General features: G+C 42.4%; 1 protein-coding gene across 1 annotated transcript; it reads left to right on the plus strand.

The window, feature by feature from the left end:
- Positions 1-13,623: 13,623 nt before the first annotated feature.
- Positions 13,624-96,900, plus strand: LOC147115860 (paired box protein Pax-3-like). The gene is made up of 8 exons (XM_085990490.1): positions 13,624-13,858; positions 14,809-15,041; positions 16,819-16,948; positions 17,548-17,682; positions 55,847-56,046; positions 60,787-60,952; positions 63,481-63,695; positions 92,816-96,900. Exons 1-8 carry the CDS (start codon positions 13,771-13,773, stop codon positions 93,167-93,169), a joined length of 1,521 nt encoding a protein of 506 aa, XP_085846616.1. The 5' UTR covers positions 13,624-13,770; the 3' UTR covers positions 93,170-96,900.
- The last annotated feature ends 47,279 nt before the right edge of the window (positions 96,901-144,179 follow it).

Below are 144,179 nucleotides of genomic sequence, written 5' to 3' on the forward strand. Positions count from 1 at the left end.
AGCAAACACGTCAATGCTGGGCCGACTGCTTCGTCGGCAACAGCCCTCGGGTAAGTTTTGGGATGAGGGGATTGGAGTGAGCTATTGGGGGAGTTCGATCACGACTTCACAGGATGTTTTATTTAACAACATTTTTTGTAACATACCTAGAGTTGGCGGCGGTGGGGGCTGCTGAAGAATCCTGAGCAGGGCCAGCCCGACCCTTGCCCCATTCATCGCTGACTAATTTATTGATGGGCTTCTTCAGCAGGCAATTAGGCCCCTAATTTATATACTTAAGGAGACTAATGCCTGATTAAGTGTCCACCCGGGATGTCTATTAAAAAGGGCCCCACAAATTTTGCAGTGGGTCTAATGCCTGCGTAGATTGGGCACAGGCCGTCCCACTGCTAAACTGATTTGCTTTGTGCCCGTTTTACGCCTGAAAAATGGGCGCACACATACCATTTTCTACCCCTTGATTTTTCTGAGAATTGAGATTAAGGGGAGCAGAGTGAGTGAGTTTGAATAATATCTGATCTAAGCTGTGGCAGCAGTGAGAGCACTGCAGTTGCCTCTGTGTCCCTGGGCTAGGAAAGGGGAAAATTAACCAGGATTCCTCTTATTGATAGTAATCCACGATGAGAATGTATGGAAAAACCTTTCCCCACTCACATGTGCCACCTGCTGGCAGTAATTGGTATATCAGGCACCTAGACTTTTCGATAGCAAAATACTGCGGATGCAGGAAATCCGAAATAACAACAGAAAACGCTGGAAAAACTCAGCAGGCCAGGCAACATCCGTAGAGAGAGAAATAGAGTTAATGCTTCAGGTTGATGACCCTTCGTTCATTAAGTAGAACGAATCATCTGCTGTGCCAAACAAACTTGGGATTTACATCAAGATAAACCTGGTTTCAATCCCATCCTCAAAGTAGTGCATTATGTGAGTTCACTGGTTCTCAGTTACTTACAGTGGCAGACCATCCCATTTCATGGGAGGATTAAATTGCAGGGATCTCATCTCATGTCACTAATTGTATATCTTTGGGCATCGGGCATGCGGACGATGTGACTCGTCCATCGGAGCTGATCGAGCGTGGTCAAAGCTTCGATGCTGGGGATATTGGCCTGAACGAGAACACTGACGTTGGTGCACCTATCCTGCCAATGAATTTGCAGGATCTTGCAGAGGTAGCGTTGGTGGTATCTCTCCAGTGCTTTGAGGTGCCTGCTGTACATGGTCCATGTCTCTGAGGCATACAGGAGGGCGGGTATCACTACTGCTCTGTAGACCATGAGCTTGGTGCTGGGTTTGAGTCCTGGTCTTCAAACACTCTCTTCCTCAGGCGACCGAAGGCTGCACTGGCACACTGAAGGCGGTGTTGGACTTCGTCATCGACGTCTGCCCTTGTTGACAGTAGGCTGCCGAGGTATGGAAAGTGGTCCACATTGTCCAAGGCCTTGTCGTGGATTTTGATAATCGGGGGGCAGTACTGTGTGGCGGGGGCAGGTTGGTAGAGGACCTTTGTCTTATGGATGTTTAGTGTAAGGCTCATGCTCTGGTACACTTCGCTGAAGGTGTTGACGATGGTTTGGAGTTCGACCTCCGAGTGTGCGCAAACGCAAGCGTCGTCTACATACTGTAATTCGATGACAGTGGATGGGACAACCTTGGTTCTAGACTGGAGGCGACGGAGGTTGAACAGTTTCCCGTTTGTTTTGTAAATTAGCTCCACTCCAGCAGGGAGTTTACTGAGGGTAAGCATGCCTGCATGCCCGATACGAGACTCCCAAAACAAGCGCTCTACTCAGAGCTCCGACACGGCAAGAGAGCCCCAGGTGGACAGACGAAACGCTTCAAGGACACCCTCAAAGCCTCCTTGAAAAAGTGCAACATCCCCACCGACACCTGGGAATTCCTGGCCCAAGACCGCACAAAGTGGCGGAGAAGCATCCAGGAAGGTGCCAAATACCTTGAATCTCTTCGCTGGAAGCCAAGCGCAAGCAGCGCAAGGAGCGCACATCAACCCAAGAACCCAACCCTTCAACCACCGTCTGCCCCACCTGTGACAGAGACTGTAGGTCCCGCATTGGACTCATGAGTCATCTGAAAACTCATTTTTAATGTGGAAGCAAGTCATTCTCGGTCCCGAGGGACTGCCTAAGAAGAGGAAGAAGATCTTTGGCTAATAATGACAGTGCCTTCCTGACTGAAGGAGGACAGTATTGAAGTGGGAAAACAATTCAAAAATAAAATGGGGTTAAAATAAAGTTACACTTCAGTCACTTAGGTTGTTGACAATGTGTCATAGTGGGATTCCCATGTTTAAGATATTGATTTTAACAGTCATTAGAACCCATTCTTTATTCCATAAGAAAAACAGAATGGATCATGAAATTAAGAGACAAACTGTTTCTCTTACACACAATGGCAAATAACCATTCCTAGTATTGCTTCCAAAGTTTGTCCTAATTTTGAAATCCTTTATTGCATTTCAAACTGGTTTCTTGGATTGTATGCATATGTCGACCATTTGATTTCCTTTATTCGATAATGATATGGACTCAAGTGACCAAACTACGCAGTAAATATCTTTCTGTGTCTTTGTTGTGCAGTATCCCTTCTCGAATGCCTTCAGTCTAGCAACCTCCTATAATTAGTCATTGTTACTGGTTCAAATTTTTATATGCAATTTTCTCTAATATTAAATTATTTTTGGTCAACTCAATATTATATTTCCAGCTTCTGCTAAATTGAGGTTTACACCCATATTTTATGTCTTGCTTGCCTATTTCCTATCTTTTTTGGTATTATGTCTAAGCAATAAAGATGTAGTGATGCACACTTTTAAATTATTCTGTGCAATATTAGTGTACTAATGCTTAACACATTTATATTAAATTACTTTGCCCTCTATTTTAACTGAAATATTAAGCCATTTAAAGTAAACAGATTAATGACTTTGTTAAAATAATGGACAAAGGAATTATGTTCAACAACAACTTGCATTTATATAGCACCTTTAAAGTAGTAAAGCATCCCAAGGCGCTTCACAGGGGTGTTATCAAACAAAATGTGACACTGAGCCACATTAGGAAATATTAGGACAGATGACCAAAAGCTTGGCCAAAGAAGTAGCTTTAAGGAGCGTCATAAAGGAGAAGAGGTAGAGAGGTGGAGAGGTTTAGGGAGGGAATTCCAAAGACAGAGAGAGGGGTGTAGGAGGGATAAAGAGAAAAGAAGAAAAAAGTGGAAATAGAAGGGATGGGCTCGGGTCCAGAGCATCCAATGTTTGTGAACTAATATTGCTACTGCATAATTTTATGGCTATGGTCTGTTTTACTCACTTTCTGGTGACGAGTGCAGAAATGCAAGAAAGGCTAAGGCCTAGAGTTAGGAGGAGGGAGGGCATGTGATCAGAGCTTCAGGCATGAGATCAGAGCTTTGGGAAAGTAGAAGTGGGCTATGTAAATGTAAATTGAGAACTTAAAAGAGATAGTGGTAATTGGAGCCTTCAGTGCCATGTGGCTTTGGACTGAATAATTCATGAAAGCTGCTGGAATCAGTGAATTGCATTGCTCATGTGATCAGTAATATATGTTTCTATACACTACAGTTATTATGTTATATGTACTATTTATTTGATTTTTTGCAAGCTTCTTTTCAGATGCACTACTCAGGATTGCACACTGGTCTCTCATTAGAAAAATGATTAAAGGGAGAAATGGTCCGTGGTTAGCATCATGCATGGAGGCGGTGCAGATGTTTGGAGAAGTTCTTTATGCAGAACCAGAAGTGAAATATGGCCCAAGATATAAACTAAGAAAATTGTGAACTAAATACAACTTAAGCCTTTAGTCAGAATTACTATCTTATGCAATACACTGCCACCTAGTACAGTTATCAATCTTGGTTGAAGAATTAAACAAAATTCTTGATTTAATAGGGAGTGAACTTTTTTTTAATTTGTTTCTGGCATGTGGGCGTCGCTGGCAAGGTCAACATTTATTACCCATCCCTAGTTGCCCTTGAGAAGGTGGTGGTGAGCCGCCTTCTTGAACCACTGCAGTCCGTGTGGTGAAGGTATTCCCACAGTGCTGTTAGGGAGGGAGTTCCAGGATTTTGACCCAGCGACGATAAAGGAACAGCGATATACTTCCAAGTCAGGATGGTGTGTGACTTGGAGGGGAACTTGGAGGTGGTGGTGTTCCCATGTGCCTGCTGCCCTTGTCCTTCTAGCTGGTAGAGGTTGTGGGTTTGGAAGGTGCTGCCGAAGAAGCCTTGGTGAATTGCTGCAGTGCATCTTGTAGATGGTACACACTGCAGCCACGGTACGCCAGTGGTGGAGGGAGTGAATCTTTAAGGTGGTGGATGGGGTGCCAGTCAAGCTGGCTGCTTTGTCTTGGATAGTGTCGAGCTTCTTGAGTGTTGTTGGAGCTGCACTCATCCAGGCAAGTGGAGAGTATTCCATGATACTCCTGACTTGTGCCTTGTAGATGGTGGAAAGGCTTTGGGGAGTGAGGAGGTGAGACACTCACCGCAAAATACCCAGTCTCTGACCTGCTCTTGTTGCCACAGTATTTATGTGGATGGTCCAGTTAAGTGTCTGGTCAATGGTGTCCCCCAGGATGTTGATGGTGGGGGATTCAGCGATGGTAATGCCATTGAATGTCAAGGAGCGGAGGTTAGACTCTCGCTTGTTGGAGATGGTCATTGCCTGGTACTTGTGTGGCGCGAATGTTACCTGCCACTTATCAGCCCAATGTCGACCAGGTCTTGCTGCATGTGAGATACCAGGGCAGGGCAGAAATTAAAACTGTCTTTCTGGTCCTGCACATTGACCTAAATAAAGGAATAGTCAAGTTGGGCTCAGCACCTTTTCTGATTTTTGTATTCTTAGAGACACAGAAATTTATAGCACAGAAGGAGGCCATTTGGCCCATTGCATCTTTGCCAACTCTTTACTAGAGTAATCCAATACTAATCCCATTGCCTTCTCTCCACAGTCCTGTAGCTTCCTCTGCTTCAAATATTTATCTACTTATCTCTTAAAAGATGTAATCAGCCTCAACCACTCCCTATGGCAGAGAATTCTATGCTCCAACAAGTCTTTGAGTAAAGAAATTCCTCCTAACCTCTCTCTTCACTATTTTAGTGACAATTTCAAACTGATAATCCCTCATCACTGAATCTTCAACCAGGTAAAAGTCTTTCCCTAACCATTCTATCCAAATCTTTCATAATTTAAAAAAGCATTATTAAATTTCCTCTTAGCCATCTCTGTACAAATGGAAATATTATCTCAAGTCTCTCCTCATAATTACAGTTTCCCATTCCCAGTATCATCCTGGTTAGTCTATGTTGTTCTCTCTCTATAGCTTTAAAGTCCTTTCTATAATGGAGTGCTCAAAACTACACAAAGTACTCTAACTGTGCCCTAACCATAAATTTGCAATTTACCATTACTTCTTTACTCTTGCCAAACCCCTACTTTTGTGTCATCAGCAAATGTTGAAATCATGCGCCCTATGCCTAAATCCAAATGATCTAAATACACTGAGATGAAAGTGGACTCAACACTGAACCTTGGGGGTGCACCTCTTCCAGTCCTTTTTGAATACAAACAACATCTGTTAACCCTAACTCCTTGTTTCCTGTCCATCAACCAAATTTATATCTATGCTGCTCATCTCCTTTTATACCATACACCTGAATTTTTGTGATAAGATGCCCTTGAGACACCTTATCGAATTCTTTCAGAAAATATACATACAACGTACCGCATTTCCTTTATCTATACAATCAGTCAGTTCAAAAAATATTACATTTGCCAAACGTGACCCATCTACTGGCTGTCCTTGATTATCCCGTGCATCTCCAAATGTAATTTGATACCACATTATGGATTCTAAGAGTTTGCCCACAAATGACATTACAGTAACTGTTTTTTAGTTACACGATTTTCTTCCTTCTTGAAAATTGTCTACCCTTCAGGCCCTCTGCATAATTTGCAAATCTAAGGATGATTGAAAAATTGTGGTCAGAACCCTGCTGTCCCCTCTCAGACTTCCTTCAAGAGCCCCTGCCATATCATTCGGGCCCAGTGACTTAACCATTTTGAATTCTGCTAACTTTTTTCAGAACCAATTCCTTTTCCTAGGTTATCTGATAGATGTTCCACATTGTTCTCCAGTACACCTACATTCTCCTTTTATCATTTATAAAAATGGACTCACAATTACTTAGTATTTCCACCATATTTATGTAATATTTTCATCCTCCACAACTACATTTCCCCTTCATCCCTGAGCAGTCCTACCTTCTCTTTAACCATTATTTTACTTATACTATAAAAGTCCTTACTATTTCCTTTTATATTACCAGCTAGCCATTCATTGCCTTTGTGATTTCCTTTGGTATTGTTAGCTCCAGTTTTATCAGATGCCTCCTTTTTAAGTGTTTCTTTAGTTTTAATCTCTTTATTTATCTAAAATACTCTATATCCCTTTTCATCTTAAATCTATTTTTGTACTTATCACCTCATACTTGAAGATTCCCCACTGCTGATCTGTTGTCCTGTTTGCTAACATTCCTGTTCAGTTAATTTGGACCACATCCCTTACTATCTCACTGATTGCCTTTTTCCAGTCCAGCAGCCTTAACTTTCACTCTTCATTATCCTTTCTGTTTTCATATTGAACCTAACTATGTTGTGGTCACTATTTCTCCTGCAGTCAGGCAAGTTATTTGCACCACTTCATTTTCCAGTACTATATTAATAATTGTTTTCTTGTTGTATTAGAAACATACTGATATTGGATTGGAAACATACACATGTATAGTACTAACTGCAATATCTAACAGCTTAAATAACCAGGGATGTGATTAATAATTTTGTATGATATTATTCTTTTCAAAGCTCATTGATTGTTTTGCATTCACGTAAATGGCAATCAAGCATTCAAAGTCTACTTGTGTTCAGTAATATACTTTGAAAAAATGCCTTCCAATGTTTGGATAAACAGTCAAGCCAACGGGATGATGGCACAATGCAATATGTGCTGTTATTGAATCCAACAGTTGACCGGTTTCTTGAAACCAGTGCTGACTATTGCTGCAGAATGGGCTACAGCCACACAGTACCCCTTGCATGCATAGAGCTCCTCCCCCAGCAAATCAAATTCAAACATTTAGAGAGCATGGAGAAGAGCACACTGTTTAAACACTTTAATTAACTATTGCTAGGCTTTCAAAAAAGAAAAAACTTACATTTCTATAGCGCCTTTCACGACCACCGGATGTCTCAAAGTGCTTTACAGCCAATGAAGTACTTTTGGAGTGTAGTCACTGTTGTAATGTGGGAAGCGCGGCAACCAATTTGCACACAGCAAGCTCCCACAAACAGCAATGACCAGATAATCTGTTTTTGTTATGCTGATTGAGGGATAAATATTGTCCAGGACACCGGGGATAACTCCCCTGCTCTTCTTCGAAATAGTGCCATGGGAGCTAATATGTCCACTTGAGAGAACAGACGGGGCCTTAGTTTAACGTTTCATCCAAAAGGTGGCACCTCCAACAGTGCAGCACTCCCTCAGCACTGCACTGGAGTGTCAGCCTAGATTGTTTTATGTGCTCAAGTCCTTGGAGTGGGACTTGAACCCACAACCTTCTGAATCAGAGGCAAGTGTGCTACCCAATGAGCCACAGCTGACACAAAGGCCGTGATTTTCTCCTCGGTGTCAGGATGGGTGCAGGACAGCTGGTTTCCGGGTTCTGGTCCTGCCCCCAGCTGCCCGCTCCACAGATGTGATTTTCCCTTGATTGACCTTATAAAGCCCACCCTGCGGGCTTGCCGGCCAAATAACAGGAAGTGGGTCTGATGACGTCATTTGATGACGCGTCATCTGCCAGTTTCCTTAAAGGGATCACGCACAATTTTATTTTCACAGTTGATTTCTCAGTGTTTGACAGCATTGAGGTGCTGAAAACACTGACAATCCCTGCACAAAGGTGACCTCTTGCACCCAGGCTCTCCAATGACTCCCTCCATAGGCTGGAATAGATGGCAGCTGCAGGTGAGGTGACAGAAGCAATCTGTCACTGGTGAGAGAGGTTCTCCCAATGAGGTGGCACTGGACATATAGTTGGATTTAAAAACTTGTAACCTAAAGAAATCTATAAATGTTTTAAAAATGCAGTAACCAGCATTTTCTTTGCTCTGAAACTCACCATGTGCAACATTTCATCCTTCACACCACTTCTGCAGCTGTCATCTTTTCACAAACATTACACCAGACTCACAACATGCCACACTTACCTGGTGTGGTGTCCGGATGTCGGGAAACCCGGCCCAGAAGTGGGAAAATCCAAAACCAGGCTGAAAACTACTGATAAGTACCTGTTAATAGGCAGGTAATTGCCTTTAATCTGCTTCCTGCTGCTAGGTGTTGGGTCCATTTGCAAATCGGGGAACCAACACTTGGGAAAGCTGTTTGGAGGCGGGTTGACGGCGGATTTGGAACCCACCGTGAATCAAATCGAATTTAACCAGCATGGTGGCATAGTGGTTAGCACTGTTGCCTCACAGCGCCAGGGACCCGGGTTCAAAACCGGCCTCGGGTGACTGTCTGTGTGGAGTTTGCACATTCTCCCCGTGTTTGCGTGGGTTTCCTCCGGGTGCTCCGGTTTCCTCCCACAGTCCAAAGATGTGCGGGTTAGGTTGATTGGCCATGATAAAAATTGGCCCTTAGTGTTAGGGGGGATTAAATACGTGGGGTTATGGGGTTACTGGGATAGGGCTTGGGTGGGATGGCTGTCAGTGTAGGGACTGGGTGCTAGGGTTTGGATGATCAGCCATGATCTCGTTGAATGGCGGAGCAGGCTCGAAGGGCCGAATGGCCTACTCCTGCTCCTATGTTTCTATGTAACCTCTGACCCACCTCCAAACCCGCCCTCTGAATGCCGGCAAAATCGCGGCCAAAGTGTCCAGATGGTCCAAGAATCAGGTTTGACACCACATTAGAGTTTTGTTTCATTCCATGTGGTGCCATCTCTAGTGGTGTGAGAATATCTCCACCAGAGATTCTCACATTGCCAGTCTCTGGAGTCAGTTTGGGCCCTGATTCAGGATGTATACTTTAGTGTACTGCAATTGCTTTACAATGACACTAAAGAGATAGTATAAACAAACTATAGACGTACCTTTCTTGGTAAGGTATTGATATTCTTAATTCTGTGTCTACACTGTTTCCTTGACCATTAAATGTAGAGGTTCACTTGATTTACTTTTGGCGGGACATGAAGAATGGGGATCATATTTGCAGGATCTTACCTTAAAAGATTAAATGAGTTGAAAAGAAATTCTGATAGAGAGAATTGTACATGGTCTGTAGAAACAATGGGTATGTTGAACCAAATGGCCCTTTCTTGGTTTATGCATTGTTATATTCTTAATTTATCCCACTACAAAGGCTTCAGTCCATTTGGTTTTGTAATTTGCAGAGACATTTTCTGGTTCTGATCCTCACATATCTGCACTGTTAAATTAGTTCAAAAACTCTGTATAGGGAACTGGATCTGCAGTGGGATAGAAACTAACCTTTCATTGGTGGGATCTGGGTTCAAATCCAGCGCACGCTGATGGGATAAAAGTCTTTTCTGTCTCCTGGTTGTAAGGGTCCTTAATCCAGTTCCTAAAGAGCATGGGCCTCTTGACACAAAACTATCCCAAACTTAACACTAATTGACAACCTCAATGAGAGAGAGCTAAAGATGATTGGAGTGGGAAATGAAAACAATGTCATCATGGTGCAGTAGGAAGTGCTATTCTGAGGTTGGGGTTGAAGTGGATTCTTAAGGCAGAGTAGAGGAAGTCTTACTTTGCATCTAGTTGTGCTAAATGTGGCCTGGGAGTGCTTGTTGCTGACACTGGGTTTCTGAAATGGATAAAGTTCCATTTCCTAACACCAAAATTCCTTACCTTGTTGAGTGCAAAAAATTGTCAATAATCTATATTGAATATATATACATACAGAACCAACATTGGAGTCCTGGACTTTCATTCAAATGCAACATGTCTGAATATCTGTGTCATTCAAGGGATGAATTTTGACAGCTCTTGGGCAACTAGGTGGATAGAACACTTCAGCTTGTCAGAGCGTTCCATCTCAGGTCAGAAGAACATGAAGCAGAACTGTCCCCATCCCCATCCCCTTCCAAACAGAAACATACCAGTTACAATGATGGGGTGGAGTTTGCAGTTTCCTATCCTGCTGAGTGGGGAGAAGCAGTTAGGGATCTGTTGGGGTGGGAAGAAATAAAGAGTGTTAAAATGGTGTTAGAAGCAATAAAACAATGCAGTCTTGGGGTCCAGATGACAGTATCATTAGAACACATTGGTTGTATTATTGATATGTAACTCTTAAATATCAATAGTGATGATTATTTCCTTTTATTATAAATCAAATAATTCAATAACAGAAAAAGTGAATCTGTGACTTATAAGACCTGATATTCTAAGACTGTCTACAACATTGTTATTACTATTATTTGTTATTTTGAACTGAAGTATCTATTATGATTTTTTATACAATTTTCTAATATTTTATTGTAAATTAATTTCATGAATTCTACAAAATTTCTATTTTTGTGTTTGTTATTTCTAGCATGATTATTCCTTAAGTGCTACTATTCCATTTAGGATTTATTATCTCATCTGTTAAACCGAGGCCCATCTGCTCTCTCATGTGGATGTAAAAGATCCCATGGCACTATTTCGAAGAATGATCTGGTCATTATCACATTGCTGTTTGTGGGACCTTGTTGTGCGCAAATTTGCTGCCGCGTTTCTTACATTACAACAGTGACTGCACTTCAAAAAGTTAATTGGCTGTAAAGTGCTTTGGGACCTCTGGTGTTCGTGAAAGATGCTATATAAATGCAAGTCTTTCTTTTGTCTATTAATATATATTAATTTGAAATATTAATACTGTATCGTGTTATTTGGTAATTAGTAAATGTATTTTAATTATTTGTAGCATTGTTTAATGAATGGTCTCCTAATTATTTTTGAGGTAGATAAGAGATCGCAATGAAACAATACAATGAAACTACGTGACTAATGGAGTTTTAAAAGATCACCGTGCATTTTGCATAATGATAGTTTGAACGTAAACGGATAAATAGCGAATAATGATAATTATGTTCGAAATGAATGTTTAATGGGTTACTGAGACAAATGCTGTGTTAAACGGAAACAAAGTAACTGGATTGGAAATATTTCGCTAAAGGAACAATCTGTGCCAATATTTGCAAGGGATAAGATAAAAAGCTGAAATGTAACAGATCAGACATCGTTTATTATTATCATTATTAACATTATAATCCTAGTTTAGAACGGATGGACAACGAAACGAGATACTGCAGCTGCAACGATTTAATTGTATCTTTGTTAACCCTCTATTGGAAACAGCAGACGTTTTACGAATAAGACATGTCTCCAAAGCTCAACATGTCCACACCCAAATCAAATAACGCGAAAAGAATACAGTAAACATCGAAGTTTTGTTTAACCTACTGTATAACTCATAAAATTCCGATTATTTGTATTTGAGAAGGACCCATGGCAGCCTTGCTTAAAAATATTCTAATTTTTAAAAATTCAATCGATACATATTTGCAAAAAATCCTCCTAGGTAAAACAAACGGCATATGCTTGATTGGTGTAGCTCACAGTCACTGGTCGTATTCATCCTAAATCCTGATCCAATTAAAGGGCACCTGGTCTGGAAGATCTCTTTAATTATTGGGGCGCATTCGGTTGTGCATTTTATAATCCATATTTCTCTTGGTTACTTTAATGGAAGTTCTGGCATTCGTTTTTATCCCTGTGTCTTTTTACATAATTTACCCCGTCCCTTAAAATTAGTATTTTTTATTATATGTAATAATTGTCACATCCCTTACGAATACAATGTTCCTTTCTCGGATATTTTACAAATCCGTGCTATAAAATGATCCCCAGTATAAAGGGATACAATCAAAACCTGTACAGTTCTGATACAGTTTTATAAAGTAAATGAAAGGGAAGGATGGATTGAGCGTGTATACATTTACACGCTCAAACACAACTAATCCTGTATTTAGGAAGAGAGAAAAATCTAAATTCTTCTGATCAGAGGTGAAATAAAGCGTTTGAAAAATTACTGCGATTTTGTCAGAGGAATTTGGTTACAGTAATCGGTTTCTGATTCAATCCCCAAATTGCAGGGACCGTTCTTTATCTGTAATATGGGTTAACTCTGGTCCTGGACATAGGATGTAAATAGGATGGTGCTGTTTTAAGTGCTGTTTTAAACAACTTAAAAGGGGGAATTAATATAATAGCGAATGACTCCTTTTAATCTTTCTTTTTGTTACGTCATTGGCTAATCATTGTGTTCTGGTATAAGAGAACAATTGTTGAGATTAAGAATCAGTAAGTGAAAGCGATGACTTTTTGCCAAAAGGAGGTTGTTTCTCTTTTGCAACCGTCTTTCCAACAAAGCGTAGTCTTAACTATCTCATCGTTTGATTGATTAAGGCTTTGAATAAAGTTCCGCGCCAGACTGACAGGGTTTTTTGAATAGCCACTTCCAAATAAAGCCCACTCGGATGGCTGTGCTTGAAGATCAGAGTGTAAAGGATGAGTTTACCGGCAGTTACCAAGTTATAAATAGAGGACTCAGACAATAGTACCTTCTCTGAGGACAGACGGGCTTTACAACAGTCCTGGCGTCATATCCTGCTGTGGCGCTTCAGCTCTCAGCCAGACCATTTCTTTCTTTTTTGGTCCTTCCTTGGTTCTTAATACTACATATATAAACCCCAGAATATGCGAAGGCTTGATTAGTCTGTGATCATCACAGTGCCCTGGTTTTTACCTGAGAGCCTTAAGATTTTTCAGGTCTCCTCCTGTAGGACTGTCCTTTATATCAATCGCCCCCAAACACCAACTTCATTTTGCCAAAGAAGAGCTTGGTTTTAGAGGGGTGTGGGCTATTTGTTGGTGAATTGTATTAATAATAATAGTTTAGAATATCTAAGAATGATGTGCTGCCTTCAGAGACGTTCTTGGTTTGACTCCAAGCAGAAATTGCCCTGTAGGCAATCTGCTCTTTAAAAAAATTGGTGCATATTTTTAGATCTGTGGTAGATAATGAGTGAAAGCTGTCGTGTGTTAGAAAGGCAATTGGACAGGTTGCTATTACTGCAGCAGCCACACGTTCACTTTTTATTTAAAAATCATATTTCCAGTGATGGGAAAGGAAGATTGCGGGGATTGGCCAATCAAAGCACACGTTTCCATAGAGAAGAATCTCGCCTGTTCGCCAATCAGAAGGCAGGGGTCTCGATGGAGCCAGGGGTGGAAGAACTGATAAATTCTCCAGGTCACCGTCCCATCGACTCCTGGCTGTGACCACAACTCCTAACCCTTGGACCACAGTTGTACCTGTCACACATACCAGAACAACACACGAAACAACATCAACACCAACTTCAGAAACTTCAACAACAAAAACTCAGCCAACTTTCTTTTCCCCGTCGGTTAAGTGTTTGGGGGTATCACATCTGCTGAGAAGAATTGAAACTACTGTTCAGCTTCTCCGAAGTCGTCTGGCCTAAGTGGATTTACTAAAAGTGGTCATTCATTTTTATTTTTTATTTTCTTTACCCCCCTCCCCTCCCCTCACCCCTCCCCCTTCGACAACCCACAGGAAAATCTGGGACTGAACGTGTCTAAAAATGAGCACGTTGGCTGGACCCGTCCCAAGAATGATGCGGCCAGCCCCGGGACAGAATTACCCTCGCAGCAGCGGATTCCCACTAGAAGGTGAGCTGCACATGCTTTAACTGACGGAGTACTCTTTAGTTTTTTAGTATGGTACTTTTTTTTTCCAAGAGAGAAAAGAAGCCGTTTAAACGCGCACACGCAGAACCTTAACTCCTCTGTGTGAGGCAACGGCAATACATTATGAGCCATTGCAGTTTCTCAATAATGGTTTTTATGTGACTGTAACTGTATTGGCCTTTTTAGGGAGCGAGCCTTTTTAAAGTTTCTAATAACTCAGTAACGTACGTTCTCCAAGTATCATGTTCAGTATATCCAGTAAGTAGATTCAACTACAATTTGAAGGTTTGTTGGAATATGACATGCAATAGAGGCACGTTAAAGTTGCTGGAGACAAACTGTGAAATCTAACAGAAACAAACTTCTTTTGTTGGTTTCAAATATCTGAAGTTTAGCTTGTTTTTACAATCGTGTGTGTTACTCCTTAACGACAGCAGAACGCTATGTGATCAGTTGCTCAGTAACCTACAGTTTTCTGTAAACGCAGGCTGCGCCCGGATTAATGAATTGCTGTTTTTAAATTGTATTAAAGGCATCTTTTTACGTAACGGTGGGATTTTCTGCTCGTACAAAATGTTTGTGAAGAGGGAAGCTGAATATAAATTTAAATATTGTAATGACAGGACTTGAGTAGCGTTCGTTAAAAAGATATGAACAGCTCCGAACTATTTGGTCCAAACATTATTGTACAATTTAAAATATTATTGTAAAGTGACAGCCAGGAATAGGTCTTTGCTCTTTAGTTCTGAAACAAGGAACAGTCTTATTTGAGTATATTTCCTGCAAATGAATCCCGTAAAATTTATAAACACCTCCGTTGACTGATGTGTTCTTATCATTGATGTGATATCTTCTGATTTCCTCTCCACTTGTCTATGTGCTCGGTTAAGTTGTAACAGGTTTATTAATGCTGCAATTTTTACTGCAAATAGTGTCGACGCCTTTAGGTCAAGGGAGAGTGAACCAGCTCGGAGGAGTTTTTATAAACGGCCGACCTCTGCCAAATCACATCAGGCACAAAATAGTGGAAATGGCCCATCACGGCATCAGACCGTGTGTCATCTCCCGGCAACTGAGGGTCTCCCACGGTTGTGTCTCTAAAATCCTCTGCAGATACCAGGAGACGGGCTCCATCAGACCAGGAGCCACTGGGAGCAAACCCAGGGTAAGTCAGACTCAAGCCTTTAAATGCCTAACATGCTCCCAGTTTCAGATGGCCACATTTTAATGCATCTTTCAACAAAACACGTTGAATAAACGGGATTAAACAATACAGCCATAAAATACGGGCCTGTCAAATCATTATGTTCTGGAAGCTTTTAACCATATTTAACTAGCATTAAATGAATGAATAAAACTCATAAATTATTTGCAATTCCTCAATTATGACAAGCATTTGATAAAATGCTTTACTGTATGAAAACTTAGTTGATGCATGCTACAGCGTCATGAAAGACGTTGTTACGGTTCACCTACAAAGTGTGTGGATGGCGCTGCTAACTGTGCGCCTTTTTCAAAGGCACTTCAAATACAGGCAAGTTAGACCGACTAAAACCACCTGAGGATTGAAGTATCATTTTTAAAACTGTAAATCAACCTCCGCCTTTGCAGCATGTGCCCCATCTATATCTGTGATTACACATACAAGTGTAATACTCACAAATGCTTGTCATAATTGAGGTATTGCAAATAATTTATGAGTTTTATTCATTAATTTATTGCCAGTTAAATATGGTTAAAAGTTCCTAGAACATAATAATTTGACAGGTCCGTATTTTATGGATGTATTGTTTAATTCCGTTTATTCGACGTGTTTTGTTCAAAGATGCATTAAAATATGACTATCTGAAACTGGGAGCATGTTAGGCATTTTAAGGAGCCAAAATGTCAGTATAACTTAATCTCTAAAAAATAATGAAGGTACCTGTAGCAGTGGGATTTCGTTAACTAAAATTACTTAAGAGGTAGCATACTTATATATTGTATTCACAATTAGTATATTACAAAAATAATAAAACTTAACATAATTTTCAATTTAATAACGTGTTTAAACTGGATTTATTAAATATCAGTATTATAATCGGTTTAATTTCTACCTTTCTCCCGATATGCAATATATATATTTTAAAAAGTGAACATTGTTTGATATTTTCATTGTGTAGATCCTTAAACTTATCATTTTAATGAACTTTTTGGTGGAGGATGTTACATGCTAGGACGTGAGATGAAGAGAAATCTTGAACAATTTAAATACATTTCAACAAAACTAATATAAAAGGGGATTTTCCTTATAGAGTAAACTCCACTCCACTCCACAGTTGAGCAGGATGTTCAATATTGTACAAAGCTGGTTTACAGTGGAAAAAACGTACATTATTACTTGATTTGCAGTTTAATCTGTAATGTCGATGGTTTTGTCACAGGCAATTAAACACGCAGGTTGTAATGGCCAGCGATTATCGTAATATAGACCATTAAACACAGAAATTGTACTACAGTTACACCGCATTTTTCAATAAACACGACTGCAAAGTTCAAGTACTGATCTGCAGTAAAGTTACCAATCATTGAAGCGTTTGCGCCAGATTTTTTTTGTCCAATTTGACTTCTCGTTCACTGTAAGTCAACTTCGTAAAATCAGCAACCACTTGTGTGTGTCTGAGAGGGGCAGTGTGGTCAAATAAAAGCAAATTACATATTACATCTGAAAAGTTCCTCACGCGTTAGCTTTGTTTTATATATGCAACAGGAGTTTCCCAGGACTTGTAGGAGGAATTATTATCGGGAATAATTGGAAATAATAAATTGCTGCTTATTTCAGATTTGCATATCGGAATATGACTGCAAATAAGAAACACGTCAGATTAGTTTTCGAGTCGTAATGAAACAAAGTTGTAAATAAGCCTCTTTTTTCTTCCTCTGCCAAAACATATTTAATAAAGCAAATGGCAATACCAGACGTGGAAAAAAAGATCGAAGAGTACAAGAAAGAGAATCCTGGAATGTTTAGCTGGGAAATCCGGGATAAGTTATTGAAAGACGGCATGTGTGATCGAAATACCATTCCCTCAGGTTGGTTCAATATTTGTGATTTGTGTGAATTGGAAAAAAAATCCAATAACATTGTAATTAACATGGAGAAATAACTACTCTTGTTTCATTTAAGTCCGGAATTGCCTGTAAATGTAAAATATGCCCAGCTGCACAAACTAATAAAGAAAGCAAAGATACGTCATGGTGTTAACAAATTATTTCAAGTAGGTTCCTGATTTCAGAGCCTCAAATTCAAAAATACCATTTATATATTACTTTGAATTAAATACTATTATTTATTAAGACTATCAGGGAACAATTTAATATGGTAATAGTAATTACAGCTTTGCAGACTGAAATCATATCCTATATATTTCACAGAGAAAATAAGTACTTGCAGGAATTTGAATGATCTTTTCCCGAAGAGGTTGATCATGAAATGTAATGTTCTCCTTGAATGAATATCTTCATTTGATTTTTTTTTAAGTATCAAGAAAAGTAAAATACATTAGCTTTATTCCAAACGAGTGATTGAATCATGTACTCTTTGATGTTTTGTTGCATGAAGGTAAGATTGCGCTGGCAATTAAAACAAGTAATACATTTTGTTCATTTTTAAAACATTTCTTCCAAACAAGTGAGTTCAATAAGTCGTATTCTAAGGAGTCGATTCGGAAAGAAAGAAGACGAAGAAGAAGATTGTGAAAGAAAGGAATATGAAGATGGCGATAAAAAGACCAAACACAGTATAGACGGGATTCTGGCAGACAAGGGTAAGAGGTGGAAGTTGTCTAATTACTTGTGCATTTTTTAGCGATTAAAACGTGTTAATTAAATATTTGTGTCAACATTTTTTTATAGATATGTATTAGGAAATCCCAGAGCGATGAAATATTGTATGATTTACATGTTTTGATGGAAAAGACAGATTTTTTTTGTATAAAGTTAAACAAAAAAACGACTTTAACTGATGTTCATATACCCCACACTGGGGGTAGTAACAATCACGCTGCCCCTTAGACGGTTTCAACAGAATGACTACGAGCGCAGTTGCCTCCAGCTGTAAATGCCTTGGTGCCCTTAGCTTTGTTTTGTGGTTCTGGTATTTCCCGAAGTGAGGGAAAGTGGACGGAAGTACTGCTTTTGTTTTGTCCTGTGAGTTTTATTGAGCTTGTTCAGGTGGTAAAGTTTACGCCAAGGTGTTAAAACAATTCAGAAAGTTTAGCAAAGGGCGGCGATATCAAAGTTGGATTTCCAGCCTGGACAACCCTTATCAGCAAGCAACCTGTTGATAGTTTACCGCTTCATTGTGCGCGGACAAAGATAAAGAGATGCTTTTCAACGTTTACCATCAGACTGCAATTTCATTTACTTCCCGGGAATGTTGGCCAGAGGACTAGGTTTAATATTGTTGCATAGGTTATCAGTATAGAGGATTTTCAATTATTATTACAAAGCGATAATACCATTTACAGTGACTCAACTCCACCAGCAACATCAACAGTTTGCGTCTGTTTAGAGCATTTCAGTTCATTATTACTGATTTCCTGTTAAATTCAAAGACACAGAAATCAAATACAGACGGCATGTAATATATGTAAACATTTCCCTTCGTGTTAGGAGCATGTGGCAATACACTTAATCAAGTTACATTACTAATAATAACCCTCAGTAATTTCGAGGAATAGAAAACGATTTTAGTGTCGATTTCAAAGCCCATTCGTTGATACAATTAGTTTTTTTTAAAGCCATTCCTTAAACTTTTGTAGTTACAGTATTTACAAGATCTGTAATTTCAAATCTTTCCTCCCGTTAAGTATCTAATAGCCGGTTTTCGACGTTGAAATCCAGACTGATAATGAACACAGTTTCAAATATCCAAATCATTGCCACAACCTTTAACAAAATATAAATTAACTAACATTAGATGTTATTATTTTAAATGGACAACTATGCCGTTATAAAGTTACTGCACAATTCGAAAACGTAACGATAAATGCGTTAGTTAAGGAGAGAAATAAATATTTTCTGTAATGCGCCCCGGACTAAATGTTATCACTCCTTTTCAGCACGGTTTTAGATCAGAACTGGGCTAAATTAGCAGATTGCGTTTCGATGAGACCTGCCAATTTGAGATGATCCACTGCTGATTTGATTCGAATGAAGTCCTTATTTTTCTAGTACTGGGAAAATATTCAATTATGAGAAACAAGAGATTTTTAAAGAAAAACGAGCTAAAAAAAAGTGAATGATTGTGAATTAAGTCCTAGATGCATCTGGTATAAACAGCAGAACGAAAGAAATATTCTGATGCCGTTACACAAACATTTTAAATCAATTCAAAGTTGTAATTTAAAAAAAAATCAGTTGTAGTGGCCGTTACATAAATACTTGATAGGCACTAACATTGCACTGAAATTGGAAATTCACAGCACTTGGTTAGTTTCCATAGATTGGATTTCAGGAAGTATCGGTGAAATCCACTCAATATTTCCCCTCTATATATCTTTAGACATATAGAATGTCGCTGTCACTGAAAAGTACCACTTTATTATTAACGAAACTCAGCAGATTTGCTTTCTTTCGTAGAGTTAGGGGGTGACTCGGGTTAACCCTTTGCGAAACTAACTGCACCATCATTTCTTCGCCACATCTATCAGCAACCCCCGATTTTTTTATAAAGAAGAAGCCATAAGCAAAGTCATGCTTCATTTATGTTTATAAAACTAGACTGTTTCTCCAAAAAACCTAGAAATGTGTTCAGTTCTGGTAAGGTTAGCGAATATACTTCGGGGACATTTACACAGGTTTTACGCTTTGATTTTAGCTACGTTTAAAAATCGCAATTATCCCTTTTAACGGGTTCAAATAAGACTTTAATTGTGATTGAAGGGTTGTCAAACGATGTCCAACATTTGAATATAAATAACATATCGCATATTTGACTGTGGGGCTCTTGCATAACCAACAGTGCAAGACTAAGTTGCTAAAATTAAAGAGAACCCCGATATTCCCCATATAGCCTCCAATTATATTTTGCAACATACTTTGCTGAGAGATATGTAGACTTCGGCTATTAACCACTATTTAGTAAAACAATTTGTACCCTAAACCACTTGATAAAAGTCTGCTTGCTATCTACTCTACGGCACTTTTGGTAATATCTATGCGCAATGTGAAAATGATAATTCCCTGAGTATTCGTTAAATCATATCAGAAAAGTGGCTCCGAATGATTGGCGCAGTCTCCATGGAACTGCTACGGAACTGGGGGCGACGGTGAAGCTGCCTGTGACCAGGTTGATGAAGCGTGAGAGCTCGCTTGTAGTCCGCAGTGTTTATTGATCTGATTAATAGACCATATTTGCTATTTGAATTGTCCTGGGTGTGTATTTAACGAACTCCTTTATGGATCATAACAACAACAAAACAAGGTATCATAGCGCCTCGTTTTAACTTGTTGGGCATTGTTGCGATTTGATTATCTTTTTTTTCGCTAACAAAGTACCTTTTCGCAAAGACATGTTTTGTTAATCAAAACATCGAATCTATATAAAAAAGAGACTAGAAAACTCTTGGAAAGAGTGTATAAATTTAAGTCCTTTTTAACATTAGCCTTGCGCACAAGCTTTGACACAAAGTGTTGCTTGTTGCTGGAGTCCATAGACCTGCCCGAATTTCGCTGCAAATAGGATCTTGAGTAGACAAAAACGACCAAATGAGCTGGTCAAACATTTGTACAACTTTTCCAGCTATACAAAGAGGTCCTTGAATACACAATCCACACTTGGAGATGAACTTGGAAAACAAAGAAGCGTGAGTCCATTGAAAGTTACACTTTAGGCTTGGAGGGACAAAGCCTATGCCAGTGACAGCTTGGTCGCAACAAAAGAAGGCAACCTTTTTGTAATTCAGGGAAAAAAAGAACAGAAACCGTCCAAACAAAAGGCTGAGAAAAGACATTATGGGCTTGCAATGAGGGATGAATTATTCAGTGATCGCCAGAAGCAGCCAGTCCTTGCAGTTTTATGGACTCTCTCTCCACCGTGGAAAACTAGCCATTTTCACCTACAAAATGTTTCTTTTGCCATCTTTTTAGACGTGTAAGATGCCGACTGTCATTCAAAAAAATACAATTGGCACCATTCGATTGAGCGAAGGCTTTGATTTAGGGGCTGGCGTTAGGTTGGGCGGCGAGGAGAGAAAACTGCAAAGAATGCCGGCGATTTCCTATAGCAAATAGGCTAAAGCTCAGCCTTTGCAAATGACTATATTTTATTTTGCAAAAGATTGCTGTAAAAGATTAGTGTTTTTATTCTAGGACCGTCTCGTCATTTCAGCCTCATTAGTTTAAAGGGGGGGAAATGTTTAGGTAGAGAAAAAAAAATGCCTGCTTTGCATTCTAATCTTTTCAGCAAACAGTTTAGCTTGTAATTAACCTAAAGTCCATAAGTAAACAAACTGTCCATCTACTGGGGATTTCTGTCCCTCGCTACCGCCCCGGTAACATTTCATAGTTGCTCCACCAAGTGACATAATTGCACGCCAGGATACGCGACCATGGGGTGCGCCAATTTGCTGCTTATAACTTCGGAATAGCTCGAGGAGGCCTATCTATTTGCGTTTAGGAGTAACATCTTGTACAAGTCTAAAGTGACTGACACACACTACTCACAAGATCAGAACAAAAGATATTTGCAATTTATTAAAGGCATTTAAAAAATAAAAGTTGTGAAAACTTGCCTATATTTACGGGAGTTAGGTGAACTTTTCAAACATCGAAAGCCCGTTTTAAGTGAGATTTACAATAATTGCATCTTTGAAGGTTTTTATTAACTTGAACATTTAAGAACTATTAAAACAGGACTCTCTTGCTAAGATCGCCTCGTGGTTGTTAATTCTTCCTGTCAGCCTTTTTTTTTCGTGGATGGGGTGCTCCCAATGTTTCTCTTGGTTCTCGGGGTTATATTTAATGATGTAAGAGTGTATTGAAGTGACTGAGGTTGCCAGCTCCTGTTTGAATGGGGCGCAGTGTTGTCGCGGAGCTCCAGGCGTGGTCAGGCTCGATTTATCCTCAATCATGCGCAGGTCCAAAATTCAATCAGAAACCCGGACCGAAGCCTCTTAAAGCTGATTAAATCGAGCCTTTTATTTCTTCTCACTTTCATCTTCTCTCCCGACCCGCCCCCAATTCGCCCGGGGCACAAATTCGTGAAATTTCTGTCCCCTTTTTTTTCTCTCTCTCGCAGGGACTGGCTGTTGGATCCAGCTAACAAGTAAAGCTGTGAGAGGGGACAAGATGAAATAAGTTTTGCGGAATGTGGGAAGTTTTGAACAAGCCGAAGCATTTTTGGCTCATGTAGTAATGGAATTCCTGACAGCTGATAACTGTGTACTGCAGACACGCGACTCCCGGACCCTATCTTAATATTTAGATGTAAAGCTACAATTACAGTTGTGTTCATTGACTTGGTGTGTGTGCGAGTGGTTTGCGGAGTAACAGAGATAGGGACTGTTGGGGCGAATGAGGGAAGGCAATTAGATTGAAAGTGCGATACCATGCAGATAAGGCCGTTTTTCTTGTAAAATATATACTAGATGGCGAGACAAGCTAAGTGTTGGGAGCTACAAGTTTGAGAGTAAATGATGGGTGATTTATACTTGTGTTGGACGGGGAGGAGGGCTGATAATCACAAGGGTCCTGCACCACATACACGAAGATATAAAATGCGCCGTTATGATGACTCCCTCAGGACAAAGACGAGGACATGGGCCAGAGCTGTAAATTGGTCTATTACTAATTTGAGGAGCCCATGTAAACCAGGTTGCAGTAAATTGAAGCCTTTCGCTAATTATGCATTCATATGCACATAATTCTACCTCTTATAGGCAGTTCTTTTAAAATAAAATATATTTCGTAAATACAAAAATGACAAGCTTGTTATCACTCCTCAGGCAGTTTTCCTTCGAGCCAATCACACTTGGCTGCTAATCAGTTAATCACAAAAATCACAGCAAAACAAACGAATCATATCTGTAGTGGTAAGATAAAAACAACGGCCCCAGCACATGGTCTCATTTAGTTCTGCAGCGCAATATGTTCTTCAGGTTTTAACAATGACTACAGTTTCTTGGAATATTTATGAGACTTAGTACGAAATTTGAAGTTTATGGGTATCAAACGATTCATTTTTTCAGAACACAATAGCCTGTTTTGGGATATCACGATATTGATTAAATACACTTTCCCCTTTAATACCATATTTTTGAAGAATGCTGTAAAACCAAAGCATTTATATCAGGAAGCGAATGGCCGAAGATGTGACTTCATTCCAGACGAGAACTTCGTTGCAGTACTGAGGAGGTGCTGCACTGTTGCAGCAGATGCCTGTCCGATGAGATGGTTGGAAATGATCCCAGAGCAGGGCGTTCTCTTGCGCTGGGAATTTCCTTGGAGAATGTCCCGATCGGTTGGCGGAATCCCCAAGGAAATTCCTGGCATTGGCGTCCTCCACCAACGCCAGATTAGCTGGTCATTTCCTTGTCCTGTGCAAGTTAGCCGCTGTGCTTTACCTACGCAGCAACAAATGTGAGAGATTCTATGTAAATACATGATTTTTTTCTGGGTAAAAATGAGAAGTAATTTTAACCAAGAGACGTTCCACACCATCAGCTAGTTGCAGGTATATTGGAACTCAATAATCCTACATTACATCAGTGACTACACTTAAAAAAAGTACTTAATTGGCTGTAAAGCACTTTGGGATGTCCGGTAGTTGTGAAGGCGCTATATAAATGCAAGTCTTTTAACTTTACGGGAAAGGAGACGTGACTGTATTTTGTAATACTAGAGTTATGGTAAATAATTATAAATATTATGTGATATACATGTAATTTGAATTACAAAATCACCCAGTACTGAACTACCTAGTAAGAATATACTTAAGTTTTTACTGATGACTCAGTTGAGAAAGGCAATGTACACAGAGCAGAAAGTCCCAGGCTTGATTCCTCATCTGTACTAACTGATCTCAGCTGGAATGGTGGTAGTGGTGTAATAATTGGTTTCAGCACCTCTAGTTAAACAGAGGAAAATTAGCTAGGGTTCCCATCCTTGATGGCTATCCAGTAGCACTTGCTGGAGTTGTGTGTGTGTGGAAGCCAGGAGATGACAGGACCAGGCTTGGTTGTAATGCTCCACACAGTTGAATAGGCTGCCAACACTCACTGTCTAGGCTCACACGTGACAAATGGCCATGTGAGTGAGGTATGGTTGGGGATCGGATGGCCATGTGAGTGAGGCATGGTTGGGGATCGGATGGCCATGTGAGTGAGGCCTGGTTGGGGATCGGATGGCCATGTGAGTGAGGCATGGTTGGGGATCGGATGGCCATGTGAGTGAGGCATGGTTGGGGATCGGATGGCCATGTGAGTGAGGCATGGTTGGGGATCGGATGGCCATGTGAGTGAGGCATGGTTGGGGATCGGATGGCCATGTGAGTGAGGCCTGGTTGGGGATCGGATGGCCATGTGAGTGAGGCATGGTTGGGGATCGGATGGCCATGTGAGTGAGGCATGGTTGGGGATCGGATGGCCATGCGAGTGAGGCATGGTTGGGGATCGGATGGCCATGTGAGTGAGGCATGGTTGGGGATCGGATGGCCATGTGAGTGAGGCATGGTTGGGGATCAGATGGCCATGGGAGTGAGGCATGGTTGGGGATCAGATGGCCATGTGAGTGAGGCATGGTTGGGGATCGGATGGCCATGTGAGTGAGGCATGGTTGGGGATCAGATGGCCATGTGAGTGAGGCATGGTTGGGGATCAGATGGCCATGTGAGTGAGGCATGGTTGGGGATCAGATGGCCATGTGAGTGAGGCATGGTTGGGGATCAGATGGCCATGTGAGTGAGGCATGGTTGGGGATCAGATGGCCATGTGAGTGAGGCGTGGTTGGGGGATCAGATGGCCATGTGAGTGAGGCATGGTTGGGGATCAGATGGCCATGTGAGCGAGGCATGGTTGGGGATCAGATGGCCATGTGAGCGAGGCCTGGTTGGGGATCAGATGGCCATGTGAGTGAGGCATGGTTGGGGATCGGATGGCCATATGAGTGAGGCCTGGTTGGGGATCGGATGGCCATGTGAGTGAGGCCTGGTTGGGGATTGGATGGCCATGTGAGTGAGGCCTGGTTGGGGATCAGATGGCCATGTGAGTGAGGCATGGTTGGGGATCGGATGGCCATATGAGTGAGGCATGGTTGGGGATCGGATGGCCATGTGAGTGAGGCATGGTTGGGGGATCAGAACTCAATAGAAGTTAACACCTTCAGGAGAGGAGGAGGAGGAAAGGAAAAATATATTTAAGTATGGGTGTACATGCATACCAAGGTTTTTTGGGCCCTTGCTTAAGTGTGCCAAAGCAATCCTCCTTCACACTCTGGGTTTTACAAGTACAGTTAATTGAATTTTGCCTGTTATTTCATAAACAGAAGAAACAAGCTATTTTTGGTACAGATTCTGACATGATGAGAAGTTATCAAATATTCTGAAATTCTGGGGGCAAAACAAAACCTGTAGTAATTGTTTTTATTGTTCACATTAAATAGGACAGAACCTGGTGTGGATTCTATTCTGGAGTGAAATTGGTCACATAACCCTGTCTAATTACCAGCGTGAAATCTCACCCCTCCAGAGGTAGATTTCATGCTGCTATCACTCAAGAGGCACTGCAGTGTAATGCCACATGGTGATGGCATCAGTATCTTTATGCCAGCAGGCATTTGATTGCTAGGGAACATTAGCGAGGCTTTGTATATCAGTGTCAATAGTTCACAACACAATGTTTTTCAAATCAGATGTTTTGCAGGTCTCGTGTTTTGAATGCACAAAATTTATAATGAAAGGAGTTTATATTCCATTTTCTGCTTTATTTGTTGCAGCAAAGAACTTTAAAACAAGAGTTAGAGCCATATTGTGTACTATAAAATAAACTTTTGTCACATTGCCATTTGTATGAATTTTCTTAGGTAACAACATTTTGCTAGATAATTACTTACTAGTAATTAACCACAAAATAATCTTCATATAACATGCAACACATAGAGTTAATATGAACTTCTTCACCTGGAACAAAGGAAGATAGAGTATTCCTTTTAATTTCATAAATGTTAAATGCAACAAAAATAAACTGCAATGCACAGATTACTGAGGTGAATGGCTGCCTCATATGCACAACACAAATTGATCTATTGCACCTGCAGCAAGCCTTATCACTAACGGGTGCTGTCCTACCATGAGAAGCAGTGTAAATCAAACAAGTTTACTTCAGGTATGAGCAAAAATTGGATATAAAGATATACAGAACGGCATCTGTTTAGGGATTAAAATATTGCAAGGAAAGTGATTTTACTGGATTTGCTCTTTATATAGTTATAATTGGACACATATGCAAATGCTGAAGGATTTAGATTATTTTAAGGGACAGAAGAGAAATTATGTTATTTGTCAGTTTTTGCTGCCATTAACTGTTGCATTGCTGATAGATAAACCATCAGTCATAATCATTTCCTTAATTTTTAGTCCTCAACATATTTTATCAAACAATCTCAATGGGATCAATTCCAAAGAATATACACCAGCTGCATCAATCCATACATGTCTAAGACAACAAATGTTTTTTGTATAGGTCCATGAGTTGCACACTGAAATCCAGTAAATTGAATCACTTAAAAGGAATAGTGGTTTACACTGTACTAATTTTAATGAGAGGCACTGACATAAAGACATCAAGCATTGATTAGAAAGGAACCTTGACCTAAAAGTTTGACTATTTCTGTTTTACAATGTACCTTGACTGGCACTGTGGGTATCAAATGACTACCTTGGATTACACTGAATTGTTAAATGCTGATAGTTAGCCACTGTATGTAAGTATTAATTTTTGCTTAGCTATGTATATTTTACCAACCAAAAGCTCACTTTAGCTGAAGTAAAGAAGTGAATGACAATAAGAGGTAAGATTTTATCTGAAGGCACCTCTTTTGAATATAATTGAATCCAGCTAATGAATGTGACATGAAAGTCTTGTATCTTGTATTCAGAGTACCTGTAGCACATGGTATGGTTTTGATCAAGTGAGTCAATAGAACAATATTGACTTGTTTGTCAAACCATACCATATTTATGAAATCCGTATGAATCGGTACAAAGTGCAATAAAAATGCTTATGAATGGCCACTTGTTGTGCCCCCAGAGAAGTCCTGCAGAGCAGATTCTGCTGATGCTGGCCGTGGTCATACAGCAACTACATGCGGATATTTACAGCTAAGGAGGCAGGAAAGGTACTTCACAAGTGAATTCATTGGAGTTTTATGTCTCTCTTTGCCCTACAGCTGTTTTACAACCTGGAATTAAAATCTGAAAAGAAACTTTTCAGTTGCCCTGGCCAAATATTGATCAAGTACTTGTTTGTTGATGCTATTGTTGTGTGAAGAGGGGCCAGTAGCTCTGCCCCTTGTTGCTCAACTTCTATTGTCATTGCCTTTTAACAACAGGGATCAAAGCTCTATGTTTTTGGCTTACACTGATTAGAGAGTGGGAATCTTTATTGTGTCTAATGTAGGATATTGTAAATGGCAAACTTCATTAACATAGGTCTTCTCAATGTAATCATTAACTTAATTGGATTTTTTTGCACACTAGTGAAAGAGTTGAGTAAAAACTTTAAAACTGAATATACGGTTTGCATGTCCTATTTAATCTATATTCACAGTACTGAATTAATTTGACTATTAGGTTGTATTTGAATGGTAACTTCAGTAGTATAATGTATAGTTTCATATGATTTTGGTTAATTTAAATTCATAATAGAAATGCTTTATTTATGATTTAAAATAAACTTCTTATCAGAACTAGTTCTCACCAAAATCATTGTGATCTAAACTGTTTGGTATAAATCCCATCTGTAGGGCACTTTCTCTGTCTTCCCTTTTTCTAAACCTTCTACCTAAAATCAACACCAGATTTGGGAAATTGCTAAGAAGGCTTTCACAACCATGCATTTAAACCATTCCTGAACTGTCTTTGAACCAAGCAAAAATCCAGAAAATAATTATAAAGGAGCAAGGAGCCTTTTCAGCTTTAATTATTCTCATCATTCCCCTTGTAAAATGATATGGTAAAAGGGTACAGGGAACTAAAGATCAATGTACTTAAGTACACTGTACACTAATAACAAGTTAGATGTATGATTGGGATAAATCATCGATTTAACGTAAAGGTAGATTGTTGTGTTCTAGTTTGAATAACTTCACAATATAGCAGATGATTTATTCAGGACTTTTTGACAGTTACTCCATATTTTACCTTCTTTAGTAATGTCACTACCAATTATTCTGTAAATTCAGATCAAAATGGCCCATTGCAGTACTGTCCTCAACAATCTGCCAATTATGCTGATACAAAATGTAATCAGCTCTACTTTAGATTACACATTAAACAATATTGTAGTTTAATTTTGCCCATAATTAAGGTATACTTTGATTATTTTCTCATGGAACATTACTTGTGTAATTTATTTTGTGACAAGTAAATCTACTGGCACAATCATTCAAACTTTCACAGTTCTGGTTTTGGAACGCAGGTCCGGTTTCCAAATGCATGCAGCTCCACAGTGTTGTTTGTAGCATTTTTGTAGTCATGAAAATTATGCTTACAAAACGTTTTTTTCTGCTGTACACAATATTTTTTAAATTTCAAGTTAAATACAGGTATTGTAGTTGCATAAAATAAAGCCACAACTTCTGGAAATAATCCAATGAAATTTGTGGGTGATTTTCAAAACCATGACCTTGATGAGAAAATGACTTGCACTAATTTTATGTTACCATGCATTTAGTGGGAAACCAAAGATGTACATTTAACTACCTGAGTACTGAACATTTACTAATTCCTTAGATTTGTTGTCTTTCTTGTAAAGAAAATGTCATTCACTGCATGTTCTTGACATCTGTGTTTGAAGGTTGTTCCTTGATTCATCGTGCAGTGTAACATGTTGCTCACTGAAATTTGACATTCATGAAGATTTAGTTCAGGAAGCCAGCAGAACGTCCATGATGAACTACATACATCCTGCTATATTTTTATAAATATTTCCTTGTGTTTTACATTCGATTGATCTGGGGAAATGTTATGCTAGAGTATCAGAATAACATATTTTAAGTACATGAGTCAGGAATATGTTGTGAACAAAATATTTTACAAAGAAAATGTAAAAAGCAAGGTATTAGCAGATGTTCAGTAGTGATGTGGCTAAATACAATAGTTCTAACTGATAGAATATTATGTACATGTTACAGTATATGTTCTGGTAAATAGATCACATTGCAGAAGGTTCACTTCTTCCCCAAAGGAGTAATATAGCAACCGTTCCTGGTGCTGTGAATTGGGATGGATCCAGGGTTGCTGCTGGCTTCCATCTTATGTTATTTATCAAGGTTAAAATGTGAATTTTTTCCTTTTGTGTGATGGATTATAACTGCACAAGATACTTTAGGCTCTAACTGCAGCAAATATAAAAATATAATTTACATAGCATGGCTAATTAGTCCAATAGAGCAGTGTACGATTTTGAAAACATCTATAAAAGTCACTCTAAATTGTATATAGAGAGGCCAACGTTTGAAAGCAGGACCTTGCATTTTGAGTGGGAAATGCACTTGATTTTCAATGATATACATTAATTAACTTTATAGTAATTGCCTACTCCATATTGACTCACTCCATATTTTGGAGATGAATGCACTGAAGGATGGTTAAAGATCCTAATTAAATAATTGCTGAAGGCAGAGGCACTCAAGAGTGGTGCAACAGTTCTGCACCATGTGTTGTACAATGAGCTAGATCACTGTTGTGGGGCACAGGTGCTTCACATAAATACCAAGTGCCTGGTGCTTCTGCTTGATGCAGACAGTTATAGGTTAACGGTTCACCTAGAAAATTGGCTATTCCCAAGCAAAATTCAGAGAAATAAAAGAAATGAATGATTCCCAGTGAAAGAGAAGAACATCAATCTTGGTCAAACTGTCATTTTTTTGGGGTACACTGGGACAGAATTTTGTGAGCAATTTTGAAGTTGAGAATTAACAGAAAATCAACATTGAAATGCTTGGTGGGACAGTTAAACATACAAAGCTGAGTGGTTTAAAGCTGTGTGTATGAGAATATTTTAAGGCCTTGAAATTAAATTGTCGGTATATCAGCGTACAGTAAGCAGGTTCATATGAAATTCCTCTGCCTATTACTTTAACAAAGTTGTTAATCTATTTAAAATCAACAAGGCTGAATCTCCTTTAAAATAGCAGATAAAGGAATTTCATACAGTCACATTGAATTGTTCTTATAATATTTGCAAAGTGTAACTTTAAGGCCAAAGTATTTTAAAAAAAATTCCACTATTAGGTATCTTAGTAAAACATTCCTTGTCTAAATTCTTCCCCAAATCACTCAAGTATAATGTGCTGAGAAGGTGAGCAGGTATCCTTCTGTCAGGCCTATGCCACTATCTAATCAGTCCAAGGATGTGTGATAGAGTGCCTTACCCACAGATTTTTTGTGGAGATTTCCTCCATCTCTGCCAGGCACCTCCCCCAAGTAGCCATGCTGAGGTCAAGAATTTATCGGATGGGGACTGGGGTACAATTCACTGTTGGATCACCCTCCCATACCACTGATTCATTTTATGCCGTTCCCATCTCCCCAGAACCCTTCATTTATTAGGAGAACTAATTTAGAATTTTGAGTCCCCCAAGAAATCTCAAGGCTGTCATTATTAAAATAAATACAATTTTAAATGAAAGAAACCCGAGAGCTGTAACAGAAAAATATATTTTGATGGTGTGCCTTCTCCGTCACAGGGGAAGTATCATTGGCTTTCTCTTCTTCCTTGCCTGCTGCTGTATTCCATTTTATAAACTGAAAAAGTATGTTGAGTTGTTTTCAATTGCTGATTTCTCAAGCACATTATTTCCTAAATTGTGTTTCTCTGTGACATAGTCTGCAAGTGCCTTTGCAGTGAAGCCTTAGTAATTACTAAATGCTGGTACACACTTAGAAATAGCATACACAAACAAACTGCAACTCTGAGTGGTAGGATGAATGTTGGAGTCTGTCATTCCCCACGCCGTAAGCTTTCCACCACATTTGGACCGGGCCCGGGTGGGGGTGGGGGTGGGGGCAGGGCAGGGGGTGATGAGTGGATGTGAGCCTCACAGTGCAGTGAAGATAATCAGAGGGTGAGTTAACCCAAACCAATTTTATGTACTTCTTACCAGCCAGTAAAAGAACAGCACTGGCAGAGACCTGGAAACAGATCAGCTCCATCCTTTAAGCTGGATGGTGGGTGCATGGTGCATAGGGACTTAAAGGAGGAGGGAGTATGATAAAATAAAATTGTAAAACCACATGGAATTTTCAAGCAACATTAAGAGTTTATGTGCATATCATTAAAAGTGTCTCAATTTGTTTCCAAAGTTGTTAAGCACTCATATTTTCAGGAGGTATATAACTAAGATGTTTTTGCTTTCTTTCATTGCCCCTATTCTAATGTACTCTCGCTGAGCAGCTGCCGTTAGTTGGCATCTGCAAAACCCACACCATGATCGTCAGGCATTACAAGTCCAGTGTTCACCAAACTGTCAATGCCTGTTGTGATTAGCAACATGAAACGTAATGTGTTTTATTCCAACAAGGAGTGAACTCTCAAAAAATCAGCCCCATAGCACCATGGCCCTTGATTTGCACCACATCATAAGGAGGGAACTACAAAATATCACAGTTGCTATAAAAATACAAGGAGAAAAAAAATCTTTTTCTTCGCCACTAAGCCTTTCAAACAAAATTATGTCTTCAATATCCCATTGGTGTTTACTTAATTTGGAAATGGGTATAATAACGGTAACAATACGGTCCCTCACAGATCAGGGGATTGTGTTTGCAGATTGAACATAAATGCACTTCAGAAATACAAACACTCAAAAGGATAAAATATTTCTCAAAGGGAAACCTGGAAAGGGTAATTGAATAAGCTTGGATCTCTGAAATATGTCATGGTGAGTGCAGTCAACATGTCATAATTAGTTTCACTGAAGACCATTCCAACAATCTGCTTCTATTCTTCCTGCATCATTGTCCGCAGCTAGGCAAATAGCCAGAGGACAAAAGGAATCAAGTTCTGACAAAACATGAAAGAGTAAAAAGATTTAACTGCTTTTATCAAAGAAACTGAGAAGGACTTTGTGTAAATAAAGTGAATAACTTGCCATCAATATTTCAGCAATTGCAGTTTTTCAATACAATAAACTATTAACACATAAAAAAGTGGTATTTTGAAAGCTTTTTGCAATACTTATCAACTTGTTTTTAAAAAAAATATTAGATCAATAAGCAGATCGGTATGGACAATGCAGCAACTTTATAACTTATCAGATCACAGGATGTAAGGCAGTGTTTGTATGATGCTATAAAACTGACTGCACGGTATCTATAGGTGCTTGACTGAGGTTACTTACTGTTAAAAGTTTCCAAGCCAAAATATTTGTGATAGACATAAGAAATGAAAAATAAATTCAGTCATAAGTAAGAAATAACATTGTAAACTGACGAGCAACTGTTTCATGACAAGTACAGAATTAATATTAAGGAAAATAAATTACCAAAAAAAATAGCAATAGAAAGGATGGATAGAATTGGAAATAAAAAAGACACGGCAGCAATTATAAGGAAAATGAATTTTAAAACTAAGTGCATTTGAAGTTGTAAGAAGGATCTTGTAATTTAAAATGCAGCCATTACCATTTTATTGATAGAAGCAGCAATGTTTAGTTAATTTAGTTTATGGCAAAGATTCTGCATTGCACTTAAATATCAAGACAATGAAGATAGTACTGTACTATTGCATTTGTTAAGATAACATATTAATTAAAATAAGGTACAGAACTAAGAAACATCTAACTTAAGCAATTCCATTGTTTTCCTGCACCTCATAGTGATAGAAAGTTGTTGTGCCATTGTGGGTTGAACTGAATAGCACTATTTCGTAGTAGTATATTTATGTTGGTTTTCTCTTGTTTGTTTACAGTACAAATTACCATTAGAGCAAAGCTTCTTCAACTCTTTCTGCCTCCCCCTTCATGAGGCCTTCAGCATGGTGACCATCCAAGCATAAAAACATGCTTATCTGCAAATGAATGGCAGCTCTATGCTTCATTAAAGCTTCTTTCTCTTTTGGCACTCGCATTGTGACCCTTTGATATTAATTCAAAGGGCAATTAATGAATGCGGCTTGTCTTTGAAGTGAGGTATTCAGGGCAGGGAATAGGATGAACCTGAGGCTGCAATGGACTATATTCATTCAGTAGCCCTTCATAAGGGGTACATCCAGTTCAGGGAGTTTTGTTTCAGCTTGTGGTTAATGTAGCGCAGCTGATTCTGTGTTTGTTAATTGCGTTATATTGGCGTTGAGTACTGGCAGTGTTGCTTGCAGCCAGTTGCACCTAGAGGTTTATTTTAATGTTTCTGCCTATTTCTAGGTTTAGCGTTCAGGTTGGGAAGTGGCTTATTTATATTTTGTAACTTATTGCACTGAATTGATTGTGCTCAATTGCATTAAGCGTTGGGAGTTGCTGAATTGGTATTGCACTGAGTTGACTAAGTGCTAATTTGGCTGCACTCAGTTAACTATATGCACTGAATTGGGATTCACTCTACTGTGACCAAATCCTTCATAAGGCAGTTTGAATTGACTAAAAGAAAATGGACAAGAGAAGGTCAAGGAGAAAGGGCTAAAGAAGCACTCTATTTGTTAGAAGTATTAGCCAAGCAAAACTCTAAATAGCAACAATATGACCACAGTTAATAGACAAGCCAGACAGAGGCATGTCAATCACTAATCTTGGAAAGCAATAGACTGTAGCCCACTGTTTTATCCAATTAGCTTGGTAAACTCAGCATCTGTGATGATAATGTGCTCATTCCAGATTGCTGAGTTTGTTAATTAATTACAAAGATAATATCCAGCGAGCTATCGACATCTTACTACCAATATATAAAAGTTTTCTTCTCATTCATTGATTTTCCCAAATTAACAAGATTTTAATGTTTAAGTAAAGCAGCAAATGGAGTGTTCAACTTTGAAAAGCACATAACTTTTTCATAGGATAAAAGAATCATGTTTTGTGAGTTTTAATCTCATTTATTTATGATCATGAAAGTGGCACGGATCCTATTTTCTATGAAGCTGATAATTTAAGCCTTATTAATGTACCAATACTAGCAGAGAACAGGATTAAAGCTCACTGCCAGGTTTATGGGCTTCATACTGCCTTCACACCATTATACTTGGGAGTAAAATACTCAGTGAGAAACTGCTATAGGATCCTACCAACCTTTGCAGTTTCCCTGGTTACCATACAATAAAGTAAAATTACATCTATTTGCATAGAAATACATACGGACACATATCTGTGTGTGTTTATTCACTAATTATGCTGTACAATCTAAAAAGCTGGTTATTTATAGCCATATAAGGCACAATTAGTTCATAATATTTTGGTTTGTTAACTTGGACCTTCTGTTATAAGCCAATGAATGTTCAAGATAATGGATTGAATCTTGTGATCACGAAAGACAAGAAAATCACTAGTACATAAAGAGGATTCATTATGCTCTAAACAAATATACAGATGTATGAGCAGTTCAAGAACATGAACTTTTATGTTTGTACCAAGAGCTGGAGTATTTGATATCTGAAAGCAAAGCCTAGATTTGGATTTCTTAGCAATGCACTGGCGTTCAGGGGCTGCTTCAATGGAGCACCAATTGAATGGGTAGATGTGCACCTGGAGATTGAATTGTTTTTAACTGGATTAACACTGAAAGAGTCAAATGGATCTGATTTGGGCCGATTTGTATTAGATTTAGAAAGATGTAGTCAACTCATCCCCAGTAAAGATTGGATGGATGGATGAATGGAATACTGTGATTATGGAATTTATCAGTACTGAGAGCTGGTCTGTTTTGAGTACAGTATAAACAGACTAAGCTGATCTCACCAGCACAGTAAATGGAGCAGAAGATATTTATAATATTTTCTATGTTATTTATAATGAGAACCATTGACTGTAAAACACAGATGGCGTTATTGTGGTCAGAGCAATGCGTCTGTGAATATTTCAAGGAGATGATCAAGAGTTGTTAGGTCTTTGTGATTAACCATAGTTAATGGCTTAAAGCACCAGTTTTTCTATTGCGTTTCATTAACATTTCCACTGTCAGATCTATTTTTACATGTGTGCTAGCCAAAGGATTTATTTGTTGTACTTGGCTTCCAGGAAAAAAAAATGTCTCCAGCAAGAAGATTCTCATTTATGATCACAATTCCCATTATATAATTTTGTAGTATACAGTAATGGGTAATTAATGGTGAAAGGTGCAGTGTTACAACAGGACAGCGCTGGCCAGATGTCAAGTCCTTGTCTGGTGTTTGATGTATATGGTAATTTCCACATCAATTTGTTGTGCAAAGAATCCCAACAGTTGTGACCTGTCCTTTTCCCCACCATTACTGAAATATGGATATTAAATGAACTATGTAGGACTGTAGGAGTGCTTTAACATAAACTGTGAATCTAAATGTCTGAATGAGCTCTTTGTTTATAGTCAGCGATTGTTGACCTGTTCAAATATATGAGAAAAGAAGCACTGACTCAGTCAGTGAAAGAGACTCTTGACCATTGCCCTCTTGTGGTCATGTGACATGGTTACTTCAGGCTGTTCACCTTTGAGAATAACTGGGAAGCAGGTCCTGCAACATGTATATCAGTCTATATATACACAGTAGATTTTAAAAACCTTCCAAATAAAACCTGTCTGAAAGTGAGAATTTGGAGTCTGAAATGTTTATCACTCAGGAGTCATAGGTGAAGAAATTGGGTTAAAGGGTCAACTGTTTCCCTTGTTTATTTTCCCTTTCAAGTAAAGTAAACAAAAGCAAAAAGAAATAGGGAAGAGATGAAAAGAAATGACAGCATAGGTGTCTTAGTCACATTCAAATCTTTAAAATCTCGCAGCACCCCAAGTCTATTTATACTAAGTTTAAAAATGTTCCACGCTAACCCAACATATGATGAAACTCAAATTCATTTAAACAGTTTTTATCTTTTGACTCTCATATCCACTAAAAATTTTGCTTCCAACACTAATTCACTGAAGCCTTACAAAAGAGATAAAATAGCATTAAAATATCAAAATGAAAGTGTAATGTTCTTGGGTTTTAATACTGGGGTCAAGTAGGAGCAAGTTGCTCATCCAAATTGAAGGCAGGAAATCTATCAGCACAACTTTTGAAGGCATGTTTGTAACATACTGCCAGGTCAAAGTTTATCATAAGGTCAATGTCTACCAGTGTTTCCCTGTTTGAGTTTTAATTAACTGACCATTTATTTTTAAATGACAGTGAAAATAGGGCCGTGCCAAAATTTAATTCCTGAAATGTACTCTGAGATTTCTGTAATTACATTCAACAGTTATAACACTGTAATAACCAGATTCTGTTTGAGAAAAGAGTGTGGAAAACAACACAATTATTTCCATAGTTATGGCGTACAAACTATGGGGAGGCTGTTTTTGATGTTAGCACCCCAGGCCAGCATACAGAACTTTCATGGTAGATTTGCAGTTTCCACAGCAAGAGAAATATTCAGTGTTCCTACATTTAAAAAGTAAATGTTTTTACGGTTCATTAATTCACATCAGAATACAAAATCAAAGAACAAGGGTAAAAGGTTGGAATCAGTGTCATAATGAAACAATTCTATGGTGTCATTAGAGGGATCAGTTTTGCATGTTTTAAGTAATTAAAATTCAACTTTCATATGGCCCCTAGTGGCCATAAAAATGTCCATTTTATGCTTTTCAACATGGCTTTTTCTAATTGTCCTGCTTTCTGGCATGACAAAAACAAACTTTCCTGGGGTGGTGCCAATTGGAAATTTGTTCTTGTTTTCACACCAGTGATACATGTGTCCCAACTCCACATGTGACTATGATTGTTGCTGTGATCGTATCCATTAGGAATCATGCTTACTAAATGCTTAATTTTTTTTCCAAAACTAAACAGTGACTGTAGAAGATAACCATTAGATGCAGTTGAATAAATGTTATAATACTACTTTAATTTAAAACATTGATGCCTGGTCATCTTTTAAGAATTTGGCAACAAAGGCTAAATGGTTTCAAAAGCAAATCTGTTCTTAATGGAGAGGAGTAACTTGGTAAGGGTAAAGGGCCAAGAACCAACTCCTTTCTGTGCACTGCAGCCATTAACTTACTTACACTTTTATATCTTATAAATTCTGAAACCCAACACATTTTTGCAACTTCCTATAGAAATAATTTAAATTTAAATGTAATTATGGATGCATTTGAACAATTTATGTTAGAACAGATTTGTTAAAAAGCAATATATTCAATAACTTAAGGCTGGAGTTTGGTATTTGTACATCTCTGGCAAAGTATTATTCTCATGAAATTGGAGGCTACTGTACAAAGTTTCTTTCAGTGGTGGCGGGGTTAAGAAGTGACAAGGCTCATCCCTGGCCAATATGCACAGTTGTTCTCCTCCAGATGTTTGTTTACATTTTAATTAATCTTAATGAGTTTAACTCTAAACTAAACGTTATTAGTTACTGGATGCATGGCATTAGATAAAGTGAAATGATCCTGTCATGTTCTATGTTAATAATTTTACGTGTATTAGGCAGTGGAGACAATAGATCTTCAGTAAATAGTTGATGCTTTTTGCCATGATCTATATAAAGTAGTTTTGCTAATGATTTATCTATTTTATAGACAATTTAGGCAGGTGTAAAATTAATCTCTTTAGTAGATCTCATAGCCACAGCAGCAGAACGATAGGCACAGATGGGCCAGAAGCTGTCATCCCATCATTGCCGTGAGTACATCTGCTTTACTTCAATGTACTGTTATATGTACTCAGTCAATCACTTTGTCCCATTTGCTGAGAAGCTAAACTGGTCTGATCTGCAAATAAATTGTTCATTTGTCTTTTTTCCCTTTTGTTTTGTTTTGGTAACACATGTCGACAGCTCAATTACCCAGTTCATTAACAGCTCCCAAAAGACTCTGTGGCCGGCCTATGATAGGAACTGTGCTGGGAGCACATATGGTCTGTAAAGGCCCTTCGCTTGATAGTTATATAAACGAAAATGACTGCTGCCTTTATCTTCAGTGTTTCCTATGCCAAGACTAGCCCTCACAATGCAAGCAACTGTTTCTGATTGTATTGATCGGGTTGGATTCCCTTCACAAAGATACTCTTGCGTACAGTGTCATATTCTATGCATACTTGTTTAACTAGATTATGCGTTTGCTAGTGTTGCTATCTCTGGTTAAAGAGATTTTAAAAGTTTGCTTTGTGATGTGTTCCACATAGATAAATGAAGATCTAATTAGAAACTTTTTCATTTGACACACCACAAACTTTGAAGTGGTGATTTTGTATTCCTCCTAAATTTCCCCCCGAAAAATCCTTACATCTTGAGCACCTTAATTCAATAGCACAAAGGTTTGAACAGAATGTCTGCTGAATTGTGTAAACCTAAGTTCTTGTTTGGCTGCTATCTTCTTACCAATGTGCAATTGGATGGATTTTAAAAGAAAAACTGCACATCAGTCAAAATACAATAGCAAAAACATTTCGCACAATGCTACAATACTTTGGAGTTTCCACAAAGAAATGCAACTGGGCTGCAAAGTAATTCATTAAAGTTTTTCTATTTGAAATGAATTCTCCTGAATAAAATGTGTGGTTGCTTTTAATCATGTACGCTTCCAAATAGCAGTCCAACTGAAACAGACAGCACAAAAAAGGTCTTTCATTAACTTAGGTTAAAGATGAAGGTACTCCTTAGTAACATGCACTTGGATTTAATCATTGAAATTGGTTTAAACAATGTTTGTTCTGAGTTAACCATCAACCTGTATGCAGTAATAATGCGAAAAGCTTGAGGGGAGCTCCTGGCTGACTTTAGACCTTCTGAACTTGTCTCCTGCTGTTTACTATATTCATATTTAATCTGTATTCTCCACCCACAGCAAAACCACTGTGGGAGTTGTTGCATGTCAGAGTTTATTTGTACCATTTTGGTTAGTACAGAGCTGTCAGGGGCTTATTTTGTTATTAATGACCCCTTGCTGTGGAGCTGAGACTCAGGAAAATGGAGGAGGGGAAAGTTGGTTGGGGGGATGGCAGGAATTAAATGCATCTTCATGGAAGAGAAACTAGCCTAAAAAAGCTTGAAAGCACACCAATAGGTTTTATCAAGTGGCTACTGTGCTACTCTTCTCCCCCCCCCCCAAAAAAAGACTAAGCTATAGGTAATAGAAAATCTGAAACTGCTATATCCCAAGTTATCATGATTATCCCAAATTCCTAAAAAAAAACTTTTGCAGTGCATACATGTTGTTTGGAATAATACACTAAACCAACATTTACTGCCGATTAGGCAACTTTTTGTATTAAAACTAATGTATAGAAACATTGTATGACACGAGTACCTCCAGGTGCTACAGGCTCCTAAAACAGAGAAAGCTGGATTAACCCCTGCCGAGTTTCCTTCTCCAGCCCTCAACTGCTCTACTCCATTCCTCTTAAGTGTCTCTTTGTGCCAGGCAGGTGTCAAATGCTGACTGTGAGGAAGGGCCTGTTGATGTATACCACAGATGGAGCGTGGAAATTGGCAGAATAGGCTTCTGCCATAGGCCACTTCTTAGGCCCCAACAAAAGGAGCCAAATATGTCAACAAAAATCCTGAGAACCACAAAGAGGAAAGTGTCATTTGTCATTAACTCTGATCCAGTGATGGGGTATCAGAGTTACTAAAGCATGCCTAGTTTTCAGGCAAGTAAAAATGATAGTTCTGGTTCTTTAGAATAAGAAGTTTGGTTTAGTTTAGGAAACAGGTGGCTGTTGGCAGACTGCAGTTTGTTTGCAGTATTTTCAGCTGGAAAGATTATACTACCTTGTACTTGTTGGAATTTTTAAGGATTAATTTGAATTAAATTTATTATTGGATGGCAAAGCTTTTAATTTTTTTTGATAATCATTCACAAATAGCAAAATAGGACAAAAAAAGACCCACAAAACAGTGACTGTGATATAGCAGACATTAATGGATCTCCACAAAATACAATTTTTAGTCCCACACCGTGGCTGACTGGATTAGCCTTGAGTATCAAATTTGAAAGTGAAAACATCAGACCCATGAGTGAAATTAAAGGTAATTTTTCACTAGGAGGCATTGTATATCTTGTTCAACAAACTTGCTGTGCCTTGCAAGAATTACATTTTTTTTAAAGTTTGTTTTGTTATTTTGAGAAAGCTACTAACTGCTGAAAGCCATAGCAGCTGTGGAAGTACAGGAGATGTTGCTGTGTTTTTTTAAATCTTCACACTCTACCCTTGGACAATAGTGTGGAGTGGTGGAAGGATTCACAAGCTGATTAACAATCTGATAGGCCGTGATGTGAACGCTCCTTCCATGGCCGTAACCATCTTTATACCAGCACATAGGGCGGTTTGATCCCATACGGTGAGAGGGGGAGCCACCCACACCCATTGGATGCAAGTGTCCCATTGGATGTCAATCCAAAATTCAGAGCCGGCACTCCATTTGTCTTGACTCTCTGGAGCCGTTTTCGAACCCCACACCTTCTGACTCAGAGGCACAAATGTTACCAATAAGCCAAAGGCTCACTCCATATGGGAAATGTTTCCACAGCTTCAACACCTGTGAGTGTGGTCAAAACATTTAAAATATAATGGCCCAGAGTTTCCTGGAACAGCGCGATCACAATGTACATGATAAATTTTGTTATTTTGCGCGTCTATCTTCCCGTCGCGAATTTATGCCGAAATTTCCTGGTAAAGTAATGTGAATATGCTGCGGAGAGCATAATGGTGAGCCAGGGACCTGAGAAGCGGCTCAGCCAATGATTTACATCATGTGTGTCAATGAACTAATTCAGCAGATCAATATTGGCATGACTTGAGTCATAGAATTCAAATCCTTTCATTATGCTGAACTTGATCACCCATAGAAAATTGTCTGAGTTATGGATATACTCAGCTGCTGTATTCAGTTTTCAGGAACATTCTAAGTTAGAGATTTTTTATTTTTGCCATTTATTTAGAAGATAACATTAAAAATGTAAGTTACCGAAGAAGTCTCAGATTAAAAAAAAACACTTTCATCAATAGTATGTGTAGGCACAAAATAAAGAGAAACTTGCATTTATATAGCGCCTTTCACAACCACCAGACATCTCAAAGTGCTTTACAGCCAATGAAGCACTTTTGGAGTGGAGTCACTGTTGTAATGTGGGAAACGCAGCAACCAATTTGTACACAGCAAGCTTTCACAAATAGTAATGTGATAATGACCAGATAATCTGTTTTTGTAATGTTGATTGAGGGATAAATATTGGCCAGGACATAACTCCTCTGCTCTTCTTCGAAATTGTGTCATGGGATCTTTTATATCCACTGGCAAGAGCAGACAAGGCCTTGAGCTAACATCTCATCCGAAAAGAGGCACCTCTGACAGTGCAGCACTCCCTCAGTACTGCACTGGAGTGTCAGCCTAGATTTATGTGCTCAAGTCCCTGGAGTGGGACTATGAACCCATAACCTTCTAACTCAGAAGCGAGTGTGCTACCAACTGAACCACAGCTGACACCTATAATAACAATGTATACTAAACCCAACACACAGTGACAAAGAAGTAGTTTTTGGATGTGTTTCAGCTCAGAATTAAATATATCAAGAAAGAGCAGAGGTTGTATTTTAGTTTAATTAATTATTTTGAACACACAAATTTAAATACATTCACAGATCAAATAAATTGATTGAATGATTTTGTACTTAGCTTGAGAGCTCTACTTCAGAATGAACACAATGATCACTTATTTTTGATCGTGAAATGCCAAAGCCTGAAACTCCATTCACATGATTCCAGACGGCAGAGATGAAGTTCCACAGCTTCTATGGTCTTCCCAGGATGAGAATCATGTGTAAGCCATAAATCATAACAATACCAGGTGACCAAGGGCTCACTTCCGCCGTTATTGTTCAGTCAAAATGGCTGTGGTGAGAAAATTAGTGTAAATCCAGGAAATTCGTAATCACCATTGCCTTGAATGGGAGTGGAGTTATGATCATCAACTCTTAACAGTTTTGGCAAGTGTATTGGCATAGCCCCACAAAAGTCCCAGGAAATTATGAATAATGACATAATGCACATAATTGTCATGGCATAATTGTCTAATTAGTAATTGTCTAATATCACTGCTATTCCTGCTAGTAATTAACATACTTTATTGAGACAGGTTAATAGTGGGATATTGTAACTAAATGGCAATACAATACAACTAGGCTGTGCATCCCTTGTTTTATTTATTCTGTCTTTAACAGCAGAAAAGGTGCAACAAATAGAACTCAGTGCTTTGTTTTTTATTTTCTGTTGTCAAATATTCTGAAGTAATAATTAAAGATTCATTCACTGCAAATACCATCAGCTATAATAATGTTTGTAGAAGCAATAGTTTGGGATGGAGAAATAACATTTCCTGGTTATTAGCTAAAAATATACTGGGGGCCTGGGGCAGGACTTTTTTTCTTTGAAACCTAAAAATATTCACTCTAAACATTGAAAGTATGAGGCAACCCATAAATTTTTATTTTAAACTCTGCTGTTTATGCATTTCTCAACTCATACTTGTGTTCATATCAACAACTGCACTTCCATAATCAGACAATTGGCGTGAAGTGAAAGAAATCTCGATAAAATGCCATGCACCAGAATGCCACGCTGTGTTCAGTTCCCTATGAAATTGGCCTGAAGTGTTCATATATCACTGCCTTAACAAAGCCAAATATTTCCTGAAGTCACAGTAAAGGTCAGAGTAGAAAGAACTGCTTCTAATTCCATAATTCCTTGTTTAATTAAACTTCACGGTTTGTCCGGTGGTGGTACTTATGGTTTCCCTCCCTTTTTTATTTGTTCCTATAGTGAAGAATTTGTAATCCCATAGAGTGTTATTGCTTCCCTGTTCTTGATCCCTTTGCTAATTGCTGTCTTTCCTACTTTCTCCCAGTTTCATTACTCCTAGGCAGGGTTCTCCCCAGACAAAAGCAGCCTCAGCTGCATCAAACCTCGCTAGGGAAGAATGTCATGTCATGGATACATAAACGAGCATGTTTGTGTTCTTTTGATGGTGTCTTTTCTTAAATTTGAACTGATCCCAAGTTGCTGCCGGCACTTCATATTTATAATGCTCTTGTTAATAATATTCAGTAATAACTCATAAAAAAGTGAATACATTTCCATAGGAATTTTCTAACTTATGTTTAAAGAAGCTTGACTTATTTTCTTATATGGAGTAGAAATGACTGCTATATTTAAATTTAACAGCTGGCTGCACCATTCAATAGAATTATGATTAGGAGTAATACAGTATGTTCACTTTTCTAATTTATGGACTGTAGCATATTTACACAGGAATATGCAGAATACAAACTATTGTGAGTTACACTATGGTTATATTGTATTTGGGAACCAGAGCAGCAATAAAATTGGCTAAAATCCACTTCCAAAAGTAAAGTGCAATGACAATTATTTGTTTCTGAACAAGATAGGTGTTGAATAAGTGAAACCAACCAACATATTGCTGCATGATATTCCTAGAGTCTGGGTGCAGTATAATTGCAAATCAGTTTGGGTTCTGGACTGTGTACATTCGAGAATGCATTATGTAATGATGCACATGATGTCATTCTGTAGTTTGTTGATGTATACTGTTGCGATCCACACCTTTGCTGTAACTTTGTAAAATATTTCACAGGGCCAGTACCACTGGTCGGAACTTGTGAAATCTACTCATAGCCTCAAGTAGAACAATTCCGATAAGTAATTATAGAATCACTGTAACTGGGGTATTCATCATCTAAGTATGTTAGATTTCTATTTGATCAGAATGAATGTTGGTTCATTTTAGGAGGATTCAATTACCAAGAACTGACAGTAAAATAATGCATGCATGTTATGATAAATGATTGATAAAGTAGTAACTCCAGTGAAAATGAGGACATCAAAACTGCTTATAATTCATTTTAGTTTAAAAGTGTTATGTTTTGTGACAAGGCTAAATGCAGTGGGGATCATGTAAAAAGAAGAAATATCCCATGATCAGGGCTTCTCTTAATCCAATTGTTGAATGTAGACTTTTTATATATCAATTTCTGTTGATATTTATGATTTTTTTTCATTCAGCAGTGTTGATACAACATTAGAAGAGCTCACTTAGAGGAACTGAACTTGACAGTGTGAGGAAGCTGCGTTAATATCTGTGAATATAATCATTTTTTTCAGTGACCCTGACATTTTAACTGTGAGTGTCAATTCAACCCTGCATATTTCTCATGGGCAGCTTACCAGATCATGCAATCAGCAATTGTCATTTAAGCAAAATTAGGTAAAAAGCACAGGATGTTAAAAAAAACTTTGTAACTGCGTGATTTTTTAAAAGAACTCCAGAGAGTATTGCTTCATCTTTTTTTAATTGAATTCTCAAAAATGTACATTCTTATATATACATATATACACATATTTCCCACATCACAATAAATTGCTTTTCAAATCACTGAATAGGGTCTTGATGATCGTAAATCAAGAATTTAATAGTGATTCGAAAGGCCCTTTAACTATTATGTAATACCTTAAGAACACTTTGACCATGTTCTGCAACCACAGCAGTTGCTGTGGGAACTAGCAACATGCAGTTGTAGAAAGATATAGTTCAACCTTGTCTTTATTTTCATAACTGTGGCAAAATCAGAGGGAGATCCATTAAGATGGAGATCCCACTGAAGGTTAATTGTTTCTTCTGGCAAATGGGAATTGATATTAAATAAATAATTATTGCTGCAACATAGGAATATAGGAAAGTACAGGATAGGAAAATAATATGCAGTCCATCTGACTGGTCCCAAAAATGAATATCTCCAAATTATCCACTCCCTCAAATATCTATCCAATTCCCCTTAAATATTTCCACATTATCTGCCTCCACAGCCTCCTTGGGAACTCCCCATCACATATTCACCACCTAAACTATTTCCCTCTTCTAAGCTTCAGCCTATGCCCCTGGTTCTAGAGTTTGTGACAATCTCAAATATATTGGGGTTAATTTTCAACTTCATTTTAATAGAACGGAAAGTCAGGCAGGGTGTATAATGGGTGGACAATCTGCTACTGACAAGTTTTCTGACACCACAAAAGTTGAAATTTACCCCTATTATTTATTCCCATAAGGAAACCTGAACACTTGAATGTCTTCTTCAGTCTTCTCTACTCCATGGTAAACAATCCCAGAGTCTTCAATGTCTCCTCATAGCTCATATGCTTTAAGATAGGTATCTGTTTGGTTGCAGTCTTCTTCACTGCTTTCAATGCCTGGCTATCCTTGCTCGAGTAACATAATTGTACACAACACTCTAGATGTGAACATATCACTTCTGCAAACTCATTAATGACCACAGGAGATGTTATACCAACTGATTGCATAGAATTTGTTAGAAGCTGGCTGTCATCTATACAGAAAGATGGTCATTTTTGTCTAGCCTTTATATTGTACAGTTTGACAGTTTAAATTGGCTGCCAGTGACATGGTACAGAATTCTGAAATTCCATAAAATTTGCATGACCCAATTCACTTAACTAAATTGAAACAGTTCCATAATAATTGTTACTACTTACTGGAGTGAAAATGTGAGCTGGAGTATTATGTTCAATTCTTTAGCACCACACTTTAGGAAGGGTGTCAAGGCCTTGAAGAGGGTGCAAAAGAGATTTACTAGAATGGTACCAGGGATGAGGGACTTCAGTTATGTGGAAAGACTGGAGCAGCTGGGGTTGTTTTCCTTAGAGCTGAGAAGGTTAAGAGGAGATTTGATAGAGGTGTTCAAAATCATGGAGGGTTTTGATAGAGTAAATAAGGAGAAACTGTTTCCAGTGGCAGAATTGGTAACCAGAGGACACAGAATTAAAGTGATTGGCAAAAGAACTAGAGGGGACATGAGGAAATAATTTTTACACAGCAAGTTGTTGTGATCTGGAATGCACTGCCTCAAAGGGTGTTGGAAGCAGATTCAATAGTAACATTCAAAAAAGAATTGGATAAATACTTGAAAGGAAAAAAAAATTACATGGCTATGGGGAAAAGAGCAGGGGAGTGAGATTAATATGGATAGCTCTACCAAAGAGCTGGCACAGGCACAATGGGCCGGATGGCCTCCTGTGCTGTATTATTCTATGATTCTATGATTATTTAGAACATTAAAGACAGTGGAATGTGTTTAAAATGACTAGTAATTCCAATTATAAACTGCTTAAACTTTACATCCTGGCTGGCCTGCTTAATTATACTTTTTAAAAGCCTTCCTATAATAGCAATCAGAAATGAGAATGTCAGATGAATGATTTGTCTAGGTACTCCCATATTTTTACCTATGATTTTATTGTATTTTTTTCATGTTTTGTTTATGCACTTTGTATAATTCAGATGTGTCAAAGATAGGCCTGTATGCATAGGCAATGTAAATAATCCATAACCATTTTCATTTACAAAAGGGGCATCATTTGCACTCTTGCATTCAACCTGAATCAGTGATCAAGTGCAGTCTAGGCCTAAGAATTCCAGATTAAATAGTTTGAAACAGAATCAGGGAACTAGATTTTTGGGTCTTGACTGCATTGAGACTTGCCCCAAAGGAAACTTGGCCGTTAATGAGTCTCCACGGTTTTAAAACAATCTATTACAGGACAGCCACTTACTTACTGATGTGTCCCCTCTGTGATTAAAATATCTTAATTACATTGTTAATACGTCATATAGACAAGAAGCCAGAATGGATCTCTGAACACACTGGAGACCAGGATGTGTGGGTTCTCTTCAAATATATACTTATAACTGTAGGAGGGAAATGTTTTTTGTGAAGTACACAGTTAACTTAAGGGCAGAGTCATAATATGATGAATATAACATGTTCTTTAGATGTGAATTCGTGTACTTCAAGCTGCTCTGAGTGTTTACTGTGATTGAACTCTGAACCTCTTCATCTCATCAGTAAATAATGTTCAGTGTGACAATCTGGATACACTGAAACTATTGACAGAGTGAAATGATTCCATAGCAAGCAAAGATTCAAAATCAATTGGCCCAGTTTTTAAAAGTGCTGTATTAGTAGTGAGTTTACATGGTAAAACTGAGGAAGAGCTTTGTGTTTTCAATTTTTATTTACTTTATTAAAAAAAATCAGGTTTTATGTCATTATTGATTACCTAAGTGTCTCCAGCATTTAAAACTAGCACTGTGTATAAAGTGAATTATGACCTAAGTGTCTCCAGCATTTAAAACTAGCACTGTGTATAAAGTGAATTATGTCCAATATAACAATCTGGACACTGAATTTTGATTTGCTCAGAAAGATGATAGGATATTCTGGGTGCTGTGAGGGAATTCATATTTATAGTGATTTACAGCAAGATATTAGTATACACATACCATGGCAAAATAACAGATGAGCTAGTTATTACAGTGAACAATATAAGTTGACAGTTTGAACACAGATTAATTTGATTAACATACAGGGTTCAGACATTTATTATCAGGAAAAGTAAAGATTTTCAGCTGCTTTTGTTGATGAAAGCAAATGTAATTCTATAGTAACATATCCAATATTAAGCAGGTACATATAATGAGTTCCCCCATGTATATAAAGTGTCCATTTATAGTGAATTCTCTTGCATAAAATGTCCATTTACAGTCAATCTTCCTATATATAAAATATCCATTTACAGTGAATGCCCAATATAAAGTGTCCATTTATAGTAAATCTCCCTCTATAAATTGTCCATTTGGAGTGAATCTCCTTATATAAAGTACTTATTTTCCAATGAATCTCCCTCTGTATAAAATATGTCCATTTACAATGAGCTCTCCTTCTGTCTCAGTGGAATCCAAACTTTCTGTCTCAGTGGAATATTTAGTTTCCTTCAATCATGTATAAAAATGGCATCATTATCTCTTTGGAGGTGTTTTGGCTGATGCAAAGCCATTGTCCTAACTGATCATCTCCACTTAATTAAAATCTGTGTAATTAAATAGACACACAAAAGCATGCCTCAAGTTAAGAAGAGATGCCTCAAGACTTAAATTTAATTAAATGTTGTATGTTAAAATGTATAAAAGCATCCCCTAGCAATTTATGTTACAAACTGTTGAATTTGGTGGGACTGCTCAATTCATTGCTTTGTTTCTATATTTTAATACTGCAGGATTCACTTGTTTGAATCTGAGAACAGACCTTTCTGAATCTCCAGTCTCACCAAGTTCACACAGCGGCATACAATTTATAACTGGAAACAGAAATGGGGTGGATAACTGTGTTAGAGGAGAGCAAGTCAATGGGTTTTCGTGGGTTGGTTTGCCAAGGTTCACAGGCCCATCTGGGCCATAGTCCATAGTTTGGACACCCTGGACCTACAGTAACTCCTGCTGCATAAAGTGTCTAGTTACAGTGAATACCCTTCATAATGTGTGCACGTTTACAATGATCCACACCCCCTATAAAGTATTTGATTAAAGTGAATCTCCTATATAAATGGTGGATTTACAATGAATCTTCTTGCATAAAATGTCCATTTACAGTGAATTCCTTGTATAAAGTCTGTTCACAGTAAATCCCACTTGCATGATGTGTCAATTCAGTGAATCTGCCTGCCATATAAAGAATCCAATTACAGTGAGTTTGCTTTTGTACTGGTAGCCCATGTAGAGTAAACCTCTCCCCCTTCCTCCATATAGCTAATTAAAGAAAACTGTACAAGCAGTCCATCTACAGTTAATTTCCTTGCAGTGTCTAATTACACTGAATCCCACTCTGTTAAGTGTGATTCACATTGACTCTCCTGGCATTAAAGTGTTCATTTACAGTGAATCTCCCTGCTGTATTAAGTATCTGTTTACAGTGAGCTTCCCTGCAGAAAGTGTCTGTTTATAGTGAATCTCTGTATAAAGTGTCAGTTTATAGAGAATCTCTGTATAAAGTGTCAGTTTATAGGGAACTCTGTATAAAGTTTCAGTTTCCTGTGTAGAGTGTTCACTTACTGTGAATCGACTATAGAAAGTGTTGAATCAGTGAATCTCCCTGCTGTATAAAGTGTTCACTTACCAATGAGTTTACTTTGTATTGACTATTCATTTACAGTGAACCTCCCCTCCATGAAGCATCCTATTTAAATGGATCTTCGTGGTCCATTTACGGTATCTCCTTGCATAAATGGTATGTTTATAATGGGACTCCCTGCATAACTTGAATGTTTACAGAGTCTCCCTGTAAAAAGTATCCATTTACTGTGAATCTCCCTTCAATAAAATGCCCTTTCATAGTGTATCCCCTGAATTAGTGAATCTCCATGCTATATAAAGTGTCTATTCACAGCGAGTTCACTTTGTATTAAGTGTCTATTTACAGTGAACCTCCTGCAGAAATTGTCAATTTACTGTAAATTCCCTGTCTAACTTGTCTATTTGCAATAAATTCTTCTACTGTATAAAGTGTCTATACCAGGAGATTTTCTGAAAACTGACATTTTATGCAGGGGAATTTTACAATAAATGTACACTTTAGCCAGAGAGAGAAACTGTAAATGAAGTTATGGTAAATCTCCCCCTGTGTAAAGTTACCATTTACAGTGAATCTCCCTGCTACATTAAGTGTCCATTTATCGATACTCTCTAATGTAAATGTCGATTCACAGTGAATCCTTCTGCTGTATTAAGTGTCCATTTCCAATGAGTTTCTGCCTTATAAATTGTCCATTTACAGTAAATTCCTCTGTATAAAATTTCTTCTACAGCAAATATGTTGAAGAGGAGAAGAAAACATTTACTCTGTTTTAAAATTGCACACCCTGAGTTTACTACATATTCAGTAAAGCTATAAGCCCTGAAAATCCACAGGGCCATTTTTATTGCTGTTGTGCCTGGAGGCAAATATTTCGCCCACTGATCCTCTCCAGTGCTGACCTTGCCATAAATTGCGGGGTCAGTTCATTTAAATATCCATTTGCAGTTCAGTAGTGTAATCCTGAATAGTGCGCTGTGGAGAGGGGACTTAGAAATTAAAGCTGCGATTTCGCCTACCGAGGCGGTGCTGGCACCCGCCCGCTTTGTGAAATGATTTTACACAGATTGGGCTTGTTAAGCCCACCCTGTGCATTTCCCAGCCAATTGAAGGAAGCGGGCCTGATGACGTCATTTGATGATGCGTCATCAGCCGGTTTCCTTAAAGGGACCATGCACAAATTGATTTTGACAATTGCGCTGTCAGTGTTCTACAGCATTGAAGTGCTACAAACACTGACAAGCACTGCACAGAGGTACACGTGTGCATCCAGGCTCTCCCAGCACACAGGGAGGTCCTCGTCCCTTCCCATGGGTGGAAGAGACCTCCCCAGGAGATCAACGCAGCCTGGTTGCACATTGCACAGGAGGACACAAGCAGGGATGTCATCAGGAGGACCAGGCTACAATGGCGCAAACCTTTCAATGATCTCAGCAGATCATGAAACATTACTTCAAAGCCACACTCAACTTCATCCTGCTGTGCCACTCATCACATCCCCATCACTCTGCCTTCCCTACCCTACTCCTGCACATCCTTACTTACACCAACTTACCGTTATCTCTCACCATTCACTGCAACTCACTAAGCCACTTCCAAAGGTGCACACAAATCTGTCCAAGAACGCAAAGTTCTACATTATCACATCCCCATCTCACTAGCCACCCCTCACACTCACTCTCATCCCAGTGCAAGCATACCAACTAACAACACACAAGGGTAGGCACTTGGGTGTTTTATCCAATGTTCATGTAAAATTTCTGTCAATGTAGTGTCAAAAATTGAAACCTTTATTTTCAACACTTTGCATTCTTGGACAGATTTGTGAGCACCTTTGGAAGTGGCTTAGTAGGTTGCAGTGAATGGTAAGACATAACGGTACCCCCCGCAATGGTGATGAGTGTGAAAGGAATGGCTTGGGCATTGTAGGGATGCTTTATGGTGTTGGTGTGGAGTGGTGCCAACCTGGTGTATTATGTGGCAGCCAGAGTGTACAGCGTCAAGTGAAGTAAATCTGGCCATGGTGAGGCCATCCTTGACCTTCCGGGCAGCAATGTGGTCAGGTACTGATGTCCTGTGTTCTGTGCAGCATTAGTTGATTGCGGAGAAGTTTGGTGTTATTGTTGATGCTGCTGGTGTGTCTGGTGCTGCTGGTGTTGGGGCTGATTGTGGTGGGATTCTGAGGACCAAGGTGAGATAGTTTCAAGGGCTCCGATGCTGATATAATGGATGGCAGTTGAACTTGAGATGACAGAAGCAAATCTGTCAATGGTGAGAGAAGTTGTTCCAAGGAGCTGGCACTGGATAGAGTTTAGGCTCCAAACACTTGCAAGCTGCATAAAGCTCAATCTGTCTTTCAAATGCAGTAAGCAACAGTTTCTGAGCTTGGAACGTGAATAGCTGTGAGATGGGAGCTTTTAGACCACTTTTGCAGCTGTCAAGTAATCAGATAATTCCATGCTGAATCCACTTACGATTTGCTGAGCTGGCGTGATCCCCGAGCAACGTATAACCCATGGGGGAACTCATAAAATTGAAAGGTAAGCTTAAAATAGTATTTAAGTGCCTCTTAACAATCTCTTAATGATCTAAATTGCCTCCCCCGCCGCTTGGTGTCGGGTCTGTTCAGCGCTGACAGACCCAACATCTGGGAGACTCACATGGAGGTGGGTTGACAGCGGGTTCCCTACCTGCTGTCAAAAAAAGTTTTCCCCCACCTAACCCATTGCTGATTGCACCCGCTGACCCCTGAAAAATTCACCCCTAGTAGTGCAGCCTTTAAAAAGGCAAGAAAGGCTGAAGATTTTAGCAGCTGGCTGGAGGTGCAGCACGTAAGTAGGAAAGTGTTTGGCAGTGAGTTGACTTTCAGGTAGCTGTAATGGATGGCTCATATGTAATTCTATGACTTTTTAAAGCATGTCTTCAAGTGAAGGATCTGGCAGTAAAGAAGAGAGCAGGTCATTGTAAAGAGGCAGAAAAGAATGGTGCCAGCCTTCGCTCAGTGATAGCACTCCCTCCTCTAAAAGACAAAAGAAAGACTTGCATTTATATAGCACTGTTCACGACCTCAATACCTAACACATAATTATGTTGATACTTCAGTATGGTACTGAGGGAGCAGTGTCCTGGCCAATATTTATCCTCAACTAAAACAGATTATCTAGTCAAATATATTTTGGCTGTTTGTGGGATCTTGCTGTGTGCAAAATGGCTGCCATTTTCCCCTACATTACAACAGTGACTATACTTCAAAAGCACTTAATTGGCTGTGAAGCACTTTGTGACGTTCTGAGGTCACAAATGGCACAATATCAATGTAAGTTCGTTCTACCTAAGAGCATTCTGCTCTAGCTGTGAGAGATGGCGAGATTGGTGTTACGGGGCAGGTGTCAGGTAAATGGGTGGACAGGTACAGAGTAGCCATGGTAACTTGTGAAACAGCAGACAGGCAGAAGTTTCCATACCCTTCTCTGTCTTCTTATTCCCAAGGGGGTTATGTGCATTCATTCTTAGTTTATGCCCTCCTTGCCTGTAGATCCATCACAGCAACAGGGGGCAGAGGATAAAAAAAAGGAAGATGATGATGATGATGAGGAGGAACAGGAGGGTAGAAAGTTCTTGCTGGGAGACTTTGATGATGGCAATAAGGAAGATGATGTTGAGAACAAGTCCACACAGGAGTCCCAGGTGTAAAATATGACCCCATGACCCTCTGGCCCATGTCATGCCTTTGTCACGCTCTTTCTTATTTCCATGCACCAACTCAGTAACTTTCACCCTGGTGAGGGGTGTGGTGGATGGGTGTGGAGGTTGGGAATCAGGCAATGTCAGTGAGAAGTGGCACTGCACTGAGTGATCCACAGAGCACAAGGGAGGTGGAGGAATAGGGTGAGGATGTGACACTTTCCAGGCGGAGGCTAAGGAAAAGATTGCTCATGGCTCATGGAGTTGAGGGACCCGGAACTAATTGCTAATTGTGTGAAAAGAAGAATAGTAAAGCAACATCCCACCTATGTGAAAGCTGTGAAGTCAGTGTCCAAGGATGTGCAACAATTGACAGCTGGAACTCTGGAGTCTACATCTACTATATCCAGAAGCATAGACTGCCGCCCTGGTGGCAGTAGGGGATGGATTAGACAGCACCCTTCCTACTGGATTTTAGATCCTGTAGGCTGGGATGTAGGCTGCTGTGCTTCAGGGCTTTCAGGATCAAATATGTGCCATTAGACCAACCAGGCTGCTAATCAGTGGGGACACAGATCCAGGGCCCTGTGGAATCAAGGTGACTTGCCTGAGGCTGCCATTTCTCAGGACAGCGGAACATGCCAAGCGACCAGCCTTCCACCTGAGTACACCATGTAAGTGGCACATAGGAGACGACAACCTGGTGCCCAGGCACCAGCTTCAGAGATGCAGCCAGTAGTGGCTCCCTCCCAGCACCAAGCTGCCATGAAAGGAGGGCCAGCTCAGTCCTGTGAGCCTTTTAAAGCACAGGAGCAACCAACCACCTCTCGTAATACTGGCCCTCGCGCTGCACCTAGGTGAAGCAGAAAATAGGAAAGAAGGGCACACATGGACACCCGGGGACACAGGGACACATGGTGGTGAGGAAACAATAGCTTGGCTTGCGGTCATTTTTGAGTTCCTGGTGCTAAGGCAATGTACAATTACATTGTGTTCTGTTATCCATGCATGGAACTCACACACGGAAGGCCTCAGAATACGTTGCAAAAAACAGTGCAGTCATTACAGGGCAGAAACAAGTCCCGCCCCAGAATCCACCTACAAGAATGTTGGTACACTTACTTTAAGGCAGAAAATGTGTCAAAACTAGGGAGGAAATTCAGGCCTATAAAGTTTAATGACATTTCCAGCCAAGTGCCTGTGACCTGGGGGAACCCTGCTATAGCAGTGAGGCAGCTTGAAAAGCTTATAGATTCCAATTCAGGAGCTCTTCTGCTGAATTGCCCCCAAAAGGCCTTGTTGCTTTCTCCCACGTAAATCTGTGCAAACAGATTAGTATGCACCTGCGAAGAGCGTTTATGAGTTCACTCAGCTTGAGTGAAATTGAATTTGTGGGACGGATACAATCGTACAACGTCCCTTCAGCTTCAGTTAAAATGAAGCTGTTGTGTTGGAGCCGTAGTTAAAGCCACTGTTGAGTGCTTCAACCTAATCTTCTGCGGGTTACTTTAAAATTTCATTTAGAATGGTGTGTTTCCACTATTCGCACAATAAAGTAGTTTGTATTTTATCCAGTGAAGTGGAAGATAAATCTATTAAATCTGATTGGAATTACCATCAGCTAAGAAGGATGACGATCATTTAACCGAATAGAATCATAGTTTCTTTTATTGTTCCTACATAAAGCTGAAGTGTTGTAAGAAATCCTAATGTAAAGGCAGGAGATAGAAGTAACTGACTATAAAAGTTAGTTCCTAGTGCTGTATATTATGAAGCTATTCAAATTTCACAGTGGAGGTCAGTTCCAGGAAGACTTGGCTTGTGTTCTTAGTCCACTAAAACTGTCCCAGCTCCAGAGCCCAGGGTCAAAGAGCAGAGGTCAGTTGACGAGAGTCACAAACTGCACTTTCCTGAAATTGACTGATGCTGTTAAACTATCTTCATAACAGGTGGCACTAGTGTCGAACTGCTCAGCTCCTGTTTATACATTGGGGAAAAATTCTACTCGGGGATAGTTTACAGAGGACAAAAATAATCAGCTTTTTTTGTAAAGTACATTTTCTAAAGCTTGTTGGTATAAAATTGTTGTTATCACCTCAACTTTTCAACACTCACATAAAACATGCTTCTCAGTTCCCAGAGGCTTCTGCCTGTATCAGACTGCTTCAGCAAGTCTGTAATCAGTATTTTCCTATAATCACAGGATATATAGAATGTCAGCAATGGCACTCTCGCCTCTGAGTCAGTAGGTTGTGGGATCAAGTCTCACTCCAGACATTTGATTACATAATCTAGGCTGACACGCCTGTGCGGTACTGAGGGAGTGCTGCACTATCGGAGATGCCGTCTTTCGGATAGACATTAAGCCGAGGCTCTGTCTGCCCTCTCAGGTGGATGCAAAAGATCCCATGGCACTACTTAAAGAAAAACAGGGGTGTTCTTCTCGGTGTCCAGGCCAATATTTGTCCCTCAATCAACAGCACTAAAAAACATATTATCTTGTCATTATCTCATTTCTGTTTGTGAGACCTTGCTGTGCACAAATTGGCTGCTGTGTTTCCTACATTACAAAAGTGATGACATTTTAAAAGTACATCTTTGGTTGTAAAGCGCTTTGGGATGCCCTGAGGTTGTGAAAGGCGCTATATAAATGGAAAGTCTTCCTTTTAAACTGTAAATAAAGCGATCAACAGATACCTAAAAGAAAGTCTTGCTCACTGAAGTTTTACCAATGGTGACACATTCCCTTTCTGTTGTATAATTTGGACAGTGCACTTTGTACAAATTCATTAGTGAATGGATGTCCTGTGAGGAGTTTCCATGTAAATGCAAAGCAGGTTTCAGAAGTTTGCTTTTGTGGATTAACCCAACTGTGAAGTTGCTGCTGCATGTTTCTGTAATACAGATCGTTAATTTAATCTGCCTCCTACAGCAAATAATTCAGATGAAGCATCAGATATCGACTCGGAGCCAGACCTGCCTCTAAAGAGGAAACAACGCCGTAGTCGCACAACATTTACAGCAGAACAGCTAGAGGAATTAGAGAGAGCATTTGAGAGAACTCACTATCCGGATATCTACACTCGTGAGGAACTTGCACAGAGAGCTAAGCTTACAGAGGCACGAGTACAGGTAACACCATGGTTTGTTAGCTGAAATTGTATATTGTACGTATTAGGTTCTAAGTACACTAAATGCTATAGTAATTGCTGAAATTTCACAAAAGACATATTATTCAAAATTAATTTGATTTGTTCATTAAATCACGAAGTTACATCTTATTTGAAAACTCTAGTCAGTTTGGATTTTTGAATATATTTTGAAGCACCTTTGTGGGCCCCCAAATATCTTGTGCTCAAATAATGACTTGAATAAATACCAGCCAATTCATTACACTGCTAAATACAGTGCCCTTTGATAAACCAATCTCCTGTTTATTGAGATCTTTGGATGCAATACAATATTTTGGAGTTCTCAATCATCTTAAAGCAGGTCGATCTGCTATCTTATACAAGGATTTCACCGATGCTAAGATGCATATAGTACCCAAGACCAAATGGTATTACACATGCTATTGAGTGTAGATGAGAACACTGCACAGTTTATCATTAGGCCTTATGAACTACATAAAGGAAACTGAAGAGTTTTATCTATGCTAATGATGTGAGTTATGATCTGAACTGGGGAAATAACTGCACATTAATGCATACTCGTTATACCACAGGTTCTGCCTGCTCGCAGATATATTATATTGAGAGATTACTGTCCTTAACTATCTATTTGCATGGAGGGAAAGCTTTGAAGAACCAGAACATTATATCACAATGCTCTATTTCCATTTAGTTGCTCTTTCCCTGAAAGTATCAAAAATGTTCCTCTTCATTGTGCCTAGGGAAGAGAAAATGGGGGTAGTGTCATGTCTCTGTTCCCGCTATCCTTCTCCAGGATTTTTAGGGCTTCCCAAATTCAGCATAACTGGACCTGCACTGCGTTAAGCACAGGCCCAGCATTAGCCTACAAATGAGGTGGGAGGGCATTTCTGGCCTCTCGTTTTATTTTCCTTTCTGTGTGTACTTGTGGGATGCATGAATGGAGGGGTGACTCAAGAAAGCTCAAAGTGGGGATTGTGCTGGAACTCTCCTCAGAGCAGTGTGTCTGCAGGGGCCCCGGGAGCACTTCAAAGAAGAAAGCAGACAGCATGTAAATATATTTCCCCTGCCTGCAGCACGAATTTAAGGCCTAGGGTCCATCTCACTGCTGTGCTCCAGCAGGGGGCGATTTTGGTCTTTTTATCGCCCTGTTCCTCGAAACCAAAATCGCAATGGAAAACTTACCGCTGTCTTCGCACCCGTTTCCATTGTGGTCGAGGCCTTGAAATAGGGGGCCAAGACTCCCACCAGAAACACACAGGACCCTTAGTACTACATACAAATACATAAGACCCTGCTGCAAATTTGAAGGTTCCTGCATTGCGCAATTCCCATCCACTGCAACATTAGCGGAATGTGGCCAAACTAGTGACCCTTAAAGGGATTGCCAGAGGCCACTGAACAAATGGCTGCTGCATGCTTTCTGGAGCATTTTTCGAGGCCAGCGTGAGTATAATAGCATTTCCTGTATGACAAAAAAATCTCTCGCTCGCTTGCTTACTCACCTTCCATCACTTCTCTCCCCCTCCCAATTAGCCGGGAGCTCCCCTTTAATACAGAATTCCTGGCTCAACTCGGTGAATGGGTTGCCGGATTTCTCACCATTCCCCCCATACCCACCCCCCACCCCGATCTGTGAGCTGGCTGTCAGTGCTGGAAACGTACGGACAGCTCCCCTTTCAAATTTAAGTGAAGCCCGACCATCAAAATGGTTCGGGCCTCCTACAGGTGCCATTGGGCTGGCATCCCAATTTCCCCACTCACTGCCCGCCCGATGTATGTTACACATCAAAATAGCCCTCACTATTTCTCACTGATGGCATAGTTGATCTCGAGAACTAAGCATGTTAGTAATAATGAGCAAGAACCAGTGGCTTGCTCCTCCACAGGACGGTACATCAGCACCACTATGACATTTATCAGATTATTGATTTAGCAATCATTTTGCATAGCTGCCCTGATGGCTTAGTGTATCACTGTCTGACATTGCCCTGAGTTATATGGACCAGAAAGGTATTGGCCTGCATTTTCCGATTGCAGCCCCCCCGCATGCGGAGGCCTGCGATCTGGAAAAATCTACGCCCTTACCTGAGGGCTCCCAGGACGCACACGCTTCCGCTCCTGGGCCTCTCCAAGCTCCAGGTGCGCAGGGATAAACGTATCCCAGAGGTGCATGTAGTTCGCAGCGTCCCTGGGATCACATGGGCCATGGGGAGCCAATCAAAGAAGGAAATCTCCCTTCATACACTTGACAGGAAGACCTGTCAAATATATGAATGGAGATCATCCCCAAAACATAGTAAAATTTTAAATAAATAAAAAAAACATTTTTAAAATGAGTTGAAATTACAAATTAAACATTTTAAACAAAAATTTAAATTTTTGAAAAAAAGAATTAAAGTTTTTTACGGGGCTAAAAATAAACTTACCTTTTTTTAAAAAGTATTTTTAAATGATAAATCAGTGAAATTAAAAAAAAAACTTTTTTCAACTCTTATCCTGGTAAAAGCAGTCGTAAGAATTGTAAGGGTTTTCTGCGGGCGGAGGTTCTCCAAAAAGCGGGACTATCCGCCCGCAGAGGCCCTTCTCCAGGGCAGCCGGAGCATTCTTGACAGATCGGAAATGCCGGTTTTCAGCGCATGCGCTGTGCATGCCTGAAACCATAATTTCCAATGTCCCTACGGGTGGGATCAGAATATCTAGGCCATTGTGTTTGATCCCCGTACTGTGTTGAGTTAGCTGATCTCGGTTAGGAACTATAAATTGGCCTCAATGCCTCTGGGCTAAAGAGGGGAGAAATTAGCCAGGCTTCCACTCTTGATCACTGTCCAAGCACTCAGCTAGAAAGTGTGCATGAATGAATGCCAAGTAAGAACACTATTAGACTATCAGACTCAGCTGTGATGCTCCCATGTTGAATAGTTCGTCAGTCCAAACACTTCATAGTCAAGTCCAAAGATGTGCGGGTTAGGTTGATTGGCTATGATAAATTGACCCTTAGTGTTAGGGGGATTAAATACGTGGGGTTACGGGGATAGGGTGGGATATGTGTTGGTGTAGGGGTTACGGGGATCGGGTGGGATATGTGTCGGTGCAGGCTCGATGGGCCGAAATGGCCTCTATCTGCACTGTGGGGTTTCTGTGATTCTGTGATACACACATAAGCTTTGCTGAGGTACCAGAGGGCTGCAGACACCTGTGGGACCACACTCCAGCATGTTTCAACTTCTTCAGATGAAGAGGAAGGACAAACGCTAGGGGAAATAATTTAGCAACACTAGTTCCATCTCTATATATATTATCCCATGCAGTATAGGACCACTTGTCTAACATCACAGAAGAGTGCTGGAAAATAACAAAGCAGCAATCCATAATGTAATTTTCATTCACAATCAAAATCTGTAATATCTACACGTACATTCCACTTTCAGAGCTCAAAGAATGATCATGAGTGAAGTACGAGCACTAACACTTTCTAAGTACTTGCCCCTCAGTGCATGCAGAAGCCACATTAATGCAGCAGCTGCCACAGTGTAGCTTTAACCCTGTGACTTCTCTGCATTCCTCACAGCTTCATCTGGTCTCACGAGGCCTATCATCTCTTATGTGGCTTGCTGTGATCTACTTCCCTGCTAAATTCCCCAGAACAACTAACATATGGATCTTTTACTAAACCCAGCATGAATGACAGATTTAAGTCAATCAGTGACTTCTTCATGACGGTTCAGTGTTGGGAATTTAACTTTTCTCAGACAGTAGGAATACTGAATCGGCTAACTTTTATTGAGCTATTTCTTGTAATAAATTTTAACATTTTTAAATGACAGTTATACTACCATTCTTTACTCCTTTTAAATCTAGAATGTGCTCACAAAACATCTGTACCACAATAAAACACCCGATGACAGTTAACTGCTGAAGAACTTCAACAGGTTTAATTCCACACAATTATCATATGTACAGAAATAAATCAGGAGCTTTACATCTTTTTGAAAAAATACATTGCTCATAAAAAGAGTAGATTTTTGGACTGATTCAGAAAGTGTTCAGGTTCTGCATTGACACCTGCATATAAACTGGAACACGCTCATAGAATTGTGCCTGATTACTGAAGGTTTTCACTCCTCTGAAATTCCGGAATCCTAGTGAGTTTGGCGTTTTGTCTGAGCATGCCCTATTGAATAAGCCAAAAGGTCACTGATTTCAGTGACAGCTCGGACTGAGAATTGCAAAGTTCGGGTAGAGAGTTAGAGGAGACTACACTTTGCAGAAACCATTTGGTATCGACTGAAGGTATGATCCTGGAGAATTTGTTTAGGTCATTTTTAATTTTTAATTTAATAGTCTGACTACTGTCAGGATTATAGCAAATAATTGATGAATAAAATAAATCTTTAAACGATGCATTATTAAAACTGATATATAAATATATAAAATATTTGGCTCAATTAGAGCACTTCGAGGTACATCATCTTAATTTTCAATAATACCAATATAGTTTTAAGCAAATATAATTCAAAATTTAATTGGCTTATTTCAATATTTCACTTGATATCTATTGGGCTGTTAGGTTATTGTTTTTTGCACATGAACTGTGCATTACTCTGTTCATCCTTGTTTATTTTCATTTTATTATTCATACTTTAATTATGGTGATAATTGTACTAAAAGTAATTGAATTCAATTAAAATTGTCCTGGAAGTGATCCTGTTTAATTTATTAGGTTTGGTTCAGCAACCGCCGAGCTCGTTGGAGGAAACAAGCAGGAGCCAATCAACTATTGGCATTTAATCACCTGATCCCTGGAGGATTTCCACCCACAGCAATGCCAGCGCTGTCTCCTTACCAGCTGTCTGATGCCAGTTATCCACCTACATCCATACCACAGGGTAAAGCAAAACCTCATGTTTAAGCCATGTGAACATTTTGCTGTCTGTATTGTGACAAAGAACATTGTTACAGCACAAGATCTCAGAATTGTCAATTAAAAGCATCTGTCTGGACCTCTGCTCCAGAATCATTCGGAATAAGCCAAGAAACTTAAAAAAACAAACAGATTTTAGCATTGGCTTATTTTTTGCTCACAATTATAATGCTGGAGTATCAAAAATAAAAGTGAAATCCTCCAGAAAGAAAAAACAAGTAGTAGGTCTGCAATGGCTACACCATCTTTGGCAGTATTTCCTTCAACTGCATTCTGTGTTTCTCTAGCTTGGGAGAGTAAAGTTATAGGGGTAGAAATTCTTCTTGAGTTTTAGCGCAAAATGGGCGGTATGGGATCGGCTGCCTGTTATACTCCCCGCCTGATATTCAATTTCATTGACTTCAATAGAACTGAATATCAAGTGGGGTTTATAACAAGTGGCCGGTGCGATAACGCCCGTTCAGCACTACCGCCCAAGTCGAATTTCTCCCCCATACTTTTTAATTATTGGGGGTCCCTGATTCTGGTGGTAAAGTGGTTGTTCTGCAAAATTATTTCTGAAAAGTTTCATTGTTATTTATTTGTTTCTGATACCCAGTAACACAAAGTTTTCCCATTTGTCTTGATCATTGCCTACAAGGCTTCTCTGCATGATTCCTAAAAGCAGTTTGAAGCTTTTGCTGCAGTCATTTCTTCCAGATGTTTCCTGGCATTGAAATAACCTTTAGTTATGCTAACTAGCTATCAAACAACTTTGGTGTGTACATTTAAGAAAGCATTCTTGGTTGAATTTTTGTCCTCAAGATGTTGGCACTAGGAAATGGAACACTTACCATTTTGTGACCCAGTGTCACTATCAATCACTTCTAGTTAAATCCCAAGTTCGATATAGAGTAAAACTCCCTTTACACTGCCCTACAATGATGGAAGATTTCTTCTGCGCTCTATGTGTAACAAAATCATAAACTTGCTCTTAACGAATGCTAACAATTTCGCTATACATAGCTCACAGAGGAAATCTTTCCCTGCCAAAATGCCTTACCTAATTTCCCCTCTCCCCTGCTATTGTGTGACATTGACTACATTTGCCATCTTAAAAAAGGGGTGGGGGGGCAGTGAAGTTGTTCTTCGGCCGTAGTGTAAAATGAGTGATAGCGAATCGGCAGCCTGTTTTACACTGCACCCAATTATTTTTTCCATTGAAGTCGCGTGATTCATGCTACCGCCGAAGACTTAATTCATCCCTGAGATGTTCAATTTAGCATGAATTAGTTCAATGGATCTACATTCACTAGGAACCGAGTTCAGGAAGACCAAACTCTTTTGTATGGGACCCTTGCAGCCAGCAGACATTGGAAACTTTCATCCCATCAGTATGGGCAGGATTTTAAACCAGGCCCCAGAGTTGAAAGGACAGAGTGCTAACAGACTTTAGATGAACTAGAAGCAATGCCTTGGAAAAGAATAAAATTGCCTGCCAAATCTTCAAAATCCCCAAGCAGATATGAACTTTTCTACACTTGCACCCATCATACAGATACAAAATGACAGTGGGGATTAAAAGCAAATACATTTTTCAATACAGCCAAAGTCCAATATTATTCAGTCATTTTGTTAAGTGATAAGAAAACATCCAAATATATGTTTATTGTGCTAAATACTATGCTGTTTATATTGTGGTGTGTTCAATCCAACAATATATAATATAGAATATATTATCAAGGCGTTCTCTGTCAATCACACTGCGGCTACCTTTCAGATAACTTGTATTAGATGTTTAAATGAGGTGCAATTGCTATTGTATTTATAAGTATTTATTGTTATTTATAAGTAGGATGGAATTGTGTTTATAAAGGCAATGTCTTCATGGAAAAGCATTTGGCAAATTCTTTTCTTGCTCGAGAGGAAGAAGAGCTAAAAGACTATAGGTTAAATTTTGCAAGACTAGGCTTCCGATATGGAGCCTTGCTTGATGGAGCACGGATTGAAGATTTGGGCATGTAAGACAGTGCATCCAATTCAGAGCACTCCTGGTTTTCTAGTGGTTAAAGTCAACCACTGGAAAATTGGAGGGCTCCTAATCAGGTGCGCTGATCTCTGTGCCTGATTCTCTGATCCATGCTCCTGTCTAGTGAGGCTTCGTGCCAGCATTGTAGCCTCACAAAATTTGCCTTTTCATCATTTTCTTCCCCATAACATCACATGCAAGGGGACACAATGGTACATTTTGATGGAATTTACATTACTGCAGCGTGTGTTTATAAACAAATGAAAAAAGGCTTGCCAGTCACTTTTTCCTGATGACACTGCAGCTTTAAGCTATAATATTTTGAATTCTGAAATAAGAAACTGGTAAATATGAAAAATTGTAGAAAAATACTTTAAATGTTAACAGATACACGAGCTTATTGCCTTTGCACCTAGTTGAGCGATTTCTTAAGAAGTGAAAATGATGCGGCATTAATGATACAATAAATGTTATTGTGCTTTCAGCAATCTCAGATCCAAGCAACACAGTTCACAGGCCACAGCCTCTGCCTCCGACATCAGTTCACCAGAGCAGCCTCCCTTCTACTCCAGACAGCAGTTCAGCTTACTGCTTATCCACCAGCAGGCATGGATTTTCAGGGTACACAGACAGCTTTGTGTCTCCTGCAGGGTCTACCAATCCCATGAACCCAACGGTTAGCAACGGCCTCTCACCTCAGGTCAGTTTTGTGATTCAAAACAGGGTGTCTACTGTATATGTGAACCAAATAGTTTACTACCCAAGGCAAAACTAAAGAAGCATTTCTAAATTTAATTCATTGCACAAATCTGTCTGTGCAGCTCATGTGGCTGTGCTAGTTTGTGGCCATTCATTTTTCAAACTAATCATTCAGATACTTGATTTCCTTGAAACTTTATAAGACAAACCTTTTGCTACATCCATCATCTTTTAGAATATTGGAAAAAATAAAATGCAGTCACACAAGTAGTTAAGTATTGAGAACACAATATTAAAAATAGTTACTAAGAATTAAGGACAACATTTATAAAGAAACATTAAAAATGGAACTAAAACCATTTTCCAATGTGAAATTCAATGACAATTTTTAGGTTACTGTAACATCACAGTTCATCAATGTAGATTACCATTCAATTCACTAACTTATGTTTTTTCAGTTGTTTAACACATGCTTTAATTTTTTTTGCTATTGTTTCTAGCAGGTATATTTTACCATACTTTCATCATTTCAATCCAGACACTTACTGATGTATGCAGCATACTATGTTTAAGATATAATTCAACAGTGCTACTTTATACATTGTAAATCTACAAACTGAACAGAAAATTTCAAGAGAGAAATGCTATAAAGTGAAGAGTGCTTCACAAATAGTACTCTAAGTGGAGCATTACATTAGAACCTCTTTAGATGTAAGATTGAAATGAATCTACCTGATCATTTTTTAATGAATAGCCGCTTTTTTTGCTGAAAATACCTCATGAAATGATATTAGGTGTACAAATGGGAACTGACAATATCAACTTACCCTTATTGATTAAAATGTAAACTTTATCTTTCAATGCTTTGTTCAGCGATTTTATCATTTTAATATCATAATGTTACCACTCTGCAGAATATACGTATTGCTACCATAGGGTCAATAAATTATCTTCAGATGAAATTACCACAGATACTACTGTAAGAGACTTAAACTTTTTAAATGTATTACCAGCTGGTGGAAAGTTGACATTATCATTTTATTAAAATATACTGTCTCCATTTGTTAGCATAAGTTGGACACAGGTGTCATCTGATATGTACACCAGTTAATTTTTAATATAGGTCACAAGGGACTGGAACCTATAATTAAAAGTGAGTAATTTCAGAGCTAAGAGATAGACTGCTAAAGGTGCGATTTTCTTGAAAAGCTTTCTATAAATTGAAGAACAGAAGGAAGCACGGAATGACATAAATGAAAAGTGAAAAGACAATTATAGTCAATTACACACCAATCATTGGCTACTGCTACCGCCTGAACAGTAAGGGACATTTTAATAGGCAGAAAATTAGATTCTAATGGCACAAAGGGTGGCCAAAATGACTGCTTGCATCTGTGGCTTTTTATTCTTTATTTAATGTGCAGTTGCATCGTGCAATGTTGTTTCTGCTTTCTGCAGTGCACTGATAACTCACAGACCCAACAGTTCAGAATATTGTAAAAACTATAAAGACTTAATAAACAAATTCCCCCTTTGGGCAAATAGGAACCTTCCTGGTTTCTTTCACATTGATCACCCAATTAATTGACATCTTATTTTTCTTTTCCACGAGAAATTGATTAAGAGTGTAACAGTTTCAAACACATTGCTTTTGGGACAGAATTAGAAATTCTAAATGTCTTGTGTTCAAAATACTCAAATGCTGCTCACATTGCCACCTCATTTATTGGTTTTGCTGTCATGAATATTGTGACCTCTGGAGCTGCTTTGATACTGTCATTTCCTGAGCTATAATATAAAGATTGCCTCTCAAGTGAAATAATGACAGCAGCGCACCATCATGTGTTGCAGCTTTTTATTTCCGTTGAGGACATTGTTCGGTTGGGGTGAAGAAGAATGATTTACGAAGTGTGGTCCATTAATCACAAATGATTTACATTTGTGTACTTTTGCTATGTGACTATCTTGACTCTTCACCATCAAGGAATGTGAAAATTTTACTTAATAAGTGCACTCATAGGGTGTGTAAAACCATAGAATATAGGAACAGGAGCAGGCTACTCAGCTGCTCGACCATATTCTGCCATTCAATTAGATCATGGCTGATCTGTACCTCATTCTCATTTACTCGCCTTTGACTCATATTCCTTGATAATCTTACCCAACAAAAATCTATCTAATTTTAACATTATGCCCTCTTGTTCTGGATTCCACCACCAGAGGAAAGTTTATTTTTATCTACCCTATCAAGTCCTTTTATTATTTTAAACAATTCAACTAGATTACCCCTCAATCTCTATACTCAAGGAAATATAAGCCAGCTTTATGCAACCTATACTCATAATTTAACCCTTTAAGCCCTGGTATAATTCTGGAAAACCTACGCTGCACCCCCTCCAAGGCTAATACATCCTTCCTGAAGTGTGGTGGCCAGTACTCCAGATGTGGTCTGAACAAGGCTGTATACAACTGAAGCATAACCCTCTCCACTTTGTATTCCAGCCCCTTTGAGAAAAAAGCTTAAAGTTGACTAAAAAAAGAGCTTGTGATATTCCAGTCCTAACTACTTTTAACTTTTTATAGTTTATTTCATATATCTTATTTCTCACCCTCTTTGGGCCTCCCAACAAATTTAACCAGCTGAGAGTGCAGGAGGGGGTACAGATAACCAAGATCAAGAGTTCACCACATGTGAATTACCTGGCCAAAATCATGTTTTGTCAAGTGAGGTGGGCACATTCAGTCATACACCAACACACTGGAGTATATCGAGCCACCAAACAGTATAAATTTCCAATTTTGGAGACTTTCTAGGCCTGATATTCCAGTACAATGCTGGTAGTTCCATAAATCCCATGAACCCACGCCATCTTATTTCAAAGGAACTCTTCAGTCATCACAAATATCACCACGGATGTTGGTTGAAAAAACACACACTTCTGCAAACAATCTGCTCTTTCAACTCTTACTAATCTCATAAAAAAATAGGGAAGTATAAAATGAGGAAAGGTCATTTGGCATGTCATCTCCGCATTCAAAACACGGGCATCTGAATCATCCTTCCCTCCAAAATGTTATTCACCATTTATCACAGCGCCTGTGTCAAAGTCAATAAATGTTAGTGTGCTTTCAGTTGGAGAATAAATAAAGAATTAATTTGCAGTTCCACATCTGTAGATGTTATCAGCCAGTGCCTGCTCAAAGGTGACAGGCTGAAAGTCTCTGATCTGTTTTCAGCGTTATAGCTTCTGAGGGAGGACCTTTGTTTTTATGACCTAGGGCTTCAGAAGACAGGAAGGATGAGTTGAACCAGGGTTGTTATATCATCACTGACTCATGGGACGAATATTGTACATAAATTGTGTAATCGTAGTAGGCCCCATTTTTCATTGTAATATACCATTTACATGTGCTAGTCATTTATTTTTCAAGAGTAATTTTTTTGGAATAAGAAGCAGTCTAACAGTATTATTGAACAAATATATATAAGTACCATTCTATGTTTATTATAGAGCACTAAAAATTTCTAATGTTTTCTAAAAATTTTCTTTACTCATTCATTTGATACTTCCAAGAAATCCCAACATTTCGCCGACTTTTAAAAAATAATTTACTTTGTCTTTTTACAAGATGCTACAAGGTATCCACTTTTCAAAGTTAGTTTTACTTTTGAGTGTTGTTCTACAAACTGCATTTCTTCAACGATAGTAATATAAGCAGTTGTTAAAACGTATGTGCTGCAGTAATATCGCATAACACTTTGATCAGAATCCTCTTCTGGTATGTAATCCATCAAGTTTAGTTTTATTACTGTATGGATTAAATGTCTTTTACTGTTTTGAAAGCATGAAGGAATCTAAAATTGATGTCTACATTGGTGTGGGAACTAAGTGCCCTTTCACTTCTAAGCAGTGATATTATAGGTAATAAGATCTAGCTCAACTCCATGTGATACATAGAGAATCATGGATACACAGGAGTGAGTTACAAAGCATGCACAGTATCAAGGCATTCAGATCATGTCATAAACCACAAGACTGAAGCAGGAAAAATTCATATGCATCATCTGAAATTCAAAGTTATGCTAATGCCTTTAACTTCATTCTGGGCATCTTTAAAATATTTTTAAAATAGATTTTTAAAAATCATACATTATATATACTTACCTTAAACTCATATATCATTACCTCTACTATAACTCATTGCTTATGATTCTTAATAGAAAAAAAAACCCAAGTAAAATAACTTCTTTGTACTTCATCCCTGACTAACATACTTTTTGTGTAACTTCCAAAGACAACCTTATTGAGAGTGTCATGTGAATGCAGTTTTTATGTGTGAAAGGTTAAGACTCGCAATGATTTCCCAGTCTCAGAGTCCCTTGAGTTTGTTGTTGATGATGTGTGCCTTCTGATCTGTGATGTGAATGAATGCATATTTCAAGCCATTGTGACAAAAATATTACAATGCATGATACCAAATTACAATACTTGGTAGAAGAATGTTATACATTTTCTTTTGTAGTGTGCTACAGTTACACAGTCAATTATCCAGAATATGCTACAAGCTTAATGCAGCATGGAAAATCTCAGTAGTGCCTTTGTGAAAGTGGTTTATATATATCTCAATATTAAAATTCTTACATCTAGCATTTATCCATCAAAATTATAAATCAAAGTGAAAGAAAGCCAGTCATTTCCTACCAGTTCTTTCTGACCTGATAACCTGGCCTTTTCCCAATGGCAGGAGTTGGAAATTTGCATGCTGCCAATCTTCAACAATTACCCTCTAATTGACCTCAGGATGTGCCTATTTAGACTACACCACAGGGAGTACCCAAGAAATGGTCTTAAAGGGGCAGGTTATTTTAAATACAGTTCCACCTTCTCAACTAAATATCAAAGCCAGACAGGAGATTACCTTGACCAACATCACAGGAGATTAGCTGGCACATTAAAATGCATCTGACGCACCTCCTCACTGTAATGATTGACTGTTAGGAGATAAACCAGCCTGGGTTAACTTACCCAATGGTTCTCCTCTCCCAACAACTTTGTAAATATTCTTCAACTTGTACCTCTTCTGAAGGTGCAGCCAATATTGAAAAACGCTATCCTGCCATTCTGTGTCATAATGCATTGAAGCATCAACTCTCTCTGTATGCTACCTTTGTTACCTGATTTTGCTGTTTAGCAAAATCTCAATTGTTTAGGTCTCCATCTTTGAAACATTACCGCTTACACTTTTTTCTCCTGTTTTCTGGCTGCCATTCATTTACATGCTGGAAACATTCTTTAAAGGAAAAAAATTCAATGAAGTACAGGTAGCAGCATAATGTTTGCAGTGGATGAGCAGGAGGGAGAATAACACCACAAAATGGAGTCTTTGTTGCATTCTTACAATCTGAATTCAAATGGAGAATTTTTCAACTGCTAGAAAAAACAAATTTGGCCCATGCTGCCGACCTATTGAATATTTTGAAACATTTGTACATTTCAATTCCAGGTTCAATATCGAGTTCTAATTTTTTTTAACCAGATAGTTTGTTCCAGGTACTGGGGCAAATCCAATTTTTCACTGCTGATTGAGTAATGATGTAATTGAGACACAAACAACCATTCCATGTAATTTAGTTCTAATTTACATATTATTTAGCCAAATTTTGGTGGACATGTGAGAATAAAATTTGCACCACACGAGTGCCAGGCAATGACCATATCCCACAAGTGATAGTCTAACCACCTCCCCATGACTGTCAACGGCATTACCATTGTTGAATACCCCACCATCAACATCCTGGGGGTCCCATTGACCAGAAACTTAACTGGACAGCCACATAAATACTGTTGCTACAAGAGCAGGTCAGAGGCTGGGTATTCTGCAGCGAGTGACTCACCTCCTGACTCCCCAAAGCCTTTCCACCATCTACAAGGCACGAGCCAGGTGTGTGATGGAATACTCTCCACTTGCCTGGATGAGCGGAGCTCCAACAACACTCATGAAGCTCAATACCATCCAGGAAAATGCAGCCCGGTTGATTGGCACCCCATCCACCACCTTAAACATTCACTCCCTCCACCACTGGCACACCGCGGCTGCAGAGTGTACCAACTACAAGATGTACTGCAGCAACTCACCAAGGCTTCTTCGGCAGCACCTCCCAAACCTGTGACCTCTACCACCTAGAAGGACAAGGGCAGCATGCGCATGGCAACATCACCACCTGCAAGTTCCCCTCCACATTCCATCCTGACTTGGAAATATATCACCGTTCATTCATTGTCGCTGGGTCAAAATCCTGAAACTCCCTACGTAACAGCACTGTGAGAGTATCTTCACTACACAGAGTGCAGCTGTTCAAGAATGCGGCTCACTACCACCTTCTCAAGGGCAATTAGTGATAGGCAATAAATGCACGGCTTTGCCAGCAACGCCCACATCCCATGAATGAATTAAGCAAAATGCAACACAGACTAAATTTGCACTAGTAACTAGCAAACTGTAAACATTTGAAAATTGAATGTCCCAACTTCCCATTTCTTGCTTCAGTTTGTGACTTTTTTAATGTCTCATTTTAGTCTCCAAAAGTATTGATGTAATACTGTACTTAAATTATAAATTAAATCACTAAGACAGGTAAGTGCAAAAGATGAAAGAACCTTTAAACAACATCAGTAATGTAACATAGAAAATCAAAATGTTTCTGAAACTTCTTGCAGGTAATGCTTAGGGTAATTTCTTTTATTGGATTTGGCAGCTGGCCTGGCAAGTGGCAGATGCGATTTAAAATGGTGGAATAATACAAATGATCAGACTGGGGAAGTGGAATAAGCAATGGGAACAGGAGGGTAAATTCACTGGTCCTGTGCTCTCAGCGGGGAGTCTGAAAGGGAACACTGGTCAGAGAATCAATGCTACATGTTGCAGCTCAATAAATTTATCCAAAAAGTGGGAGCAATGAATTTACCCTACAAGGTAAATAGGATTAATCTACAAGATAGAACACAGAAGAATGATCTAGGGGTACTCATGGACAACTCACTGCAACCATCAGCATAGTGTCTGGCAGTCTTAAAAAAAGGCAAAACAAGATCTTGAACTGTATAGCTGGAGGGATGTTGTTTATGTCTCAGAAAGCGACAATGAACTTGTTTAAAGAACAGTCTGTTCCCCTCCCTGTACAGAAAACTGTGTACAGTTCTGACCACTGTATTAACTGAACATTTTGGCATTGAAGAGAGTACAGCAAAGGAAAACCAAATTGATACTTTGGATTTGGCACCAGAGCTATGTGGAAAAGCTGTGGAAAGTGGAAATGTTTACACCGGAGACCTTACTGAGGCATTCAACATTCAAAAGGCCATAGAGAAATTAAACCCTAATATCTTTGATGTAATCACAAAATCCATTAAAAAATAGCTGAGAAGAGAAAGATAAGGAAAGTACTGGAGGGCGTCCTGAAGGAACCCAGAGAAACACAGCACTATAAGAGGGAGCGAGCATGGCTTTATAAGTGGGAGATCATGCCTGACAAATCTGTTGGAGTTATTTGAGGAGATAACAGACCCTGTGGATGGGGAAACACAGTGGATGTTGTTTAATCAGCTTGCAGCAAAGCTTTTGATAAAGTGCCACATAGGTGACTAGTCCACAAGGACATCGACAGAAAGACAACTCCCCAGGGGTATTTTTAACCGAACCCGCTCGAAGAGAAACTGACGGGATTGGACTGGCCACCCGTTTTCCTGCCCGACTTTGTTTCCATTGACTTCAGTGGAAGTATTCAGATTATAAAAAGGTACAGGTAAGATAAATGTCAAAAAATTTAACGTGTCACAGATTCTACAAGAGGGTATGGCCTCAAACTTATGCAAAGTACTTTGACAATTTGGGAAACTAATTTTAGTTTAAAAAAATTATTTTGACCTGCCAAAGTTTGCTCTGACATTAACAGCTTGTAAAGGCTATATAAAAAAAATGAAACTGCCGGTAATGGTGATTAATCCAGGGGCAAATGGAGAAACCCACTCCTGAATACTCTTGTCAGAAATAGTAAATGAAAGGGTTAATTGCTTTTGACCATCAATGATCCAGCAGTAGCTTGACCCTCCTCTTGATGATGAATGGAGGGTTACTGACCCGCATGTGTTTCGCATTAAGGCCAAGCTTTGCTGTGACATCTTCAAGAGCATTTATCAGGATTCCACTGACAGCATGTTCTGTAAATGACAGAAAGCAAATGTGTAAGGGTCAGGAAGGAGTATGTCATCAGCTCCTGTATAATACATTTCTGAATCTAAAAAACTGTCAGTGGAGTTTGAAACAAGAATGTTAATTCGCTGCAAGAAAATATATTATGTATGAGGAAGACCTTATTTAGGTTGAAAATAATGAAATACGGTATAGCTTTTGCTAGCAATTTGATTCTCTAGATGATGCACCACAGTGGCAAAAGATGGATTATTAATCTGAATAAAATGTATTTTTTTAATGCAGTGCAGTTTTCTGGTTCAGAGGAAAGAGAAATGAAATATAATCGGCCATCAGAAAATTTGATTCACTTAACATGGTCCATGGTTTTCACAGATGGGCTTTGGTATTAAAGGCGGCATTCCTTCACTGGCTCTAGCAGTTCCATGGGCTTGTTGTGTGATATCTAGCTGTGAAATATTTTACTGTTTATTCACATCAAATTACTCTTAACGGCTGTGATTTTAATGATGTCAGGAGCAATTTAATTCAACACTTCCTCACAGAATCTGTGCAGGCATTGCAATACTGTTTCATTTACTTCAAATTAGAACTTGATTTCACAAATTTTATGCTGAGAGCCCTTTGTTTCTCAGATCACTATTAAAATGCAGCTCAGTCGCAACCCTGAATATTGTTAAATTGGCACCACCAGAAGTGAATTACGTGATGATTGTTAACATTGTACGTTTTACTTAGATATATATCTATACACCTAATTTAAATAAAAAGAAAGCACCTCAATCTCACAATCTTCAAAGTACTTTTCTACAAATCACAAACATTCAAAATATTAGCAATAGAAAACCAAAGAGCATTTACTTAAAATCGAATAGCATGGCAATTCTTTAATTTACATTCCCATTTCCATATTATCTTCCAATTTTCCTATTATCGGTTGTTTTTAATTTGCTTATCTAGTGCTGATTATAATTGTAGATTAATAATTGCCAATATAAAAAACTATGGGGGTGAAATTGGCTTCAACCGAAAAGAAAATCAGGCAGGGTGTAAAATGTACTGCCGATTCTTGATCGCCTATTTTGTGTTATCGCCGAAGGCCAATTTCACCCACTAGATCTTTTCAATAATTTCTTCTGAAGAATTCTCTGATACCTGAATACTAAAATTTTAATTCTGAGATATGCACACAGTCCTTAAGTCACCAAATATTAGATCTTATTTTTAAATCAGCTGATGGCAAACTGACAGTGTGCATGAGCCATGCCTTGTGTGTTTTCTAGGGCGAAAGCCAAGGATTTCCATTTTTATTTCCATTTAATTAAGTTTGGAAGAGGGTACATTCATCTCTCAAGCCTACTCATTCAGATCAATGCCAGCTTCTTCGCAGAAATCTGAATTTTACCTTGTTTTTAAATGTAAATGTAAGGGGAATTAATCTGGGTTGGAAAAAATGAGTGAGACTCTTTTAGCTTTTTTTTCCGTAGTTGTGTAAAATGAATACTTTTAATATTTTCACTTATGGAAAGTAACTGTCCATTTTATAGCTGCTGTTTGTATCCATTAAATGCCATTCACGTAACAATAATTCAAGCAGCCAAGTTAACAATTTGTTCTGAAATTACACTGTGGGACATGAGTGTCCAAACAAAAAGTGGGAAAAATTTGTCCACTTAGTGCCTCCCGCTAGTGCTAGCAGATGGCGCTAATGGGACACTAGAGCATTATCACCGGGGTGTGGCGAACCCAGCACCACACATCAAATCCCACTCCCATAGCGCTGCCAGTAACAGTTAGCGCTGGGACCCTCAATGCCAGGTGGATCATGATGTCAGTGAGTGTCCAACGCTCACTGGCCGCTCGATCTGAGAAATTGATTGTCGCCACCTACCTTAGCGCCTGGAGTAAACAGCGACAGGGAGAGCTGGCATGAAGTACCAGAAAGCTGGCTCCAGGGACGTTATTTAAAGGGATTATCAGTAATGACTTGCAGCTGTCAGGTTAGTGGAGTTTCAGTGGTTTCTTGTCAGTTTCACATAGTCCAACAGTTTCATTCAGTAATTTCAAGGTTATTTTGTATCAGGAATGTTTTGGCAACTAAAAAGTAGTTACATTTATTCTTTAAAAAATCAAAGTGCTACACTTGGTTACATTAATGGGGGCTGTACCTTGCCCTCCAGGATCTACGGTGGAGGGAGTGGAGGCAGCGAGAAAGACTGGAACATGTGCCCAGTGGGAGGAGGAGGGCCATGAGGGCTCTCCACAGGAGGCCTTACCCTCCGAGGGTATTCTGAGAGCACTTCTCCTATCTCCAATTAAGCAAGGAGTAGTGTATTAGAAGGCTGATGGTCACAGATCTCTGCCACCTCCTGCAACCTGACCGCCAGCCTCAGACCAGGGAGACCACGGCTCTCTCAGTGGCAGTCAAAGTCACCAATGTCCTCAATTTCTTCACCAGTGGATCCTTCCGGACTGCAACAGGAGACATAGCTAACAACTCACAGTTCACCATCCATCGCTGCATCCGGGAGGTCACAGAGGCTCTCTGCAGTAGGAGAAGGGACTACATTTCCTTCCCCACCACCAGAGAGAAGCAGGACGAGCGTGCATGCGGCTTTGCCAGGATAGCGGGATTCCCCATGGAGCAGGGCGCCATTGACTGCACCCATGTGGCTTTGCGGGCACTGCATAACAATCCTGAGATCTTCTGTAACTGCAAAGGCTACCACTCACTTAATGTGCAGTTGGTGTGCGACCACAGACAGTGAATCCTCAATGTCAATGCCCGCAATCCTGGCAGCAGCCACAATGCCTTCATCCAGCACTCTTCCAGCCACCACTTCAAGCTTGCAGCTGGCTGCTCGGAGACAAGGGCTATCTGCTCTCCACCTGGCTCATGACTCCCATCCGCAACCCCAACACTCGTGCCCAGCACCCATATAATGAAAGCCATACTGCCACCAGGAACATCATTGAGCAGACCATTGGCCTGCTGAAGCAACGATTCCACTGGGAGGAGCCCTCCAGTACTCGACTGAGCGGGTGTCCCATTTCGTGGTGGTCTGCTGCATGACCATCATGAGGGCCCAGCCCTTGCCACCAGGGATTGCGGGACCACCTGAGGACAAGGAAGAGGAGGAGGAACAGGAGTGAGGGAGGAGGCAACCACTCAATTGGCCTTCCAGAAGGGTGGTCCGCGATCGCCTCATCAAACTGCGGAACAAATTAATTAAACCCCAGATCCTCATTGCTCACCACATCCCCATCATTTCATCCCTGTCACAGGCCATATCACAGCGCTAAGCTGAAATGAGACACACCACAAAAGAATCCAAACTGAATTAATAAATTTATCAAAAATCAGTGAACACATATTTACAACAAAAATATTAACTATTCACCCTTGTGCAATCCCTTAGTGCCTCTTGTTACTGTGACTTTGCCTACTCTGGTGCTCCTATGAAGTGTTGGCCCAGTGGCAGCAGCAGGGCTGATGGAAGGCTGCTGAGTGTCCATGCGGGAGACTTCAGATGACCTTGCAGGACGCTCTCGACCAGCTCTGGGTCTGGAAGGCCCGGCTGTAGACTGCGCCACCTTAACATGGGTGGCAGCAGTCTGGGCTGGCTGGATGACAGGCAGCGACAAGGGCAATGGCGGAGTAGCAGTGGAGGGAGCAGGAATGCTGTCATCCTGAGGGAGGACAGCAGGCTCCTGCTCCACTGACCCACTGCCACTCCCCCAGGACAGCACCTCAGCATCCATTGTGATCTGTTGGAGCACAGATTGCTGGCCTGCTGCGACACCGTGAAAGCCCTTGTTGACGATGGTAGACCCAACCACGATGGCAGCAGTCAGAGCTTGCATTGCATCAAGCTGAGACTGCATGAGAGCAGTCTGAGATTGGATACCACCAAGCATAGACTGCATTACAGCACTAAGACGTTGGGTCGCTTCCACCTGTGCTGCAATGGAAGCTGCCAGATTGCCCGTCACACGCGGGATCAGGACTGGGTCGCCACAGTCTCTCTGGGAGTCTACCATCCTTTGCAGACTGCAAATGATGGGCTCCATGGTGTGCGCAGAGCCTTGTGCAAAGTTGGAGGCAGACTCCTCCACGCTCCTTACCATTGCGGAACGGCTCTCGGGCACCTTTGTCATTGCACCTATCATCTCCGTGTGCATGCCCATCACCCTTCTTGTAAACGCCTCCCCACCGAGGGCCTCATTTGAGTCCTGTGCAGCAGAACTCGCGTGAGAACTCGCCCTCTGGGGAGCTGGCCCCCCAAGCTACCTTTTCCCCCGGCCTTGCTGCAGCCCACTCTTCCACAGTGCCTCAGCTTGTGCAGATCCCGCTACTATACTAGCCTCTAAAGAACGCGTAGGGGGGCGATTTTCCCATTGGAGGTGGATTGGGAGCAGGTTTGGGGGCGGGCAGGTTCCGAACCCACCTCCACTGTCAGGTGGGAAAAAGTTGCGATTTTCCCCTAATTGTCCAATTAATTCCGGGCGTGTGGGTTTCCCTGGGCCAACTACTCTTTTTGGACTGAAACTCGCCACTGCTGACGTCACTTATGCAGTTTCATTTAAGGGCTGCTTGCTCCCTTGGCTCATTTCACTGCTGTTTTGTGGCTGCTGAACATCTAGTGCTGAGAAGAGATGGCCAACTCGAGAGCCAAGGCCTCCCCGAGGTTCTCAGATGAGTCTCTGAGTATTCTGGTTGTGGGGGTGAGAGATAGCAAGGAGGTGCTCTACCCCTCATCTGGGAGGAAGAAGCCTCCCAAACAAACTAAGGCTGTGTGGGTGCAGCTGGCACGGAATGTCACCTCCAGGTCTGTGTACAGCAGAACATGGCTGCAGTGCCGCAAGAGGTTCAATGACCTTGTAAGATCAGCCAAAGTGAGTATACCATCCTTCTGCTCCCCTTCTCCTCTCATCACCAGCACTCTGCATTGTCAACCTCCTCCTACAGTCCCACTTTACCCTTACAACCCTTGCACCCTTAACCATCCCTCTCACTCTATGAACACAATCACTTCACTATTCGACTGTGCTACCCTCACACTCCCTTTTAATGTTATGCAATGACAATGACTGACAACACACAGGGAGGGTCCTTGGAAATGGAACCTCACTCCATCTTTGTCTCCTTCTAAGCATCTATGCTCTGGACTCTCTACACTCACTCCATCATTCTCACTCAAACACCACTTGTGTCCCTCATTGCAGGAAAAGAGAGCCCACAAAAAAAGGTAGAGGGCGATGACTGGAGGAGGGCCACCTTCCCTCGCCCATTTGACCCAAGCTGAAGAGGCGGCCCAGGAAACTTTTGGCGCTGAGGTGGAGGTGGAAGTGGGGGACGGACAGACGGGTGCAGCAGAGCAAGCTGGTGACAGAATAGTTTTGCATCTCTCTCTTTTACATTGCAGGAGTCAATAAAATGGCGGCAAATGTACATTTATGAAATGGCAATTGATCATCTGCGCTATTGCATGTGCATGCCACACTACCGTAACATCTCTAACTCATTCCTTTACTCCCCCACAGGACCATCGACAGCCACCCTCCCCACTGTCCAGGAGGAAGAGCCTGAGGCGTAAGACTCCTCAGAGGAACCTGCAACCTCTGAGGACACAGCGTCAGCAGAATTAAGCGCACCCAGCGCCAGTGTAGATACGCACACCTCGGTGTGACCTTCGGGAGATAGAGTAGTGTTGTCACCTGGTGTATCACAGCTCACAAGTGAGCATCAGCAGGTGGTGGAGACAGGGATAGCAGTGGAGAGTCCTTGTTGGAGGTCGCAGGACTCTCCTAGCTCTGCTCAGCTGCATGTGGACCCTGTGCCTCTGGGTCCATCCAGAAGGAGAGCAGTGCTGGAACTCCAGGAACAGGTGCAGGAGTCTCTGGCAGATTTTGTCTCTAGGGTCACTGCGTGTGTGGAGAGGATGGAGGAGTCCCACTCGAATATGAGCAGCGCCTTTGTGGGGTCATTGGCGCATCTCCTCCGAAATGTTGGCTACCTCTGTGGAAGCGATGTCTACCTCCGTGGTATCGATGGCTGCCTCTCTGCAGATGATGGCCAGGGCCATGGAGGAGATAAGTCACCAGAATGTTGAAAACATGGTCAATGTTCAGAATAGACTGACATCTCTGGAGGAGCGATGGCCAGCTATTGATCAGAGAGACCAGAGCTTCATGGAAGTCCTCAGCAGTAGGATTGCCAGTGCAGACACGGGTCCTCATGGCCTCCCAGATGTGCTGCAAGGTGCTCTCAAGCCACTTGCAAGCGCTGAGGTGGGGCTGACCCATAAAAGAGATGTTGCTGGCAGAGAACAATGAAGTGGGGGCTCCTTTCCAAGCGCTCACACTTCCATGCCACTGCATTGCCCTCAGTCAGAGCCCCACCAGAGTCCTCACCCAACTGAGATGGGCGTCTTAGCCCCTGCAGGAGGAGCAGACTTTTGGTGAGGCCTCACAGGCTCGCAAATCCAGAGGACGCCCACCAAAGGTGTCGAAGCAGGAGCAGCATGAAATTGAGCAAGGGGCCTCCACTTCTGCTAAAGCCACACGGGCAGCACCAGGTAGGAGCATGCATAAGAGGAAGATAAAGCACAATTAATCACATGGGCAGTCACTTGGGTGTTTGTTTGTGTTTAATAATTAAATGCCATCCCTTTGTGAATGTATTAAACTCTGGTGATGGCAAAATGTTGACGTTATGGCCTCTGTGATTTCGGTTTTGGAAGTTACACATTGCGGCCTCAGCGAGACTTGCTTGGTCAGGTTGGTGGTCAGAGTGAGAGGAAGCCAGAGAGTCATGTCCATTGTGTATCTTGTGCTAACAAGGAGCCAAGCACATGTGCTAGAATGGGCAGCCTAAGCAAATCTGGCCAAGATGAGTGCATCTCTTCCATTCCAGCCAGCAATGTGCTCGCATGCTGTTGCTGCTGCTGGTTGATGCGCCTCCGCTCAGTCATCATTCTTCTTCTCCTCCTCCTCCTCCTCCTCATCTGAGGGGGCTATGTACTGAGCCACTTGCTCCTCAGGAAGCTGCAAGCCATGATGCTGTGCGATCTTGTGCAGTGCACAGCAGACCACAACCATTCTGGAGACCCTGGCTGCTGAGTACTGCAGGGCTCCACCTGATCTGTCAAGGCATCTGAATCGCATCTTCAGCATGCCGATGGTTTGTTCGATGGTGGACCTGGTGGAAATGTGACTGGCATTGTAGAGCTCCTCAGCTTCGTTCGCTGACCTCCTGATCGGCGTCATTAGCCACGTCTTCAGGGGGTAGCCCTTGTCTCCAAGTAGCCATCCGTTAAGTTGGTTTGGTGGCTTGAAGAGCGGAGGCACACTAGACTGCCGCAGGATGTACGAGTCATGGCAACTGTCACAGTACTTGGCGCAAACATGCAAAATCTCCTTGTGGTTACACACGAGCTGTACATTGAGGGAGTGGAAGCTCTTGCGGTTGACAAAAATAGCTGGGTTGTGATGGGGTGTCCTCAGGGCCACGTGTGCAGTCTATGACGCCCTGCACCATTGGCAAGACTTCCATATTTGCGAATCCAACCGCACACATGGTTATACTTGCTTGATCAGTTGAAAAGTTGATGTAATTGTGTGCCTTTGCGAAGAAGGCATGGGTAAACTGTGTGATGCAACTGTGTCTGGCTGACTGGGAGATGCCACTGATGTCTGCTGATGATCCCTGGAAGGAGCCTGAAGCAAAGAAGTTGAGTGCGGTGGTGACTTTGGCAGCCACTGGTAAGGGGTGTCCACCGGATCCTCTGGGCTCCAGGTGTTGGTGCAGCATTGCACAGATGTCTCCGACAACCTCTCGTGAAAGTCTCAGCCTTTTTTGGCACTGCTGCTCACTCATGTTGATTAAGCTTTTCCTCTGTCTGTAAACTCTGAGAGGAGGGTATCTCCTGTGGCGACGTGCTGCCATGCACTGGCGCCTTCTGCCCTGTGCACCATTAGGTAGGTTAGCAGGAGGTTGGCGCGCCTGCTGCTGTTGCTGCTGTTCTGCTGCTGCCTTGGCAGCTCCTCATCCGAATCTGAGGTCCATGATGAAAGTAAATAAATGTTTTCCATGCTGCTGGTAGATACCTGCATTGGGGAAGCGCTCGTAGTGTCAGTATCTGAGCTGGTGCCTGTGGGTGAGAGATGCAGTTCTTTGTCCTCTTCTTCTGCCTCACTCTCAATGGTACCCTCAGGGACAGGCTGCTCAGGTGCTTGCTCATTATCTGAAAGCATAAAGACACAAGAGTCGGATTAAGGTGAGGGGAAAGGGGCAGGAAGGGAGACTTGCATGCATACAGCATGATTAGCTGGAAAGTGCAAAATGCTTGAGGGGTGAGGGGGAAGCGGGATGTGAGAAGAAGGAGTAGTGATGAACATACCATTGTTATCCCCAAGGGGCCAACGTCGCCGGTGGCCATGATGCCCATCACCTGGCACCCAATAATCTGCAGCACTCTATTCTCCAGCGCAGAGAGTGGTTGGGTGTTGGCTTGTCCCCCACCTGTGCGCTCCTGCTCCCTCCTGTTGTGAGCTATCTTGGCCTGCAAGAGAAAGGAAAGTGTGTGAGTGAGTGTGCAGCAATGTGTTTGGGTGATGTGCCTGCCATAGTTGAATAGCTGTCATTGTGTGCAAGGTGTGAGATGTGGGTGAGTGTGCTGGGGGTGTGATGCTTTGGGCAGTGTGTGAAGATTGTGGTACAGATGGTGGTATGTAGCATTTGTTGAAGCATTCACTCACCCTGACCACCTGAGTGAGGTTGTTAAATTTCTTCCTGCACTATAATTTGGTCCTGGGGACCACAGTGCTACCTGAGACATGCTGTGCTACCTCCCTCCACATGGTTCAGAAGACTTGCGACGAAGGTCTTCTGCCACCTGCCGGGTAGAGCACCGCCCTCTGTCTCTCCACAGCGAACACCAACGCCTCCAATGCTTGATCGCAGAGTCTGCGGGCTTTCTCCCTGGGGCATGGATCTGCCATGAGTATAGCTACTTCAGTCCTCTGGCTCCTTCTCGTTGTCCTGTTTCTGCTTGCTGAGGCAGCTGCACAGCCAGTAATGCTGAGAATGAGGGTCTGCAGCATTAATGAACCTCCCCTTTAAGCACTGAAAAAAGTCTGTGGCAATCATGACTTGTGATTAGACTGCACCTGATATTGGTCCACCCTTTGAGTGTAACGCCAATGAGCTTGGGTTTTAAGACTTGAATTATGACTCCAATCATTTTTTTGACCAGTGAGCACAAATTTTGTATGCAGTCTAAAGCATTAGCGCTTGGAGCTAATTCTCCAACTTTTCTAATGACACTGCCCATTTCTGGGCTATAATAAATTTCTAGCCCTTAATGCATTTGTCGGAAATTCTCCTCTCTGCTCTTTTAGGGAAGAACTTAATCCATTTATTTTAACTGGGTTAATGCCTGTGCTAAATTAGCAGAAGGAAAATTTTAGAGAATTGTGTTAAGTGGTCATGTATCAGTATCCCACAACATAGTTTAAGGGCCTTTGTTTTCAGATTTTTTTGTAACATCTCTACTTTAGTTCCTGGATTTAACAAAATAGTATTCTTTCAATATAGGATTTAAAGATTATTGATTAAAAATGATAAAGTTGTTTTGTTTCTTTCCTATCAATGTTCAAAGTGAAAAGAATATAACTTAAAAAAAGAAAGTTATGGCAAAATATTTATGCTGCTTTGTTTCAAGTCCACTTAGTAAAATACAGACAAAACTAAGAGAAGCCCAGAAATAACTGCTTTCTGACCTAGTTTCCTGTTCCTCAAACATAAATGCCTCCTGTAATATGAACGACTACAGTGCATGTAGTTATTTAAATTTATAGGCAAACAAAACCTTGTAAAATCTACAATAGATTTCCTCAATCCACCAAAAGCAAATGTTTCACACACTTTATTTATCATGTTAAAATGGATGTACTGAAAAATAAGAACAATTTACAATACCTTTTAATTATTTATCTGCACCAGAGGTTCTCGTAAAGAAAATTTAATTTTCAGAGAATAAAATCTTCCAATAATTATAAACTGATATATAAGTTGTTTGAATAAAGTTAAAATATTCTACACCTGTTAAAAAAATGATGTTGCAGTATTTCTATATAACCCCAAAAGGATTAATGCAGCTATGGAGTGTGTCAAGATTTTGGTTCTCATTCAAAGCTACGATTGTCTCATTATAGTACTGAACTACAGTATTACTGAGCCACTTATCGTAGTCAAGTTGAATGAGACAGATTTGATAGGCACATCATACTCGAAATTAATTTTAACACTTGGTGGCAAGTTGTTGATTACATTTTTCATAGAGTTGAAGTCATTCAAGGCAGGTTTGTTGATGTTGTTCAACATAGACTTTAAATATTGGAAAATGTGTCAGGGCAATTATTGCAGTGTGTGGTGACTTAAAATAAGATATCAGATTTTTATAGAAATTACAGCACAGAAGGTGACCATTTGTCCTATCCTGCTCTGCCAGTGTGAACTCTTCACCTGGAGCTATCTACTCTAATTCCATTACTCTACCGTTTTACTCTATCCTTTTAAAATACTTATAAAATTTATTTTTAAATGGTATTATAGTCTCTGCCTAATAGCCACATGTGATAAATTTAGCATTCCATATTCTAATAAGTTTCTTTGTGAAAATGTTTCTTCTAACTTCTCCCTTCATTCTTCAAGTAATTATCCAGTCTATACCCACTTGTTCCTAATTCACCAGCCAGTTAAAACAATCAGGCACTGTTTGCCCTTTCTAAACCTTCTATTATTTTTAAAACCTCTATTAGATCCCCTTGGAAGTTCTCTGTTCTAGTGAAAAAAGCTGTACTTTTTTACACCTTTCTTCATAACTATAACTTCTCATTCCTAGTCTATTGCTTGTGAATCTTTGCTGCATCTTTTCCATAGCTCTAATAGTCTTCCTATAGTGTGATGCCCATGACTGAAAGCAGTACACCAACTGTGGCCTAATTAATGTCTTGTACAAATTCAATGTAATTTCTTTGTTTTTATATTCAATGGTCCTATGTATAAAACCCAGAATCCCATTTGCCTTATAACCTTTTATACCTGCATTCTCACCTTTAAACATCTATGTATCAGCACTCCTATATTTCTCTGTTCCTCCACTTTGCTAAGGATCTTACTATTTAGGATACACTTTCTTTCACTATTCTTTTTCCCAAAATGTGCTATTTTACATTTCTCTGCAGAGAATTTGTTCTGCTACCTCTCTGTCCACTATATCCTCCTGAATTTTCCTCACAGTTTGCTGTGCCCCTACTTTGGTATCAGCAGTAAACTTCAATATAATTTCACTTGTACCTTTGTCCAAATCATTAATATAAAAGGACTTGAAGGGCTTGCATTTATATAGCACCTTTCATGACCACCGGACGTCTCAAAGTGCTTCACAGCCAATGAAGCACTTTTGAAGTGTAGTCACTGTTGTAATGTTAAATGGAAAACAAAAGAGATTCCAACACAGAGTCTTGTGGCACACACCTACTAATCCAAACAACAAATCCATTTATCCCTACTCTCTGCTTTCTTGCCCCAGCCATCTCTCTAGTCCAGCAACTACATTCTCTTTATTACCATCTGCCTTCATTTTCATAACAAGTCTCTTATGTTACACTTTAGGTAGGTTTTAGTCTTTATCGTCTGGGCATTAAGCATCGCCTGGGCAGAACGGATCCCACACCCCTTACAGAATCTCTCTCATTTTCATTCTGTTCAAATTAACTGCTGCCTTACCTAGAACTAGATCTAGGACTGCATCCTTCTTTATTGAACGTACAACAACAGCAACAATGTGTATTTATATAGCGCCTTTAATGTGATAAAACATCCCAAGGCGCATCACAGGAATGTTTTAAAGCAAAATTTGACACCGAGCCACATAAGGAGAAATTAGGGCAGATGACCAAAAGCTTGGTCAAAGAGGTAGGTTTTAAGGAACGTCTTAAAGGAGGAAAGACAGGTAGAGAGGTGGAGAGGTTTAGGGAGGGAATTCCAGAGCTTAGGGCCTAGGCTCCTGAAGGCACGGTCACCAATGATTGAGCGATTAAAACCATGGAAGCTCAAGAGGCCAGAATTAGAGGAGGGCAGATTTATCCGGGGATTGTGGGGCTGGAGGAGATTACAGCAATAGGGAATGGTGAGGCCATGGAGGGATTTAAAAACAAGGATGAGAATTTTAAAATTGAGGTGTTGCTTAACAGGGAGCCAATGTAGGTCAGTGAGCACGGGGGTGATGGTGAATGGGACTTGGTGTAAGTTAGGACACGGGCAGCCGAGTTTTGGATGACCTCAAGTTTACATAGGGTAGAACGTGGGAGGCCAGCCAGGAGTGTGTTGGAATAGTCAAGTCTACAGGTAACAAAGGCATGGATGAGGGTTTCAGCAGCAGATGAGCTGAGGCAGGGGCAGAGACGGGCATATAGTGATTAAGGTAACAGTCCTGGATATATTCCAAGAGCACCTCCCTATTTTGCCCACAAACTTTTGTCTTATCCCAGTCTACCTTAGGATAACTAAAATCTAATTTATCCAAACTATCATATCTGTTTTAATTATTTATCAATAAAACAAATTTAACGATCAGATAATTTGTTAGCATACTAAATTGAAAGACTAATGGGGAACACAAAACTTGGGACTAGAAAACCAATTAAAGTAAAAACCTATTTTACAACTATAATATGCAAAATAAAAACACACACAAAATAAACTCCAATATGTGTATACTTTTTTTTGGTAAGGTTATTTAGTTTATCCATTATTTTTCAAAGTTATAGCCCAGTGATTATCATGTATTGTAGTATTTATTTTTATTTATGTAATTCCGTCTAATTTTGAAATGGGATAAATGCCTACATTAATCTAAATTTCATGCTAACCATTCTCCTCTTTAGCTTTCTTTGACACAGAGTTGACACGTATGCTTATTTCTTTATGTAGACATATTTTGACTTATTCCAAACAGATACACATTCAAGTTATGCAATGGCCATAATGGATATATTAAAGATGTAAAATGATACAATGGCAAAAAAAAACCTTTTCCTGCATTGTATAGTCATAGTTCATTGTATTTTTTTTTACATATGAAAATATTATGAAAGTTGATGATTAAAACCATATGAGCATAAGAGAGCAAAATATTTAAAACGCCACTGATAAGAAAATGAAAAAACTTCAGTTTGCCAGTAACTCATTTGGATGCACTGGTGCACCATCAGATAGGTACATTCTAAATTTAAAGTTACAAAAGGTCACAAAACAGATTTCATTTAATTCCCCAGATTTACATATAACTCAAGTCCTTAGAAGTTCTGTTACAAACTGAAGACAAAATAATATGGTATCAGGTACTTAAAAAAAAAAATCCACATAAAAGTTATAGTTTCACAGAATTGCAAAGAGAAAATGTATGTTATGTGAATGCACCTAAGGTGGTGTCAACATCAAAGTATTTTACTGCTCCACCAGGGATGATGAGAATGATACCAGGGGTTCAGACGCAGCCATAGTTGATCCTTGTTATTCACCTGCACTTTAAGGCTGCACATTTGTTATATAGACAAGGATTGTTTAAGTTTACTATGGTGATCTTTGTATGAATTATATAATTTAAATTTGGATTTTTTTCTGGTCATCCTCCTAGCCAGTAGCAGCTGGAATACGTTTGCATGGATGATCAGTTTTGTGAACCATGACGACACATCGACAAATATTACAGTTCATGCACTGGGAGCATTTTGTGATGTTTTCAAGTTTATCTCCTTATTTACTTTAAGACAGCTGTATGGCCCGTTAAAAATATTGGCCAAGAAAAGAGAAATTGTAAGCTTCTTCTTTGGTGTTATCAGTCCCCATACAGTTTTGGGCCAATTGTAAAGTAGGAAGAATGTATATGCTTGTTTGAAGAGTTCCATAGTTCAGTTTTCCCTTGTTATTATGGAGGTTTGAATATAATTAAGTCAAATGATTACATTTAATACTCATATCATTTTAGCTTTTACTGCTTTACCTTCCAGAAATCAGTACCGACATAGCATTAAGGCTTATACAGTGGAACTTGCTTAAAGTGAACTCGATATTGTGAATTTCCATTTAGAGTGAAACAATTCCAGCCTCCCAATTCACTTACCATTTAAATGAATTTGGAAATACAGCTCCTATTATAATGAAGTGACTACCTGCTATAGTAGAGCTAATCCTCCATTGTTAGCCCATAAAGAGCAGTGGGATGTATCTCACAGATCAATGGAAACTGGTGCCTCTAATCTTAAAGCATATAATCTCGACACTCACTGAATCTCATATGTCGAAGATGTACTGTAGCAAGCGATGTACAATCTGCTGCATTTAGAACAGCAATGCGAGCAGGCAGATGAAGTAATGTTGCTCAGTTCTACTGTTGTGCAGTAGAGGAAATGCCAAACTCTGAATGCACACTCAATCACATGCACAGCTTTCTAGGTACTTACTTCTGGTTTCCAGTAAGATTTCCAATGATTAGAAAAAGCTGACAAGGGAGCCCTTTTCAATCATTAGAAATGAAAATGACTGCAGGAGGCCGGGTCAGATCTTTCAAAAGCATGCTGCGATGCAGGATCATCTTTTACGAGCACTGTTGCAAGTGCTAAACACCACTAGAACTCTAGATTGCTGGAGATATGCCAGAGTTGCTGGGTCAGTGGAAGAGCAACTAATTAACATTGGGCTAGCAGGCAGGAGAAGCAGGAACTCCCTGCTCTTGCCCTTCCCCCTTTAATGCAGGAGGTCATGTTTGGGGATGGACAAGTGGTTCCCAAAACTTGCAGGGAAGGCTGGGACCTAGTGTATCCGAGTTCTGGCCTATTTTTAGGGCCTTCCGCTAAATCAATTGATGTTATGGGGAGTTCGCCAGAAGGCCTGTACTGTGTTTATATATTTGGAACAATTGTGGCGTGATGTGAGCAAGGGTCCATGATTAGACAGGCCCCTAATTGCTCGTGAGATCTTTACTTATTGAGACAAGCCAACCAGGTCGTCAGCTCTCCGGATTATTAAAAATATAATAGACAGGAGGCTGTGTTAGTGTTAACATTTTTCTTAGTGCACCAAAATTCTAGACATGGTACGAGTGCCAAAGTTGCAGCATAAAGGCAGTATAGTTCAATCTCAAGCTGAGCTGTTAACTGTAACTGAACATGAATTTGTTACTGCCTTCAGTTTGTTAAAGGTCAGTAAGCAGTGCTCAGTCACTTCCTGATATGAAATGGTGTATAGGTTCTTGTAAACAAGGGTTCCTTGGAACCAAAACCCCATGCCTACCTGTAGAAGATACATTTAACGTGACATAAATAATATACTAAGATTTTGCTCTTAGCTTTTGCAGAAGTGTTTCAACAGATTCTGACAGCATTTTCCATCCACACTAGTTACAGCACTTACAAAATAGAAAGATTGTTTTTAGTAATGTTTTCTAGTGCACAGCTCACATTTATCTTGTAGTCACAGTTAAACAATAATAAACAGGCTCAAACGTAACTTATAAGTCAAATGTTATAAAAGACAAACAGAGGCTATTTTTGCCAGAAATGTGAACTTTTTTGCAATTAAAATATGTGTTGTTGAGAGTGTGTTTGCCGTTTTATAGTGTGTCAAAGATCTGTGCAATACATCTCATATTATATCATAATAAAAGGTACCCATCTCATTCTTTTATCATTAATATGATTTAATAAAGTACATAATACATTTCCATGATTTCATTCTGACGTTAAATTGCTATAAAATTGAAAACCAATACAGCCTTTAGACTATTGAGAAGGTTTTAGTTTCTTTCCCATTCACTATAGATTTCCCCATGAATTTGTGAATTCATCTCAATGCTTAATACCAAGTTAAATGAGTTTTTGTTGTCTTAACTTTGTTCCCAGTGGACATTAGTCTATGGAATAAAATGGTGCTTTTTTAGTAATCTCATCTGAGAGAGGCCAGGGGTTGAAAATGTTGGAAAGGTTCTTTTTTGGAGAGAAGGAGAAATGACTGAGCGCCAACATACTTACTTATTTTGTCTGTAACCTGCCTAAACTATGAGCTTTGCAAAATTCAAAACTGAAAATTGTCAATTCTCCAGCAAATTCATCTTTTACTCCCAGGCATTTAGAGAATCATCTCTTTACTGATGGAAACACCCTGGTACCTACAGGCAGGGGGTGAATGCTCTAGACTAGTCCTGCTTTCATTCAGTATTTGCAGTATGATTTGGTGCAGACTAGTTCTGCCCTTCCTGTAACTCCATGCTTTAAGTGAGAAGGTCACATTGAAATACCTTAGCTGACACTCTGTGCCTCCAGGCTACTTTCTTTTTCTTGTTCTCAAAGAACCATGCAGAAATTACTAAAATCTAATTATTTTGCTGTTAATCAACTGCAGGTTGATTCCTGGAGCATTCTTATCAGCAGTAAACCACTCAGGGCAGAAAACATTACTCAATAGACATGTAAGGGTTTATCACAAACAGTTCTAAAAAAATTGATTTTCTGAATTTTTATGCTAAAATATTATTGGAAATCAATGTAAGCAGTTAATGGATTTCATAGTCAACATGCATTTGAAATGGTTATCATTGGTAGATGGCTAACTTGTGATAATACTGCATTGGCAGGATGACTAACTAAAAACACACAAAAGGTGCATTTAATCCTAATAATTTTTATGATCAGATTGTATAAAATTCTGCATGAAATCATGGAAACAAAATTTCAAAATAATCCTTGAGTTATGTTTTCAGAAAAAAAGTCTTGTGACAAAATGAAAGCGTGAAGTTTCCAAAATTATTCAACAAAAGTCAAACATAAAAGATGCTATTCATTTCCAGAAATTAATTTTAAGTGTTTTTTCCATCTACCCTCTAACTCTCTCTGTTCTCCTCCTTAAGGTGCTGACTCAAACTGGACTACAGTTCCACAGGCATTAGTCACCCTTCAGCACCTCATCCGAATTGCTCACACGTGTGAGCCTAGACTGTGAATGTTAACAAGTTATACGACTTTTGGTAGATCACAGCTGAGTTACACCCTGTGCTCTACCCTACACCCATAGACACACATTTTCCAGTAGGAATCAATGACTAGTGATAGGGATCAAGATACCACTCACCTCCACTCTCCTGCCTGGTCCAGTGACACAGAGGACAATTATTGTACACAGCTACTCTGCTGAGATCTGCTAACACAACCCAGACCAAAGATCAAACCTGAGATCTTGCTGATCTGTATGGCTGAGTCCTACACTGGACAGTGTACTTACCAATTGATCCAGAGGGGCCACTAAGATATCAAGAGCTAAAGGTATTGGCCTGGATTTTGTGGTTAGCGGCGAAGTGATGATGCTCGCTGCTGACCGCGAAGAAAGCGACCCACAAAGTTTTAGTGGGCACTGTGGCATTAATTTCCACTTTCCTGACGTGACTTTCCATCTAGCGTCATCTATAGGGGATTTGTGGTATCCAGCAACAGTGATGTCATCAAGCAGGCTGAGCAGCCAATCACATTGAAGAATTCTCAGACAGCAAATCAGGAAGTAAAAAGCAGGTTTTATCAACACACTTTTTAATAATTTTACAGAAAACAAAATAAAGATTGGGACATACACATGCATTTAAGGTAGAAGATGAAATATCATAAACAAACTTTATAAAAATAAAATATTAATTTTATTATTTTAAAAATCATACAATTTTTATCATGGAATGGGAGGAATGACACTCCACACATATACAATTAGTTTTTCAGGATCAGAGAGTTTGTTCAGCTGGAATTATGACTCAGTATGCCATTTAAAAAATCAGTTACATCTCATTCAATAAGACTTAACTTTTTCAAAGGTTTTTACAGTGAGAATAGTGCATAAAAAGTTGAAGTTCAAATCAGTGATTTCTAATTGATTCCATCTGTGAAGACTGCAACAGCGCACCCTGTGGAGGAGCAGGGTATCACTGACACCAACTTCTGGATTTTCATGTTTAACTGCACATGTGCCAGAAGTTGCTGTCAGCTTTACACAGTAATGATGGCGAGCACTGACAGTTACGCTGTCATTACAACCGCAAATTCTGGGCCATTAAAATTTAAGAGTGCAAATCAGCTCCAGGGAAATTCATCCCACCTTATGAGTAAAATCCTGATGCAGATATAGAATTTCAACATATAAAATCACCTCCCATTGACCACTATTTTGATATCTAGAATCCAAATGTGACACTTAAATACACAATCCTCCTCTGAGCATCAAAGTTTCCCATTTTATCTCATTTTAATCCTCAGCAAACTAAATATGTTTAATCCACTATCAAAACTGTGCCGAGAGGGAGGAGTGCAATTTTGTGTAAATATATAATTTTGTTCAACATTCTTTGTCGCATTTGTTTCAATTGAATGATCCGATTGTGGTACAAAGATTTAGCAATTTTTTAAGAAAAGAATCTGTAGTTTATAGAAAGCCAATTGTCACTTTTTTGCCTAACTTCACTTATTAGGAAACAGACAAATAATTAAAATTGAATGTGTTGATGTACAATAAGTCATTTAAATATTCAGGACACAAGGTTGGTTGTTTATACTGCAACATTTAGGAACAACTTACACTGAAGTGGAGGTTGTGTTACAAAATTTCAAGTTATCTTATTTTCCTTGCAAGTTTTCCCTTATCCAACATTACCAAAGAACAATTAGCACTTAATAAATTGCATTGGTGGATATTCAGGGTCATCAACTGACTTTTTGTGAACAACAGGAAACTTTAAAATATTTAATCCTTTCACTGGCATTCCTCCAAACATATTAAGGTTTTGCCTGTGGGTAGGTTCATACAATTGAAAGAATACCACAACGCCTTAGGTTATAGAAGTATTAAAGAGAGTGTATCAAGTTCCTCTTAGGAAAAAGTAGCATTGTCCCTTCCCAACCAAAAAAAACTTACTCTCAATTAAAATTATTCTTATGAGGATTTCACCTTTTCACTGTTATTTGATCCCAAAATTGGTCCATAGATGTAAATTGCATTTGACAAGAAATTACTCTTCAGTAGACTGTCCTGTACCTGTTTATAAACTGGCAGCAATTTTACTTTTGAGTGCTGCTTTTTATGTTTGTGGAAGATGATACTGCACAAATTCAAAGCAAAGAAATACATTCCATTGTGACCTTTCAAAAATTGACTGAGTGCAATGTGTAGGAGCTGACAATCCTCTTATACTTTTGTGTCTAAAGTTGTACCTGAAACTAAGAGAACTCTTAAAAATGCAATTTTAATATATATATATAGACATATTTATTTATTCTAATGTTAGCTATTTGAATCATAGAAGTTGACCTTGAATGCAAACCAATCTTATCATCTAGTATTATCCAGCAGTCTTTGCTAAATCTTCAACATCTGGAAAATATAGGAACATTAGTTTGGTTGAAGTGGAGATTCTCTATTGCTACTGGTGAAGTGGGGGTGGGGGTTTGGGGGGATCAGGGTGATGGGGTGTAGCAGTCAAACGGCCTAGTTTGATGGACCAACTGGACTTTTTCGGTCCTTCACTTTTGTGTGTTTGTGTGTACTACTTGCTCCTGCATCCTGGCACAATGACTTGGATACCTGCCAAAACTCCAAGTCACTCACCAGCAACCATTCTCATTTTTCTACATGCTCCACCTGAGAATATAAGGAAAACTAGGAAAGAGAAAGGCCATTTGGCCATTTCAGCTCATTTGTTTTGTACTGATTCTGGCACTGTTTAAATAGACTGGGCTGGATTTTCTGTATGCCTCTATAGGATTGGGGCGGGACATTTACCTGCTATCCCAATCCCACCATGACTATGGCCCAGTTCACAGGTCAGGGGCCATTATCTACTAATGACAGGCTCCTGGCATGATCCCTGCAGCACCAGAAGAGGCGGGAGGCCATTTTAATGGGGCCGCAAGGCTCTGAAGACTGCAGCAACTCACTTACTGAAGGCCTTGGCTGAGACCTTCAGCAGGTGAAGGAATAGGCCAAAATGGAGGGATAAGAAGCTGCTACTAGACTCTCTTCCTCCATCAGGACACTTTGTGACCTTCGTGCTGGTACCAGGGACTACTGCCAGGCTTCACGTGGTGGTGCTGGGGAGCAGCGGCTAGAATGGTAGGCAGGAGGAAAATCCACCTGGAACCCAGGACCTGCCTCCATTGGCTTTTACATGCAAGGTGAAGGGAAAGGGTGGTCCTGCTGGGGGTTGGCTGGGGAGGGAAATCATGCTGGGGCAGGGGGGCAGTGGTAGGCCTTACCTTCTTATTTTCCCTCACTGTTTCTACCACTGTCCTATCTGATTTGAGGTGGGATAGTGGAGGAAAATCCAGACCGCAGTGTCAGCTTCATCCTGCTCCAGAATCAAATCAGTTGTTCTTCCACTTCTTGCTGAACCATCTATCTAACTGAATTCGCTACACTCCTTAGGGTTTTTTCCCCCATAGGTTTGCAGTCCTAATTGCAAAGAAATGATGCCACAGATCATGCTTACCTCACAATTTCCTCAGTTTATAAATCATGTCTCATTGTTCTTTTCTCCTGGTTTGACTTGAAAATGAAGTATAGGATGAAAAATCTACCTTTGGATTACTGCAATATGTTCTGTAATTTTTAATGTGGTCATATTGTGAGATCCAGAGAGTGCTGGGCAAGATTGCAACATTTAACATTAGGGATCACAACCCCACTGCATAATGAACTGTGTGAAGTGCATTAAAAGTACAGTACAAATAATAATAAAACAGTCATACATATGTAAATAAAATATAGCCATGGTATTGGTATATTATTAACGGTGGAATTTTACATTCCTGCAGGTAATGGGACTCCTGGCAAATCCTGGTGGTGTTCCGCACCAACCACAAACTGACTATGCCCTGTCACCACTAACTGGAGGTCTGGAACCATCCACTTCAGTTTCTGCCAGCTGTAGTCAGCGGCTGGACCCTATGAAGCCTCTCGACAGCTTGCCCACCTCACAGTCATACTGCCCATCAACTTACAGCTCCTCAGGTTACAGCATGGATTCAGTGGCAGGATACCAGTATGGACAATATGGGCAAAGTAAGTGCCATGTAAATCTAAGCAATACATTTAGCTATAAAAATGCCTACCCACCCCATCCTTCATCGATTTGTATTAAAATGTGTGACTCAGTGTACAAACTTTGATGATGAATGTGAAATTCAGTATGACTTATTAGTCTTGTGTACAAATATGTTTTGAAATAATTGCAAAGTATATTGCTCTTTTAGTATGTTTGGCACATAGTGCAACATCCCAGCCATATGCATAAGCAGAGCAGACAAAAGTTAATGGAAAGAAAAGTTAGTATTCGGTCAACATTTTAATTTGGTTCAGAGGAACCATGATGAGGGGAGGGGCCAATATCACCATACAGACTTTTCAGGATTAAAATGATATTAAATTTGAGAAACAAAAGAAAGGGTGACATTTTTCTATACTGTGCTGTTCTGAGCTTGGAAAATGTAATGTCTTGCCCTGTATTTGGATAGCACTCGACACATTGGAAGTTACCACAGTCTGGCCGGACTACATTCAGCTTTTTTCCCCTCTAGTTCTATTAGGCTGCCAAAAATCTGTTACCATGAAAATATTTAATCTTGTGGCTGTAAACATCTGCCTTTATAGTATGCAGCCAGATGATACTTTATTTCTTATATTAGCTGGGCTGCTGCTTTAATTAATGAATAAAGAACACTAACTGTTTAATTATTTATAGGCTGTCCTATCATAGTTTTAACCCAGGTTTTTTTTAAAGAACTGTTTGCTTTGAACTATACTAACTAAAGCTTAGTCAACATCTCTTTTATATTCCTTTCTAACTAAGTGACACAGTATCTGTTTCTAGTTGGTGTGCAATCCAAAATTTCAGTCCATTATTTTTTAATCTTAATTTTCACTGGAGTGGAAGTTTTGTGAATTGTATCATATTTTACTTCAGAAACACGAGTTTTATTCAGTGATAATGCAGGGATTCAAATCTCTCTGCCTACTCTTTTTAATCCACTGGTTATTGCATTGTCAAGTTCTGTGTATGCTATTTGAACAGTTATTAACTCATTTAAATGAGACAGGCTTACAACTCCCTTAAAAAAGCATACAGAAGAATTTGATGTGAACACTTTAACCAGTGTACAGAGTGGAATTTCAACCTGTTAATGTTTTTTGCACACTACACTTCTTTTATACTTGTGAAGGCTTAAAGGTGCTGCAAATGATATGTTAACATTAATTGGTAAATCTTTCCTCTTAAGCTTCCCTTCCTCCACAACTGAGAAGCTAAACAAATCTGTGGTTGTGATTAAAGTGCTACTGTTGGTTCATAAAAGGGAGTTAGCACAAATGGAATAAAAGTTCATTTTGGCAAGAAGAATCTTCGTTATAATGAGCTCACTGGAAAGTCAACAAATTGGGTTAGATCACTCAGATAATGGGTACAAAATATCCACAAAAAAAACATTGCCATGCACTTAAAAATTCTGCCTATTTCTAATAAAATAATTTTGTTGACGGGCTGAGTTAAAGCACTATATATAATTATCTTCAGTGCTGTCAGCAGCATCTTGATATGATTAATTACCGAGACCTAATATATGCTTGCCATTTATGTAGAACCTAAGGCCAAGGTCTGTCAAAAAATAAAACAGCCACTGGAATGTCACTATTAAAAACACATGTTCCGAAAAAGGCCAAATCAGGCCTCATCTTGGACAATATTCCTGGATCCGTGTGGTACTGTCAAACTTGTCCTAATATAAACAAAGTAACCCTCATAGTTTTGGCAGGTCATGATTACCCCTGACAACATTGTACCTGCATTTGACATGGCCCCTTGCAACGATGTTGTCACAAGAAGCATTCCTAAGTTTCTTTTACTTCCATTACAGGTGCCTTTCATTATCTGAAGCCAGATATAGCATGAGTGAAACTGTCCATAAAAAGTTGAAACGACCCTTGTTCTGGACCCACAAACATAATGGGACTATGGTGCCCACAACGGTTGGATCTGTTCCCCAGAAACAAGCCAACTCTTGTCTTTCTCTGATAATGGTTTTCATTTGTGATCAAAGGAAGAGTCCCTTGTTCTAAGTTTTGGTTTAAATATTACTTCTTTTGCCTTAGACGTTGACTCTTCTGTTTAGAGAAGAAGATGGAGAAAATTAATTCCCATTTGTGGCCCACACATACGATTAAGGATTTGTGGCAAGCATTCAGTAAATGATGAGTAAGAACTCTTTCCAAGTTATTGCCACAATAATGAAATATTGTGCATGCTTCAAGCATTCAATATTAATTATATCTGTGTAACTTGATCAGGATTATAGTGAAAAACTGATTGAGAACCATTTCTACAGGTGGCTGTTAATTCAAGTAAGTCTTCAGATGGACCACTCTCACAAAAGAAAAACAATTCTACTTCAAAACATCCTGTTCACTTAATTGTGAATGACCTGTAGAATATTTTGCCATGGTTTACTTGGCTTGCAGATCTTGGCTAATGAAATCATATCCACTACATGGTAGCTCTCGACTGCATTAACCTCTATTTGCTGGTTACCAATGTACCAAACAATGCTCGTTTAGTCACCAATGGCTCATTGATTCTCATTAAATTGTGACACCCCATGTGGCTTGGCTCTAAAATTAACTTTGAGGGCAGACTTCACTGATCATTTGAAGGGTTGTTCCCCATGGCAATAGATTAACCTATTACAACTGAAGTATTTTGAAGTAGTCGTCAATGACAAAACAACATGTAAACAACCACCATTTCCTTTTTTAATCTAAATGTTTACCACAAGAGCCACTCTGGTTTCTGTCTCTGCCAATGAATGGATTAAAATTACCCAAATAAAGGACCAAGTAAAATGAAGGAAGGGTGTCCTTTAGTCAGAAATAAATGGAGCTGTTTAAAGTTCCATAATTAAGTACATTATCAAAATGTATTCAGTGCAAAAAGAACAAAAGCAACAAACTAACTCCAGCTTTAGTGATGAAACAGCAATGTGCAATATTATGTACTTCTGTGTCTACCATGGTATTTCTTGAAAGTATTGTACTGTATTCTATTTTTTTCTTGACATCATTGTAATTTAATTGGTTGACTATATAAGATGTTTACTGACAGGTGTTTTGGGCATTGTTAAGAATATACAAGAGCTGAGGAAAATATACATTCCGCTGATATTGTACATAAAATTCTCAACTTTAAAATCTGATGTGTAGAAAAACAACATGTGTAATGTTTATATCACAGACTGAAAACCATATCTTATTTTAGTAAGACTAGAGGAATGGTATGTGTAGATAGCAGGAATTTCAGGAATCGTTCATAATGGACTGTTACTACCTTTCTGCTAAATGCTTAAAATATAGTGGCAATTTGGACATTATCATACAACCTTTCACAAATATGGTTCCAGAATCACACAGAAAGTTTGGTAGCTTGATGTTTATATACTTGTAGGAGTTTGTGGTAATATTTCCCATGACTTTGTCCATAAACTTAATTATGATTATGATATCAACCTGTTAAGTTGTTGCATTGCAGCATAGGCATTCATAGAGAGGCTATTATTTATTCCTATATATTCAACTATTTTAGAATTTAGCATGTATCTCATGATATGTACATTTTTGCTTAGCATGTAGAAACAAGTTAGATAATTACTGCCATTAAGTACAATGATGTAGATGATGTGACCTCTTCTGTCACATCCTGGTTTTAATGGGTGATGGAACTGAATGGAACTGAATGTTTTGAAGTGTCTGTCATCCAACCTTCTGTTTGTCATTTGACTGCAAAATACAGCCTTGATGTAAAGATTCTCTTTCCTGTACAAACACAGTGAATATTTACTATTTATAATAAAAAATAAACAGCTAAGAAAATCAACCAACCGAATATGAGTCCCATTTATCATATATGGCTATACATAGTGCAATGGATTCCTAATAATATTGGCCCGGATTTTGTGGTCAGCAGCAAATGAATAGCACTCGCCATTCATTGCATTTACACTTGCCCACAGACTTTGGCCAGAATTTTGCCGGTGCTCAGAGGGCGGGTTTGGAGGTAGGTCCACTGTCAAAATAGCAAAGATTGACAGCGGGTAGGAAACCCACTGTCAAACCCCCTCCTCGTGAGTCTCCCAGGTATTGGGTCTGTCAGCGAAGAACTGACCCAACACCAAGCGGCGGGAAAGACAATTGAGATCATTAAATGGCCAATTTTACGAGCTCCCCCACAGGTTACCCGCTGCTTGGGGAACACGCCAGTTTACCCTGGCATGAGTTGAGTCTGCTCTGATGTATCTGATAAGCTGATAGCTGCAGAAGTGGTGTAATGGATGCCATGTTGCAGACAGTCAGTTTCAAAGCGCAGGAACTGTTGGTTACTGCATTTGTAATACATATAGAGATTTCTTTAGCTTGCAAGTGTTTAGAGCCAACTGTATGTCCAGTGACATCCCATTGGGATAACCTCTCTCACCATTGACAGATCGCTTCTGTCATCTCAACTGCAGCTGCCATCTATTGCAGCAACATCGGTTCCCTTGAAAAAATTAGACCTTGGTCCTCTGAATCCTTCCACAGTCAGCCCCAACACCAACATCACCAGGCACACCAACATCACCAACCTTCTCCGCCATCACCTGATGCCGCATAGGACACAGGGCATCAGTCCCTGACAACATTGCTGCCCGGGAGGCCAGCGATGGCATCACCATGGCCAGATTTACTTCACTTGACACATAATGCGCCAGGTTGACACCATCATACATCAGCATCGTAAAGCATCCCTTTAATGTCCAAGCCATTCCATGCAAACTCATCACTATAGTGGGGTTGGGGGTGGGGGTGGGTGGGGAGGAGTTATGTCTCAATATTCCACTGGAACTCAGTAAGAAAGTTCTCAAGGTGCGCACAGATCTGTTCAATAAAGGGCAGTGTTGAAAATATAGATTTCACTGTATGACAACATATTACCAGAAACGTCACATGGACATTGGCTAAACCTCTCAAGTGCCTACCCTTGTGTGTTGTTAGTTGGTATGCTTGCAGTAGGATGAGGGTGAGTGTGAGGGGTGACTAGTGAGAGGGGGAAGTGATAATGTAGATAGAGAGGGATGGGTGTAGGTGCAAGGTAAGGATGTGCAGGAGAAGGGTATGGAAGGCAGAGTGATGGGAATGTGTTGAGTGGCACAGCAGGGTGAGTTTGAGTGTGGCTTTGCAGTAACGTTTTGTGATCTACTGAGATCATTGACAGGTTGGTGCCACTTCAGCCAGGGACCCCTGATGACATCCCTGCTTTTGCCCTCCTGTGCAATGTGCAACCGAGCTGCATTGGTGTCCTGGGAAGGTCTCCTCTGCCCTTGGAAGGGAAGAGAAATGCCCCGCCTGCTGTGACTCCCTGCATAAGCATATGGAGGGAGTCATTGGCGAGCCTGGATGCAAGCGTCCACCTTTGTGCATTGCTTGTCAGTGTTTACAGCACCTCAATGCTTTCAAACAATGATAGAACAACAGTCAAACTCAATGTGGCCGTGGTCCCTTTAAGGAAACCGGCTGATGATGCGTCATCAAATAATGTCACCAGACCCGCTTCCTGTTAATTGGCTGGGAAGCCCGCAGGGCAGGCTTAACAAGGCCAATCAAGGGAAAATCCCTTTGACAGAGCGGCTGCAGCCGGGAGTGGGACTGGAACCCAGCAACCAGCTATCCCACCACCATCCCGACACCGCTAAGAAAATCCAGTCCTTTCTGTGGGCTTTTACACTATAATTTGCGGCAATTAGAGAGCTGAAACAACACGGCACTTCCTGCAGAGGATCTGGGACCTGTGTGAACAGGGCAAGCAAAGGCGTGTCTCCTCAATCAATCAGATTGAAGAATCCTTACTGAGGCATGCAGAGTCTGAACCAGGAAGTGTAAGTTGGAATATTTAATGCAATGTAAAATCATGTACAGTCAGCGGAATAAAGAGAAGGAAAGAAAGATTGGATTAAGAGAGAGATAAAAGAGACAGAAAGAAAAAGTAAAAAAATGTATTTAAATTTTTTAAAATCTCCAACAATAATTAAAATCTGAAGGAATGAGACTCCACACTTCTAAAAGTAAATTTTCAGTGCCAGAGAGGTTGTTTGGCAGTAATTAAGATTTACCACGCCATTAAAATTTCACTTATACTTAAATGGACAAGCCATACCTTTTTGTGGCATGTTTAGTGGGTATCTAGTGGGTAAATATCCAACTTCACATCATTGCATGTATTTGAATGCCAAGTCTCTCAGTGAGATACCAGTATAATGCAGCTTCTGGAAGAGCATGGCCTATCGGACAGCAACTTCCTGATTTCTGCATTTAACTGCCGGAAGTTGCTGTCCGATTTACTCCTTAATAATGGTGAATGCTGATAGCCTCACCATTATTCTTACTGCAAAATCCGGGCCATTGTATTTCTGGCTAGAAAACCTAATAGAACAATAAGTGAAATAGGACAAGACTGGGACTGATCAAAGAAGACTGGAGAATTCCACTGGAGTCCCAGCCAACATTCATCCCTCAGCCAACACCATCAAAACAGATTAACTGGTCATTTATCTCATTGCTGTCTTCGGGACCTTGCTGTGCAAAAGTTTGCTGCCACATTCACTACATTACAACAGTGACTGTGTTTCAAAAAGTACTTTGTTGGTTGTGAAGTGGTTTGGGACATCCTGAAGTTGTCAAAGGTACTATATAAATGCAAATTCTTTCTTTATTGCTATTTATGGGATCTTCCCGTGTGCAAAATAGTTCACAGGTTTGCCTACATAATGACAATCACTACACTTCAAAGCAATTCATTTTGGGGCCAATTCTGTGTGGGGCTTCTGCTCCTTAAGCATACTGCGTGTGTGCTATTACCTCAATGACTTGAAGTTCATAAAGGCAGATCATTTGACTAATTAGAATGCATTCCCTCTGCACATTGGTCCAAATGCAGGGAATGCATTAATGGGGGAAAGTGGCAGGCTATTTGGTGGGAAAGGGCCAGGGCATTTGGTGTGCTGTTAGGAAAATTTAGAGGGTTGCAGCCATTTAAAGGTAAAAAATAGGAAATTGGATTTGCCCACTGACTCAAGCCATGGTAGAAACTATTATAACTACTTAGACCCTAATTAGCACCTTCTGCAGGTTCCTGTGTTTCTGTTATGTGCTACAATCCCAATTTCCTCTTTTCCATTATGAACTACTTCTTTTGAGCTCTCTCCCCTGACCGCTATGTCCTTACGCAAGATGCAAGAAGCTTGTGGATTTATGTTCACATGCTGCAATCATCTCAACCATTCTCAGATCACCTCCTTCCACAGATCAGACCTCACAATACTTAATGGCTTCTCCCCTATCTCTATCCCACTCGTCACCAGACTCATCTCCAATAAGAGACCCACTTGATGCTCCCTTGACTCTCTGACAACTCAACTCCTAACTACTCAACTTTCACTCCCTGACCCGATACTGAGCGATACTGTTGACAGTTTCCTTTCTTTAGACATTGATTCCCCTCTTTCAAAATTACTGCAATCACCCTGCTCCTTAAAAAGCTTACCCTTAACCTCTCTGTTCTTGACAACCAATGTCCCATTTCCAATTTCCCCTTCCTTTCTAAGGTTCTGGAATGTGTTAGGATCATTCAACTCCATGCCCACCTCTTCAACTACTCATTGTTTGAATCCCTTCAGTCTAGCTTCCATCCCTCCCACAGCAATGAGAACATCCTGGTCAAAGTCACAAACAACATTCTGTGTCCCTCCTCATCATCCTTGACCCTCTCTGCACCAATGAACATGGTCAACCACACTCTCCTCTTCTTGTGCCTCTCTATGGTTCACTTCTATGGTTCCATTTGAATCATGATTCCCAACAATGGTTTCTCCTTCACACGCCACCGCTAGTGTGTCCAAGATTTGATCCTTGGCTCCTTTTACTCTTCATCTCCCAGAACTGAGAGAATTCTGCTATCAGGAAAGATTGAACAGGTTGGGACATTTTCTTTAGAAAAGAGAAGACTTAGAGGTGACCTGATCGAGGTCTTTAAAATTATGAATGGGTTAATGTGGAGAGAATATTTGCACTTTTGGGAGAATCCAAAACTAGGGGCCATAAATACAAGATAGTTACCAGTCAATCCAATAGGCAAATAGGGAGAAATTATTTTACTCAGAGAGTGGTTAGAATGTGGAAGTCGCTACCACAGGAAGTGGTTGAGGCAAATAGCTTAGATGCTTTCAAAAGGAAACTAGACAAGTACATGAGAGAAAAAGGAATAGAAAGATATGTTGAAAGGCTGAGATGAGGTAGATAGAATGGCAGGAGATTTGTGTAGAATATAAACACTAGCACAGACTAGTTGGGCCAAATGACCGATTTCTGTGCTGTATATTTGATGTAATTCTATGTAATGCTGCCCCTTAGCAACATTATCGGTAAGCATGACATCAGCTTTGATTTGTATGTCAATGAAACCCAACTTTAACTCTCCAGCATCACTCCTGATTCCACAACTGTCACTGATCTGTTCAACTGCCTGCCTGATATTAAGTCGTGATGAAGCAGAACTTTCTGCGGCTCAACATGGCAAGACTAAAGCCATCCTGTTGAGCTTTCACAAGAAACTCCACAGCCGACCAACTCATTTGATCCTATTTCTTACATGCCTACAAAAAGGAATTCAGCAGTGTGCAAGCTCTATGGCCGGAATTTTCTGGGGTCCATGCAGGCGCAATCAGAGGCAGGTTGGGTGGGAAATTTGAAATATCTTACAGTGGGTCGGGAACCCGCCGTCATCCCGCCCCCATGTGCCTTTCCCTCGGGTGCGTTTGCCGGCACGGCAGCAACCCGAACAGCAGAGGCGGGTGAGCTAATTTAAATCATTATTAGGTACTTGTCAGACCCTTACGAGTCTTTTTAAACCTACCTTTCAAATTTCACTGGACGACCACAGGAATCACGCAGCTGGAGAACTATGTCTGTCAACCTGAGGCGGAAGTTGAGTGGCCATTGATCCAACTGATTATTGCACAGCATGGAAAATACATTTTAAAATCCCACCTCACAGCTGATCACTTTCCTCAGGCAGAAGCTTTTCCTGACTGCATTGTCAGCACAGATTTAGCTTTCTGCAGGCTGCAAGTGTTTCCAGCAAAGTCGCCATCCAGTGTCACCTCATTGTTAGAACCTATCACATCGTTGACAGATTGCTCTCATCTCTACTTATTTATTACATAAGCATGGGTGCCGTTTATACTGTCTCACCTTGGTCCTCAGAATTGGACCACACTGAGCCCCAACACCAGCAGCAGCAGACACACCAGCAGCACCAACAACAGCACCACCAACCTTCTCCTCAACCACCTGATGCTGCACAGGACAGAGGGCATCAGCACAGGGCTGCACCATGCCAGAGGCGATACTCCCAACACAGAGTATACAGACAGAGGATGAGCTTCCTCAACATGATGGAGCAGCATTGCCAAAGAAGACTCAGGCTATCGCGCCAGGTCATTGCAGACATTTGCACATTGCTTGAGCAAGACCTGCAGCCCAGAGGAGCAGCTGGACATGCCTTACCAGTGGCTGTCAAAGTCACCAGCGCCCTCAACTTCTTCGCCTCAGGCTCCTTCCAGGGATCTGCAGCAGACATTTGTGGCATCTCGCAGTCGGCCGCCTACAGATGTAGCACACAGGTCACCAATGCCCTGTTTGACAAGTCAGCCAATTATATCAACTTTGCCACTGATGAAGCCAGTGTTACTGAGTGGGCGCTTGGCTTTGCCACTCTGGCTGGCATCCCACGGGTGTAGGGCGTCATCGACTGCATACATGTGGCCATCAGGGCATCCCCAGATCACCCAGGAGTGTTTGTCAACTGCAAGGGCTTCCGCTCCCTCAATGTGCAGCTCGTCTGTAACCAAAGGAAAATCATCATGCATGTATGTGCCAAATTTCCTGGTAGCTGCCATGGCTCTTTCGTCCTGCGCCAGTCCACCCTCCCTCAGCTCTTCGCTCCTCCAGACAGACTTTCTGGCTGGCTGCTTAAAGACAAGGGCTATCCACTGAAGACGTGGCTCAAGACACCCTTGAGGGGGCCAAGTACTGAGGCCCAGGAGAGAGACAGTGAAAGCCACATTTCCACCAGATGTGTCATAGAGCAGACAATAGGCATGCTCAAAATGCACTTCAGATGCCTTGACAGATCTGCAGGAGCTCTTCAGTACACACCAACCAGGGTCTCCAGAATCGTCGTGGTCTGTTGTGCCCTGCACAACATAGCACAGCAGTGAGGATTAACGCTGCATGAGGAGCAAGGCACTGATGCACAGCCTCTTCAGAGGAGGAGCATCAGCTGGAAGTTGGGGAGGATCAGGAACTGGAGGAACCTGCGGTTTAGATCACACCAGCACCTAAGCATATTGCTGCCCGGGAGGCCAGGGATGGGCTCATCATGGCCAGATTTACTTAACTTTACACAGTACACCCATATGGCTGCCACATGCTGTGCCAGGTTAGCACCATCCCACAACAACATCATAAATGATCCCTACAATGACCAAACCATTCCTTTCACACTGACCACCATTGCTGGAGGTACTGTTATGTCTCACCATTCATTCCAACTCACTAAGCCACTTCTAAAGGTGCACACAACTTTGTCCATGACCGGAAAGTGATGAAAATAAAGATTTTAAAGTCTGACATTACAGTAACGGAAACTTTACAGAATCATTTAACAAAACACCCAAGTGGCTACCCTTGTGAATCTACTTGTGTTTCATCTTTCTCTTACGCGTGCTTCTACGAGGTGCTACCCCTGTGGCTTCAGCAGAGATAGAGGCAGCCTGCTCACTTCCCTGCTGCGACAGCTTAGACGCTTTTGGCAGACGTCCTCTGGGTTTTGGAGTCTCTGAGGGCCTCGCCAAAGTCTGCTCCTCCTGCGACTGTGCAGGGGCAGACTCAGCCATCACTATCCGAAGAGGCACCTGGGGCTCTGATTGAAAGGGTGGCAATGGGGGAGAAGTGTGAATGCTTTTAGAGGAGCCCCCACTTTCGGGTCCCCTTTCACCATCATCCCTCTTATGGGCCACCCGCACTTCCCTGCCAGCAAGGAGCTGGAGAGCACTTTGCTGCCCAGCAGTGGGGCCATGAGGACCCATGTCTACGTTGACATCCCTCCTAGACAGGAGGTCTATGAGCCACTACCATCTATTCTTCATAGATAGCATGTGCTCCTGTGAGTGGCGCATTAGCTGCTCCATGCAGGTGGCCATCCTATCCATGGAAGAGCCTACAGTCGCCATCGCCTGTGACACAATGGTGCTCATGTTGGAGATGGACTCCTCCATTCTCTACACGTTTGCAGACATCACGCTCGCAAAACCTGTCAAAGCCTCATGTATTTCTTGCTGCACCTCCAGGAACGCCCTCTTTCTGGATGGCCCCCGAGGCTCAGCATCTGCATGCAGCTAAGCGGAGCTAGGTGCATCCTGCACCCTCTGGCGAGGACTTTCCACTGCTGTCCCTGTCTCCACCATCTGCTCTTGCTCACTTGTGAGTTGTGAGCACCAGGTGACAACACTACTCTATCTCACGTTGCACCCACCGAGGTGTGCCTATCTGTGCTGGTGCTGGGTGCATTTTTGTCTGGTGACGGTGTGCCCTCAGAGGCTGAAGACTCCTCAGAGAAGTCATCTTCCTCTTCCTACTGGACAGTGAGGGGCGGGGGGAGGTGTTGGTTGGCTCTTGATAGGTACAGATACCATTATGCACATGATGACCATTCAGTGGCTGTTGACATCAATCCCCATACGAGTGACTGCTGTATGCCATTTAGCTGTATGATATGTAATTCTGTCACCAGGTTGCTGAGATGTCCTCCTCTCTCCGTCTCCCACCTCCAGCGGCTCGGCAACTCCAGAAACTTCCAATGCAGCCTCCTCTGCTGATGTTTGGGTCTCCCTCTCCCTCTTATTGTGGGCTCTCTTTTCTTGCAAGGAGGGAAAGAAGAGAAGGTTTAGTGAGAGTGATGGAATGACTGTAAGGAATGGATGGGTTACATCTTTAGAGGGAGACTATGATGGAGTGGGGTGCCAAAGCCAAGTGGCCTCCTTGTGTGTTATTAGTTGCTATGATTGCATTAGGGTGAGGGTGAGTGTGTGGAGTGGCTAGTCAGATGGGGCTGTGATAATGTAGATAGAGAGAGAGGGATGAATGGACATGCAAGGTATGTTGGTGTGAGTAATGATGTGCACTAGCAGGGTTGGGAAGGCAGAGTGATGGGGATGTGATGAGAGGTGCAGCAGGATGAAGTTGAGTGTGGTTTAGTATTCACCTTTCCTGATCTAATGAGATCACTGAAATGTTTGCGGCACTGTACCGAGGTCCTCCTGACCATATCCCTACTGTTTACTTCCTCTGCTATTTGGAGCCAGGCTCTTTTGGTCTCCTGGGGAGGTCTCTTCTGCCCATTGGAAGGGAAGAGGACCTCCCTGCATGCGCTGACTCCCTCCACAAACATATGCATCGAGTCATTGGAGCCCGACACACTTACCTGACATGATAGCCACTCTCCGGGAACCTCATAGAAAACTTGGGAAAATGCTAAGTACATGGGAAAATGGTTCTTAATTACCTTTTAGTAATGAAAAATCCGGCCATTAAAAGAAAAGTTTTTATCCACACTCTTTTTTTTCTTCTCTCCCACATGGCAGCTGTCTTTCATTCTGCCAGCGCAATTTACACTTCATCTAGAGACATCCTTTGTTTCTTAACTGTAGGATTCGCAAAATTGAACATTGTCCTATAAGGGTCTATTGGCAGAAAAGGCCTTAATTTTAAAGACTGTTTTAAAAGAAGCCCAGAAGAAGGGGCACACAAAATGGCCACCAGACCCCGTGACCAGCTTTTTGGGACATTTTAAAATGGTTCCTGCAGTCCACAGACAGCTTTTGTGGATTCAGCCCACAGTAAGTTCTGGAATGCAATTTCGGAGAATGCGAAACCAGACAGAACCCCATACATATGGATTGGATGCAGATCCAATCAGATCGGCCTGTAGATAAAGGCCATCAAAATGTTTACCCAGACAAAGGGGAACAGCTTCAAGTTCAAAGGGGGACATCAAGACCCATTAAAAACAATACAAGGTCATTCCAGACCAGAGATGGCAGTTACCGGCCATCCCGAAAGTACTTTAAACACAATGACTACCCCTCTGTGCTACAAGCCCGCCAAAAGTTAAACAAAGACTAACCTTGATATGGCGGGAGATAAGTGCCGCGATAAGAAGTATAACTGGAGACCCGGGGTAGCTATCAGGAGGTTCGAGAGAGAGGTTCGAGAGGGAAGATCGAATCAGCACCCAGACCCAGGGTAGCTATCGGGAGATCATCGACAAACCCCGGGCCATTTGACGAGATGAAAAGACGGCGACCCTCCAAGAGGAAACCTATCTGAAAATGGTCAAACAGTTGGTCTCTCTCCACGCCGACGTCCAGGCCTGCTAACATCCAGCCTGCCCGTGTCCCTTACCTCGAGGGAGAAAAGTGTGTGTTGCAGGCCACTGCGTTCCGCTGACCACGTGGAGACAGGACGCCCGAGAGGACCAAAACGCAGACTTCAAAACCTCTATTTTCTAACTGGGACTGGTGAGCATGTGTCTGGCCCCTCATAATCTAATCTAGCTAGGTTTAGGGTGTGGGCATTTTTGGGGATAATTAACAATGAGTTGTTGTCCCTCGATGTTCCGTGTGTTTCCCTATTTCATGGTGAACCTTGTAAAGTATAATATGCCTGTGGATATATTGGTTAGTACTTTATTATGATTTGTTTTTCCCTACCATGTACCTTATTGGCTTACATTCAATTTTTCTTTATGCAATAAAATTTCACTTCGTTTCATTAAACTTGGTCTACAGAGTATTCTCTGCATTGTAGTTCCTGCCTCAAAGACCAGTGTACAGAACCTAAGGGGTGAGTGGGTCGAACCACTCGGTAAATTACTGTGCAAAAGAGAGAGAGGTCTCACCAGAGAGAGAGACCTAGCAAAAAAACCCTTACATAACCTGTCCCATTACCATCTCCTTTTGCCTTGAATATTTCTTAATGTCTCTTAATCTCTCCTGCCTTCTATCCTATCACAGACCTTCCCTTTTGTTCTTTCATCCCCTCCCCCCTTTCCCAGCCTCTACACTTGCTTAAAAATCTGTTCCATTTCCTGCTTTTTTCCAGTTCTGAAGAAAGTTCATCGACCTGAAACTTTAACTCTGTTTCTCTCTTCACAGATGCTGCCTGACCTGCTGAGTATCTCCAGCATTTAACTATCTAAATTGGCTGACGTGCCGCTTGGTGTCGGGTTTATTCAGGGATGACAGACCCGACACTTGGGAAACTGACAAGGAGGCGGGTTTACAGGGGGATACCGACCCACTGTCATTCTTTGTGATTTTGACAACGGACCCGTCTCCAAACCCACACTCTGAGCGCTGGCAAAATTCAACCCCTAGTTGTGGAGTATGTAATGGCTCAATGCAAAGTGAGAAAATCCATATTTATTCACAAAACCCTACATGTAGACTCTGTGATTATCTGCGGTGGTACAACTACCAATAAATGGTATTTAGGCTACAGAATGGAATGGTTTGGCTTATTAAAATGCATTTCACAGTAATACACTACCTGTTCTTTAAATATGTGCTCTTGTTTTTATAATTCAATATGACTTTTCTTTTATAAAATAAAAACAGAAAATGCTGGAGATACTCAGCAGGTCAGGCAGCATCTGTGAAGAGGGAAACAGAGTTAAAGTTTCAGGTCGATGACCTTGGCCTAGAAATTGAGTGGGCTTAGCGCCCAATTAGTGGCGCTAGAGGGCCTTGCGCCGGACTTATAGCCGTTTTGCAAATTGACTTGGGCCTCACCATCGGCGTTAGCCGGTAGCGCTGCGCCGGCACTGATGACGTCATCGGTGTGCGCAGCGTCCCGGTTGCCGTGGTAACCCGGCCCCAAGCCCAAATTCAGTTGCGCCCGCCTCGCCCGTGGCAGGCGCAACTAACGAATGTGAAAAGTGTTCTTACACGCCTTTGCGCCGGTGCATAAAGGTGGAGCGACGGCCGGCCGCGTTCCCGGCGGCCGCCTGCCCGCACCTCCCTTCCCGGACTCCTGCATCACCCCCCCCACGGCCCTGATGAGTGTGTGCTGCGAGCCCGGCACTTCCCCAAGGTGCCGGGCTCAGATGTCGGGGGAATCCGCCGGACAGTTGTCGGCTGCAGGCAGCTCCTCCTTAACAGAAGGAGGAGGCCTGCAGTTCCCAAGCCTGCCGCACCGCATCGGGTGCCGCAGCGGGGGATTAGCGCTGGGAAACCCAATTCAACGCCCGTTTTCAGGCGCTAAAACCCTCCTTTAGCGCCCGCCGCCGTCTGGGGCCGGCGCAACCGAATTTTTGTCGGGCGCTGCCGCATTATCGCTGGCGCAAAATTTCTGGCGCTACAGCCCTGGCGAGCCCACAACCCAATTTCTAGGCCCTTTTGTCAGAACTGGAAAAAAAGCAGGAAATGGAACAGATTTTTAAGCAAGTGTAGGGGCTGGGAAAGGGGGAGGGGATGAAAGAACAAAAGGGAAGGTCAGTGATAGGATAGAAGGCAGAAGAGGTTAAGAGACATTAAGAGATATTCAAGGCAAAAGGAGATGGTAATGGGGCAGGTTAAGAAATGAAGGATGGCTCTGGATGAAGTGTAAATTGCGCTGGCAGAATGAAAGACAGCTGCCATGTGGGAGAGAAGAAAAAGAAGAGTGTGGATAAAAACTTCTTTTAATGGCCCGGATTTTTCATTACTAATAATAACAAGGCTGTCAGCACTCGCCGTTATTACTTGGTAAAACTGACAGCATCTTCTGGGCCTCGATTTTCATTGGGCCGTGAAGCGGGCTTTTAGGCGTGTGGGGGGTTAAAATTGCAAAACCTAGGGGTCGCGACCCCCTGGCCTGGTTCCTGCCTCCACGCCATTTTAACCCAGGTGTGTCTGATTGACCCGAATCAGTCCCGCCTGCAACAGGTGGGACTGGTCTTTAGGGCCCTTAAGCAGCACTGATTGGCCTTTATAACCCCATTTTAACAGGCCCTTGCCTGTTTAACCCTTTTCCCACGCAAAACGCGCCTGGTGGGGATGACGCCTGTGAAACCTGGAGTGAACACTATTGGCTTGCTGACTATCAGCTGCAGGTCCAACATTAAAGAGGATATTTGATCAGTCATCATTTGCAGGTGGCAGGACTTTGTTGTCTCAGGCCTGGGGGAACTTTAAGAAGGCATAACCACAGCTGTGGAAGTTTGGAGCCTCACACACTTCTCCAGTGTGACCTCCTGCGAGACCCCTCTCGCCACCCTCACTCAGCGCTTCCTCAACTGAGGCACCTACCAGAAGCATGGGAGGCCTTTTTTTCCTTCCCCTCTTGGCATTAGAGGACCTCCAGCCCCATTCGCGAAATGACACACGCCACAACTGCAGAAGTTGCCATCAGAAATTTTATTTACAATAACCAACTGATGGCATTTTTAAAATAAACACAACGGCCCAGAAATTTGGGTTTCCACGGGTGAGTACGCACGGGGTACTCACCCGTAGGCCCAATGGAAGTGCCGGTTTCCTGCATGCACTGCGCATGCGCGGGAAACCGGCACTTCCGTTCCTCTGAACGAAGGGGTTCAGAGGTCGAATGCGTGCGCGGGAGAGGCTGCACGTGCGCATTGAACTTTGTTTTTTTTTTTTTTTTTTTATACAGGTTTTCCCGGGAAGGTAAGCCCGCAGAAGTTAGAAATGTAAAAAGCAGGCGTAAGGCCTGCTTTTTACAAGGTAAGTGGTGAATTAATTAAAATTAAAACATTTTTTCCACAGGTTTATTATTTTTAAATACTTTAAAGCAAGGTAAGTTTATTTTTAGCCCCGTTAGAAAATAAAATTATTTTTTCAAAAATTTAAATTATTGTTTAAAATAGTTATTTCATGTAATTTATAGTTTATTTAAAAAATGTGATTTAAAAAAATTATTATTTGAAGATTTAGTGCTATTTTGGGGCCGTAGTATTTATAAGTCTTGACAGCACTTCCGGTCAGACTTATGAATGGAGCATTCCCTGCTCCGATTGGCTGCCCATGGCCCACGTGATCCCAGGGGACGCATCGAACTAACTGCGTCCCTGGGATACGCAAACACTGTGCGCCGACAGCTGGACCAGGATCGGAATTCCACGCGGACCCACAGCTCAACGGCCGGCGCGCAAGTTAAGTGCAGGTCGGGGGCTTGCACGAATTTCTGGGCCATGATTTCACCCAAGTGACTACCCTTGTGACTATTAGTGCTTTATTTTCCTCTTACGTGTGCTCCTACATAGTGGTTCCTCTGTGGCTTCAGCAGATGTGGAGGCCCCTTGCTCACTTTCCTGCTGCTCCTGTCTCGACACCTTTGGCGGGCGTCCTCTGGGATGGCGAGCCTGTGAGGGCTCGCCAGCAGTCTGCTGCTCCTACGGCTGTGCAGAGGTTGAGACCTCTATCTCCATTGGGTGTGGACTCCGGCGGGGCTCTGACCGAGGGCTCTGCAGTGGCATGGAAGTGTGAGCGCTTGGAGAGGAGCCCCCACGTCCTTGAGGTCTGCCACCAACCTCCCTCTCATAGGTCAGGTCCCCCTCAGTGCCTGCAAGTGGCTTGAGAGCAGCTTGCTGCACATCAGGGGGGCCATGGGGACCCGTTTCTACAATGGCAGTACTACACTGAGGGCCTGCCATGAAGGTCTGGTTTCTCTGTTCAATAGCTGACCATTGCTGCTCCAGAGATGTCAGTCTATTCTGAACACTCACCATGTTTTCAACACTCTGGCGACTTAGCTCCTCCATGGCCATAGCCATCCTCTCCTCTACTGTAGCCATCCTTTCCACGGAGGTTGCCATCCTTTCCGTGGTGATGCGTTCATGCGCCAATGACTCCACAAAGGTTCTGCTCATGTTCGCTATGGACTCCTCCATTTGCTCCACACTTGCAGCGACCCTAGAGACAAAACCTGCCAGAGACTCCTGCATCTGTGCCTGGAGATCCATCACCTCTGATCTTACGGATGGACCCAGAGGCAGAGGGTCGACATGCAGCTGAGCCAAGCTGGCAGAGTCCTGCGCCCTCCGACGAGGACTCTCCACTGCTGTCCCTGTCTCCACAATCTGCTGATGCTCACTTGTGAGCTGTGATACACCAGGTGACAACTCTACTCTATGTCCCGAAGGTCCCACCGAGGTGTGAGTGTCTGCGCTGGTGCTGGGTGCGCTTATTGCTGATGACGCTGTGCCCTCAGAGGTTGCAGATTCCTTTGAGGAGTCTGGCTGCTCAGGCTCTTCCTCCTGCAGAGTGGGGACGGGGGCTCTCGATGGTCCTGTGGGGGAGTCAAGGAAAAAGTTAGAGGTGTGATGCCAAGGTTACATGCACATTGCATCCTGCAGATGATCATAAGTCCATATGATGTAGCTTCAGAATCATTATCAGTGGCTCATGCAATGCCAATGAGAGAGATGGAAAACTATTCTGTCACCAGCTTGCGGGGATGCTCCTGCCTGTCCTTCCCCAACGTCCACATCTCGGTCAGCCCCGGCAATCTCCAGGACGCCTTCCTCCCAGGGGGTGAGCTGGGCTAATGAGGGCGGCCCTCCTTCTGTCCTGGCTTGCGCTCTCCTGTTGTGAGCTCTCTTTTCCTGCAATGAGGAAGACAAGTGGAGGTTGAGTGAGAATGAAGGAGTGAGTACAGAGATTGCATAGCATAGATACTTAGAAGGAGACAAAGATGGAGTGAGGTTTCAAGACCAAGGGCCCTCCCTGTCAGTTGTGATCAAAGCATCAGAGTGAGAGGGAGTGTGAGGGCTGCATGGTGGCATAGTTCTGTGAATGTGAGCATAGAGAGAGAGGGAATGGGTAAGGATGCATGGATGTGAGTGTCTAGTGGGATGTGCAGGAAGAGATTGCTAAAGCTGAGTGCTGGTGAGGAAAGGCAATGGGGATCAGATTGAGGGTGATGGAAACATCATACAGTACTTACTTTTCCAGTACGAAGGTCGTCATGGAATCTTTTCCTGCACTGCAACCACGTTCTTCGTGTTAGCCCCAAGGAGTTGACTTGACCTGCCACCTCTAGCCACACAGCCTTGGTCTGGCTGGGAGGCCTCTTCCTCCCTGAAGAAGGGAAGAGGACCTCACTGTGGGCCCTAGCACCATCGAATAATGCCTGTAGTGAAGCCTCATCAAATTTGGGCGTAGATCTGGCCCTCCTGCTGGCCGTTCCTCCTGCAGGCTGCTGTGCCATCTTAATGTGGAAGGTTGGAAGCCTGCAGAGGAACCAAGGCTTGCTGTGAACCTCAAAAGCAGCAGCAATGATGACGTCATATTCTGCGACTTTCTGATTGGACATACTCAATTGCCAAGGTTCCCACATGCTGGAATTCAATTGGCCAATTGTGTTAAATTTGCATCAATCTCACAGACCCATTTACAATTATGTCGGAATCATTAAATTCGGGGAAACTGCCAATTCCCCGCACCTGAATGAAAATCAACCCCGAAATACTCAATTGCCAAGGCTTCCCATATGCTGGAAATCAATTGGCCAATTGTGTTAAATTTCCATCAATCTCACAGACCCATTTACAATTGTGTCAGAATTACTAAATTCGAGGAAACCACCAATTCCCCGCACCTGAATGAAAATCGACCCCCTGGTGTCCGCACATGCAGAGTTAAATGTAGAAATCTGGAGGTTGCTGTCAGTGATACCCTGCTCCTCCACAGGGTGTGCTGTAGCAGTCTTTGCCGATGGAATCTGCACATTTATCACTATAATAATGGCGTGAACTTGGGGTACCTACACACTTGACTCACTCTAAGGACCAATGAAAAAGGTAGGGCTTGTACAATCAAGAGTAGCTGAGTTTTTAACGATGCAATAAGTGACAATTACTGCTGAACAATCTCTCTGACCCTGGAAATTTAATTTTACAGGTGTGGAGACGCATTCCCTCCAAAAAAAATAATGTTGGAGATTTTTAAGTAAATAAAAATTAAAATATTTCTTCTTTAGTTTTTCTGTTTTTCTCTTTAATGTCTCTCTCCCTTAATCCCACGTGTATGTTCCAATTTTGCTTCCTGTACACTGATTTAAATGTGATTTATATTTCCTGTTTTTACTTCCTGCTTTGCAGTCTGTGTGTCTCAGTGAGGATTTTTCAATCTGATTGGTTGAAGAACCTCGCTGCTTCTTTACCTGCTCACAGATGCTACAGATCCCCTGTAGAGGGCACCACATTCAAACAGATGCCAGATGACTGGACAGTGGGTCGGTATCCCGCTGTAAACCTGCCTCCTTGTCAGTTTCCCAAGTGTCGGGTCTGTCATCCTGGAACAGACCCGACACCAAGCGTCAGTCTGCGCTGACAAGCTGGCTAAACATCTGTGGGCAACTGTACACGAAGGTGAACGGTGAAAGCCATTCCTTCATCACTCACAGCAAAATTTGGGCCATTCTATTTGAAACACAAATGGGCTGACTGTATAGTTAACTTCTGGGTAGATAAGGGTGACCTGGGACTAAGCAGACTGCTAATGGAAAAGATTATGCATCTTTCTATGGACTGGGAATTTTAGCAAAAGGCTTGTGCTTTATTATAACTAAATACCACCTGCAATTTTTTTTTAACTTCTCCCTCAACATCACTAGATTTTATAAATTCATGTTCTCTGGGGAAGGGGACAGTAATGTTATAAATATATTATTTTTTTAAATATATGGGGGAAAGTTCATTAGCGACCAATTTAGCGCCCGGCGAAAAATAGTGCCGCGGTTGCTAAATTCTGTTTTAACGCCCCAAGAGGGAGGTGGAGCACTAATTCAAGCCAAATTTAGCAGGAGTCGCTAGCGGCCCCGCACCCGGGCAAAAAGTCATTTGCGCCCCACTAACAAGAGGTGCAAATGCACCAAATTTCTAGCCCAATATCTTATAGGGAAAAAAGTAACAACCTGAGAGAACCTGTCTAATGAGCAAAATGTCTGGGGTCCACCGCCTGTTACATGCTGTGCACTTTAAGTTTACATTTTGCATGCTGTGACAGTTTTGCCTTCAAACAGAACAAAAATGGAGATTGAGGCATGGTCATTGGCACATGGAAATTCCTTTCTGCCGTAGTGAAGACGGTGTTGACCCAATCTATCACATACTACCATGCTTCACAATTTCTTTGCATATTATGCTGCTATCATGACATCACTGTGTTTACTAGCATTTGCGGGGCCTCACTGACAGTTGACTTTCACTGTGGGCATTGGGGCAATTTCTCCAACAATTGCCCATTCCACAGCTGGATTATCAAACTTTTCAATATTTGTATTGGTTAAATGGCTCTTTAACTGCTTGAGAATCATGATATACCTGTATCATCAATTGCCCCCTATAACTCAGCACTGCCACCTCTCCATCTCTGTGAGCAGGAACTGATGTCAAATGAAACCAATCATTCTATCATTACTGCTTTGAAACTGACTGCAAAAATGTGCATGGAATTGACTCTCTCCCAATTTTCCCTTCCTTCTGTAGGAAAGCACCAAGCCTTCAGTTGGGGCTTTCTCATGTAACACAACAGGGATCAGTAATTCAAAGCCATGGGAATCATGGGTGCCAATCTAGGTTCTAAGAACATAAGAATTAGGAGCAGGAGTGGTCCATATGGCCCCTCGAGCCTGCTCCGCCATTCATAAGAACATAAGAAATAGGAGCAGGAGTAGGCCAATCGGCCCCTCGAGCCTGCTCCACCATTCAATAAGATCATGGCTGATCTGATCCTAACCTCAAATCTTCTATCACTCTGCATCCACCCGAACCCATGTGATCTCCCGGGAGAGGCGAAAAACCAGATAAAGACCCAATGGCCAATTTGGGAGAAAAAAATCTGGGAAATTCCTCTCCGACCCATCTAGGCGATCGAAATTCTTCCAGGAGATCACTCTGTCCCTATATTTTCTACAGTACTTACCTTCTGTAAAGGCGATCTCCACCCCAGCCAGGAACAGGAATAAAACCATCTCCTGAAATCTAACAGAATTAGAACACAGTAGGAGCAGAACAAGGCTACACGGCCCCTGGGCCCGCTCCACTACCCACAGGGCCATGACCATTCCGAACCCAGACTCATGTCCAATTTCCTGCCCGCTCCCCGTAACCCTTTATTCCCTTTACTTCTAGGAAACTATCTATTTCTGTTTTAAATTTATTTAATGATGTAGCTTCCACAGCTTTCTGGGGCAGCAAATTCCACAAACCTACCACCCTCTGAGTGAAGAAGTTTCTCCTCATCTCAGTTTTGAATGAGCAGCCCCTTATTTTAAGATTATGCCCCCTAGTTCTAGTTTCACCCATCATTGGGAACATCCTCACCGCATCCACCCGATCAAGCCCCTTCACAATCTTATATGTTTCAATAAGATCGCCTCTCATTCTTCTGAACTCCAATGAGTAGAGTCCCAATCTACTCAACCTCTCCTCATATGACCACCCCCTCATCCCCGGGATTAACCGAGTGAACCTTCTTTGTACTGACTCGAGAGCAAGTATGTCTTTTCTTAAGTATGGACACCAAAACTGTATGCAGTATTCCAGGTGCGGCCTCACCAATACCTTGTACAACTGCAGCAATACCTCCCTGTTTTTATATTCCAACCCCCTAGCAATAAAAGCCAACATTCCATTGGCCTTCTTAATCACTTGCTGCACCTGCATACTAACTTTTTGAGTTTCGTGCACCAGGACCCCCAGATCCCTTTGTACTACAGTACTTTCCAGTTTCTTGCCATTAAGATAATAACTTGCTCTATGATTTTTCCTGCCAAAGTGCATAACCTCACACTTTCCAGTATTGTATTCCATCTGCCAAATCTCTGCCCACTTACTTAGCCTGTCTATGTCCCTTTGCAGGTTTTTTATGTCCTCCTCACTCACTACTTTCCCTCCCATCTTTGTATCATCTGCAAACTTTGATATGTTACACTCGGTCCCCTCCTCCAAATCGTTAATATAGATTGTAAAGAGTTGGGGACCCAGCACTGACCCCTGCGGAACACCACTAGTTACTGGTTGCCAATCTGAGAACGAACCATTTATCCCAACTCTCTGCTTTCTGTTAGAGAGCCAATCCTCCACCCACGCCAGAATATTACCCCCAATCCCGTGATTTTTTATCTTGAGCAATAATCTTTTGTGTGGCACCTTGTCAAATGCCTTTTGGAAGTCTAAATACACTACGTCCACTGGTTCCCCTTTATCCACCCTGTATGTTACTTCCTCAAAAAACTCTAGCAAATTTGTTAAACATGACTTCCCCTTCATGAAACCATGCTGAGTTTGCCCTATTAAATTATGTTTATCCAAATGTCCCGTTACTGTCTCCTTAATAATGGACTCTAACATTTTACCAACCACAGATGTTAGGCTAACAGGTCTATAGTTTCCAGCCTTCTGCCTACTACCCTTTTTAAATAAGGGTGTTACATTAGCAGTTTTCCAATCTGCCGGGACCTTTGCTGAGTCCAGTGAGTTTTGGAAAATTATTACCAATGCATCCACAATCCCTACCGCTACTTCCCTCAAGACCCTGGGATGCAAGCCATCAGGTCCAGGGGATTTATCCGCCTTGAGTCCCATTATTTTACCAAGTACCACTTCCTTAGTGATTTTAATCGTATTTAGTTCCTCCCCCCCTAGAGCCCCCTGTTTGTCCAGTGTTGGGATATTCTTAGTGTCCTCTACTGTAAAGACTGATACAAAATAATTGTTCAGTGTTTTTGCCATCTCCATGTTTCCCACCATTAATTTCCCGGTCTCATCCTCTAAGGGACCAACATTTACTTTAGCCACCCTTTTTCTTTTTATATAACTATAGAAACTTTTACTGTCTGTTTTTATATTTTTTGCTAATTTACTTTCATAATCTATCTTCCCTTTCTTAATCAATCTTTTTGTTATTTTTTGCTGTCTTTTAAAGACTTCCCAATCTTCCATCCTCCCACTAGATTTGGCTACCTTATATGCCCTTGTTTTTAGTCGGATACTATCCTTAATTACTTTACTTAGCCACGGATGGCTATCTTTTCTTTTACACCCTTTTTTCCTCAGTGGAATATATTTCTTTTGGAAGTTGTAAAATAACTCCTTAAATGTACACCACTGGTCATGTACCGTCTTACCCTTTAATCTATTTTCCCAGTCCACTCTAATTAATTCCGCTCTCATACCTTCATAGTCTCCTTTATTCAAGCTCAGCACGCTTGTTTGAGATCCAACCTTCTCACCCTCTAATTGAATATGGAACTCAACCATGTTATGGTCACTCATTCCAAGGGGATCCTTTACTAGGACATTTTTAATTAATCCTGTCTCATTACACAGGACCAAATCTAAGGTTGCTTGCCCCCTGGTCGGTTCAGTTACATACTGCTCAAGAAACCCATCCCTAATACACTCAATGAACTCTTCCTCAAGGCTGCTCTGCCCAATTTGATTTGTCCAGTTAATATGATAATTAAAATCCCCCATAATTATAGCTGTTCCCTTATTACAAGCCTCAACTATTTCCTGATTAATACTCCGTCCAACAGAGTTGCAACTGTTCGGAGGCCTATAGACTACACCCACTAGTGTTTTTTTCCCCTTATTATTCCTTACCTCCACCCAAACTGTTTCACTATCCTGCTCCTTTGACCCAATATCATTTCTCTGTATTATAGTGATTCCTTCCTTTATTAACATAGCCACCCCACCTCCTCTCCCTTCCTGCCTGTCCTTCCTGATTGTTAAATAACCTGGTATGTTTAATTCCCAGTCATGGTCACCCTGCAGCCATGTTTCTGTAATGGCCACAAGATCATACCCATATGTCATTATTTGTGCCGTTAACTCATTCATTTTGTTACGAATGCTACGTGCATTCAGATAAAGAACTTTCAAATATGTTTTGTAACACTTAGTTCCTGTTTTTTCCCTTTTTAGTACTTTACTTTTTACTCCATACCTTCTGTCCCTTCCTGACACATTCTGTTTTTTAATTCCCCCACTGCTACCTAAGTCTATGACCTTCTCTGTTGTCATTTCTATTATTTGCTCTCTAGAAACCTCCCCCCCACTAATAAGTTCATGGCTGATCTTCAACCTCAACTCCACTTTCCCGCCTGATCTCTATTTCCCTTGATTTCCTTAGAGTCCAAATATCTATCTATTTCAGCCTTGAATATACTCTACGATTCAACGTTTTGTGGTAGAGAATTCCAAAGATTCACAACCCTCTGAGTGAAGAAATTCCTCCTCATCTCAGTTCTAAATGGCTGACCCCATCATAAGTTCTACCAACCTATGTTGTCACTTGGTGCTTCAACATGCTGTGCCATTGCACTGCTCCGCAAACTCATAAAGGACTCAATTATCTGTTGCTACAAAACAATTATGGAGGCAAAAGTGGCTCTATAACTTGAGTCAGGGTCCAATCTGTCTCCAAAATGCATTAAAGCCAACTGATTTGAGAGTCCACCAGGCCATATCACATTAGTTTGACTTTACCACAAAAAAGTTCAAAACGTCAAGCATATTGTGAGAGTTCAGGCACCAGAAAGGACAGAATAGGCAGAGGTAGATTTAAAGGAAGAGCGTGCCTTGATTTAAAAATTCTCATCCTTGTTTACAAATCCCTCCATGGCCTCGCCCCTCCCTATCTCTGTAACCTCCTCTAGCCCTACAACCATCCGAGATATCTGCGCTCTTCCAATTCTGTTCTTTTGCACATCCCTGATTTTAATTGCTTCACCATTGGTGGCCGTGCTTTCAGCTGCCTAGGCCCTAAGCTCTGGCACTCCCTCCCTAAACCTCTCCGCCTCACTACCTCTCTTTCCTCCTTTAAAGTGCTCCTTAAAGTCTACGGCCTAGAAATTCGGTTGGTTGCGCCAGCGATTAGCGCCTAAAGAGGCCGAAAAGTGGGGCGTTAGCCAATTTTCGCCTGTGCGCAGTGAACCCAGCGCCTCTTGCTATATTGAGTGGGTTTTAGCGCCGGCGTTAAATCTTAGCGGCCGCTCGCGGGCGCAGGCAGATCATGATGTCATTTCAGTGTGCAATGCCTTTTTGGTGCCCCGGACCGGAAATTGAGTGGCGCCCGCCTCCGTTCCGCCTGGCGCTAATAGTGACAGCTTGATGGAACGTTCCCAAGTCCATCTCGGGCTAGGGGGGTACTATTTAAAGGGGACTGCACTAGTATAAAAGCGGCAGCCATTTTGGGTGGGCATCTTGCTGGTTGTTGGAGAGAGTTGCTGACCTTCAGTGGTGTGATGAAATATGCCATTCATCACTCATCTGTATTCTCTGTGTGATTGTGCCTGTGACTGTGGTTTAGTTTCGGTTTCATTTCCCTTACCTCAGTTCCGTTTCCTCACCTTGTATTGTATTGTGTGTAGGGCTCCGCCCATACCTGGCCCCTATGTAAGCAGGCTCAGCGTGCCTCACATCCAGTACTGCAGACCTCTGGATGGAAGACACCTCTCCACTGTGTGTTACCTTCTAAGTTAATAAAAGCCTTGTTTTGTTCCGCTAACATTGAGTCTCGGATTTATTGAGGCACATCAATTTTATTAACTTACTTTTCAACACAATGGATCAACTCTTGAAACCCGAACGTTTGGATTTGGACCAGCATGCTTAGGACGCATCGGCACGCTTCGGACACTGGTTTATGTGTATGGAATTCTTCCTGGACAATTCTGCAGCCGTCACAGGCGCTACGGACGCTGAAAGTATGAAACTCGGAATCCTGCGGAATTGGGTAAGCCACAGGGTTTACCCCCTCATCCAAGACGCCGACACGTACCCGGCCGCCTGCGACATCTTAAAGGCACATTACCAGCAGCCTACGAATGAGGTGTATGTTAGGCATCTGCTCGCTACTCGCGCACAGCGACCTGGGGAATTGCTGGATGAGTTCCCAGTCACCCTGAAAACGCTTGGCAAAGACTGCAAGTGCCAAGATGTAAAAGCCGCAGTGTACACTGACGAGCTTGTTCGCGATGCCTTCATCACAGGCCTCAGCTCCACTTACATCCGGCAGAGACTGCTGGAAAAAACGGGATTGGACCTGAAACAGGCTGTGGACACAGCGCGATCCCTGGATGTGGCCCAGAGAAACTCGGACGCCTACTCTTCAGCCCGCGCTGCCCAGGCCGCCACGTGTGCACCAAGGGCACCGCCATCTTGGAAGGCATCTTCCCCGCCCGGCAGCCCGACACCGTCGGGGCCCCGCTCTCCCCCCAGAAGCCCTACGACAGCCGCGACGCGTCGGGGACCCAACTGCTACTTCTGCGGGCAGTCGAAGCACACCAGAAACCTGTGCCCGGCGAAAGGCACCACCTGCTTTAAGTGCGGTAAGAAGGGGCACTTCGGGAAGGTGTGCAGAGGGAACCCCGCCGGAAAACCTGCCACCGCCGCGTGTGCGCCGTGGGAGCGGCCATCTTGGACGCCATCTTGCCCGACCTCGTGGGGTCCGCCATCTTGTGAGCAGACAGCGTGGACGCCATCTTGTCTCGATCAGGGCCCTACAGTGGCATCGGTCACAGTGGACCAGACCAGGCCGCACCCGCTATCCAAATCAATGGTGGACATTGAGGTAAACGGGTGCGGGGTTAAATGTTTAATTGACAGTGGAAGCACGGAGAGTTTTATCCACCCTAAACTAGCACAACAACTCTCCCTAAAGGTGGTCCCTACTTGGGGTACCATTTCTATGGCTGATAAAACCCAGACATCGACCATTATGGGTTACTGCACGGTACAATTGTCCATTAATGGAACTGTATACGATAATTTTAAAGTACTAATCATGAAGAATCTATGTGCGAGCGTGATCTTGGGCCTGGATTTCCAGTGCCACCACCAAAGCATCACGCTCAATTACGGTGGGTCCCAGCCGCCCCTCACAGTGTACGATCTGGCTACCCTGAAGGTAAAGCCGCCTTCGTTTTCGCGAACCTTACCCCTAACTGCCGGCCAATAGCGACCAAAAGCAGGAGGTACAGCTGGGAGGACAGGCGGTTTATCGCGACCGAGGTAGACAGGCTCCTGAAGGAGCGCATTACTGAACGCAGCAACAGCCTGTGGCGCGCCCAAGTGGTGGTGGTAAGGGGTAGCGAGAAGAAACAGATGGTGATCGACTATAGCCAAACGATCAACAGGTACACCCAACTAGACGCCTACCCGCTACCCCGCATATCAGAAATGGTGAACCAAATCGCCCAATACCGGGTGTTCTCCACCATCGACCTCAAGTCAGCGTACCACCAGCTCCCTATCAGACCAGAGGACCACCCGTACACCGCCTTCGAGGCGAACGGACGCCTCTACCAATTCCTCAGAGTCCCCTTTGGGGTGACGAATGGGGTCTCGGTCTTCCAGAGGGAGATGGACCGCATGGTCGATGACCACCACTTGCAGGCAACCTTCCCCTACCTCGACAACGTCACCATCTGCGGTCACAACCAGCAGGATCACGACTCGAACCTCGAGAGGTTCCTGAAAACCGCACAAAAACTCAACCTCACAACGAGGACAAGTGCGTTTACAACACCACGCGCCTCTGCATACTAGGCAGCGTGGTGGAGAATGGGGAAATTGGACCAGACCCCGACCGATTGAGCCCCCTACGGGAGCTGCCCCTCCCCAACACTCCCAAAGCCCTGAAAAGGTGCCTGGGGTTATTTTCTTATTATTCCCAATGGGTCCCCAACTACTCCGACAAAGCCCGCCCCTCTTGAAAGCATCCTCTTTTCCGCTCTCTGCTGAGGCCCACGCCGCCTTCAAAAGCATTAAGCGGGATATTGAGCGGGCCACGCTACAGGCAGTGGACGAGAACACTCCCTTTCAAGTGGAAAGTGATGCGTCTGACTTTGCCTTGGCGGCCACCCTCAACCAGGCGGGGTGGCCCGTAGCTTTCTTCTCGAGGACCCTCCAAGGGCCCGAGATCAGACACTCCTCCGTGGAAAAGGAGGCCCAAGCCATCGTGGAGGCAGTGCGCCACTGGCGCCACTACCTAGCCGGCAAACGCTTCACCCTACTTACCGACCAGCGGTCGGTAGCGTTTATGTTCAATAATAAACAGAGGGGGAAGATTAAAAATGATAAGATTCTTAGGTGGCGGATCGAACTCTCCACCTTCGATTATGACATCATTTACCGGCCAGGGGCCCTTAACGAATCCCCCGACGCCCTCTCACGAGGGATGTGTGCCAGCGCCACCGGGGATCGGCTACAGACCCTCCACAACGACCTCTGCCACCCAGGGGTCACGCGGCTGTTCCACTTCATAAAGTCCCGTAACTTACCCTACTCGATTGAGGAAGTTCGGTCTCTGACCAGGAACTGCCGCACTTGCGCTGAGTGCAAGCCTCGGTTCTACCGCCCAGATAGAGCCCACTTAATCAAAGCTACACGGCCCTTTGAGCGGCTCAGCTTAGACTTCAAGGGCCCCCTCCCGTCCGTCGACCGCAATGTTTACTTCCTGAACATTGTGGACGAATACTCCCGTTTCCCATTTGCCTTCCCCTGCCCAGACATGACCAGCGCCACGGTCATTAAATGCCTCAACAGCCTGTTCTGCCTGTTCGGTATGCCGAGCTACATCCATACGGATAGGGGGGCGTCCTTCATGAGTGAAGAGCTACGCCAGTACATGCTGTCCAGGGGGATCGCCATGAGCTGTACCACCAGCTACAACCCCTGGGGTAACGGTCAAGTGGAGCGAGAGAACGGGACAGTATGGAAAGCAGTCACTCTAGCTCTAAGGACCAAGGGCCTCCCTATCTCCCGCTGGCAGGAAGTCCTCTCAGATGTGCTCCATTCGATACGGTCGCTATTGTGTACTGCCACTAATGCCACGCCTCATGAACAAATGTTTGTTTTTCCCCGGAAATCCACCTCAGGTGTATCCATGCCGTCATGGCTCTCCACCCCAGGTCCAGTATTCGTGCGAAGGAATGTGAGGGGCCACAAGACGGACCCTCTCGTGGAGTCAGTGCACCTACTCCACGCCAACCCCCAATACGCGTATGTCCGGCACGCCGACGGAAGGGAGGACACCGTGTCCATAAAAGACGTCGCCCCAGCCGGTAACGACAACAACCACGACAACAGCAGCAACAACGATCACAGCAACTCTTACCCACCCACTACTCTTTCATCACCCCCGGAAGAACATCGACCAACGGTACCCCCACCAACTACCCCTTCAACAACCCTGGCGGCGCCCCCGGCAGAGACCCAGGAGGCCACCGGGGACACCCAGCCGACACCCGCGGCACCACAACAGCCACGTCGGTCACAGAGGACTATCAAACCCCCGAACAGACTAAATCTATAGAAGGGGTGAATGTGATGAAATATGCCATTCATCACTCATCTGTATTCTCTGTGTGATTGTGCCTGTGACTGTGGTTTCGTTTCAGTTTCATTTCCCTTACATCAGTTCCGTTTCCTCACCTTGTATTGTATTGTGTGTAGGGCTCCGCCCATACCTGGCCCCTATGTAAGCAGGCTCAGCGTGCCTCACATCCAGTACTGCAGACCTCTGGATGGAAGACACCTCTCCACTGTGTGTTACCTTCTAAGTTAATAAAAGCCTTGTTTTGTTCCGCTAACATTGAGTCTCGGATTTATTGAGGCACATCAAGTGGGAGAGCGTACTCTTCATTGAGCCAGCGGTTCCTTTGGATCTTCAGCCCTGTCCACAACAGTTTGCTGGTGAGATATTACTGCGTCTTACTTCTCTCACGTTGTAATGGGAGCTGCTTTGGAGGGGAACGTCCTGCTGGCTGAACATATGGCAAGGGCACAGAGGCAGAGGGAGAGAGGGCCAGGAATGGCCAGAAGGAGGAGGGGCAATGGACGTCGCCAAATGCGACCGTACGCTGCCAGGGTTTTCAGGCAGCAGGTGTCATACAGTAATGTCGGAGGAGCAGTGTATGCGAAGGCTCCGATTCGCAAAGGATGTGGTGACTGAGCTGTGCCACCTGCTTGCTGAAGATCTGCAGCCGCGGCTATGGTGCAGGACCTCTCTGTCGGTGGCCGTCAAAGTCACTGTTGCCCTAAAGTTTTTCGCCAGCGGCTCGTTTCAGGCAGCAACTGGGGACATTGCAAATATTTCTCAATTTGCGGTGCATTGCTGCATTCGGCAAGGTACAGCTGCCCTATATAGGAGGCGGGAATTAATCACCTTCCCTTTGACCCTGGAGAAGCAGGGGGAGCGCGCACAGGGCTTCGCGGCTATAGCAGACTTCCCCATGGTGCAGGGCGCCATTGATTGCACACACGTGGCTTTGCGGGCGCCATTACAGAATCCCGAAGAGTTCCGCAACCGCAAGGGGTTCCACTCCCTCAATGTGCAGCTGGTCTGTGACCACTGGCAGATGATCATCGTGGTCAACGCCCAATTCCCTGGCAGCAGCCACGACGCGTTCATCCTGCGGCAGACCTCAGTGGCTGACCTTTTCGAGGCCCCGACTCACCCACGAGGCTGGCTTCTTGGCGACAAGGGCTATACTCTCTGCCCATGGCTCATGACTCCGCTCCGTTTGCCCAGCACGCCGGCAGAAGAGCATTACAACACCATCCATCAGGCGACCAGGAACATTGTGGATTACACAATCGGTGTGCTCAAGCAGCGGTTCCGTTGACTCGACCATTCAGGGGGCGCCCTGCAGTACTCGCCGGAGCAAGTGTCGCGCATCGTCGTGGTCTGCTGCATGCTCCACAACCTGGCCATCCAACGCACCCAGCCAATGCCAGCTGACCTTGAAGGTCCAGCAGAGCAGGCGGACGAGGAGGAGGAGGAGGAGGAGGAGGAAGAGGAAGACGGGAGGGGTCCAGAAACTGGAAGGGCCGTCCGTCAGAGGCTCATAAGGACTCGGTTCTAGGTCCCTCTGAAGAATGCTGGGTGTAATTGGATCAGTGCCCTCTGGTTCGCCCAAAGCCTATGAAGGCCACCATGCTTGTAAATAGTCTAGAGTTCCAGTGTAAATAAAACATTTTCTTTATTTTCCAAAAAGTGCTTCCTTCCAGCATGACAAAGCAATGGCAACAGAAAGCATAACTAATGAAGTAACACATAACTGTCTGGTAAACCCGTGACACTACCCAAAACATTACTAACATTCACAGCAGGTGTAGACGGCCTTGAATTCTACAAATGAGACGTCTCAACAGCTACCTCTACTCTTTACCCCTTGATTGAGATCTACTTCTCTTACGAGATCGGCCCCTTCCCTCCCTGCAGCTCCTCCGTAATTGTACCCCAGTGGCTGCGTCAAGGCTGGGGGATGCCTGCTGAGTGTCCGAAAGGGCAGAAGCCCCTGAGGGACGGCCTGGACGACCTCTGGGCTTGGAGGGCCCGGATGATGACTGGTCCAACTGTGATGGTTGGAAGCAGTCTGTCCTGCAGGTGGTGGCAGCTGCAGTGGAGACTTGCCAGCGGTGGCATCAGGAATGCTTACATCCTGAGAGCAGACACCTGCTCCGTGGTCGGCCGACACACTGGCACTCTGACGGGGCAGGACCGCAGCATGCGCCACAATCGGCTGGTCCAAAGATTGATGGCCTGCTGTGGTGCTGCAAGGGCCCCGGGTAATCCTGCCTGATCCAGCTAGGGTGGCAGCAGTCAGTGTTCGCGTGGCCTCAATCTGTGTGTGCAGGAGGCCAGCAAGTGACTGCATGGCAGCACTGAGCACTTGCGTGGCAGCTGCCAGTGCTTCGGAGAAGCCCTGGACAGTCCTTTCCACAGCTTCGGACAAGGCCGGGCCTGTCCTTTCCACTGCTTCGGACAAGGCCGGGACAGTCCTTTCCACTGCTTCGGTCAAGCCCTGGACAGACCTTTCCAGGGCTGGCCCGAAGCCCTGGACAGTCCTTTCCATTGCTGCCCCGAAGCCCTGGACAGTCCTTTCCATTGCTGCCCCGAAGCCCTGGACAGTCCTTTCCATTGCTGCCCCAAAGTCCTGCACACTCTTTGCCAGTGTGTCGATGGAGGCAGGCATCCTCCCCACTGCAGCCATCAGCTCAGTGTGCCTGAGCCGAGCCTGGGCACTCATTTCCGAAAGGCTATGCACCTCCTCTGCACTCTGTGCAGCAGTCATCGTGGCCTGCCTCGCCCTCCGGGGAGACGGCCCCCGAGCTTCCCTACCCCCCTCGCGTTGCTGCAGCCCGCTGGTTCCTGCAACTGGTTCCTCATCAGAGACCCCCACCCCTCCCCTCCAGGGAACTATTATCCCCAGTCTCCAGATGGGCTGGCTCCCCTGAGGCTGGCACGGATGTTCTGGGTTCCTCCTGCTCGTCGCCTCCGGAGACAGTGGCACTGGCAGCTTGAGGGCCCGGCTCCCGAGCTGGTGATGCAGCATCTGAAAGCAGGGAGGTTGAAGAGTGGCTTTAGTGAAAGGACAGGGTGGCAGCAAGGGATGCAAGATTGCTGCAATGCTATGACATGGGTCCAGAGTGAAAAAGCATGCTGGTGGGGGGAACCAGTGGAAGGAGACAGCTCAAAAAGGTGAGGACCTTACCATCGCTGTGCACAATGGGGTCGGCAGCTCCAGTGGTGACAGGACCAATCATACGGCATCCAACAATCTGGTGGACTCTCTCTTCAAGATCCGTGAGAGTCTGGAGTTGAGGACGTCCTCCTCTGGTGCGAAGCTGCTCCTTGCGGTTCCTCACCAGCTTGGCCTGCAGGAGAAAGGACGGGAAGTAATGAAACATGATGCCCTGAGTTGTCATCTCATGCCCCCCCATGGTGGAATAGCCCTTACATGATGCCCTGAGTTTAATGTGCATGTGTGTTCCCAGAAAGGGCCATATGTGCTTGCTGACAGATGGCCAATGGGGCATCGCGCGCCCTCTGGCCATAAAGTCAGGTGCAGATGGAGGGATGAGGAAGTTTGGCAAAACACCACTCACCCGCATGACCCAAGTGAGGTCGTTGAATTTCTTCCTGCACTGCACAGGGCTCCTGGTCACCATGCTGCTGGAGTTGACCTTTTGAGAAACTTCCCTCCAAGCTCTTTGGTATTCCTTCTGATTAGGCCTCCTGCCATTGTCGGGGTACAGCACATCTCGCCGGCGCTCCACTGCGCCTACTAATTCATCCAGTGCCCCATTGGTGAAGCGCTCTGCTCTCTGCCTCACCCTCTCCATCTTCTCAAAGTTTGTAACGCCACAGAATGGCCAGCTCCGATTTTGAGGCCTACAAGGCGCGGAGTGTGGCTGCTGATCCTTACTGACCCACCCCTTTAAGAGCTGGCCGGCGCCTGAAAGTCTCGTGGTCAGCGGTAATTGACAGCACCTGCGCTGCGCCCGCCCGCCCCGATATTGAGTAGCGCCGCAAGGTTAGCGCCTTAGGAGTCCCGTGTAACGCCTGATTTTGCGCCTCAATCACCTTTAGGGGCGCTGCAACCCAATATCGCGCGAGGTGGCGATAAGTTGCGTCCGGCTATAAAATTTGCACCGCGCCAATTCTAACGCCCCAAGTGGGGCTATACCCAATTTTTAGGCCTACCTCTTTAACCAAGAATATCTCCTTATGTGGCTCTGTGTCAAATTTTGTATGGAAACACTCACGCGAAGCACCTTGGGATGTTTTACTATGTTAACAGTGCTATATAAATGCAAGTTGTTGTTGTATTTAATTTTAAAAGGGAGAAGTGAAGAAAAGCTGAAGCGAAAGGGAACACTTGCAACATTATCCAACAGATTACAACAACTAACAGATACCAGGCACTTCCAACAGTGCAGAAGGAAACAAGAGGGTTGCTCTTCAACTGCCACCTGAAATGGGTATAAAGATCACCGCGCATGCCTTGCCCATTGGTCCCTGGCATGGAGTGGCCTAATCAGCAGTCCTCAAAGGGATTCCAAAAATGGGAAATTTAATTTTTCTTTCATTTTTCTGGGGTCAGAAGGAGCTGATCCCACAAGAATTTTCTGGCCTGCTGCTAGTCCCTTCACGGTCCCCACTCTGAAATCACCTCCCCCCCCAGATCTGTACCGCCTGTGTAATAGCCTGCTGATTTCCCGCACTCCCCGACCAGCAGCTCGTCGGCCGTGTGCTAATAAGGCTCGATCACCAAGATGGCTTGGGCCTTTCTCTCCTGCGATTGGGTGGGTGGCATGATTGCAATGCCCGCTGCCCACCCAATTACCACAGCAAACTGAAATTGGCCTCATTAAAAGGATGATCAAAGGAGCAAAGGAAAACCTGGAAAAAAAACCTGAAGAGACAAATAAAATAACAGTAAAATTTTCTTTCAGTAATAGAATAGCAAGAGGGCAGTCAGAGAGGAGGTGAAGACAATAAAAAAAACAGGCTCAAAAGTGAGGATAAGCCCAAAAAAGCAAATATTCTAAATGATAACCTCCTCCAAGTATTCACTGGGGAAGAGCTGAACAATGCACCCTCCCTAACAAGTGATATCCAAAGCAAAATTAATAGCCTTGATACAAATTAAAAGTCTGGAAAGGCTAAAAGGGCTCATAACAAATAAATTCCCAGGGATATATGGTATTTATCCCAGTGTTGAGAGAGATGAGATAGGAATAATGATTATGAGGGAATCATTGGACACTGGGGATGTATTAGATTGGATACAGGCTAAGGTGGTGTCCATATTCAACCAGGGTGGCAAAACAGACAAAGGCAACTACAAATCTATTAGTCTTTCTTCAAATCCATGTAAAATCATGGAATTGATTACCAGCAGTAAATTTGGGGATTATCTGTACAACAATATTCTGGTAAACAGCATTCCGCAGGGCATCAGAGGGGAAGCTCCTGCATGATCAATCTCCTTGACATCTGAAGAAGTGACAACCCAAGTGAACTGGCAAAACCTAGAACCTCGCTTATCTATATTTCTAAAAGGCATTTGACAAAGCTCCACATGAAAGGTTAGTTAAACTCACAATGCTAAAAATTCATGATAAACCTGGGAATGGATAAGAAATTGGCTGAAGGGTAAAAAACAACAGGTACCTGTTGGAGTAGTCAGGCCAAGGCTGGGGGAGAGTAGTGAGCGAGGTGCTGCATGGCTCAGTATTGCAACCACTACTGTTTCTAATTTATATCAATGACTTGCATTCAGAAACTAAATGTAATTTAGTTAAATTTACAGGTGATAGTAAACTAAGAGGGGTAGTGTAATCAGCGGCAGCAGCTGAGAAATTACAAAATGAATTGGACTAACTATGTATCTTGCAGAAAAATTGCAGAAGAAATTTAATGCAGGCAAGTATAAAGTACTGCACATAGAAAGAGAAAATGGACAAGACACATATTCCATGAATGGTATTGAACTGGCTAAAGGATGAATTCGAAAGATTTAGGAGTCTGAGTAAACTCGATGTTCTACCTCGATAGCTCAACATGTCCAACTATTACAGAGCAGCAATTAACAATGCCAATTGAACTAAATGAGTACAATATAAGTTAGAGGCGATCATGATCAAACTGCACAGTACTCTGGTCAGACCGCACCTTTTTGTACCGTGTCTAGTTCTAGTCACCGAGAAACAAGGGAGAAATTCCTGCCTTGGAGGCAGTGATGAGAAGAGCCACAAGGCTGATCCACAGTATCAAAGGTCTGTGTTATGAGGAAAGACAGGATAAACATGGGCTTTTCAACCTTGAATGAAGGTGCCCAAGAGGTGATCTTATAGAACTATTCAAGATAGTGAAGGGTGTGGAAAAGGCACATCTGGAAAATGACTTCAAATTAAACTGCAAGAGGAAGACAAGAGGACACAGGTTCAAACTAGTAAAAGATAAATTTAAGATTGGTATGAGGAAGTTATTTTCACAAAGTGTTATCAATCTGTTCAGTACATTATTATTGATTTGATTGAAACCTATTTCCCCCCCACCTCTCACATAGCCTGTTTTTGAATTAGAATCAAAAGCAAATTTAATTCCTATTGTGAAGATAAATCAAGATTACTCACTTATTTTACATAATGGGCCAATTTCTTTCCCTCTCTGTGCCTGTGGGTTGCAAATGAAGGCTCAGTGACACAGAGTAGAAGATCTCTTGGGAGGTGGGGGTGGGGGGTGCGGCAATATGTGTGAGGGAGGTGGGGCACAGTAGGTCCCAGATTGCACTAGGGGCACCACTCTCATAAACCAACGCTGGTATTGTAGCAGCTCCTCCCTTGATGTAACCAGCTATCACCCCTCTTTGTCGAGAACTATTTACATAATTTAAAAGTAGAGATGTTTTTGCACGAGTATCATCATACTTCTATTGAGGAAGAATCTCAGGCAAAAGCTTCTTTACCCAACAACATGTATCCTATTCGCAAACATGCATGTCTTGCAATAGATGAATGCCACATTTTATTTCATTTAGAAAGTTTTGCACTTGATGGGGGCGCCTAACAAATGAAAATGACTTTCTTGTATGAATTAATGGTATTCTGGCGGGTATTACTTATCTTGTAATGTCATGATAAACCCTGCCTGGTATCCCATACTGCCTTATCATTCATTCTAATACGTAAACAGTGTCTGAAAACACTCGTTCAGTACTCCAGTTTAATCTGACATTGCCGCCTTTTCTTATCCTAATGTCTCATGACAGCCATCCATTGCAGCTATCATGTTCTTATGAGGAGAGGCAATATAAACTAAAGGGTACAATTCTAAAGAGGGTGCATTAACAGAGAGACCTGGGGGTATATGTGCACAAATCACTGAAGGTGGCAGGGCAGGTTGAGAAAGGGGTTAAAAAAGCATATGGGATCCCGGGCTTCATAAATAGAAGCGTAGGGCTCGAATTTCATCGGGCCGTTGAGGCGGGATTAGAGGCGTGTGAGGGGTTAAAATTGCAAAAACTGGTGGGCGGGCCCAACCCCGCCTCCATCCCACCTCCAAGCAATTTTCATTACATCGTATCTACCAGTCCCATCTCCATCCCACCTCCAAGAGGCGGGATAGGCCGTTAAGGCCCTTAACAAGCACTAAATTGCCTCTATAATGCCATTTTGATAGGCCTTTGTGATTTTAACCCTTTTCCCACGTGAACCACACCTGCTCTGAAACACGACAGTGAAACCTGACGGTAGCACAATTGGATTGCAGCGAAGATTCACCAGGCTGATACCTGGGATGGCAGGAATGACGTATGAGGAGAGATTGTGTCGATTGGGCTTATACTCACTGGAGTTTAGAAGATTGAGAGGGGATCTCATCGAAACCTATAAAATTCTGTCAGGCCTGGACAGACTAGATGCAAGAAGGATGTTTCTGATGGCCGGGGAGTCCAGAACCAGGGGTCATAATCTAAGGATAAGGGGTAAGCCATTATGAGGAGGAGGAATTTCTTCACCCAGAGAGTGGTGAACCTGTGGAATTCTCTGCCACAGAGGGCAGTGGAGGCCAGTTCATTAAATATATTCAAGAAGGAGTTGGATATATTTCTTAAGGCTAAAGGGATCAAGGGATATGGGGAGAAGGCAGGGACAGGGTACTGAATTTGGATGATCAGCCATGATCTCATTGAATGGCGGAGCAGGCTCGAAGGGCCGAATGGCCTACTCCTGCTCCTATCTTCTATGTTTCTATGTATCAGCTGCAGCTCAATCATTAAATAGGAGATTTGATCAGCCATCATTTGCAGGTGTTAGGACTTTGTTGTCTCAGGTCTGGGGGAACTTTTAGAAGGCATAACCACAGCTGTGGAAGTTTGGAGCCTGACACCCATCTCCAGTGTGACCTCCTGGGAAACCCCTCTCACCACCTTGACTGAGCGTTTCCTCAACTGAGGCATATACCAGAAGCATGGGAGGCATTTATTTCCTTCCCTTCTGGACATCAGATGAGGATGACGACCAGCCGCGGCACCAGCAGAACCAGAACAACAGCAGCACCAACAGCAGCAGCACCAACAGCAGCAGCAATAACAGGAGCGCCAAGCTGCTGCTCACACACCTGAAGCTGCACAGGCCAGAAGGGACCAGCGCATGGAAGCCCGTCGGCGCAGGAGATACCCCACAAACAGGGTCTACAGACACAGGGTCAGCCACCTTAACATGTCTGAGCAGCAGTGCCAAAGGCGGCTCTGACTTTCGCGAGAGGTAGTGGGTGACATCTGCGCAATGCTGCAACAGGACCTGGAGCCCAGAGGACCAGGTGGACAACCCTTACCAGTAGCCGTCAAAGTCACCACTGCACTCAACTTTTTTGCCTCAGGCTCATTCCAGGGATCAGCAGCAGACATCAGCGGCATCTCCCAGGCAGCCGCACACACTTGCATCATGCAGGTAACCGATGCCCTCTTCGCCATCATGCACAATCACATCCATTTCACCAAGGATCAAGCAAATGTCACGGCGCGTGCGGTTGGATTAGCTAATCTGGCAGGCTTTCCAAGGGTGCAGTGCATCGTTGACTGCACACATGTGGCCCTTAAGGCACCCCATCGCAATCCAGGTATTTTTGTCAACCGCAAGGTCTTCCACTCCCTTGATGTTCAGCTGGTGTGTGACCAAAAGAAGGAAATTTTGCATGTTTGTGCCAAGTACTCTGGCAGTTGCCATGACTCCTTCATACTGCACCAGTCTAGTGTGCCTCCGCTATTCAGTCTGCCAGACCAACTTAACGGATGGCTACTTGGAAACAAGGGCTGTCCCCTGAAGATGTGGCTAATGACGTCGTTGTGGAGCCCATTCAACAAAGCTGAGGAGAGCTACAACTCCAGCCATATGTCCACCAGAGCCATAATCGAGCAAACCAGCGGTTTGCTGAAGATGCGCTTCAGATGCCTGGATAGATCTGGTGGAGCCCTGCCGTACTGAGCAGCCAGGGTCTCCGGAATCATCATGGTTTGCTGTGCACTTCACAACATGGTACAGCATCGTAGCTTGCAGATTCCTGAGGACTAAGTGGCTCGTCACATATCCTCCTCAGATGAGGAGGAGGAGGAGAGCGAAAACGAACATCTTGCAGAGGCCCTCAACAAGCGGCAGCAGTACGCGAGAACATTGCTGCCTGGGATGCAAGGAACGCACTCAGCTTGGCCAGATTTGCTTAGCCTAGCCAATCAAGCACTTTTGCCTCGCAGCTTCTTACCTGAGCATCGACAATGGACAAGAACCAGCGGATTCCTAGCAATTTGAACACCATACTGACAATTGCAAGTAATCCTAAGCACTCAATGTGGAACTCCCATTCGCGAAATGACACACGCCACAACTACAGCAGTAGCCATCAGATTTTTTATTTACAGTAATCATCTGATGGCTTTTTAACATAAAACATCAAATTTCACCCAAGTGACTATCATTGTGACTATTTGTGCAGTATCTTTCTCTTACATGTGCTCCTACGTAGTGCTTCCCCTGTGGCTTCAGCAGATGTGGCGGCCCCTTGCTCACTTTCTTGCTGCTCCTGTCTCGACACCTTTGGCGGGCGTCCTCTGGGGTTGCGAACCTGTGAGGGCTCACCAACAGTCTGCTGCTCCTGCGGCTGTGCAGGGGTTGAGACGCCAATCTCAGTTGGGTGTAGACGCTGGTGGGGCTCTGACCGAGAGCTCTGCAGTGGCATGGAAGTGTGAGCGCTTGGAGAGGAGCCCCTACTTCCTTGATGTATTCTGCCAACTTCCCTCTCATGGGTCGGGTCCCCCCTCAGCGCTTGCAAGTGACTTGAGAGCACCATGCTGCACATCAGTGGGGCCATGGGGACCCGTATCTGCACTGGCAGTCCTACTCAGAAGGACTTCCATGAAGGTCTGGTTTCTCTGTTCAATAGATGACCATCGCTCCTCCAGAGATGTCATTCTATTCAGAACACTCACCATGTTTTCTGCACTCTGGCGACTTATCTGTCAGGGTGGCTGTCACGGGGCCGTGTAGACACTGGGCCGTGCTGTCCGGGCGAGGCTGGTTCTGGACCCAAGTGCAGACAGACGAGGCGAGAAGCAGATATGCAGTCTTAAATAACAGTACTTTATTGAATCACACAGGTAAACAGTTACGAAACATAGGAGCTCAAGACAAGCTACCACATAGGCAAATGGCTAGTCAAGATAGGAACTCAAGACAAGCTACCATGAGGCAGCCGGCTTGTCAAGACTGAGCTCAAGACAAGCTACCACAGGGCAACCGGCTTGTCCAAACTGAGCACCTTATCAAGACTAAGCAACTTGTCAGCACCTTGTCAGACTGAGAACAAAGGGAAGAACCACAGAACTTAAATACAAGCAAAAACATAACACAGATAAACAGTTATAGACATAGGAGCTCAAGACAAGCAACCACTAAGGCAAACGGCTTGTCAAGACTTAACCCAAGACAAGCTACCCCTAGGCAACCAGCTTGTCAAGGCAAGCTACCACAGGGCAACCGGCTTGTCCAGACTGAGCTCAAGACAAGCTACCACTGGCAACCGGCTTGTCAAAACTGAGCACCTAGTCAAGACAGGGCACCTTGTCAAGACTCACTCCCTTGTCAGGATTGAGCCCAGAGGGAGCAAAAACAGGTGAAACCAATAAACCAGATGAAAGGCAGTTAAGTAATAAACAGGAGAAACAAGTAACAATTAACAAAGGGAAACAAACAAGTGAAGGTGCCATCTAGGGGTTACTGAAGGAACTGACCGGCACCCTCACAGGACCACCTCCCCTAGGAACGGCTCCTGAAGTTCCTCCTGGACGATCAGGGTGGCGACGGCGAAAATCCCTGATGAGTTCAGGATCCAAAATGTCCCGGGCCGAAACCCAGGAACGCTCTTCAGGACCATAACCCTCCCAGTCGACCAGGTATAGAATGCTCCTCCTAATCTGACGACTATCAAGGAGGCGACAGACCGTGTAGGCTTGCTGACCTTTAATCATGCGGGTGGGGTGGGGGGGGGGCGGAAGTCTGGAAGCAGGAACCAAAGGACTGATAAGGCAGTACTCATGGTCCTGGTGTACAAAACTCTGTGCCTGTACGGCCATAAAAGCGTCAGTTAGCACAGTCATTGCCTCTACATTTAAACACTCAACTTCAAACATTTAAAAAAAAACCACGAGATCAATTACTCAAGACAGAACTACCAAGAGCACATTTAGCAAAACAAAAAACACAGAAAGCTTGCTGCCCAAGAGCAGTGGTGAAATGGCCAATACACCTCCTGCAATTTGGGTAACCAGCAACATGAGAGCAAACAAGCAGCAAAACATTGCTCAAGACAAACCGTAAAGCACATAACCAGAAACAGACAATTAAAAAATGGCCCTCGTTTCATTATAAAGACATCAGGCACAGAATAATCATTTAAATAAAAATAGAGCATATGCTTAAATTATCCACACTTCTGTATTATAGTGGTATGGATACCCAAGGGGGGAAAGACTTAAAAGGCTCAAACTAGATAAATCCAAAGTCGCAGTCACACGTGTACAACAGTAACCAGCCACACACCCTCCTGGGCATTTAGAACTGGAAGTCAAAAATGAAAAAGTCTGTATTAGTACACATAGCGAATTTTCTTGGCTTTTCAAGCAATGATATTTCCCATTCCGACTGATCAGGAACTGCAGATGTTCAGAAATCTCAAGACAAAATCATCCTCCTCATCCACTAATGGCAGGTACATGTCATGGTGATCATATGATCATAATCTTTGTAAGCGACGGAGCCATCGTTTTCCAGAGTTAGCACGCTCAATGGATTATATTCCGAAGGGACACAGGAAGGGCGAGGAAAGCACCTTAACGAGCGAGAATAGAACGAAATTCCTCCATCGCTGCTGGGTCCATACTGGCTCAGTCCTACTGTCAGGGTGGCTGTCACGGGGCTGTACTGTCTGGGTGAGGCTGGTTCTGGACCCAAGAGCAGACAGACGAGGCGAGAAGCAGATATGCAGTCTGAAATAACAGTACTTTACTAGAATCACACAGGTAAACAGTTACGAAACATAGGAGCGCAAGACAAGCTACCACATAGGCAAACGGCTAGTCAAGATAGGAACTCAAGAAAAGTTACCATGAGGCAACCGGTTTGTCAAGACTGAGCTCAAGACAAGCTACCACAGGGCAACCGGCTTGTCAAGATAGGTACTCAAGACAAGCTACCATGAGGCAACTGGCTTGTCCAGACTGAGCTCAAGACAAGCTACCACAGGGCAACCGGCTTGTCCAAACTGAGCACCTTATCAAGACTAAGCAACTTGTCAGCACCTTGTCAGACCGAGAACAAAGGGAAGAACCACAGAACTTAAATACAAGCAAAAACATAACACAGATAAACAGTTATAGACATAGGAGCTCAAGACAAGTAACCACTAAGGCAAACGGCTTGTCAAGACTTAGCCCAAGACAAGCTACCCCTAGGCAACCAGCTTGTCAAGGCAAGCTAGCACAGGGCAACCGGCTTGTCCAGACTGAGCTCAAGACAAGCTACCACTGGCAACCGGCTTGTCAAAACTGAGCACCTAGTCAAGACAGAGCAGCTTGTCAAGACTCACTCCCTTGTCAGGACTGAGCCCAGAGGGAGCAAAAACAGGTGAAACCAATAAACCAGATGAAAGGCAGTTAAGTAATAAACAGGAGAAGCAAGTAACAATTAACAAAGGGAAACAAACAAGTGAAGGTGCCATCTAGGGGATACTGAAGGAACTGATTGGCACCCTCACACTTATCACCTCCATGGAGGTTGCCATCCTTTCCATGGTGATGTGTTCATGCGCCAATGACTCCACAAAGGCTCTGCTCATGTTTGCAATGGACTCCTCCATTCATAGAAACATAGAAGATAGGAGCAGGAGTAGGCCATTCGGCCCCTCGAGCCTGTTCCTCCATTTAATGAGATCATGGCTGATCATCCAAATTCAGTACCCTGTCCCTGCTTTCTCCCCATATCCCTTGATCCCTTTAGCCTTAAGAAATATATCTAACTCCTTCTTGAATATATTTAATAAGTTGGCCTCAACTGCCTTCTGTGGTAGAGAATTCCACAGGTTCACCACTCTCTGGGTGAAGAAATTCCTCCTCATCTCAGTGCTAAATGGCTTACCCCTTATCCTTAGACTGTGACTCCTGGTCCTGGACTCCCCCGCCATCGGAAACATTCTTCCTGCATCTAGTCTGTCTAGTCCTGTTAGAATTTTATAAGTTTCAATGAGATCCCCTCTCATTCTTCTAAACTCTAGCGAATATAAGCCTAATCGACTCAATCTCTCTTCATACGTCATTCCTGCCATCCCAGGTATCAGTCTGGTGAATCTTCGCTGCACTCCCTCCATGGCAAGAACATCCTTCCTCAGATAAGGCGACCGAAACAGCACAGAATACTCAAGGTGTGGTCTCACCAAGGCCCTATACAACTGCAGCAAGACATCCTTGCTCCTGTACTCAAATCCTCTCGCTATGAAGGCCAACATACCATTTGCCTTCTTAACTGCCTGCTGCACCTGCATGCTTACCTTCAGCGACTGGTGCACAAGGACACCCAGGTCTCGTTGCACTTCCCCCTTTCCCAATCTATTGCCATTCAGATAATAATCTGTCTTCCTGTTTTTGCCACCAAAGTGGATAACCTCACACTTATCCACATTATATTGCATCTGCCATCCATCTGCCCAATCACCCAACCTGTCCAAATCATACTGGAGTTTCTCTGCATCCTGCTCACAGCACACACGCCCACCCAGCTTTGTGTCGTCTGCAAACTTGGAGATATTACATCTAGTTCCCTTGTCTAGATCATTAATATATATTGTGAATAGCTGGGGTCCTAGCACCGATCCCTGTGGTACCCCACTTGTCACTGCCTGCCACATGGAAAAAAACTCGTTTATTCCAACTCTTTGCTTCCTGTCTGCCAACCAGTTCTCTATCCAAGTCAGTACCTTACCCTCAGTCCCATGTGCTTTAACTTTGCATGCCAATCTTTTATGCGGGACCTTATCGAAAGCCTTCTGAAAGTTCAAATACACCACATCCACTGGTTCTCCCTTATCTATTCTACCAGTTACATCGTCAAAAAATTCCAGTGGATTAGTCAAGCATGATTTACCTTTTGTGAATCCATGTTGACTTTGTCCGACCCTGTCACTGTTTTCCAAGTGCTCTGCTGTTACATCTTTTATAATGGACTCTAGCATTTTCCCCACTACCGATGTCAGGCTTATAGTCCCCGTTAATGGTCTATAGTTCCCCGTTTTCTCTCTACCACCTTTTTTAAATAGTGGGGTAACATTAGCTACTCTCCAATCCATGGGAACTATTCCACAGTCTATAAAATTTTGGAAGATGACCAGCAATGCATCTACTATTTTTAGGGCCACTTCCTTACGTACTATAGGATGTAGATTATCAGTCCCTGGGGATTTATCGGCCTTCAATCCCATCAATTTCCCTAACACCATTTTCCTACATATACTGATTTTATTCAATTCCTCCCTCTCATTAGATCCTTTGTTCCCCGAAATCTCTGGAAGGTTATTTGTGTCCTCCTTTGTGAAGACAGAACCAAAGCATGTATTTAATTGGTCAGCCATTTCTTTGTTCCCCTTTATAAATTCCCCTGATTCTAACTGCAAGTGACCTACTCTTGGCTTCACCAATCTTTTTCTCTTCACATATCCATAGAAGCTTTTACAGTCAGTTTTTATGTTCCCTGCAAGCTTACTCTCATAATTAATCCCTTTGTCATCCTTTGCTGAATCCTAAACTGCTCCCAATCCTCAGTTTTGTTGATTTTTCTGGCCAATTTACATGTCCTCTCCTTGGATCTTATGGTATCCCTAATTTCCCTTGTTAGCCACGGTTGAGTCACCTTTTATGTTTTATTTTTATGCCAAACAGTGATGAACAAATTCTGTAGTTCATCCATGCGATCTTTAAATGTTTGCCATTGCCTATCCTCCATCAACCCTTTAAGTAATGTTCCCGAATTCATCCTATCCAACTCACGCCTCATACCATCATAGTTTCCTTTATTTAAATTCAGGACCCTAGTCTCTGAGTCAACTACTTCACTCTGCATCTTAATGAAGAATTCTATCATATTATGATTGCTCCTCCCCATGGGGCCTCGCACAACAAGATTGCTAATTAATCCTTTCTCATTACATAATAGCCAGTCTAAGATGGCCTGATCTGTAGTTGGTTCCTTGACACATTGGTCCAGGAAACCATCCCGTATACACTCCAGGAATTCCTCCTCCACAGTATTGTTACTAATTTGGTTAGCCCAATCTATATGTAGATAAAAGTCACCCATGATAACTGCTGTGCCTTTATTGCACGCGTCTCTAATTTCCCGTTTAATGCCATCCTCAACCTGAGTATTACTGATTGGGGGTCTGTATAAAACTTCCACTAACGTTTTCTGCCCCATGGTATTTCTCAGCTCTACCCATATAGATTCCACATCATCAGAGCTAATATCCTTCCTTACTATTGTGTTAATCTCCTCCTTAACCAGCAACGCTACCCCACCTCCTTTTCCTTTTTGCCTGTCCTTCCTGAATATTGAATACCCTTGTATGTTGAACTCCCAGCCTTGGTCACCCTGGAGCCATGTCTCCTTAATTCCAATTATATCATATCTGTTTACATCTATTTGCACAGCTAATTCATCCACGTTATTATGAATGCTCCTCGCATTAAGACACAAAGCCGTCAGGCTTGTTTTTCTAACGCTCTTCGTCCTTTTAGAATGATTATTTACTGTAGCCCTGTTTGATTTACACCCTTGAATTCTCTGCCTTCCACCGTTGCTTTTCTCCTTCCTGTCTTTTGTTTCTATCCTTGCTTCCCTTTCCTCTGTCTCCCTGCACAGGTTCCCAACCCCCTGTCATTTTAGTTTATACCCTCCCGACAGCACTAGCAAACACTCCCCCTAGGACATCGGTCCCGGTCCTGCCCAGGTGTAAACCATCCAGTTTGTACTGGTCCCACCTCCCCCATAATTGGTTCCAATGTCCCAGGAATTTGAATCGCTTCCCCTTGCACCATTCCTCTAGCCACGTATTCACCTGAAATATCCTTCTATTTCTACTCTGACTAGCATGTGGCACTGGTAGCAATCCTGAGATTACTACCTTTGAGGTCCTAGTTTTAAATTTACCTCCTAACTCCCTATATTCAGCTTTAGGACCTCATCCCATTTTTTACCTATATCGTTGGTACCTATATGCAGCACGACAAGTGATTGTTCACCCTTCCCCTCCAGAATGCCCTGCAGCCGCCCCGAGACATCCTTGATCCTTGCACCAGGGAGGCAACATACCATCCTGGAGTCTCGTTTGCAGCCACAGAAACGTCTCTCTATTCCCCTTACAATAGAATCCCCTATCACTATAGCTCTCCCAGTCTTTTTCCTCCTGTCCTGTGCTGCACAAACACCCATGGTGCCAGTAAGTTGGCTGCTGCTGCCTTCCCCCGATAAGCCATCTCCCTCAACAATATCCAAAGTATATCTGTTTGAGAGGGGGATGGCCACAGGGAACCCCTGCACTACCTGCCTGTGCCTACTACTCTGCCTGGTGGTCACCTATTCTCTTCCTGCCTGTTCAGCTATCCATGATGTCCTCAGCATCGCGAATGCTCCAGTATGTATCCATTCGCAGCTCCAGCGCCGCAATGCGGTCTGTCAGTAGCTGCAGCTGGATACACTTCCTGCACACATGGTCATCAGGGACACAGGAAGTGTCCCTGATTTCACACATAGCACAGGAGGAGCATGCCTCGGGGCCAAGCTGTCCTGCCATGACTTACCTTTTAATTCATTTCAATTAATTTAAATCAAATCATTACCACTAATTACACTACAATTAAATGATATATAAATGATATTCGCTCCACACTCGCAGCGACCTTGGAGACAAAACCTGCCAGAGACTCCTGCATGTGTTCCTGGAATTCCAGCACCGCTGATCTTATGGGTGGATCCAGAGGCAGAGGGTCAACATGCAGCTGAGCCGAGCTGGCAGAGTCCTGCGCCCTCCGACTAGGACTCTCCACTGCTGTCCCTGTCTCCACAATCTGCTGATGCTCACTTGTGAGCTGTGATATACCAGGTGACAACACTACTCTATCTTGCGATGTTCCCTCCGAGGTGTGAGTGTCTGCGCTGGTGCTGGGTGCGGTGAATTCTGCTGACGCTGTGTCCTCAGAGGCTGCAGCTTCTTCTGCGGAGTCTTGAGGCTCATGCTCTTCCTCCTGGCTAGTGGGGATGGGTGCTGTTGATGGTCCTGTGGGGGAGTAAAGGAAAGAGTCAGAGATGTGATGCCAAGGTTACATGCACATTGCATATTGCAGATGATCATAAGGCCATCTGTTAGAGCTTCAGAATCATTATCAGTGACTCATGCAATTTCAATGAGAGAGATGGAAAACTATTCTGTCACCAGCTTGCTGTGATGCACCCGTCTGTCCGTCCTCCACTTGCGCATCGTCCTCCACTCCCATGATCTCCAGGACCGCCTCCTCCCAGGGGTTGAGCTGGGCTACTGAGGGTGGCCCTCCTCCTGTCTTTGCTCGTTCCCTCTTATTGTGAGCTCTTTTCCTGCAATTAGGGAGACAAGTGGAGTTTGAGTGAGAATGAAAGAGTGAGTGTAGAGAATCCATAGCATAGATGCTTAGAAGGAGACAAAGATGGAGTGAGGTGGCAAGACCAAGGGCCCTCCCTGTGTGTTGTAAGTTGTAATTGCATCACAGTGATAGGGAGTGTGATGGCTGCATAGTTGAATAGTTAGGTGAATGTGACCATAGAGAGAGAGGGAATGGGTAAGGGTGCATGGATGTCAGTGTCAATTGGGATGTGGAGGAAGAGATTGCTAAATCTGAGTGCTGGTGAGGAGAGGCAATGCGGATCAGATTGAGGGTGATGGGAAATTCATACTCACTTTTCCAGTGCGCAGAAGATCATGAAACCTCTTCCTGCACTGAAGCCAGGTTCTGCGGGTTATTGACAAAGAGTTGACCTCCTCTGCCACCTGGATCCACACAGCCTTGGTTTGCTGGAGAGGCTTCTTCCTCCCTGAAGAAGGGAAGAGCACCTCTTTATGTGCTCTTGCTCCCTCTACTAAAGCCTGCAGGGCGACATCATCAAAGCAGGGTGCAGACCTAGGTCTCTGGCTGGCCATTCTTCCTGCAGATGCCTCTAACATGCAAGGGCAAAAGCTTAGCAGTCTGCAGAAGAAGCAAGGCTTGTTGCAGGCCTTAAATGCAGCAGCAATCATGATGACATCGGAGGCGACTTTCAGACGGGAAAAACTCATTGGCCAGGGGCTCCCACATGTTGGAACTCAATTGGCCAATTAAGTTAAAATGGCATCATTTTCCCACATCGATTTAGAATTGGGTGGCTAACATGAAATGCGGATTACACGACCCCAGCCCGCCCCAGTATCAAAATCCAGCCCATAGAGTACAAAAGCAAGGAAGTTATGATGAACCTTTATAAAATATTGATTCGGTCTCAACTGGAGTATTGTGTCCAGTTCTGGGCATCGCACTTTAGGAAGGATGTGAAGGCCTTAGAGAGGGTGCAGAAAAGATTATATGATTGGTTCCAGGGATGCGGGACTTCAGTTACGTGGATAGACTAGAGAATCATAGAATCATAGAATGGTTACAGCACAGAAGGTGGCCATTTGGCCCGTCGAGCCCATGTCCGAGAAGCTGGGGCTGTTCTCCTTAGAGCAGAGAAAGTTGAGAGGAGATTTGATAGAGGTGTTCAAAATCATGGGGGATCTAGACACAGTAGATCGAAAGAAACTGTTCCCATTGGCAAAAGGGTCGAGAACCAGAGGACACAGATTCAAGGTGATTGGCAGAAGAACCGAAGGTGACATGTGGAACAACTTTCTTATGCAGCAAGTGGTTAGGATCTGGAATTCACTGCCTGAAAGGGTGGTGGAGGCAGATTCAATCGTGGCTTTCAAAAGGGAATTGGATAAGTACCTGAAGGAAAAAAAGTTTGCAGGGCTATGGGGAAAGGGCAGGAGAGTGGGACGAGCTGAAGCGCTCTTGCAGAGAGCTGGCACGGGCTTGATGGGCCAAATGGCCTCCTTCTGTGCTGTAACCATTCTATGATTCTATGAATCACGGAAAGTTAACATGCAGGTATAGCAAGCAATTTGGAAGGCAAATGGTATGTTAGCTTTTATTGCAAGGGTGTTGGAGTATAAAAGTAAGGAAGTCTTGATGCAATTATATAGGGTTTTCGTGAGACCACACCTGGAGTACTGTGTACAGTTTTGGTCTCCTTACCTAAGGAAGGATATACTTACCTTAGAGGCGGTGCAATGAACGTTCAAAAGATTGATTCCTGGGATGAATAGGTTGTCCTATAAGGAGGGATTGAGTAGAATGTGCCTATATTTTCTGGAGTTTAGAAGAATGAGGCGATCTCATTGAAATGCATATAAATCTTAGAGGGCTTGACAGGGTAGAGGCTGAGAGGCTGTTTCCCCTGGCTGGAGAGTCTAGAACTAGGGGTCATAGTTTCAGGATAAGGGGGATGGCCTTTTATGACTGAGAGGAGGAGAAATTTCTTCACCCAGAGGGCTGTGAATCTTTGGAATTCTCTACCCTAGAGGGCCATGGATGCTCAGTCATTGATTATATTCAAGACTGAGATTGCTAGATTTTTGGATACTAAGGGAATCAAGGGATATGGGGATTGGTCTGGAAAGTGGAGTTGGTGTAGAAGATCTGCCATGATCTTATTGAATGGCGGAGCAGGCTCGAGGGGCTGTATGGCCTACACCTGCTCCTATTTCTTATGTTCTTAAATGTGACCCTGATCTTTCAGTCACTTGCCAGTTTAATTCTCCATCCCACTCCCACTCTGACCTCTCTGTCTTTAGCCTCATACACTGTTGCAATGAAGCTCAATGGAAGAATCATAGAATCACATATAATCATAGAATGGTTACAGCACGGAAGAAGGCCATTCGACCCGTCAAGCCCATGCCGACTCTCAGCTAGTGCCACTCCCCTGCCCTTTCCCCGTAGCCCTGCAATTTTATTTTCCTTCAGATACTTATCCCACTC

The sequence above is a fragment of the Somniosus microcephalus genome, chromosome 6 (assembly GCF_052327205.1).
Source record: "Somniosus microcephalus isolate GS21.2 chromosome 6, FLI_Smic_1.0, whole genome shotgun sequence".
NCBI lineage: Eukaryota > Metazoa > Chordata > Chondrichthyes > Squaliformes > Somniosidae > Somniosus > Somniosus microcephalus.

Coding starts and splice junctions, on each gene's coding strand:
- LOC147115860 (XM_085990490.1), top strand. CDS start 13,771: ATGAGCACGTTGGCTGGACCCGTCCCAAGAATGATGCGGCCAGCCCCG. Junction 13,859..14,808: donor CAGCGGATTCCCACTAGAAG/GTGAGCTGCACA, acceptor TACTGCAAATAG/TGTCGACGCCTTTAGGTCAA. Junction 60,953..63,480: donor ACCTACATCCATACCACAGG/GTAAAGCAAAAC, acceptor TTGTGCTTTCAG/CAATCTCAGATCCAAGCAAC.